This window comes from Rhinoraja longicauda, chromosome 7 (genome assembly GCF_053455715.1).
Source record: "Rhinoraja longicauda isolate Sanriku21f chromosome 7, sRhiLon1.1, whole genome shotgun sequence".
NCBI lineage: Eukaryota > Metazoa > Chordata > Chondrichthyes > Rajiformes > Arhynchobatidae > Rhinoraja > Rhinoraja longicauda.
The window spans coordinates 15,517,525-15,648,568 of record NC_135959.1 but is presented as its reverse complement, the minus strand read 5'-3'; the positions used below and the strand labels follow the sequence as shown (position 1 = coordinate 15,648,568).

General features: G+C 41.3%; 1 protein-coding gene across 2 annotated transcripts; it reads right to left on the bottom strand.

Annotated features, from left to right (window-relative positions):
* Positions 1–15,654: 15,654 nt before the first annotated feature.
* fam168a (family with sequence similarity 168 member A) lies at positions 15,655–90,837 on the bottom strand. Of its 2 annotated transcripts, none has more exons than XM_078402164.1 (8): positions 90,677–90,837; positions 61,282–61,369; positions 43,847–43,927; positions 32,724–32,849; positions 26,873–27,015; positions 24,252–24,426; positions 22,027–22,157; positions 15,655–21,097 (listed from the first exon to the last, which is right to left on the bottom strand). In XM_078402164.1, exons 2-7 carry the CDS (start codon positions 61,349–61,351, stop codon positions 22,045–22,047), a joined length of 708 nt encoding a protein of 235 aa, XP_078258290.1. In that variant the 5' UTR covers positions 61,352–61,369; positions 90,677–90,837; the 3' UTR covers positions 15,655–21,097; positions 22,027–22,044. The 2 variants fall into 2 exon arrangements, with proteins under 2 accessions (XP_078258290.1, XP_078258288.1); XM_078402162.1 differs by having other exon boundaries at positions 24,252–24,429; positions 90,677–90,836.
* Between the last annotated feature and the right edge of the window lie 40,207 nt (positions 90,838–131,044).

Genomic DNA, 131,044 nt, shown 5'->3' with positions numbered 1-131,044 from the left:
GCCAGCACCGCATGTCTACAGATGTCAGAGCTTATGGGGAGAAGGCAGGAAAATGTGGTTAGGAGAAAGAGGTAGATCAACCATGATTGAATGCCGGAGTAGACTTGATGGGCCGAATGGCCTAATTCTACTACCACTTATGTCCGTGTGAACAGATGGTGGCAAAAGTAATTTAAATTGGAGAAGTTTGAGCAAATTAATTGGAGAGTAAACATGGTGAGCTTGTATGTCTGCAAGTTCTCACACACAGCAGGGAAAATGGACAATGTGATTAAGAAAGCGTATGGATAATTTGCCTTTACTATCTAAAACATGAAAAATATAAGAGCAGGTAGGTCGTGTTCAAATTATATAAAACACTGGGCAATATTCATCTAGAGTAGTGTGCACAGTTCTGGTGACCACATCACAGGATAGATGTGATTGTACTAGAATAGGTATAGACATTTAGGTAGATGCTGGTGCTACATTGGTTTTGTGAAGAGCAGAACGGCCAGATTGTGGTCGTGTCTATCTGGTATGATAACACCCTATTTCCTGTCCCATTTACACACACACACATCACCAATGGTTCAATGGTACTTTATTGCCATTTGTACTTAGGTACAGTGAAATTCCTTTTTTGCATCCAGTTCAGTAAAAATCTTACTGTACATTGGAGCAATCATACTCGAGTACAAAAGTGTAAGAATAGTAGAGCACACTGAGGAAGTACACATTGGTTGCCATGTTTGTATTTTCAAGTTCAAAGTCTTAGCTTGGCCAAAAAGGCCCTTTGTCCTAATGGCAGCACTGGATTGGAGTCGCAGGGTCAGCCTAGCAAGGCGATATTGTTGATTCCTCTCCACCGCTGCTCCACCACTTTGAGCTGGCCGCATCCGATCCGTGTTCTTGACCATTTAATCGAGCCCAAGGCTGCTGCAGGACTTCTAGCGGCCCACTCCACCAATGTAAAGTTCCAGGTAAATCAACCCTCGAATGTCATGCCAAACATGATGCCATGTTAAACTAATCTCCGCTACCTGCCTCCATACCCTGCATACCCTGCATATCCTGCATATCTCCTAATATGAAATAGGAAAGCAGAAACTTTCTGCCAAATTTGGAAGGGTTGTGAGGTCTGCTGGTGTATACGTATTTCTCCCACTCATTCACACCACTCCCCGTCATCCTGCTCCTTTATTTTCCTCCCTACATTCATCTTCCCTCCCCCCTCCCATCCCCGTCCCCTATTTACCTCTTTCTCCTTCTCCCAGTCCCATTCTACCCATATTCCTCCCTCCTGCTTTACATTACACTCCTCCCCTTCTTTCCTTCTCTGACATCCTTTTATCTCCTTTTCATCTCTAGCCTTTGTCATTAACTCCACCCATCTGCCAATTACCCCCTTCCTCCATCTCACCTATATCCACCTGTCACCTGCCAAGGTTTGCCCCAGCCCCACCTCCTTTTCCAACTTTTTCTTCCCTACTCCATCAATCTGAGGAAAGGTCCCTACCCAAACCATCGTCCGTCCATTCCCTCCACAGATGGTGCCTGGCACGCTGAGTTTCTCCAGCACGGTTTCCAGCATCTGCAGTCTATTGTGCCTGCAAAATGTTAAACTAACCGGCCTAAAGTTTCCTACCTTCTATTTTCCTCTCTTCCTGAACAAGGAATCAAATTTGTTGTTTTCCAATCTTGTGGCAACCTCCCGGAATTTGAAAAAAAAGAAGTTCAATCTCTTCCCTTCTTTGCCCTCCATCGGTCGGGGGCCTCTAACCTTCCGTTGATGGGACGATCTTACTCCCTTAGCCGGCGATCGGGCCTTTCTGAACAGAGCGATCTAGCTCCTGCATCGGAGGGAATTCTCAGCTCCCCCGGGCCGGGCGATCGGACCCCGGGTTGGGGCTTGTCGAACTTCGTGCGGCTTTGGAGCTTCCTGACCTTGGTTTCAACCGGAGACCGTGAGCTCCTTGATGTTAAAGTCCGCAGGCTAGGAATCGCACGTTCTGATGGCAAATCCACAGCTCGCGGGGGGTCAAAGTCAGTCCCGAGCAAGGCCTCCAGCTCCATGATGTTAGGCCGCAGAACGACCGGAGATACGATCCGGAAAACAATCGCATCTCTGGCAAGGTAAGAGATGGAAAAAAAGTTTCCCCTGATCCCCCGATCGAAATGGCCCACCCCCCCACATAAAACAAACCAGAGAACATTAACACATAGTTTTAAAACTCACTAAAAATAACAAAAAAAGACGAAAAGGACATACTGTAGGCAAGGCCGCCATCAAAGCGCCACCCGGTGGAATAGAAAAATAATACCTTTCGTCTGGCTGTTCCACCAAATTGCCAATGGACTTAAGATTTACGGTACAATTCTTCCCTTGCCTTACCAAAATATAGTGCCATGTATTAAACTCCATCTGTTATTCCTCAGTTTATTGCCCACTTGATCAAAATAGCATTGTAATCTGAGATCACCTTTTCACAGTCCATTATACCACCAATTTAGTGTCATCTACCAATTTCTTAACATGCCACTTACATTCACATCAAAATCGTTAAACTCTAGACAGGAAGGCGAAGAAAGCATTTGGCACAGTTGCCTTCATTGGTCAGGGTATAAAGAGTACTATAATTTAATTGGAGGAAGGGGATCAATGGTTATTAATCCATAAATTGAAGGTTTCCGTGTAAAAACTGAGTTATACTATTATCAAAATAATAAGCATCTTATAGAGAACTTTAAATTTAATATTATCACATATAGTTTGTAGCAGACCAAATTAGTGATAAATAGCACCATCTGTAGGTAATTGCCAATAGTGCAAAATATCACACATCCAGCGTCATAGAATAAATACAGCAGGGAGATAGACCCTTTGATCCTACTCATCTATGCCAACTAAGGTGCCCCATCTAAGCTAATACATCTGACCTGCGAAAAGTTTGAGAATTGAAGGATCTGATAGGAAAGGAATAATGGGGAAAGCCTATAATAGGAAGAGCCAAAATGGCTTCATTGCAGTGGTTAATAGCACATTAAGCTCCTTGGTCTGTGTCACAAGCTACTTGTAGTAAGGTGGTGGGACCCGCTCTATGGACTACACTTCTATGATTAGGTTGAGAAAAATTGAGAATGTGGAAATAAGGAACTGCAGATGCTGGTTAATACATAAGAGGACACAAAGTGCTTGAGTAATTCAGTAGGTCTGGCAGGAGGGTCTCGACCCAAAACGTCACCTATCCGTGTTCTATCGAGATGCTGCCTGACCAACCGAGTTACTCCAGCACTTTGTGTCCTTTTGAGGGAAACTGTACTCTCATGATATAAAAGCAGAACATGGAAAATACCGGGAAAAACTGGGCAGGTTAGGCAAGATCTGTGGAAAGAGTATCATTTCATGTTTCATAATGGGAAGTGATAAATCAGAGTATGGGAGAGATATTGCCACAACAACTTTCTTGTTCTCAACATTAGCAAGACCAAGGAGCTGATAATGGGGAAAGCAGAGGATTCATGACCTGTTTTCGTCAACGGGACAGTTGTAGAGAAAATGAACAGTGTCAAGTTCCTGGGCATGCGTGTCTCTGAAGGTGGTGGTATGGGCGCTTGAGAACTCTTGTTCTGCTCGATACGATCAATTTAGGGCAACATCTTAACTTCATCATATATTTCAGCAAAGTGTAAAAAGTAGACAGGTTACCATTTGTTTGATTAAGGGTGCATCAATCCATCCTTCTGAACCCTCATTCATGGTTATATTGCATTTCTGACCATTGGGAACCATCTGCCAACTGGGTGTCAAGTGTTCTTTTTCAAAGTAGCATTATTTTGAACTACAGCGTGCACACATAAACAAATATTTATTACAAAGTCATAGAAAGATACAGGCAGAAACATATCCTCTTGGGCCATTGACTCTGCACAGACTGTCTATTCTATTTTTATTATTTCTCCCCTTGTTTCCATCAACACTCCCAAGGAATAATTGGTGGAATGGCTTTAGCAAAATTTGGTAACTTATCCCTGCATATTCACCTTCGATCTGCTCAAGCAGCAACAGTAACTGGGAGACCCAAAGTGAAGAGATACAGAAATAGCATTACTTAACGTCATAGGGATAACTTGAAAAGAAGGCAGTATTCCTCCTTTGCATTGCCGTAATCTGTGCAGTTGGTTAAGAACTTTGGCAGCAATCCAGGCCTGAAAGCTGTCCAGTTATTTCCACCAAGTTTGAAAAGACTGCCAGAATTAGATTCAAGCTGGTGAACAGTATGTAATCCAGCCAGCTGCACTGATCTGTTACTCAAAGCAGCTGTTTAAAAATTCTGATAACGTTGCAATTTATTAAGTGTTAAAAAATGGGATTTGGGGGTCTTTAGCAAATCCAATTTTTAAATCAGCAAAGCCGAAAGGCTAAAGAAATTCCTCCACATTTCCATTGTAAAGATACTTCCTTTTATTGAGGATGTGCCCTCTAATTCTAGACTCTCCTACTCCTGGAAACATCCTCTTCACAGCCACACTATCTAGACCTTTCATTATTCGGTAGGTTACATCCCCCCCTCATCCTTTTAAACTCCAGCGAGTACAGGCCCAGAGCATTCAAATGTTCCTGAGGATGTGTAAGTGGAATTAATCAGTATCAAATATCCCGTGCAGACTTTAGGACAGCAAGATGATCACAGAAGTAACTGAAGACTCATACTGCCCTGAAGAACATTGGCAGTGACTTTTCTCGTTGGCTGCCACAGGGATTGGTGTTGCGTCCACTATTTTTCATGGTATATATGTTAATGATCTGGATGATGGTATTGATGGCCTTGTGGCCAAGTTTGCAGATGATAAGATACATGGAAGGGCAGGTAGTGTTGAGAAAGCAGGAAGTCTGCAGGAGGAGTTGGACAGGTTGTGAGAGTGGACAAAGAAGTGGCAAATGGAATACTGCGTCAAAAATTGTAGTCATGCATGACGGTAGAAGGAATAAAGGCAGAGACTATTTTCTAAAGGATAGGAGGAGAGGATTCAGAAATGGGGAGGTGCAATGGGACTTGAATGTGCTGGTGCAGGATTCCCAAAAGGTTAATTTGCAGATTGACCCAGTAGTAAGGAAGGCAAATGCAACGTTTGCATTCATTTCAAGAACATAAAAGCAAGGACATAATGTTGAGGTTTTATGGGGCGCTGATCAGACCACATTTGGAATATTGGGAGCGGTTTTGGGCCCCCTATCTGAGGAAGGATGCACTGGCATTGGAGAGGGTCCAGGAGGTTTACAAGAATTATCCCAGGGATGATTGGATTAACATATGAGGAATGTTTGATGGCTCTGGCAGACCTCCCAACACTTGATTTTACAAATTCATATTTTTGATGTCCAAAATTCAGAATTTTACATCAAAGTTCATAATATGGCGCGTAATGCAACTTTTCAGCAACAAAAAAGTATGCATGCCAAATGCGCATATGCGTTGCGCTACATTCATGTGTGAAAAATGATTATTATTTCCAACAGTCTCTAGTTCTTGGACTACATGTACAATGTCAGGCCTATCATGAGTATATTCTGCTATTTATAGAAAGGTTATTGGACAGAAATACCTTTTACAACACAAAGAAAAAATGTTTTGTTTTGTTTTTTCTATTTTGCTTTTTCCTTACACATTCCAATTCTCTTGGTATTGAATAAAAGAACAATGGTCATAAAATGTATGGCTAAGTTATGAAGAGTTTCATTTAAAACTGCACATACCTAATTTCATTGAAGACATACTTGCTCCAGTGGTCAACAGCAAATCACAACGGTCCATGTCCCCCCCCTTTCCCCTTACCCCCTACTACCCTCCCCCTTTCCCCCCCACCTCCACTCCCCTACTACCCTCCCCCTTTTCCCCCACCTCCACTCTCCCCCACCCCTCCTCCCTACTCCACTTCTTCCCCCTTCCCTCCCTCCGCCCCCCCACTCCCCCACCCATCAACATCAACGGGCCTCACGCGAGTGACGGGGCAAGGCATGTGTTTTGCGGAAAAATGTGAGGGGAAATCAGAATGGCGGAAATGAAATAAGAAAACGGAAACTTTCCGCCAAATTCGTAAGGGTTGGGAGGTCTGCTCTGGGAGTAAGTTTCTTCCTGCAACCAGCCTGTTGATTTGCAGAATTTTGTATGTTCCATGTGCTCGAAACTATAAAAGCCTTGTATGAATCTGGAGAAGGGTCTCGACCCGAAACATCACTCATTCCTTCTCTCCAGAGATGCTGCCTGTGCCTCAGAGTTACTCCAGCATTTTGTGTCTATCTTTGGTTTAAACCAGTATCTGCAGTTCCTTCCAAGTGGAGCCTGGTGGAGTACATGGGCTAATCAGCATCAATGGTGCCATAGTCAAAATGATTTAGCTTCAAATTCCTTGGCATTAATACCACCATCTGTCCTGGACTAGCCACATTGATATGACAGCCAAGAAAGGACACCAACACTTCTACTTCCTTAGAAAACTGAGGAAATTAGGCATGTCTCTCACGACTCTTACAAATTTCTCCTGATGCACCATAGAAATCTTGTCAGCTTGCTTGGTTTGGGAACAGCTCTGCCCAAGGCTGCAAGAAATTGCAGAGTTGTAGATGTAGGCCAGTCCATCACACAACTAGATACACAATACCCCAGACAAAGTCTCCATCCTGTAGAATTGTAGTGACATCCATTTCCCCCCGTAATATAAAAACTCTACATACCCTCAACACTCAAGCGTTAGAGCTGTTAAGCTTTAATTCCATGCATTAGTTGCATTAGTCACAAGCCTGTTCAGCACAATCTTTAGTTTGTTCTTTTGGCTGATTAAGCACCAATATTGCAGCATCACCAGATTGGTACCTCGTTTTTAAGTGCATTTTCTGCCACTCCTGACAGACCCTTCACTTTACGATAATGGCATGAGTCAGCCCTGCATCGATCAGGATAATTTGTGCATGCAGGTTAAAGCATGCAATCCTAGCACTTATAACAAAGGATATTTTTTTTAAGGCAGAGATAGGTCCTGATTAGTGTGGGTGTCAAGGGTTATGGGGAGAAGGCAGGAGAATGGGGTTAGGAGGGAGTGATGATTGAATGATTGAATGGCGGAGTAAACTTGATGGGCCGTATAGCCTAATTCTGCTCTTATTACTTACGACCTTATGAACAACACTCAGGCTTTCTGTTTTGAGCAACTGGGACAATTGTTAACCAATCGCATTAAGTACACTGGATGTGCCACACAACATTGTTCTAATTGCGAAGATGCACAAAGTCTGTGGGGGTGAATAGAAGCAACTGCTGCCAACAGTCAAGATAGGCAAGGACAAGATCTTAAAACTCCTCTCATTTTTCTTTTTCATTACCTACCTCCAAGTGAGATGTGAAGTAATTTCACGTGACCATGGGCCTGGAATCACTTAGGCCTAACCAGATATTTAGTTTTCACTGTACCTCAGTACACGTGACAATAAGGCTGAGATAGATAGATTCTTGATATAGTACAGTAAACTAAACTAAATATTGTTAGAAGAGTCTCAATTAAATTGTTAACCTTTTAACAATTTTCAGCATTTTCTGTTTCCTACAGCTCTGCATTTTGTAATTTTTTCATGCCTTCGCTTTCTCCATTTACCCCCTTTCTTTTTCCTTTGTCTATGTGCTCTCTGATTATTAACCCACCAACCAGAATATCATTAAACTGGCATTTCTAATTTAATATTAAGTATCGAGAAGTGCAGTAGCAGATCATACAATCTCTTTTACAACATTCACTAGTTTCATTCACTATTATTGATCTGCATGTGGATTACTCAATTAGCTAAATTCACCCTACCAATTGATTGTAGAGGGATTTGAACTCTTGATTCATTTCACCACATGGACAACTTGTGCAAACTTCCCTTGGTTTTACTACATTACTAGCTTGAATGCAGCAAGAAATCTTGAACAAATAAATAATCGAGGTCAAACTGACATTTTACTAAGTGCTCTCTATCACATTGTTCAATGATGAGGACACTTAGTATATTTATGGCTGCAGATTAGTTGGAGCACAGTGGAATTGTTTAAAAAAAGTAACATGGTACGATGGCAGCACAACTGCTTCAGGTTATATGAAATAACCCTTAAGAGTGCTTATGAAATAGCTTTTAGGTTTATTGAATTATACACTTTCAGAGGTGTGGGGAGAGTTCAATGGCAAAATGATACAAGAACCTCTAAGTTCTCTTATTCATTGCCATTCAAACTTCATTTAACATTTTCTTCGTAGTTATGCTCACCAGTGGTCTGTATGGAGTATGCACATTCTTCCTGACAATAGGTGCAGGTGTAGGCCATTCGAGCCAGCACTGCCATTCAATGTGATCAAGGCTGATCATCCACAATCAGTACCCCGTTTCTGCCCTCTCCCCATACCCCTTGATTCCGCGAGCCCTAAGAAACTCTCTCATGAATGCATCCAGTGAATCGGCCTCCACTGTCTTCCGAGGCAGAGAATTCCACAAATTCACAACTCTGAAAAATATTTTCCTCATCTCAGTTCTAAATGGCCTATGCCTTATTCTTAAACTGTGGCCCCTGGTTCTGGACTCTCCCAACTCCGGGAACATGTTTCCTGCATCTAGCACGTCCAATCCCTTCATAATTTTGTTTCTATAAGATCCTCTCACATCCTTCTAAATTCCAGTGAACATAGGTTCAGTCGCTCCATTCTTTCATCTTACGGGTCCCACCATCCCGAAAATTAACCTTGTGAACCTACGCTGCACTCCCTCAATAGCAAGAATATCCTTCCTCAAATTAGGAGACCAAAACTGCACACAATACTCCAGGTGTGGTCTCAACTCAGAAGGACCTCTGTACAACTGCAGAAGGACCTCTTTGATCTTATACTCAACTCCTCTTGCTATGAAGGCCAACTTACCATTAGCTTTCTTCAATGCCTGTTGTTCCTGCATGCTTACTTTCAGTGACTGATGAACAAGGACACTCAGGTCTCGATGTACTTCCTCTTTTCCTAACCTGTTTAGGACCAAGGTAGTCCCAGAAGACTGGAGATTAACTAATGATATTATTTCATTTGAGAAATAGCAATAATCCAGGAAATTATAGGAGAGTGAGCCTTACTTTAGTGGCAGGGAAGCTGCTGAAGACGATTCTTAGGGATAGCATTTACCTTCATTTCGAAGAGAACAGGCTAATTAGGAAGTCAGCATGGCTTTGAATGCAGCAAATCATGTCTTACTGAATTAATTACATTTTTTCATTTGCTGACAAACATCATTGATGATAGGGCAGTGAATGTGGTCTGCAATACAATACAAACTTTATTGTCATTGTGCAGTGTACAAGTACAGAGACCAGGACTCCAGTAATACATTTGACAAGAACAGGAAGGCAGATTATTATCTGAATGGTGTCAGATTAGGAAAAGGGGAGGTGCAACGACACCTGGGTGTGCTTGTACATCAGTCACTGAAAGTAAGCATGCAGGTACAGCAGGCAGTGAAGAAAGCTAATGGCACGTTGGCCTTCATTGCGAGAGGATTCGAGTTTAGGAGCAAGGAGGTCCTACTGCAGTTGTACAGGGCCCTGGTGAGACCACACCTGGAGTATTGTGTGCAATTTTGGTCTCCTAATTTGAGGAAAGACATTATTGCTATTGAGGGAGTGCAGCGTAGGTTTACCAGGCTAATTCCCGGGATCGTGGGACTGACATATGACAAAAGAATGGGTCAACTGAGCTTGAATTCACTGGAATTTAGGATGACAATAGACAATAGGTGCAGGAGTAGGCCATTCAGCCCTTCGAGCCAGCACCGCCATTCAATGCGATCATGGCTGATCACGCTCAATCAGTACCCCGTTCCTGCCTTCTCCCCATACCCCCTCACTCCGCTATCCTTAAGAGCTCTATCCAGCTCTCTCTTGAAAGCATCCAACGAACTGGCCTCCACTGCCTTCTGAGGCAGAGAATTCCACACCTTCACCACCCTCTGACTGAAAAAGTTCTTCCTCATCTCCGTTCTAAATGGCCTACCCCTTATTCTTAAACTGTGGCCCCTTGTTCTGGACTCCCCCAACATTGGGAACATGTTATCTGCCTCTAATGTGTCCAATCCCCTAATTATCTTATATGTTTCAATAAGATCCCCCCTCATCCTTCTAAATTCCAGTGTATACAAGCCCAATCGCTCCAGCCTTTCAACATACGACAGTCCCGCCATTCCGGGAATTAACCTAGTGAACCTACGCTGCACGCCCTCCATAGCAAGAATATCCTTCCTCAAATTTGGAGACCAAAACTGCACACAGTACTCCAGGTGCGGTCTCACCAGGGCCCGGTACAACTGTAGAAGGACCTCTTTGCTCCTATACTCAACTCCTATGAGAGGGGATATTATTAGAAACATATAAAATTCTTAAAGGATTGGACAAGCAAGATGCAGGGAAAAATGTTCCCAATGTTGGGGGAGTCCAGAACCAAAGGGTCACAGTTTAAGAATAAGGGGTAGGCTATTTAGGACTGAGATGAGGAAAAAACTTTTTCACCCAGAGTTGTGAATCTATGGAATTCTCTGCCACAGAAGGTAGTGGAGGCCAGTTCACTGGATGTTTCCAAGAGTTGGATTCAGCTCTTAGGGCTAAAGGAATATGAGGGGGGGGGAAAGCAGAAACGATATTAAATGATCAGCCATGATCATATTGAATGGCGATGCTGGCTCGAAGGGCCGAATGGCTCACTTCTGCACCTATTTTTCTATGTCCCTCATGCTAGGCTGATCCATAAGATTAAGATGTATTGGGATTCAAGGTGGTTAGTTTGGATTCAGAACTGACTTACCTGTAGACAGCCGTGGTGAGCGGTGTGCTGGCTGGAGGTCTGAGACCAGTGGTCTTCTGCAGGGATCTGTGCTGGGACCTCTTGCTGTGATATACATTACAGCCACATGTTTACATACCTCCTTATAAAAGATTACGGTTATGGCACCGGAACGACCGAATTCGGACTGCCAACATCTCTCTCGGCCGTGCCTGCCATTTCCGACCCACAGCTTCCTCGGCTGTGCTTACCGATTGATGCCACTGCCACAATTGCTGTATTGAGACTTGTGCTTTGGACAGGTAGGGCTTTGCTTTAATGCTTCAGCTGAAAAAGGCAGTTCTTGCTCAGCCTAAATGTTATTGTTGGGTCTCTACCCATGAAATGCCATATATTATACTGCAATAATGGACACGATTACCCTCGCTATGGTCCGTTATAACGAGGATTTACTGTTCATAAATGACTTGAACGACATAGATGGCTGGTTAGCAAGTTTGCTGTTGACAAAAATAAAATCGGCTGACTTGCAGAATGTGAATGGAGTCAAAGGATAGAGCAAGAAATAGATCAGTTATAGATGTGGGCAGAGAAATGTCACATATAGTTTAATCCAGGCAAGTGTGAGGTTGCACTTTAGAGTCCAATTTTCCTCCTGGGATAAATATAGTTTGATCGTATTGTAGAGGATCAAATAAGACGAAATTATACATTTAATGGCAGAACCTTTAGCAAAACTGATGTACAAAGGGATCTTGGTGTCCAAGTCATTAGCTCCTAGAAAGCGGCATATGGTACACTTTCCTTCATTGGTCAGGGGATTGAAAACAAGAGCAAGGGGAGCACAGTGATGCAGCGAGTAGCACTGCTACTTCAGTGCCAGAGAGGGGTTCACCCCTGAGCTCGGCTGCTGCCTGTTTGTCTGTGACCATGTGATTTTCCTCCCACATCCCATATGTAGGTTGATTGGCCAGTAAATTGCTCCCACTGTGGAAGGACTGGGTGAGAAAGTGGGATAACATAGAATTAGTATGACAGGATGCTCAATGGTCGAGGCGGATTCTATGGGCGACAGTTATGTTGCGGTTTTAACGAAGTTTGGTGAGGCCCCGTTTGCAATATTGTAGGCAGCCTGATTGCCCCACTACAAGGACATGGAGGCTTTGATGGATTTATCAGGATGCTGCCTGGATTAGAGGGAAAGTTACAAGGAGAGGTTGGACAAACCTGGATTGTTTTCTCTCAAACATCAGGAGTTGAGGGATATGATAGAATTATATGAAATTTTGAGGGGCTCAAATTGGGTAGTCAGAATCTTTACTAGGATGGAAATGTCAAACTTGGAGAAACCTGAGACAAGACTGTTATAGAAGGAGCATGTAGTGCAAGTAGAAGGTCAGTAAGGGCAAGAGTTTCAAGTGCAGGAGAATAGCTCCAACAATAGGAAATATTCCAATTGGCGTGTTATCTTGATTCTGACATATGACCATCCCTCATCATCACTGGATCCAAGTCCTGGAACTTCCTACCCATGAGCATATTAGCTCAAGGTAGCCCTCTACATCTCCACCTACCCCATCAAGTCTTATAAACAGTGTGTGTTCCAACAAGGTTCCCTCTCATGCTAAACAATATGTAGACAATCTGCTTAATCTCTCACACGAGAACAAACCCTCATCGCAATGGAGCGAGTCAACCGCAGAAGATGAAAAGCAATTCAAAGGATTAGAAAAGTCCTCTGTCTCGGATAAGATGTTAAAAAAGGTCTGATCATGGTTTTCTAATCTCCTTGACTATGTAAGGAATGTTATGGACTGAAGAGCTGTAAATAATATGGTAGTTTAAAAGAAAATGGTTGGATAATTTTGACTTTGTCGAGGATCTTTAATTGGCATTTGATAAAGGAAATTGCATTTGCCTTCAATGATCAACAGGATTACAAATATTCAAAAAAATCAGATCAGTCAGAGAATAATAGCAAAAGGCTTAGTGTTAACAGATCTATTTTGATAGCGTAATCAGTAAAAGTGGTAAACTGCTGGGACAAGTGAGAGATGGATTATGCCATGGTTATGTTATGCATGGCTTAAATAAGTCAAGGAATTCTTAATATTTATGATTAATAAATATTAATAAAGGCTTGACCATAATAAACATGCCACAGCTTGAAGAGAAATTACATTACACAATTCTAGAATTAATTCCATTTGGCTTGAGTTAGAAACAAATGTGTTGTTTAAGTACAGAGTTCTTAAAAGAGTGAACTAGATGAACAAATTTCAAACAGAAATAGAACAGAGCCAGTCAGGCAATATCAGTGGAAAGAGTAGACAGACACAAAAAGCTGGAGTAACTCACCGGGACAGGCAGTATCTCTGCGGAGAAGGAATGGGTGATGTTTCGGGTGTCTGAAGAAGGGTCTCAACCAGAAACGTCACCCATTCCTTCTCTCCAGAGATGCTGCCTGTGCCGCTGAGTTACCCCAGCTTTTTTGTCTCTCTCTTCGGTTTAAACCAGCATCTGCAGCTCCTTCCTACACATACTCAGTGGAAAGAGAAACAAGTCTGCAAATTTCAAAGATATGTAACAGAAACAGTCACAATAATAGACCAATTACCTTAATATAGACTGGGAAACAGTGCTAAAGGTAAGAAAGGAGATTATTTTTGGATTTATGTGGCAATATGGACTGGCAGGTAAGTTATTGAAAACTACTGCCACCAGGTACAAATATTGCATGACCTGCTGTGCTTTGCCATCTTTTTCTTGAAGTTTTGATAAACATTTCCAAAGGATTTCCCAGGTCTCAACTGGAATAGGGTCTTCAATTCTGGATACTCAATTTACGATAAGTTAACACAGCCTTGGATAATTTGCTGAAGATTTACTTGAATGAATTAGATAGAGAATCTTAAATCTGTGCAGAGAATGTGACTGTTTTATTTACACTGCAAGTGACTGTGATACATATATAGGTGGAGGTGTAAATAGATTCAATGTTCTGCAGAGTAACAAAAAATTAAACAAATATTTGATTTTAAACATTTATAGATCTAAGGGGGAAGAACGTGGGAGTAGAATTAATTGACTTGTGCTAATCTTTTTTTGTATCCAAAAGGTGTTGGTATGCACACGTCACATGGCCAAAAAAAAGAAATAATGTTTAACTTTTTTAGTTTAGAAATTTTAGTTTAGTTTAGATACAGCATGGAAACAGGCCCTTCGACCAGCAACCACCTGTACCCTAGTTCTATCCTAGACACTGGGGACACTTTACAGAAGACAATTTACCTACCAACCTGCAAATCTTTGGAGGTGGGAGGAAACCGAAGCACCTGATGCAAACCCACGTGGTCATAGAGAACAAACTCTGTACAGACAGCACCTGCAGTCAGGATCGAACCTGGGTCTCTGGCGCTGCCCCTAGAGGTGCCAGTACAATGTACCAGCACATAACATCACAACTACCACTGGCACTAACAAAGTTGACATAAGTGCAACTTTGCAAATGGCCACAATGCAGTACAATTCCAGATTTCAAGCACACAAAAGATCAGTGAGTATTTCAGGCTCCCATCAAAAAATAATCCAATCTATTTATTGGATCAAGTATTGTACAATACTCCAATTTTGAGGTGCAGATGTTTAGTATGGGCACACCAACAATTCAAATGGACGCTACCGATTCCGTAAATATTTTTGGTGCAGGTCGACCACCGATTTTCCGGCAACTGATGGTCCGGCACCTCCTTTAATCCGGATGAAGTTACGAGCGCACTACCCCCCCCCCCCCTTCACCAAACTCCTGCGAGTTGGGCAAGACTTGTAAGACACTGCTCAGTTCGATGTGTGGTAGAATTCGTTAGGATTGCAGTGTTGCAAGGAAGTTTGCAGTGCAACCAAACAAAACCATTTTCAGTGAATATTGACAAGTTTTCGGGTTGTCTTCGTTTGATGGGTGCAGCCGCCCAGAGGCCTGGCTCAAGGCGCTGCTCTGCCGGGAGCGTGGGAGGCCTACACGACCCGCACCCACCACTCGGGGCCGCTGTGTTTGGGGGTAGACAGTGCAAGCAACAGCGGTGTGACAGCCAAGCCGCTGCTTCCAGTGACATTTTAAAATCTGTCACTTTGGAAGCGATACTACTGCAACACACATAAGGTCATCAATGACAGGAGCAGAATTAGGGCAGAATTCAGCCCATGTAGTCTACTCTGCCATTCAATCATGCCTGATCTATCTCTTTCTCCTAACCCCATTCTCCTGCCTTCTCCCCATAACCCCTGACACCCGTACTAATCAAGAAACTATCTCTGTTTTTAAAATATCCATTGACTTGGCCACCAAGTCTTGGTATGGAAATTAATAAACCTTTTTAATTTAATTTAATATTTTTATTCAAGTTTCTAGCAGTCCATGGTGCTTTTGAGATATGGGAGGGGTATAATGAGTAGTAGATCAGAGGTGTATTGTAGAATAATTATTACGTGACCTCTGTTGGTCTGTCAAAACAGGCTCTGGAACCAAGGGTGTTGGGGGAAAAAAAATCAGTGGTGGACCTATATTTGCAGGCTGACTTGCTGAATAATGCAAGAGTTCAGATTTTGTTTTCAGTTTATGACTTTACATTGCAATCATGTGTCACGCATTCCACTACACTTTCATCGTTTCCAAGCACCCATTTCCATTGCTAACAATTATTGTGCAGATCTGAAATTCGAATAAAGGAATTGTATAAAAGTCCTGAAAATATTATTTTTCTCAATTGTTATCAGATTGTAATAGTGTGTCTCAAACATCCATGGTGCCAAAAAAAAAAATCACAAATGCAGTTTTTGTAAACCTTTTAATAGTTATTGAATGTTCTACATCTTACAGTAAATATACAATTACAAACTCTTGGCTTAATTCTGTCACTTAGATCACTAACTGATCTTATCCAAAAAAAAATAAAATAAAAAAACAGATTTACACTTCATAGTCACAAGTGTAATCTGTGGGTCTTTCAGATTCCATAAGTAACTTCTAATCGGCGTTATTAAAACACTTAGATTCTATGAACTACGCTTGGAAGACAATGACATTTCCATAATTCTCCTCTTGCTTTATTAGTGTTCCAATAGAATTCAAAATAAGGAAGTCCAAAACTGCAATTGAAATACAATAAAAGGAAAGCCCACAGACTTGTGTTCTGAAATGCTCCCTGTAGCTCAAAGAAGCATCCAACTTCAGTTAAACCATAAAGTTTTTTTTTTCTATTAAGAATAATAAACATCAATCATTAAACAACTTAAATAACACTTATGGTAAAAAGCGCTTAAATTACATATCTGAACTGCAAAGGTTTCCTAGGTTATCTTCCTTTAAAATGCAGGAGCAACACTCGTACACACCGTTTAATCTCTCCTATATAAATCTGATATTCTGAAGTACTTATGACATTGAATTGGGCCAGTACAACTATTAATATGCATTGTTCAAGTCTTGCATTACAGTACTTATTAATTTAGCAAAGGTGTACAAAAATCTTTTAAAAGGTCATGTATAACTATAACTGAATTGGTAAACCTGGTTATGTTAAATTAACTAGGAGTGTTTTGTTTGCATTGGTATGCTTTTTTGTTGCAAACAATTACACTGGTTGTGAGCTAAACAGTCAAACTCAATTTTTTAATTACATTAGTTATCTGGCAGTATCCGAAATAGTTATTCAATATTAAAAGAACAGTCTGCAACTTCCATAGTATTTGAATTTGTTTTCAATACTTTAGCCATATTCTGAAATATCATGCCATTCATATTTTTAATGCATGATTATCTAGTAAGAAAATGCTCAATCCAATAAAAATTCAATGCACTGAAATCTAGGGCACCAATATCTCTTTTTAAAATGAGGCGCGTTAAAAATAAAAATCTGATTTGAGATGGTATGAAGGAACAAAAAAGATAAATATACATGAATGCAAGTTCAGCTATTGCTAATGTATTATACTGCACATTGAGTGTATAACAAGGTTATATCTAAAAACAATCAGCCAAACTATTGAAAACACATTTACTTCCACTTAATCAACTAAGATTTTTTTTCTGGTGACTTTGCACAATTAAAGATATCCAATTTTATTAATCATATGACTGTAAATAAAGTACTGCAAGCACTTTAATAGTTTGAAAACATCACTATTGATGGCCAATGTATTTTATGAACTAGACCAACTTGTCTGCTGTTGCTCTATACACAAACATTTTTTATTGAAGAATGGCACCCCCACGATGTTTAAGATTACTAATTATTTATATATTCTTGATAAAGTCGTACTTGCCTTCTTTTTACAGTCACCAGAAATAATAATTGCGTACAGACTTTATCAAAATAGAAATGAACAAATTATATCTTATGATCTGTAGCTGTGATTAGCATTTCTGTGGGCAGTGATATCAAAATATCTTCACTAGTGCCATAATACTGATTTGACAAATGGCGAACCATTTAGTGAAATATTCTGGTCAGTATCAGTATAACTATGCAAAATCAATCAGCCATATTCACTGAACTATAGTAAAATGGCAGTATTTAAAAGGATAGAAAGAATCGAATGAACTTTATTTTTATGCAAGGAATCTGAATAGTTCTATCTATCACAGTATGCACTTCAGCTCATTGATGAGCAGCCAATGTACGCAGACTGCACTTTGGCATTAAGCATTCCCAAGTCAGGGAGAAATTGATTCTGACAGAGTAAAACATTCTCAAAAAAAGACAAAGTGCTGGAGTAACTCAGCAGGTCCAGGCAGCATCTCTGGGCGAACATCGGTAGGTGACGTTTCAGGTTAGGGCCCTTCTTCAGAATGGTTTGAAAACATTCTCAAATTTGACCAAGCTCTACAGCAGATCTGCCCACTAACTCTACCAGCTTATTTGTGAAGAGGGGAAAATCAATAATACACCGTAAATTCGTACCAAATTTAAGCCAGTCTTGTTTTCATTTTGGTCCATAATTCGCTGGAGGATAAAGTTCCTTCAGAAACAAATGGAATGAATCAGAATGTTTTTTCAAGCCTACCCCAGTACATCCATTTACGTAAATGTAGCAAATTTGTACAAAATCTGTACCAGACATTCTCAAAAGTGGCCGAAATATTTGCCTCCATTTAGTAGATCAGTTTAACTGAATTTACAAATATATTACTAATACAATGACTGTCAGAATTTAGATCATTACAATGAGCTGAGAAATTTATTTTGATTCCATGTATAAACATTTTAAGATACATAAAATTACTTAAGTCAGTAGGGCAAAACCAGTTAATGTCACACTAAATAGTTCCCATTTGTCTGTACATTTCAGAAATTAGTGGGAACTTTAACCTCAAGATAATTACTGCAAAACCACCGTTTCTTTGCATACTATACTTTAAGCAAACCATTGTGCTAGTTCTCCGCCATCATTAACATTCTGTAAAAAGCTGATCTTAAGAGCAGTAAAGGTGTGTTGGGTGGACTGTTGTACTCATGATTTCTCAGTGAGATAAAAAAAAATCTCACCAAAAACATAATCACAAGCTAATCACATTTGCATCAATAGTGGTTGGTTCTGTTCAAAATTGCTCTCTGCCCATTGCTCTTGTATCCGGCAGCAATATTGCTTCTGATTAGCACTGGGTAATTGGAAATAAGGAAATTCATTTTGCATAACACCCATTTTATAGCTTCAAATTTTGATTTAAAAGCAGTTGCCAAATCAAACTCACCATGTCTAAATGAATTTCAAGTTAAAACTACACGCCTGATGTTTGTAACATCACCACTGGACTGGAGAATTTCTAAAACACTTGTTGATTTAATTTAAATGAAAATCCAAACATTTCTCCTTCCCCATTTTGCGGGATGCAAGAGCTCTCATCACCAACCTGTACTTCTGTCCTTAAGGTTGTGGAGGGTACCATCTAATCGCTGCAAAGTTTGTAAGTTAGTGTCGAAAAACTGATGGATACTATACATTTAAGCTGAACCTCATTTTCTCATGTGGAATGGTTTAGTAAAACTTAGTCCAAAATTCACCAGAGAAATTAACTAGTTTGTTAAATCAAGGGCATAGTAATTTTAAGAAATACATCATGAAAATTCAGGCAAATTTAAATACTAAACCAAATAATTGTTGTTCTAGCAAATAAAGTGGATAGGAAACTATTTTTTTTTAATTTGGGAAACTCAATTTCTTCTTTTAAATGGAATGTTGCTCAAAAATGCCACCATTTGATATTAAATAGATCTGATCATCCATAACTTAAACTGATATTAAAATTGCAAACGCACTAAGATTTAAAATGACATCTTCTGCAATAATTCTGTAATGCTAGAAGAGGCAAATCAGATTGATTTCTAAGGCGGCAACAAGTATATCTGGCTACTTACAAATCAGAATATTTATATTTTTGTCTAAAATCTTCAGCATCAGAACGCCTCCTTTAATATTGCAGAATATACCCTCTTTCCCATCTTCATTAAACAGGCTACATTAAGCAAAATGCTGCTCCATATAACCATAGCTTTGTTAGGTTAGGATCATGGTGTGTGCATTGAAACCACCACATGTACTTAAGGAAATTAGCCAATTAAACCTCTTTTAATTATGTGATCTGTATGTAAAAAAATCTGCAACAGCAGACTGTGAAGTTTAATATATTTGATTACAATTCTATTTAAAACCTAGGTCTCATATAGTTTGTTCTTCAAGAATCAGTCTATTAAGCCAACCACAAACACAATAAGGGCGTGTTACATACATATCTATATATATTCATGTATAAAGTCTTGTACCTGTTTATTAGCATAGATTTTTTAAATATATGTATTGTGCAACATAACCTATCTTATGAGTTTTGACAGAATTCTGATATGTGATCATTTTTAAATTGAAGGAAAATATGTACTCCTTAAAACTAAATTTATTTCAACCTCATACCTTTGTCAGTGCTTTCCAGTCATTTACATTCATTCCCTTAAGTATTTACCATAACAAGGTGAAAAGAATTCACTTGCCAGTCCATGACAGCGTCCATTATGTGTGGATGGTACTGTTCCGCAAATTCCTATCAACTAAGACCCTCAAGAGTTTTTAAATTGCAGTGTTCTCCTATTTAGGTCTTTTCAATAAGGAATATCTGAAATTGTAATTACTCTGCTTGAAATTGTATAATTTTTTAATGACTTAGTTTGAACTTCCAAATAAAAAAAGCAAAAATGTCAGTTAATAACTTTACCAAATACACAATTGGATAAATTTAGTGAGGGAGACTGCATAAAACCATTTAAAAGATACCAGTGAGCTTAATGGTGGCAGGATTTCACAGGTTTGTGGAGAATAACCATTTGTGTATCATGAATCCAGATTTTTGACATTGCTGACAAGTAGCAAAGGAAAGCCAATGCCACAGAAATACCACTTTCGATACAGCGCAACCTGTATTTAGGACCCCAAAAGAACACAGTGCTGATTTAATAGCTGCAGTGGATTGGCAGCCAGGTGAAATGGTGCTCAGCCAATTACTTCATCTTGAACAAAGAATCTGGCCAACTAGCTTAAACAAGTAATGCGGCATTACTCAAGCCATCTCAAGAACTCACTGTGCTGTAGCAATGAAAAGAGTGCTCCATTATTTCAATATCCCTTTAACCCCTCAAAACTTTCCTGAATAATTCTATCATAAACAAAGATTAAAGGCCATTTCAGTGGTGAGTACTAATATTGATAATGCCTTTTAAATGCAACTAGAAAGGCTAACATTCCAACTGAACATTTAAGGTTTAATGGCTGCTATTTGTTAGATTGAGAACATCAATCAGATCAAAGAGACAGTCACCCTTCCCTTTAAACTGAAATAATGTATTTATCTTGCTTGGGATTGATATTAGAGTTGGGCATATTTTTTTGCGTTTAGATCTCAATCTAGACCTCCGTATAGGATCTCAATAATAGAAATGGTGAACATGCAATTTTTATAAGGATATAATCTCACCATTGAATAGGCCCCTTTGGCCGTAGCCTCTCTAGTAATAACAAATGTTGGTCTGTAACAAATTTGAATAGCTACAATGGAAAATAACTTGGAAAATGAGGCAGAAATTTGGAGAAAAGCAGCTTTTACAAAAAAACACTAAATGCATAAAGTGACCTTTGCACTTTGTCCTTGCAAACAGATTTGGTGCCATGTGGCTTCGATGCACAAGCACCAACGTAAGACTTGAGTAGTTGCATACAATGTCTGACTCCAGATCTATAAGAGAAGAAAGAGGGAGAGAGAGAGAGAGAGAGAGAGAACTTTATGCCAAGTCAAACAAATCTAAAAGTTAATATGAATGCAAGTAATTTCATTCAAGAACAGAAAAACAAGGAAATCCTGGATGGAACATTTTATGTTCCGTACAAATATTTTCAATGGAACCTTGATTTAACTTTTATTTGGATTTTAGAACTTAAAAAGGGAAAAAAATGTTTTTTTTCCCCCGATTGTAAATGGAAGGTCTTAGTAGAGAAATATGGATGCAATGCAATCAAACAAGCAAAATCCTGATTCTTAAATTGTCCATTAAATAATTGGTCATTTAAATTTGCCAGCCAGAAATTAGGATCATGCAAATGGAAAGGGACCAAACAATGGAATTAGATACAGATGTTAATTTAAAAATAACAAGGAGTGGCTGTGCACAAAACAAAGAGTTTATGTAACTTTAGAATGGAAAAAATGACAAATATGGCATTCTATTACAATCAAGACTAAAATCTGCACAGGTTTTGGAAAGTGAATTACCAGTATAATTAAACACATCTTAAATGCACCCAATGTACTTTTTACTATAAAAACAGGAATCAATACATCAAGATTACAACGATTCACATTTCAGCTCATTAAAATTGGGAAGCAACTTGTTTTTTTGTAATTTCATATGTATTCCACACACATGAATCAGCTTTCTTTAAACACGCACACAGCGAACGTAAAGCAGGATGGAATTGATTCTTAGGAAACTGGACCCAGAGTTAACAGATGTAATTCAATGCAGACAAACAAAATTGTATTTACTGTTTGAGGCTTATTAGAGATGGGCAATATATTTCAGCCTTGTCTGTGCTGCTTAAGGTTTTTTTTAAAACATGAAATGAAAGCTAAAAACCAAAAGTAACGACATTGGAAGTTAAACTTACATGAATTGGTTTGCGAATTTACCAGTGTGGAGGTACATAGCTATACGCAGGTGTTCCTTGAGTCCTGTACGTTGGCACAGAAACTGGATGTGGTCCTAGTTGAGTATGTTGTGGCGTGGTCAGCAGAGTCCCTTTTGAGGCAAGGAAGAAATGAAAAAACTTCAGTTCAACATTTCAGATGCATGGAAATAACTATTTTGGGTGGAGGCAAACATCAGAATTCTGAGACAAAGTTGCTGGATAATATTAACACAGCCAACCTGCCTTTTCCTATTAATTGCTCGAATTCATACAGCGGGTAAAAATTACGTGCAAAAGTTATGCATGGCAATTGCTTTCACAGTATAAAATGTTTTTTAGGCACTTGCTATAAATTTTGAGAATTTTAAATTCAGGTGAATCAATGTTCAATTGTCATAGGTACTGAAGCAGTATAATAAAATTCTTACTTGCAGCAGGTGAATGATTAAGGAGAAAAAGTAGGTGATCTGTCCCATCCAACACTCGCATTTTTAAATCCTGCTTTGTATTTTCCCATTTTGATCCCATGTCTGCATTTTCTAATTCAATAGACTAAGGCTAGGAAAGCTGAAAACTATTATGCATGACCTGACCAAGTATTTTGAAAGTAGCATCACAGGTAAACAGGGTGAAGTAGAATTCTGGCTCACTGGCCTTCATCAGTAAAGGTATCGACTATTGAAGTTGGGACATTATGTTGCAGTTGTACAAGACATTGGCAAGTTTGCACTTGGAAGTACTGTGTTCAGTTTTGTCACCCTGTTTAGGAAAGATGTCATTAATCAGGTCAGTGCCGAAAAGATTTACAAAGATGTTGCCATGACTCGAGGGTCTGAGTTATAAGGCGATGCAAGGCAGACTTATTCTTGACATGCAAGAGATTGAGAGATGATCTTATAGAGGTGTATAAAATCATGAGGGGCATTATAGAGTGAATGCAGTCTTTTTTCCAACGTTGAGAAATCAAAAATTAGAAGGCATAGGTTTCAGGTGAGAGGAGCAAGATTTAAGGGGAACAGAGGGGCAACTTTTGGCATGCAGAATGTGTGTGGAACAAGCTGCCAAAGTAAGTGGCTGAGACAGGTACAATAACAAACTTTAAAGAACATTTGGCCAGGTACATGGATAGGAAAGGTTCAAGTGGATATGGTCAAACCCATAAAAATGGGACATCTTGGCAATATGAACGGCGTTGGGCCGACGGGCTTGTTTCCATGCTGTATGACAGACAAAAGAATTGGACCTCCTAGTACTATGTTAAGATACAACCACATTTCTTTAAGTCAAGAGACTGCAAATGCCGAAATATGGAAAAACAATGCATGGAAGAGACATCAATCTCCTGTGGAGGCAAAAGGTGCAAGTATGCATTTTGGTTGAGATCTTGCATCAGGAAAGTCAATTTGGTTCTATTGGTTGCATTCTTATCAAAGGAAGAAATACATCCTATACTCGAATCCTATCCTGGTTTTAACAACATCAGAGGAGACATATAACATTGATTTCAGAGCAACAACCTTCTCAGAATTATTCTGAAAGTTTACTGATCTGAAACATTAGTTTCTCTGTCCAGAAATGACATCTGACCTGATCAGAAACTCCCGTAAATCATATTGTCAACATCCACAGAATTGTGGTTAAACCCTACAGTGGATCAACCACATAAGTTGCACAACTTTCATGATTTACAGAAAGTAGTAAGATAATTCTAAGAGGTTATAAAATACTAAGTGAAAATCTCTCATACCAACCAGTGAGTATACTTTTACTTAAAACTTTAAGGATATAATAGAAGTATTTTGAATGACTGATCTCAACAATGACTGGCCTTTGGCATGCAAGGCGGGATGCAACATATTATCAAGATAATGGGCCATTTCTGCTCCGATTGACTTGGGTACAAACTTTTTTAATACGAGTTCCTTTGAGTATCACACTGCAGTGAAACGATCAAATGATCGCAGAACGTTGCTGCTTTAAATATTTAGCTTCGTTTAGTAATTGCCCAAGTGCATTAAATACACAGCTAACGTTTGAACTTAATAAACCTTGCAGTGCTCATTTTCTCCATTTCTGAACGCAGACATTTTCTCAGTTGGGCAATGAAGTGCTGAAACTCACTTAGAGCTTAAATGCCTCTGTGGACTATTAACACAACCGTTATTATTTGTTAAGAGGTACTATATACTTTGCAGACTGCCTACCTGCTGTCATTGCCATGGTAGTCCCAGCAACCATACCCATAGCCATCCCGTTGGTCCGTGGAGCAGGAACAGAAGTTGGATATATAGCAGGTTGAATGCTGTTGGGTTGCACCACTGTGGTATGGTGAATTACATGAGGCTGTGCTGCATACACAGGCTGTGTGTAATAAGCCCCCTGCTTAAAACAAAAGAAATAAGCTAAAAACTTATTTTGCATTTATAATATAGTCTATACAATCAGAGTAAAAATGACAAAGTGCAAGCTTCAATTCACTAAATCTGTGAAAGGGACGGCACAGTGGAGATGCTGCCTAACAGCGCCAGAGTCCCGGGTTTGATCCTGCTGTCTGCACGGAGTCTGTACGTTCTCCCCATGACCTGCATGAGTTTTCTCCAGGTGCTCCGGTTTCCACCCATACTCCAAAGACGTACAGGTTTGTAGGCTAATTGGCTTGGTATAATTGTAGATTGTCCCTAGTGTGTGTAGGATCGTGTTGGTATGCAGGGACCGCTGACCGGTGCAGACTCGGTGGGCTGAAGGGCCCGTTTCCACGCTGCATCTCTAAATTAAAACGTCTGGAGATCCATCCTGTTCATTCAGTGCAGAAGCAATTGTCGTGAACAGCATCAAATGCTTCTAAAAATGCGGTTCCCACCTGGTGAAGCTGCAATACATGTGCTTGCTAAACAGCACGAAGAAAGTTTATAATACACACCAACGCAATTACACACCCAACTGATCGGAACGAGGTTCTGCAGTAGTAGTAATACTGCTACAACAACAGAGTAGTTAATTGTGGTAGAAAATGAAACATCAATGGAAGGCTACCATCTCAAGAGCAGGCCCAACCTCAATAATGGTGGGAACCAGCTTGACAAACAGCACTACTAGCATGCCAGGCAATGCCCATTTCCCACTTACTCTTGTTATTCAGTGGCATCACCATCAAGTCTCCCACCAACACCCCCCTGAGGGTTACCATTCACTAGAAATTCAATTTGGTGGCTACAAAGGTAGGTCAGAGACTATGCATCCTTCTTACACACTATGTATCTTGCAGCAAGTGCCTCGTCGCCTAACCCCTTCCCACCATCTAAATGGCACAGGTTAGAACCAGGATGGAATATTCTCCACTTGTCTGGATGAATGCAGCCTCAAAATGCAATCCCAGCTAGAATTAAGTTGCCTGCTTGACTGTCACGCTAATAAACACCTTGAACATTCATTCTCTCCATCAAAATTATAGCAGTCTTTTTTCTACCAAATGCATTGCAGTTATAGACCTATACTATTTGAACAGCATCTTAACCATACTATCCATGAGGACAAAGGGAGCTGGCACTTGGACAGGGAGGGGATCCTGCAGATACCATCCTTTCCAAGTCATACATCATCCATGATATATTATTCGTTCATTATCAATAGCGTAAAATTCTGGAATATCCTATCAAAAAGTATTACATGCTTTATCCGAAAGACTAAAGTGATTTGAGATGGCTCATTCCATCTTCAAGAGCATTCAGGATAGGCAGTAAATGGTAACTTTGTCAATCACACCCATACTGCGATGAAGGAATAAAAATATAAAAATCATCCACTTAATTTTCTCCATGGCCTGCATTGGATCTCAGCCTACAACCAGCAATAAACTAATCAGATTTAGCTCTCGATGATACTCATATCAGCCAAATACCTCGTGCTCTATTTTAGCATAGCAGAAAAGATCCATCGTGTGACCAGTAAGTGGATGGCAAATCCAGCTAGGTTGTTATCCCACAAGCCAAATTCTTAAGATTAGCCATTTTCTTACATGTCAAGGAGAAATATGGAAGGGGAATGCTGGTTTCATATTTCATTTGCTTGTCTGTACAACAATAAACTGGCAAAAACAGAACATGGTAAGCCATTCAGCCAATTCAATCTGTGACTTTCTCCACGCATTAGATCGTATATAGTTGTTTGTCGCACTTTTGTTCATAGTATTCCAAAATAGGTGGAATTTTTTAATTGACAAATGCACAAAAAATGTTTGTAGATAACTTTCCAGTATCACATTAGCCCAAAAAAATCTGTACCTGATATTCCAAGGAATTCAGCATCATCTGTGACCCAGTCAGTAGCATCTTTCACATCCAAATGATATCCCAAAACATTTAAATGCTTTTAAACCAATAATACTAAAGCAACACACATGGTAGTCAATTTGCACACTTGATAATGACCATGTAAACTTAATAATGTAAGATGACAAAATATATTCATCTAGACATCAGGCAGTCACCGTCCAGAGTGCATAAGGCATCAGGGAAAGGCTTGTTGTGCTAGAGATGGTTTCAGATAAGGAGCTAACAACAAATGATCAAACCAATAAAAAGACAGGAACAGTAGAGCATTCACAACTTTAACTTTCAGCAATCTAGTCCCTTGCGTAATTATACACTCGGAGATTAAATGGGGTGATGTGCATTTTATCTTTGACAATCTTGCCACAACATAATGCAAATTTATCAGATCTTCTTCTTTCGTGTCCATCATCTGTGTTTCAAATGTTACATCACTGTATCAGATTAATGGTCTATCACGCAGGGATAATCACATTTCTATTTCACATAACATTTACCTGGGCATACAGATTTTGCTGTGGATAGGCACTTCTAATGGGATACATGGCAGTCTGGTATGGGTTTGGAGATGGAGAATATGGTGGTGGTGCACCATTACTCTGAGTAGGTGCTACCTTGTAGGGGGTTCCTCCAGTGTATCCTATAAAGATAAAATCAATTAAAAGCAAAATAAAAACAGTACCAAGACCTTTTCTCCAATTTCTAGATTGGTTTTTGAAAATAAATTTGATATTGCAAATCTCATTTCCCTCACATTTAATTGACATGATTTCTGTCAAAATCATTAGAAGTAAACTAACTCAAAATGATGTAATTCTGAATTTAGAAATCAAAGCTGCAGTGGTAAATAATTAAACACCAACACCAAAACAAATAAAGCTTTGGAAAGTAAAAATAGATTAATGCAGTAAAAATTCTACTCATTCCAAGGTACTGCTGCATACAACTTTAACTCACATAAGATAACTAAACAATTAGTTAAGGTAATGGCCAAGAATTTGCTGGAATAGGTATTTTACACATGCACACGAGATGGGTTTTTTGCTCCCACACCCTCAGTGCCTCTTCAGTTCTTAAAAAATTGACAAGAGCAGTAATGGCAGGTTTAGGAAATAATTTGAATTGAATTCAAATTCAACAGAAAATATAGAGTAGGGATCAAGACCAAAACAAGGCAAAATTTTAAAATTGAAACAGGGAACAATTTAACTCCTGTAGAAGTGGGGGGGGGAAATTGAGTTTCAACAATCTCCAGGATCCGGGGGAAACATATGGGATTGCTAGTCACCCCTTTAAATGAGCCCTCATGACAAGTACTAGCCAGTATTTTCTGGGGGGGAGCTGAATTTTTGTTATAACAGAATGTGGCAATTTCTGAAGAGGGAATGGCAACCCTGAATCATACAGCATATAATCCTCCAACACTTTCGCCACTTTGAAAGGGATCCCACCACTAGCCACATCTCCACCTCTTTCTGCTTTCTGCAGGCCATTCCCTCCGCAACTCCCTGATCAACTCGTCCCTTCCCACCCACACCACCCCCTCCCGAGGTACTTTCCTCTGCAACCGCAGGAGATGCAACATCTGTCTCTTTAACTCCCCCCTCGACTCCATCCAAGGACCCCAACAGTATTTCCAGGTGAGGCAGAGGTTCAATTGCACCTCCTCCAACCTCATCTATGGTATCCGCTGTTCCAAGTATCAGGCTCGGCGATCGTTTCGTTGAACACCTCCGCTTAGTCCGCCTTAACCTACCCGATCTCCTGGTTGTTCAGCACTTCAACTCCCCCTCTAATTCCCAATCTGACCTTTCTGTCCTGAGCCTCCTCCATTGTCAGAGTGAGGCCCAATGCAAATTGGAGGAACAGCACCTCATAGTTTGCTTGGGTAGCTTACACCCCAGCTGCATGAACATTGACTTCTCTAACTTCAAATAGCCCTTGCTTTCCCTCTCTCTTCATCCCCTTCCCAGTTCTCCCACCAGTCTCCGACAACATTCTATCTTTGCCTTGCCCACTTCCCTGACATCAGTCTGAAGAAGGGTCTCGACCCAAATGGTCGCCCATTCCTTCTCTCCAGAGATGCTGCCTGTCCTGCTGAATTACTCCAGCATTTTGTGTCTACCCATGGCAATCCTGAACACTATTTGCATGATAGTGGAGCAATCAAACCACCAACAATTTGTGCCTATTTGCAACTCACAGCATTATTCAATCCTTCGAGCAAATTTTAAACGTAATGGCAAATCAAACTCACCATTTTCCAAGCAAATTCTAGGCCAACCATGGCAACTGCAGTTCAAAACTTTATTCGATTATGTAAGGTTCATGTTCAATAGTCAGAACTACTTAAAATACAATCTAGATTTTAAAGTTTGCAATAAAGTGATCAAAGTTGAGAATGAGCATTTTCTGCCTTGCAAAATTTTGTGCAGATATATTTTAAATAAGTTTGGATCACTAGCTAATCCTACCTTAAAATTGTTTTATTCTATGCATAATTGAAGTTTTATGGCGGGAAAAATATTCACAGATTTTACAATACTGGTCAACTCTGCAGTGTTTCGCTATGAATCGCAATATCCTAGATCTTAAGATTGCTTATGCAAGATAGCTGTTATGTAGCCACAGTTTTCAGTCTGTATCTTTATGACAAAGGTCTGCAATATCCCTTAATGACAAAAATCTCAAACTACTTACTGTGTGGCAAAATGAAAATGTTCAAAAACACTTTACACAAAAATTATACGAACATCTACATTTCAAAAGTAATGAAATATACTCAATCTGAGTTATGTAATTGTCAGAGGTGACATTGAGCAGAAATTTTCCCTCCCCTCAGGCAAAGGGATAATCAGTGCTTGGTTACAAAGCTGTATTAGTATTCACTAGAATTGAGCCAACTGACTCCCACTATCACAATATGTGGCATGGGAAACAGAATATATATGGGAAACAATATGTGGCACTGGAAACAAAACCAGGTGTAAAATGATCCTTGGTGAGCATGCCTCAAAATAAGTCATTCCAAGGGTTTAGCAGTTTCAATTATAGATAATCTTAACCCAGCTACAAGCACAAAAAAAATGATAGAAACAATGCTGGTCTTTGATGAAAAATGTTAAATGTTGTCATACGGATGTGCTGTTGAATCTTCTATCCATAATCTCTCCCCCAAAATGGGCTGCGTAGTAGATATAAATCTGGCTTAATTGCCATTAAATTTCAATTAGTCATTGATCTTGTTGGCTCTGGACAATCATTTTAGTAGTCATTAACACAAAAGTTTGCATGTTGAAGTTGACAAGTTATTTTTTAAATAGTTGAGATTGGTATCAAGGAAATGTGTTGATACAGCTCAATTTAATAACTGGCTGGAGGCTGGCAAAGCAGCTTAAAGTATCCAAGCAGTGTTTGCACTGGATGCGAAACCCAGCATTAGAAATCGTTGATGTTACAAGTGAAAACTGAATGCTCTGTTGGAAGGAAATGTTTTTTTAAACCTCCTAGACTCATACGTCAGTTAATCCCTACTATTATGCATCAACAAATAATATCTCCAAAAGCAAAGCGTCGGGAAGGAATATCCCGCCTTTTTAATTTGGTTGTTACCACACCAGAGCTTTAACTTAACTTTTTATGAATGCATTAAAATCTACAAAACTATGAGGCATTTATAAAACTTCAATTTTATATCATTTCACATTATCTGAAATGTATTTGCTTGAACAAGTGCTGTTTACCTAAGGTAAGGCTTGAATACTGCATCCAGTAGGTAATTCATATTCTGGATTTTTATCATTACCCTTCGCGAGCCAAATATAATTATGCCTCTAGTCTGATACAATATTTCCAGCATTTTATTTCTATTGTTGAATCTAGTCATCTTCTAATTTACTTAAAATATTCACATACACACATTCTCACATACATACACACCTCAACTAACTAGGTAATGCAAATCACCTTGCCTCTTAAAAAGGACTTACCGCTTCATGTAGAGAAATTGGACGAGGCCAGCCTTTTGGAAAAAGTCATGCGTACAGTACAACCTGTCCACAAATATAATCTACAATCATTTTTAAATATTTGGCCCTGCCCAATTTTCATTAAATTAGGGAAAATGGAGTTTAGGTCATACAATATAAATCTCCAGATAGGATTCTGAAATAAATTAGAAAAAAAGACCTTCAAACTGGAAGACAATATCTTCAATGTTTTTCCACAGATAGTTTAGAGTGCTCTTCCATTGACAACTCAGATGTCTCCTTTTCATTGAATAGCCAACTATTTTCAGTGTCGCAATATATACTATATAAAAATGACAGGGTCCATTTGAAGTGGAAAGGGAAAAGAGGAAATAGGGAAGCAGCAGATTGAAGTCACAAATATTTCCTTTTCCAATGATTTTTTGGCATAGACAGGAATGGGAAAGACAATGGAAATGTTACCATAATTCTTGATTTGGAACATATGCATTCCTTTTCCAATCATCAGTTACAATGCAATGAAATGTGGAATTAATTGCTTGCATTCTATTATTATTAACTTTCAAATAAATCAGATGCGAAAACAAATTAGAAATTAGTTGATATTCTATTTTGCAGCTTCTTCCCCTTATCGTGGATTGCTGTGGCTTTTCTTTTAAATACACAAGTGTCGGTACCACACAACAATTCTCTTATTAGTGCTTCTTATGAATCGATACCCGATGGGCAAATAGTAAATTAGGCTGCGCACTTCACCAGTGTATTGGAGTAAAACAATAAATAGTGCAGCTATAATTAGAAAAGGGAAAGGATTAAATCAATGAATATGCTGATCATCAAATCAAGTAAATGTCTACAAATCGGTGCAACGGTTTTTTTTAAAGATTAACTTTTTTGTACTTTATTGCTGACATAAGAGACTGCGGATTCTGGAATCCAGAGCAAAAAATAAACTGAAGAAACTTGACAGGTCATGCAGCATCTGCGGATGGAAATGGACAGACGGCATTTCATCAAGACCTTTAAGACTGGAGTAGGGGAGAGACAGCTTGCAGTCTGCAAGTAATAAGTGGAGAAGACAAAGGTTGCAAATAATGAAATCTAACAAGGTAGATACATTTGGAACAAAGAGTATTCAACATAGCCAACAAAAAGACAGGCATAGCTGGGGCCGATACGAGTATCCATGGATACATCTTTGATTTGAATAAAGTGAGGGCAATCAAAAGAAAAGTTGTTGAGGGCAAGAATAAGTACCTTCAGGCAGAACAGAGGGGAACTGGTTGGGTATCTGTTCTAGTAAGAACCAGAGGTCTCTTAGGTCTTCCTGATGGGGAATGGAAGTGTAAAGGGACTGGGCTGGGCGTCCATGGTAAAGATGAAGAGGTGGGGTACTTTAATGTTCAGTATTCTTTTAAAGCTAGAATATTTTTCTGAATTTAATACTCCCGTGTAATGAATAATTCTATGCAATACTGCAACACTAAAGCGCAATATAACTTGAATACTAAACAAATTAAAAGCAGAATACAAAAAAAAATCACATTGATTGGCAGAGTACAACTTATGTAATGGATTTTGAGTTTGTTCCACTTGAAGCAGACTTTAAAAAGCAAGGCATTTAGCTGCAGCTAGGCATATAATGCCACAGAAAGTTGTTTGAGATTCTTAGTCATTTATATCATTGAGATTGTTTGCAAATACCATTTCTCTATTAAATTACTCTAACTGATGTGCAGAAGAGACATGGCCAAAATAGCCACACTTTTAGACACCTTACAGGGAAATGAAATGTATCCATGATTTTCATTAACACCTTTTAAGAAGTCTATCTTGCATCAACTAGGTCTTGAAATAAATTTAAGCATTTTAATCTTGTGAATAGTGGGTGGTGCTCTTGTCTCCATCAGTTTTTCAATAATTTAGTTGATTTGGTAATCATAATCATAATCATAATAGTACTTTATTAGCCACGTATATTTTGTAACATACGAGGAATTTGAGTTGCCATACAGTCATCCCAAAAAGCAACAGGGCACCCAAATAATTTTTTAACATGAACATCCACCACAGTGACTCCTCCACATCCTCACTTTGATGATTATTAGTGACACAACATTAAACATTAAATTTCCACCCAATTTAATACTTCCTTGGCAAAGTTAACTGCTTTCTACCTCCAAATAAGCTGCCAACCTTAGCTTTCTTAGTCCAAATCCACACAAGACCTTTAGCAATTTCAGATGCTTCATGAAATATGATTTACCTCCCTACTACCCAGGACTCTTCTGCACATTACACTTCACTAAAATAACTCAGTTCAATTCAGTTCTAAAATATTTAAAAAGTATTTATTTACTGAATGATGCAGAAGAAGCTTGGAAAGTTCTGCTCTCAGTGCCAGCATCGATTGGGAGTTCATAAGTACCCTCAGAGGTCCCAGAAGTTGACGTCTGCGGCCAGCTCTGTCTCATCATGAATAAAGCTGAAAATGGTGAAGAAAATGGTGTTACAAAATAAAATTGGTGTCAATATTAACAATGCAATGATTCACGGTTAGTCTTAGAGTGCATGTACAGAATCAACTTCAGACATGAAATCTCAGATTTCAATTAAACTAATGTATTTGAAACATTACATGAATTATTTCACAAGGAATCTTAGTAACTGACTTGTATTAACCGCTGAAAGCATTTAAGAGCGGTTTTAGAAAGACTTTCATCAACATTGCCATTAATAAATGCTAAATTTCCTAGCGTTACTATGGTCTAGTTTACTTAGGATAACAATTTATTTTTGTTGGTGTTGTTGCATTTAATGTGCCCATAAACTGATGCAAGAAAGAGTTTCATTGCTCCAGTTCATATCTGGGTGTATATGACAAACACTTGGTTCTTTTCTTTGTTTCTTTCCTGTTATAAATTTCCAATGTAAATGTTACCATTTTAATTATGTACCCAATAACAGAGATGAAATAAAACGATTAAAATATAACTGGAGCCCATAAAACTGACAAAAGTTAACCCCCATAAAGGGGATGTACGAATTTAGAATAGAATAAACGTTTTCCGTTTGTGTTATTCTGTCTTGAATAACCCTTACATAATATTGCAGCTCTGATGCAATTAGTCTCTAAATATTAGGCTTAATCTCTCATCTTTTTTCTGTACTTTGATTGTTATTGGTGCTGCTTCCTGCTCTGGTACTCAACTCGGAAATTTCATGATACTGCTACCAATTTCCATCTTCCTCTCACTTTCTCGTAATCCTTTCCTAACTCCACCTTTCCTCAATTTCTTTCTCCACCCAAGATTTAGTTCAACATCCATTACAAGCCCATAGATTTCCTCTGCCTTCTTGAATACATCCCATTCCACTCCAAACCCTGCAAGTAGTCCATGCCCAGTTTCGCCATTTCCATCAAATCTGTCTAATGGCATTTTTCACACCAATGCCAAGTTGCATTCAATGTTCATGTGCTTACTTAATAATGGAGAAACCAAATGCAGATTGGGTGTTACTAAACAGAAAAACAAATGTAGACTTCAGTACAAAATACTTTTGTTCCATTTGCAAGGTAAAGTTTAGCTACCAGCTGTTGTCACTTAGATTCTCCATCCCATTCTCACTTTTCTCCCTTTGGTTTTTTCACCTACTGTCCAATGAAATTCAACATACATGCAAGTTCAAGCTTCCCATCTACTAACTAGGCACGATTCATTCAAGCCTTCACCAGCCTTTTTCTTTTTCAGATCTAATGACATGTAAACCACCATTATTTACTTAGTTTTACCTCCCTGCAAATGTTGCCTGGATCTGTTGGTATTTCCAGCAATTAAAAAAAAAACAATTTCTAACTGGATTTCATATTTTCGGTATATTTTTCTTTATAAAAAAAAATCCTCATACATCTTCTTCCACTTGCACCACATCCAGGCAGATCAACTTTGATTAACAAACCTTCACCTCACATTCTAGGAGGTACCACTATCATTTCCATTATTCAGTATTAGTTTGTTCTATCACAGGCATTTTGATTCAATCAACCCCTCCCCACTCCCTGCAATCTTAAACACACTTGTTCTTATAATTGTCAGAATTCTGAAGTACAGGTCCACCACCGATTTTCTGGCATCCTTGGTTCCAAAGCCTTTCTGGATTATCCATTTTGCCTGACCATCAGAGGTCATGGCCTCCGAGACGAGCCCCAATGGTACCCAAATGGTTTGCCTGGGCAGCCAAAGTTGCCAAGATATTGGCCTGCAAAGCCGGCCTCGGAATTCTGCTATGGTAACAGACCTGCCGGCTCCTGCCTAGCTAGAGTTCCAGAGCCTCAGCCGCAGGGAGCAAATTCGACTTGCCGATAGGCATAGAAGTCGGGGTGAGATCCCGTTCGGCTGCCTCACCCAGCCTGCGTGCCACATTTTTTGGGGGACTTCTGGGGGAATCTCAAGTGTGCTCTCGGAATTTTATCTGGATTAAAGGAGGTGCCAGACCACCAGTCCCTGAAAATTGGTGGTGGATCTGTAGCTGAAGACTACCAATGTGACATTCTCATTCAAAGAGGGAGGAGACAAAAAGTGACAAACAGTTGATTAGCCAAACACCTATTGTTGGAAAATAACAAAAAACATAGCTCAATAAAGGGGAAAATCATGTCTGATAAAGTTTATTGAGGAAGCCCTGACCAGAGCAGGGGGAACCAGTAAATGTGTATTGCCACAAGACAAGAGCTCAGGGAGTTGGTGGTAACATACAGGCATGAAAGCTGGCAGACAGCAGAAACTGGGATAAGTGGGACATTTTCAGATTAGCAACCTGTGACCACTGGATTCAGTGATGGCGGCCCTAATGTTGCAACTTTGAGGAAGCAAGTATTTTCCAGCCATATATTGATGAGATGAAATAAATAAATGAATAGGGAAAATAGCCAGTGCCATATTAGTTGGAAAAGTGAACGTGTTTATTTTGCATAAATAGAACAATATTTTTAATGATATTTGGTGAATCATTGTGACAAAGCACAAGCTAGCACACAAGTGTGGGAATGTTACCAGAACATTAAGGGGGTTGGAGTATAAAAACAAAACAAAAATGCATTAAAAAAAGAATTTACTAGAGGTGGTTCTGGAATGATACATAATAAGATTACCCGGTATGGAGAATTGTCCAAAAGGTTAAACAGATTGGTGCCCATTGTTTTTGGGGTTAAGACTGATTGGCGATCTTATCGAAATAAGATTCTTGAGGGAATGAACGGAGCTATTTCCTCTCATGGAATAATTCAAAATTAAAAAGCATGGTCTCAAAATAAGGGAATACCCTTTTAAAACTGAGACGAGAACAATTTTTTTGTCAGAGGGTTGATCTATGGATGCAGTCTGCGTGTGGATGCAGTCTGTGTGTGGATTTAAGGCTGAGTGATTTCTAGTCAGGAAGAGACTCAAGGATAATGAAACACAGAAACAAGGAAAGATCAGCCATGATGCTATTGAACTGACGAGCAGCCTTGAGATGCAGTATGGCCTACTCCTGTTTCCACTTCTCTTAGCGTTATTGAAAGATCAACCTTAATCGAAAGCTTGTTTCTTCACCATCTATACTGCTTTATCTCCTGACTATTTCTATGTTTTCTCTCACATTTCCAACATCTTCTGTGTTTTTGTGTAGGAACTGCAGATGCTGGTTTAAACTGAAGATAAACACAAAAAGCTACAGTAACTCAGTGGGTCAGACAGCATCGCTGGAGAAAAGGAATAGGTGACGTTTCGGATCAAGACCCTTTTTCAGAATGAGCCAGGGGAAAGGGAAACGAGAGATATAGACAGTGATATAGAGATGTTGTCTGACCCACTGACCACCAGGTGGCACGATCGATGGCTACCTCGCCAACGGGGAATTTGGTTTGCCATACAGTCATACCAAAAAATCCCACATTATACTGCATCGCCCATCTCACCCAACCTGTCCAAGTCACCCTGCATCCTCATTTCAATGCTGATTTATCAACATCAAAATCAAAAACCAAATCAGTTATCAAAACGATTTGATGAATTGGACTAGAGGACTATTAGTTCCAATTTCCAAACTCCAGTAGCCTTAGAGCTGGAGATAGACCCAACCTATTAATCTGAATTGCAGTTAAACATGCAATCGAGGTGAAAGAATGGTTCACTAACCTATCTAATCAATAATCATCTTTAAACATGATACTTCAAGTTCAAATTTATTGCAATTTGATTGCATAAAAGTCCCAATGCCCAAATTGCTTCCACTTGCTGTACAAGATTCGGGTTGTTGTTGCATGCCCCTTCACCTACTTCGTTTTATTACAATTTTTTTTAACTGAAATGAACATAACTTAAAATATGTGATCTGCAAGAAAGACAAAGTGTTGTAGTAACTTAGCAGGTCAGGCAGCATCTCTGGAGAACATGAAGGGGTAACATTTTGGGTTAGGACCCTTCAGACTTATGCCGTCTGAAATAGGGACACGAGTCAAAACATTACCTATTCATGTTCTCCAGGGATGCGGATTTAACCTACTGAGTTACCCCAACACTATTTAGTTTAGAGCTACAGCACTGAAAAAAGCCCTTCGGCACACCGAGACAGTGCCAACCAGCGATCCTCACACATTAACATTATCATACACACATTGGGGACAATTTATATTTATACCAAGCCAATTAACCTACAAACCTGTACGCCTTGAGCGTGGGAGGAAACCGAAGATCTCGGAGAAAACCAACACGCTCATGTGGAAAACATACAAACTTCGTACAAACAGCACCCATAGTCAGGAGCGAATCACTGGCAGTCTAAGCACTATAAGGCAGCAACTCTACCGTTGCGCCACCTACATTTTGGAAAACCAGCATTTGCAGATTCTCGTGTCTATATAATATACAAATATTAGCAAAACAAATTAAAGGAAGTCACCTAAAGTTACACCAATCACCTGTTCAATGGGAGTTTTAGCAATCAGCACACTGGCTCCACGATTCTAATTAAAGACTAGAAGTTATTAGCAATTTCAATAAAATGAAGCAAGCCCATGGGAATAAAGATGTTTTTGCATAATGGAAGCCTCGCAGGATAGTGGAGACTGCGTATTTGAATGCACTAGGATAATCTTCAGCACAAGAGAAGGCATACAGAAAACATAGAAATATTAGTTAATTGAACCTATAAGTACATGGAGGCCAAATACTCAAATCTGTAGTACCAACGCCATGATGCCATCATGGCCTGATAGGATTTTCTTCAAAATCCGGTAACTTGGCAGCTTCTGGTAGCTTAGAAGCTACCACTACTAGGAGGAGCCAGCGCTGCGTCGCAGCTGCGGCTTGCCTGCAGTCCGTCTGTCTTTTGTGTTTTTTGTATGAGTTGTAGTTTTAATATGGTGTAGTGTTTGTATGTTATGTGGGGGGGGGGGGGAGGGGGTGGGAGGGAACGGGAACTGTAAAAAATTCTCTCTCCCGAACGGAGACGCGACCTTTGTTTCTGTGTCGTGTCTCCGTTCCCGCTGTGGCCTACCACCGGCCATGCACCTGAGACCACCTGGGGCTCTGGTTCGCAGAGCCCGCGGCCCGGACTCACCACCTGCGGCGCTGGCTGCCTGCGGATGCTGCGGGAGCGGCTGTGACTCGTCTCCGGAGGCTCCAGCGCGGGCCGCGTGGACGTCGGAAGCCCGCAGGCCCCTGGATGGGGGCCGACATCGGGAGCTCCGGCAGCGGCAGAGGCAGCGTGTTCGTCCGCCCCCGAATCCCGTGGCTTGGGTCAGCCCGCCGCGGACCTTTCACCATCCGGCGCGGCCTGGAATAGGCCGTGGACCTTTCACCGTCCGGCGCGGCGCTCCAATGTCGGGAGCCCCGACCGCCCCGACGTGGCAAGTTCAACAGCCTGACCTCGGGAGAAGACGGCAGGGAAGAGAAAATACATTTTGGCCTTCCATCACAGTGAGAAGGGTCTGGAGGAGACTCACTGTGATGGATGTTTCTTTTGTTTGGTGTTAGTGTATGATATGTATGTGTTATTGCATTTTTATTGATTATTCTTATTGGTCTTAATGTTTCAACTGCGGGTAATGTTTCATTTCACTACACATTTATGTGTATGTGACAAATAAACGACTATTGATTGATTGACGCCAGACAGAAATTCCTGAACATACTCAGGTACCGTTAGATATCTACACCTACTTATACACAAATATGCAGATAAATGGGGGAAATCAACCACAATATGGGTTAGTCTGCTGGCACTATCAATGGGTTCATTTGTGCTTGAAATAGGGATGCTGATTTATGTAACATTTAAAATTCAATAAACTAATTTTGCGATCTTTTTTGGTCTTATATTTCACTGAATAAATGTGAATAGGAAGTGGCTATGTTTCCTGAATATTTAGTACTTGCTGAAACCAAAAATTGAGAAGAACAAAGGTGCAGATTTTGCAATTAAAAAGACAAAAAAGTTGTTGAGTTTAATCAAGACCTGCACATAAACACAAAAACCTGCAGTATACAAAAAAAGGGGGGGGGAGGGAGAGGAGGAGGAGGTGCTGCACCAATGCAGGAGTGGTTTAGGTCCAACAGGCCCACTTGGTCTAGTATCCCTCTAAATGTTTCTTATCCCTCTGCCTGGTGCAGTGTAATTTAAGAGCTGTTATAGTATCTGCCTCAACTACCTTCACTGGCAGCTTGTTCCATATACCCACCACCCTGACTGGAAAAGGTTGCTCCTTAAATCTTGTCCCTCTCACCATCAACATATATCTTCTTGTTTTTGATTCCCCTGCAAATACTCTGCATTCACCCTGTCTATTCTACTTATCGCTCCAAGATCACTGTGAAGATCACTCCTCTGCCTCCAGCTCTCCAAGGAATAAAACCCTAGCCTACAGAACCTCTCAAGTCCTGGCAACATCCTCAAATCTTCTCTGCATTCTTTCCACTCCCCTTCTCATTACCCAGTCCCACCACACATAGAAACATAGAAAGTAGGTGCAGGAGTAGGCCATTAGGCCCTTCGAGCCTGCACCGCCATTCAATATGATCATGGCTGATCATCCAACTCAGTATCCTGTACCTGCCTTCTCTCCATACCCCCTGATCCTTTTAGCCACAAGGGCCACATCTAACTCCCTCTTAAATATAGCCAGTGAACTGGCCTCAACTACCTTCTGTGGCAGAGAATTCCACAGATTCACCATTCTCTGCGTGAAAAAAAACATTCTCATCTCGGTCCTAAAAGACTTCCCCCTTATCCTTAAACTGTGACCCCTTGTTCTGGACTTCCCCAACATCGGGAACAATCTTCCTGCATCTAGCCTGTCCAACCCCTTAAGAATTTTGTAAGTTTCTATAAGATCCCCCCTCAATCTTCTAAATTCCAGCGAGTACAAGCCGAGTCTATCCAGTCTTTCTTCACATGAAAGTCCTGCCATCCCAGGAATCAATCTGGTGAACCTTCTCTGTACTCCCTCTCTGGCAAGAATGTCTTTCCTCAGATTAGGAGACCAAAACTGTATGCAATATTCCAGCTGTGGTCTCACCAATGCCCTGTACAACTCCAGTAGAACCTCCCTGCTCCTATACTCAAATCCTTTTGCTATGAATGCTAACATACCATTTGCTTTCTTCACTGCCTGCTGCACCCGCATGCCTACTTTCAATGACTGGTGTACCACGACACCCAGGTCTCGTTGCATCTCCCCTTTTCCTAATCGGCCACCATTCAGATAATAGTCTGCTTTCCTGTTCCTGCCACCAAAGTGGATAACCTCACATTTATCCACATTATACTGCATCTGCCATGCATTTGCCCACTCACCTAACCTATCCAAGTCACCTTGCAGCCTCCTCACAGCTAACACTGCCCCCCAGCTTCGTGTATATCCGCAAACTTGGAGATGTTGCATTCAATTCCCTCGTCCAAATCATTAATATATATTGTAAATAGCTGGGGTCCCAGCACTGAGCCTTGCGGTACCCCACTAGTCACTGCCTGCCATTCTGAAAAGGACCCGTTTATTCCTACTCTTTGCTTCCTGTCTGCCAGCCAGTTCTCTATCCACACCCCTCTTCCCCACCTCCATTTCCTTAGACAAGCTGGTAAGAGTTCACCACGCTGGGCTTCCACATACTAGAATCCATAAGATGCGGTCTGGATGCTGTGGATAGTCTGACTATAAAAAAAACCTCAATTTGAGAAATGGTAAAGCTGGGGACGAGTTTATGAAAACCCTACCAACACACTACTAAAAACAAGTATAATTGACATTAATTTAATAACTTCTCCCAGTAGCCTGTTACTCTTCAGCTTGACAATTTCCACTAAAAATGGGTATTGGATGTGCTGCATGATCCAAGAGGTGATTCTCCAGGTTCCACTGACAAATCCTGTACAATCTTATAGAGGTATATAAAACCATGAAGGGAACAGATAGGGTGAACCCAGAGTCTTTTTCCCAGCAAAGGGAAATAAATACCTTAGAGGGCATACATTCAAGATGAGAGAGATACATTTAATAGGAAACCAAGGAGCAACTTTTTCCAGACAGGTGCATAGAATGAGCTGCCAGAAGGAGTGGTTGAGGCAAGTAAAACAACATTTAACACACATTTGGACAGATAGACGGGTAGGAAAGTTTTAGGGGGATATGGCCCAAATGCAGGCAAATGGGACTAGCTTAAATGGAGCATCTTGGTCTACATACACAACTTGGGCCAAAGGCCCAATGCGGCATGACTATGGCTTAATGTCCTGAAAATAAAAAGTTCAAGGATTACTGCCAGTTCCTTTCAGAAATGTAGGCAGTAGCCAACAAGTTAAAAATCAGACCTTCTAGGATTACACAAATGAAACCTCCATGCCAACATTTAATAGTTGTTCCTGCATTAAGCCATCCAAAATGCAGAAAAAGTGATCAAATAAGAATTCTATTTTATCAATAACACTGTCAAAGTAGGATGAAAGTGACAAATATGTCATAGATTACAAGCGTATTAGTCACACCAATAATTCAGGTCCAAGTTTTCGAATCTGTATGTTAGACCACTGAACACATCCTACCTTCTGGACTTTACTTGAATATTTTGTTGAACATTACTGGTGCCTCAATTATTCTCCCATCAAATGACTAAATAGCTACTGCACAGAAGGCAACCCTTTGACCAGCCAATACCTGCTTAATTAAGTGATCAATTAATTTGTTAACACAAGAAACTATAGACGCTGGTTTACAATAAAAAACAAGTGTTGGAGTAACTCAACAGATCAGGCAGCATATCTGAACAACATGGATAGGCAACATTTTGGCTCATGACCCTTCTTCAGACTAACTATGGTACGGGCGAAAGCTGGAAATGGGGGCAGGACAAAGCCTGCCAAGTGATAGTTGAGTATGTGAAAGAGGGAGGTAGGTTGATTGATTGATGGATGGTTGGTCAAAGGCCAGAGGTGAAAAGACTGAGATAATGGGATAAGGATACATACTGGACGGCAGCAGGGGTAGGTTAGATATTGTAGGTTAGGCAGATTTGTATGGTAGGCAGATATTGTAGGTTAGTTATCAAAAATTGGAGAATAAATTGTTCATAAGCAACCCAAGTTGGGGTGCTGTTCCTCTGGTTTGCAAGTGTTCTCACTCTTGCAATGGAGGAGGCACAGGACAGAAAGGTCAGTACGAGGAGGAGGCACAGGATAGAAAGGTCAGTATGAGATTGGGAAGGGGAGTTAAACTGTTTAGCAACTAGGAGATCCAGCCGGTCTTGGTAAACCGAGTGCAGGTGTTTGGCGAAATAGTTGCATAGTCTATGCCTAACAACTTCTCTAGTATTATATTTTGCCTAGCTATTAGTTCCCTCAGTTCCTCATTTCTGTTGGACCTTGATTCTCTGTCGAGTCTGGTTAGGTTTCCGTTTTCTGACAAAGCAATTGTTTATTTTCCCAATTTCCATTATAAGTCTATCACTGTCTGCAAGGGCGCGATGGCACAGGAGTAGAGTTGCTGCCTTCCAGCGCCAGAGACCCGGGTTCAATCCTGACTACAAGTGCTGTCTGTACTGAGTTTGTACGATCTCTGTGACTGCATGGGCTTTCCTGGGTGCTCTGTTTAACTCTCCCACATTCCAAAGACATACAGGTTTGAAGGTTAATTGGTTTTGGTAAAATTGTAAATTGTCCATAGTGTGTAGGATAGTGCGAGTGTACGGGGTGATCGCTGGTCGGCGCGGACTCGGTGAGCCAAAGGGCTTGTTTCCGCGCTGTACCTCTAAAGTAAAGTCACAAAAGACCCCAAATTTACCCTCATTAGTATTTTTCCTTTTACATATAGATCTATGAAAGCACTTAATTTTACACAACCCCCTTTATCGCACCTCCAACATTCAAGTCTAAATCACTTATCTTACAAAAAGCAAGGTACCAAATGTTGACGCTTCCAGAACATTATTGGTCTGTCTTCCTATCACAAAAACATCCAACAACCTTTTCTTCTCGTCACTCAACCAATTTTGAATTCCATTTGCACGATCCATTATACTTTTGCATTTTTTAGGGCCTGTCATGTAGGACCTAGATAAAATCCATACATTTTTGGATAGTGAGGGATGGAGTATGATTTTCACAAGGAAAAAGGGTTCAAGGTAAAAGATTAACATGATTTGACTGAAATTAGAAGCAAAAGTAGACGCCTACTCCTCCTTCAGTTCCTTATGTTTTTAGAATTTATTTATTTGATGAAATAATGTTTCCTCCTCCCGCTCCACAGTTTTTTCAACTGGGATACTTCTTTCTGTTCTTTGCCAATTTCCAGTTTTTTAAAATCCAAAAGTGTCCATTCAATTGGGGAATAAAGAAAAATCTAAACTAGAAAGTGACACAAACTTAAAGAGAATTACCCAGTGTTCAACTATTCTGAGGTAAGCAGTTGACTTATGCAAAATCAAGTTCTAAGACCTACTGAATAACATAAGCCACACCAGTGCCACTTTCTTCATTTATTAGGCCTCCATCATGTCAAGAAACCACTTCTGATCATATGCTAGGTCAGAGCCAGAAAAAAGACTGGAGGCTCCATTTACCTGTATCAATTTTGATCATTATTAAATATCTGATCAGAATTTTGGAATAGACTTTGATCTGGCTTTGTTTTATATCAAAGACCGACGGGGCAGCATCTCCTCAGTACATATGACCTAGCTGCCACATCTTCTTACTCAACTCCAGGATGTGGAAGGTCAATGACATTAGCCCTAATCGTCCTGACCAGGTAAGGATAGTTTGGCAGTGACCACAAGTAATGGGCTTCATCTTAGAACATTCTTCTCATTACTTTCCTCCATTAAAAAATGTCTGCATTCTGGATAGATTGTCAAACTTTCTAATTTTCAACCTGGATCTGAAATACAGAATGAATGTCATCTTATAATTTTAAATGGACAAAATATGGAAAGAACAGTTTGAAAAGCTTACCTGGAGGATATCCTGGACTGCCACTAGCATACATATTAGCAGTATAGGCTGGAGCAGTTGTTGGGTAGCCCGCAGGATAACCTAAAAGAAGAAATAGCAGACTAAATGTAGAGTGATGTAGTGCATTCAAAGTCAAAACAAAAATATTAAGATCTCCAAAAATAGAATGTTTCACAAGCTTTAAGATAACCTGATAAAATTCAGCATTTTCCTGATCTGTTTATATATCAGTTTACATTGAATTATTGGTTATCCATCTGCAGTATTTCTATTCATTATATTAATTGTACTACTGATTATAAAAGGGAGTGCAACCCATCTTCTTCTGATTACATGAATTATTCATAGATCCCAATCCAGCTGGAGGCTCCAGCATAAAGATGCAATTTGTTGCTTTTGACTCAGATTAGAGTTGATGGGACATTGCAGAAAATAGATGGTATGTTGCATGTTTGTTTGAGACCAATAGTCTCAATACATGATACAATTGTTACCAGCAATACAAGCAACTCCACGATATAGGGGGTGGAAGTAGTGTTCCTATTGAGATTTTTTCACAAATACACCTGCCTCAAGGAATGGGAGCAGGGAAAACATTATTGTATTTACTCTCTTTCCCTTCCACAGATTTAAAAAGTGACTTTTTATTCCTGTCCTAGAATTTATGGTAACTATTTGCAAATTCCAGTCAAATTTCCAATGAATGCAGTCTGTCTGTAATTTAACATGATAAATCAATAACTGAAATGCACAATAGCAAAATATGTCCAATCCAACACATTCATGCACACCCTTTTCTCAATGTAACCAATAATTTAAAACATCTTTTAAATCTTTTCTCCCTTAGTCTTAACCTGTAAGTATTATCTTTGCTTTCTTCACCCCTTACCACCTTCAGGAATTTTTGAATACTGTCCAATATTCTACTACTCATTCAGTCCCCTACCACTCACTTACCTCCCCAAACGTACTGCTTCAAACTTCAATATAAATTGTAAATCTAATCGTCTTGTCCTCCTGACTAGTCCAATGATATCTCCCTGAAGCCTTTTTCAATAGCCATAGTGCCAATTTTTGTATTTTAATAAGAGTCTCACATTTACATCTAAATCATTAGTGTCAAAAAAGAGATCAGCACTGAGTCCTGTTACACAAACACGGGATTGTTTATCTTTAAATTGTGTTTTGCACGAATGTCTTATTTCCCTTTGCAACCTTTTCTTTTACTATTTCTGTGTTTACTGAGTTTGTGCCTGTAAGTTGCTAATTGTACCGATACCTCACCATACGTGCATATGGCAATAATGCTTGGCAACTTACTGCATGCTCATCCTCAACCCGTATGCCATAGTCATACAATACAGAAACGGGCCCTTTGGCTCAATTTGCCCACGCCAACCAACACTAATTGCCACTAATTAATTTATTTTGGATTAGCATCCACTTGCACTTGAATTCTATCCTGATCAACTTCCCTGTAGACTTTGCCTTGTCTTGTCTTGTCTTGCTAAATTCCACTTTGACTGGAATCAGTGTAGACCACACCAAATTTTACACTTATCGTGACACAATTTCCCCCAATTTCCATTTTGTTAAAATTCCAACGACTTTTAGCTTTGCACGCCAAACTGCGGCAAGTGAATTTCAGTCAAAGAAATCTAATGGGGCAGGTAATGTAATTTTCACATTACAATTTCACATTGACTGCTTTAAACGGTTAATCCTAAACTATACCACCTCAAATAAACTTGGTTGCCAAAACTACATTCTTGCAGTTTCATCAGAAAATTATCAAGAGTTCAAAGATCCTTGCAGATCAGTAATAAAATTTACAAGGAATTCTAGGAAAATAACATTGGTTGTGGCTTGCGAGCTGATGCAGTAACACGATGAAACAGATAGCACACTTCACAAATTTTCTTCCATCTGCACATCATAACCCACGAAACATACGTTAAGACATTGGAATGGAGAAGTCAACATAAGGGAACAGGCCTACAATTTAGAAGACTACTTTAAAGAAATGGTACCCAATATTTGCAGTACTAAAAAATGAACAAATATACTGCACAAAATTCTTGCTATTTACTCTGCTCCTCTCTCAACTCAAGCCCTCGAGTTTTAGACTCCCCTGCTCTGGGGAAAAGACTACCCTATGCCCCATAATTTTCAAAACCGTTATAACCACCACTCAACTTCCTATGTTCCAGTGAGAATAAATTGTGCCTATTCATTCTCTCCTTAGAACTACATCCCTCCGTTCCAGGCAACATCCTGGTTAATCTCTTCTGCATTCTATTGCTCCCACATCCTCTAGTGTGGCAACTAGAACTAGACATAATACTCCAAGTATAATCTAACTAATATTTTGTACTACAATATATACTTACTGCCTCAGCCTATAAAGGCCTAAATGCTCTTTTCACTACCCCACACACCTATGGTGGATGTCACCCCATCCACCCGTGTTTATGGAGCTATGGATTTCTACCTCAAGATCTATGTATATTAACACAGTCTTACTTTATATGCCTTAACAGAATTTAAGCACACCTCATTCTCGTCTGTATTAAGTTCCCATTGGCCAGAGCTCTGCCCAATTGTCCAGGTGAATTATCCCACTACATCATTAAACAACCTGCTTTGTTATCAATGACCACCATTTTTTGTGCCATCTGCAAACTTGCTAATTATGCCTCATTACATTTCCAAAGGGGAGTTTGTTTGGAAGATGGATGGAGAAAGACTGGAGGCAAAAAGGAGCCAAAAGGGTGTCAGATAAGGATAGAGGAGTGAAATGTAAAGATGGAGGGTAGGATACGGGTGGAAAGAGGCACGGGTGATCAGAAAGGGGGAGGAAAACTGGAATATGGGATGGGGATGAGCATATGGAGGAGGGGAAAGAAGAGAGTGACGGGGTGGTGCGAGAGATCTCCAGGGTGCATACATTGTGTAGAAAAATAACTGCAGATGTTGGTACAAATCGAAGGTATTGTGGCGGCACCCGGGGGCTAGGCCACTCCCTTGGTCATTCCACTCGGCACTCAGTGGACGGGAGGGATTAGGTCACTTCCTGGGTCAGTCCCCTTGGGTCAGGTGGTCTGGGACTATAAAGGGTTTGGGTGTGTCGACTCACGTTCTTCTTGAGTGCGGTGTTTGATACCACAAGTAATAAAGTTATTAATTACTCACCTGGCGTCTGGCCTGATTACTGCGGTGACCGCACCCACTACACTGGTGACCCCGACGTGATATCGAGCGGAACCCCAAATCTGGCAATCCAATTTGCCGCCAAGGCACGGGCACAAGTAGAGGCACACGTGTCCGGCAGTGGAACTGCCTCCGGCCACCGCGTGAAACGGTCCACCATTGTCAGGAGGTAGGTGAAACCCCGAGAAGGCGGCAGCGGCCCCACGATGTCCACATGGATGTGGTCAAAACGGTGGCGAGGGACGGGGAACTCCTGGAGCGGCGCACGCACATGCCGCTGTACCTTTGAGGTTTGGCACGGGATGCAGGTGCGCACCCAATGCCCAACCTGCTTGCGTAACCCGTGCCAAACGAAACGGGAAGCCACGAGGGTCGTCGTCGCCCGAATGGAAGGGTGGGACAGCCCGTGGAGCACCTCGAACACCCGGCGTCGCCAGGCAACAGGCACGATTGGGCGTGGCTGCCCGGTGGACACATCGCAAAGCAGCGTCGCGCCCCCAGTGCCACAGGGAACGTCCTCCAACCTGAGGCCCGAAACGGCGGTACGGTAGGCGGACATCTCGTTATCGGACAGCTGAGCCGCCGCCAGGGCTGAGTAGTCGATTCCATCAGCCACTTGCAGGACGGCGTGGACCGCGGGTCGAGACAAGGCGTCGGCCACCCGGTTGTCTTTACCCCCGATGAAACGGATGGAGGTAGTAAATTCCGAGATGTAAGCCAGCTGCCGCTGCTGGCGAGCTGACCACTCGGGGTCGTCCCGCTGAAGCCGGCGCATGTGGACATTAGCCAGCCGGTGCTACTGGCGCAGCCTCGCCCTCGGGGTCGTCCCGCGTCCCGGCCCTTATCCCCGAAGTTCCCGCGGGTGCCTTCCCCTGGCGGGGTGGTTCTGCTTCCTGCGCCCGCCGTGGCGTGCACACGGGCTGGCTGTTTCGTCCGTCCCCCTGTCCGTTTCGTGCCTTCGGTTCTTGGGGGGGGGGGGGGGTCCTGTGGCGGCACCCGGGGGCTAGGCCACTCCCTTGGTCATTCCACTCGGCACTCAGTGGACGGGAGGGATTAGGTCACTTCCTGGGTCAGTCCCCTTGGGTCAGGTGGTCTGGGACTATAAAGGGTTTGGGTGTGTTGACTCACGTTCTTCTTGAGTGCGGTGTTTGATACCACAAGTAATAAAGTTATTAATTACTCACCTGGCGTCTGGCCTGATTACTGCGGTGACCGCACCCACTACAGTATCACTAAATGCTGGAGTAAGTCATCAGGTCAGGCAGTATCTCAGGAGAGAAGGAATGGGCGACGTTTCGGGTCAAGGCCCTTCTGAAGAAGGGTTAAAGAAAAGCTATCCTGGACCCTGAGGGACTGCCCAAGATCGCCATAGTGACCACTTCTGTACGCATGCTAATTACTAAGTTTGTAGAACAAAGTCAATTACTTCCACATACACCCTCTTTTTATAAACTGTTTTTGCATTCTCAGCACACTAACACTTAGCAACAAATAACTTGAGATACTGGAAGCAAAACTGCTGCAACACACATTGAGTGCCCACATCGAATTACCACCAGAAACTAAGTAGAAAATTGTCCCAAACTGAAAGTTCTAGGTAGGCAAAACATTCTCCTTTTGTGCAAATTTCAATTTAACACTGATTATGATTAAAGTTCATTTTAAATGTTGACAAAATGTTGAGAATGCCAAATTACAGACATAAAATAGCGAATTTGACTTCTCTAACTTCAGATAATTCCTCTGTCCCTCTTTCCCCACCCCAGTTCTCCCACCTGGCCCGCTGAGTTACTCCAGCATTTTATGTCTACCTTCGATTTGAACCAGCATCTGCAGTTATTTTCCTAGACATGGAATACAATATAGTTTTCACTGCAAAGCTACACAAACAGTGATGAGCTTGGAAAACAATATAAATTGTAACACAACAGGAATGGACTAATTAACATTCAAATTAATTCTGATGCAAATTACTTGTTTTATAAACACGAGAATAGACTCAATTACCACTTTTGTCTCAAACTTTGTGCCACATCAACCCCATTCACATGAAGCAACAATTCTACTGGAGGTTAAAGCTTCTGTGGCACCATTTAAAGTAATTTCTCCTCAGAATTACAATTCTATGAAAGATCAATTTCAAACATGTTTTTTTATTGTGGTTTTTCAAAGTTTTTGCTACAAACATACAAAATGATTCCCCAATCCTAAATATTTGCAGAAACAGAAAATAGTTGGCTATTTATTTAATGAATGCATCATGGTTTTAACCATTCCCTTTGATAAAACATTCCATATCTAACAATTCTCTACAAAAAAAGTAATTTAGCCTAATCCATTTTTCCTCAATCTGAATTTTAAATTACTCATTAATTCCCCAACTTTGGAAAATAAAATTTTCCTTATCACCATGTCAAAACTATTATCTTTATGACCTCCAAGATTCCTCAGCCATCTAATATCAGAGAAAACTCAGTATTTCCAGCAATCAACAGTTCATCGAGTCATCCTATAGAGTACACTGAAAATCACTTTAATGTGCTTTGTACAAAATATTAATTATATAATATCCTGTGAAATAACCATGACCATTTACAAATGTAGAAAACATTTAATTCAGTAAAAATGTTTAGATTTATCGCAACTCTTTAATATGATACTTTCTCATGTTGGCTTGCAATGTTGTTTTGCCATATGCATTGAAGGTGCTGAAATAATTCTCTTCAATTTTTGTGGAAGTGGGTGGCACAGAAGCCACTTAAAACTTTTCCACATCTTCAATGACAGATGCAGATTTGTTAAGACAGCTTTGCTTGGAGACATTTCTGAACATCCGTATGAGTCACAATGCCTTGAAGGGAATTAGTGTTAAATTGTTTTTGTACTATTTCTGCCTGTTTATGGTGCTTTGAGTGGGTTTGAATATTCATGATAGATCTCACAAAATGAGAGGTCTGTTCAACAGTCAGTTGCTTGCATGACCTTTGATGTGAATATCTTTCTAATCTAACTGAAATGACCACATGGTCAAGGGAGTGCCAATAGTTAACTTGCTCCAGGTATCTTATAACTTGACTCAAAGGATGGTGTTCATGATAATTGGCCAAAATACCGAATAACAAAATGTTTATAACTCAGTTAGCATAGTTCTTTCCAACCTCTCCTTTCCTAACCATCCCAGAGATTTGATTCAGATCTGTTGAATATTTTTTTTAATGTCCTCTGGGTTACATAAAGATGTATTATTGCCACAGGCCTATTCATCTTCCCAGCAGTCATTCTTGCAGCTTTTTCCATTGCAGAGCTATTTAAACCAGAGGACGTGGGCTTTAGATAAGGGTTCAGAGTTTAAAGGGGATTTGAGGAATATCTTTTCACCGTGAGGGTGGTTGGAATCAGCAATACACTACCTGATGGAGCAGTGAAGGTACCACAGCATTTAAGCAATTGGTAATGGTTTATTATCATGTGTGCAGAGAAAGTGAAGAACTTTTATATGGTACCCAGTGAAATCATATCATGCACAAGTACAATCAAGCCATATAAAAAATTGACAGGTAGTGCAAAGAGAAAAATAACCAAAGTGCAGAATATAGTGCTACAGCATTAGTGTTACAGCTACAGAGTAAGTTCAGATGAAAGTGCAAGGGCCTCAATGGGGTAGATTGAGATATCGGGACTACACCCTTAGCTCATGGAAATCCATTTAGTAATCTGATAACAGCAGGGAAAAAGCTGTGTCTGAATCTGATGGTATTCTTTCACACTTTTGCATAACGGGAGGGAGAAGAGCAGCAAATGTAAGCAGTCCTCGATTAGTAAATGTAAGCAGTCCTCGAGCAGCAAATGTAAGCAGTCCTCGATTATGTTGGCTGCTTTTCTGAGGCAGCGTGGTGCAGATGGATACATGGGCAGCGCTGATGACAAACCAAGCTACATACCCAAAGGATGCTTTCACTGGTGCATCTGTAGAAATTGTTAAGAGTCGCTAAAGACATGCCAAACGAACTTCATTTATCTTGAAAGGAAGTGTAGGCATTGTTGTGCTTTCTTGGCCATAGCATCAAGGTCAAATTGATGCTGATATTTACACCTGCACCTTGAAGCTTTCGACCATCTCCACTTCAGCACCATTGATGATGACTTGGGTGTGTACATCAATCCATCAGTCTTTGGAAGCTATTGCACCAATTTATCCTCCCTTGCCTCTTCCTGCCCATGATTACTCCAAAGATCAAGCTACATGATGCCCAAAAATTCAGTATTCCACACTAAAAGACAAATTCATAACTGCAACCCAATTTCAGAACACAAAAAATGCAAGTACAAAGTTCACATTTCCATCTTTCCAAGAACAACAGATGGCGGTAACTAGAAACTTTGATTCACTTCATCTAAGCAGACGTGGATCAGAAAGAAATTTACAATAAAAATGGTGATTATATTAAAAAAATCTATTTACAAAGCTAATTAAAATGACCACCTCATCTAAAAGCCTCATGAGTACAGATATAAATAGTCTTTAAAATAATTCTATTTCAAGTGTGCTTATTTCAAACTTCAGTACGTAAAATGTATTCAATAATTCTGCATCAGAGAAAGCCTAAATTAGCAATTAACCATATAAAATACACACAATCTAAGAGTCGGTCAAAAAACCAAAGACAACAAAACTAGGAAAACAAGTGGGTTAAACCTAAAGCACCTATCAAATATTCGCATAGTATAAAGCCAAGATTGCAAAATATTCCTTTGTTTAGAAATAGTTTAAAAATATCTCCCCAATTGCGATTATCCTTTGAAATACTGTACTGGTATCCCATAACACCATGTCTCAGCTAAAGACTAAATTCTAACTCAAACGGTTAGGGTTGAAGGAGGGTGGGAGGTATATATCATGTCAAGTATTCCTTGACTTCTCATACATTCCATACTTGGGCTGAAAAGCCAACATATGCCAAATAAGGATACTCGAATAAGGATTTGTCTCAGCCATAACAGTGGACTTCCATACCATCCAAAATGTACAGCAACATCAAACTAACAGTCCAAAAATTGCAATTTCACTGCTTTTATGAATTGTCTTTTAAAACAGCATGTTTTGTATTGACAGAGCAAGCCTTCAAACCTGGACAAATATTTATATTTTTTTGGAGTGAAATACTGGGCGTTTTTTGGGTGCCTTTTTTTTTTACAGTTGGAAAACAACTAAGATATTTGAACATAAATCTCCTGATAGCAGATATCTGCAACTAAAATTGTTGAAATCTTAGGTCAAGCCTTGATGCACAAAGTGAAATAATGTTAATGTTTCAGAAGGTTGGCTTCCTATTCTGAAGGCAAAGCCGCATCATTTGCTCAAGCATCTAGAAACATGAGTTGAAAAAGATTTCAAATTCCATGAGAGCTAATTTTATTTTTTATCTTAAATGCTTGGGCTATGACTTATGAATTCTATGAGGACTCATTTCCATTTCCCAAAAGGCTCAAGCAGAAGAGTCTCTGCTGGCTTGGAAATATACACAGGATGGAAAATGGACGCATCCCCTAAGATGTGCTATACGGGGAGGTTGACAATGCACGGAGGTCAAGAGGAAACCTAATCTTCGTTACAAGGATATTAAAAGAGATATGATAAATTTAAACATTAGCACCTACAATTGGAAAGCAGCTGCTGAGGACCGGGTGAGGTTGAGAAAAAACCTCCAGGCACACATGAAGCACCACTGCAGTTTGTGGGTCACGATCCTGGAGGCCAGGTGCCGTTGCCACAAAATGGTCAGCGGCAACAGTAACACTCCCAATCCAAAGGAGAGAACAGGGACTACTTCACCTGTGGAAGAGTCAGCCTGACAAGGAAAGGGATCATCAGCCACAGCAGGAAATGCAATAACAGATGAAACATTCCCCTCTCCAAGCAGGAAAAACGTCAAACCCGTACTCTCTCGTAGATGGACGGAAGCTAAAATACAAACAACCAAAACATGGGGTCGCCAGTATTCAATGGAAGGACTTGGTTAGCTAATTTCATTCATTCTCATTTAAAACCTTTAATTTGTTATGCTTACCGCATGTTATGCATAAAATATTAATGACACATATTTATTTGTGAATACTAAGGAGGGGTCCCAGGAGTAACATTGTTTGTTATTATCTGCAGGAAGTTTGCAGTTCCATCCTTAATGGATAACAAGGACTTAGTGCCTTGTCAATACTGAGAACCCAGGATCGCCATAGTGATAAAATGCCAGAAGAACTCGGGTCAGACAGCATCAGTGCAGCTAAATAGGCAGTTGACGTTTTGGGTCGTGACACTTCACCAACCCAGATAAAGAGTTTAGACTGCCAACGTTGACTGTCCATTTCCCTCCACAGAAGCTGCCTGACCCACTGAGTACATCAAGTTTGTTTTTTGATCCAGACTCCAACACCTGTAGTCCCTTGTGTGTTGTCATAGCAATAAACCGTTGAAGAACTCATCTGGTTGTTCCATTAATGGGGGCAATTAGAGGGAAACAAAGGAAGTAAAACCTGTGAACTTAAGTGACAGCTGCAAGGAACAATCTAGCAGGTCTGTCTATGGAGAGTAAATATTGATAATCTCTGAGGGATAAACTATAGCAGAGGTTCTGATTCAAAGGACGAGAATTATCCAAAATTGTGAATCGGATATCAAATCCAGCAAGCTGCGATGTACTCAGATGGAAGCTGAGCTGTGGCTCCTCAAACTTACAGCGTACATCATTAGAACAATGCAGGAGGCCACACACAGATATGTTCTGCAAAGCAATCATCCAATCTAGGTTAATTCCCGGAATGGTGGGACCGTCATATGTTGAAAGACTGGAGCGACTAGGCTTGTATACACTGGAATTTAGAAGGATGAGAGGGGATCTTATCGAAACATAAAAGATTATTAAGGGGTTGGACACATTAGAGGCAGGAAACATGTTCCCAATGTTGGGGGAGTCCAGAACCAGGGGCCACAGTTTAAGAATAAGCGGTAGGCCATTTAGAACAGAGATGAGGAAAAACTTTTTCAGTCAGAGAGTTGTGAATCTGTGGAATTCTCTGCCTCAGAGGGCAGTGGAGGCCAATTCTCTGAATACATTCAAGAGAGCTAGATAGAGCTCTTAAGGATAGCGGCGTCAGGGGGTATGGGGAGAAAGCAGGAACGGGGTACTGATTGAGAATGATCAGCCATGATCACATTGAATGGCGGTGCTGGCTCGAAGGGCCGAATGGCCTACTCCTATTGTCTATCTGCATTTAGTTTCTACTATGTACAGCTGACCATATGAAGAGTCAACTAAACTGCCCAGTACAAGAGAATCATTGGTTCACCTGGCCCCTTGTATGGTGAAATAAATATAGAAAAAGGGCAAGTGCTACATCTCATACCTTTGCACAGTGAAGCGTTGCAAGGGGAGTGAATGGTAAAGGTGGAACGACAGAGTCATAATTAGCTCTTTTGGAATGCTAAAAACAGAATGGGAAAGTGGAGTTGCATCGAATGTGAAAAATTGCAACATTGAAAACTGAGCAGACAGCAGAGGTTCAGGAAATAGATGGATGCAAGAAGTTCCATTAACAATAGCAAAGTGTTGTGTCAAATTTGCACTTACAGCAAAGAAACAATACTAACAGGTGAGAAATATACCTAGCTCTATTCGAACTATACATGCAAAGACAAAATACAAGTACTCACTACCCTTCTAGATACATGATCAGTTACCATCAGACTTCAAATTTCACTTTATTCTTCGAGTCCCAGACTCAGATATTCCATGGGAATCTGTCCTATTTCCTTCTGTAATCCCAGGTTTTCTTGCTGTTCCAGAGTGCAGTAAGGAGTTCAGTATGGTTAAATCCTGCTTCCAAGATCCATTTCCCTCCTCCCCCTCCAAGAATCACATTAATAATCCCATGAAGATCAAATTGACTTCAGCCATCTATATAGTGTGACACTATTAGTTGTCACACTATTGCCTCCATTTTCACTAAACAAATGCCTTTTAGTTATTGGCACTAAGCCATGCAGATGAGCATGGAAATGTAAAATGTAAAATAAATTTGGACAGTTTCATGGATAGAAAAGGTATAGACAGATATGGGTCTAACACAAGACTAGTCTGGACAGGCATCTTATCATTTTCTTTCCTTCTGTCGCCTCCGCCTCTGTGCCTTATTCTATGGGAAGGAGTCCTCACCACCCAGTGATGACCCCTTCTCCACCGGTCCACCCCTGCCTCTTGGACTCCCCAGAACGGCCTTCTACCCTCTCTAAACCTCTATTTCTAACTACCGGCATGAAATCAACCATCTCAACTTTTCCACTCCCCTTACCTATTCCAACCTCTGAACGTACAGCCCTACACTCACTCTGCAGCAAGCCTGACATTATAAACAAACCCGCCGACAAGGGAGGTGTCGTGGTAGTCTGGCGCACTGATCTGGCTGAGGCCAGGCGACAGCTCTCAGACACCTCCTCCTACTTATCCTTGAACCATGATCCCACAGATGAGCACAAGGCCTTAATCTCAAACACCATTACTGATTTCATCACTTCTGGCTGCCTGCCTTCCACAGCCTCCAACCTTATCATTTCCCAGCTCCGCACAGCCCATTTTTACCTTCTCCCCAAAATCCACAAACACAAATCCACAAACACAACTGCCCTGACAGACCCATTGTTTCTGCCTGCTCCTGTCCCATGGAAATGATTTCCACGTACCTCGACTCCTATCCCGCCTGGTCCAATATCTCCCGACCTATGTCCATGATACCTCACATGCCCTTCGTCTCTTTAATGACTTCCGCTTTCCAAGCCCCCACTCCCTCATCTTTACTATGGACATTCAGTCACTCTATACCTTCATCCCCCACCAGGAAGGCCTTAAAGCCCTCCGTTTCTTTCTCGACTACAGAACCACCTAATTCCCTTCTACTAACACTCTACTCCGCCTAATGTAGCTGGTCCTCACCCTCAATAACCTCCTTTGACTCCTCCCACTTCCACCAAGTCCAAGCGTAGCTAGAGACACCCGCATGGGCTCCAGGTATGCTTGACTCTTTGTAGGGTATGTTGAACAATCCTTGTTCCAGGCGTACACTGCCCCATCCCCGAACTCTATCTCCATTACATAGATGACTGCATTGGTGCTATCTCCTGCACCCATGCAGAACTCATGGACTTCATCAACTTCACCACCAATTTTCATCCTGCACTCAAATTTACTTGGACCATCTCCCTCCCCTTTTTTAATCTGTCTCCATCACAAGAAATAGACTTTGACTGATGTCTATTACAAACCCACTAACTCCCACAACTATCTCAACTACACTTCTTCCCACCCTGCTTCCTGCAAAGACTCTATCCCCTACTCCCAATTCCTCAGTCTACGCCACATCTGCGCCCAAGTTGAGATGTTCCATACTAGAACATCTGAGATGTCCTCATTCTTTAGGGGACAGGGAATCCCCTCTCCCATCATAGATGAGGCCCTCGCTTATGTCTCCTTGGTACCCCGCAGCTCAGCCGGCGTGAAACAACCTGATCTCCCTGTTGCAAGACACTTTGATTCTCCTTCCCATTCCTGTACAGACCTTTTTGTCCTCTGTCTCCTCCATTGGAAATTGGAGGAACAGCATCTCATATTTCACTTGGGCAGTTTACAGCCCAGTGGTATGAATATTGATTTCTCTCAATCCAGGTAGCCCTGGAATTCCCCCTCTCTCTCTCTATCCATCCCCCACCCACGTCACAGCTTACAATGGCCTGTTGCCTTTATCATTGTTACTTTTTTGCACATCTTTCATTCATGATCTTTATCTCTTCACATCTCCTTCTGTATCACTGGTTTCCCTTATCTCTAACCAGTCTGAAGAAGGGTCTTGACTTGAAAGGTCACCCATTCCTTCTCTCCAGAGATGCTGCCTGTCCCGTTGAGTTACTCCAGCTTTTTGTGTCTATCTTCATCTTATCATCATGGTTGATATAGGCTGAAAGGCCTGTTTGTCTACAGTATAATTCTACTATTCTGTGACCTCTCCATGTGGGGTAGGGGGGAGGGGAACAAATTGCCAGTGCAATTGTAACATTGCCAGTGCCGTTGGTGGCCGCTATTTTTATACCTTGGGTATGCAAGCAATGAATTTCACTGTGCCTTGTCACATGTGACAATAGAGCATTCCATTCTATTCCAGCACTCGCTTAAAAACTGAGCAGCTAGGAGGACATATCATACTTACGTGGATAAAGGTATGTATTGCAAAATGTTGGGGTAACAGGGGAGAGGGAGAACAAGGCAGTAGAAGAGAAAGGATCTTAATCACATAAACCAGTTATACTTTTTAAATGACGGTTATTATTGCACTATCCCAAGAACTTCACCTGTGCATTTTATAAGGTAATTATATGGGTAGCAAGAACTCGGCCAATGGAAGAGATGGAATTCAAAGTAGCAGCATTGAAGTAAGTGAGGGAGAGAAGGTAGCAAATTGAAAGGAAAAGGATAGTGCATTTGACAGTTGGGACTTAAAAAAAAAAATTGTAATATCACCCCCCCCCCCCCTTCCGTCACAAAACATGCTCAAGACTTTTCATTCTGATCATTTCCTTCCTCACATTTCCATTCCAGAAGTTAGATTCGGTTCACATTTCCATGCAATATTTTTGAGAATCCTTCTGAAATGGAACCTTGATCACTGAACAACTGAATTAAATAGAATAATTTTGATCGACTTACATGGGCAGGCAATGCGAAAATAAATCTTTTTTCATCATGTAATTACTTTTCCAAAATTATATCTGGAAACAATTTCAATTCTTTTTCCTTAAAAAAGGTACTTTGGAGTTATGTAATAATCTGCAGCAAATAAATTATGAAAGGAGCTTAGTTTCCATTTTGGAAATACTGTACAAGGGCAACACAGGCAGGGAGAAAATTAGAGTCAATATACAATTTCATTAATTTATTCCACACTGTCAAAAATACCAGTATCATTTTCCTTTTCTTTGAACAGAGGTTGACTTGATAAATCAAAAATAGAATTTCCAAACATGCTCCAAACGAAATCAGGCCGAATGTCAACCAGAGACACAGCGTGCCAATTTATGGTCATTTAGTTAAGGGGAAAAGGAGCAAGAACTGAGCAACATGATGCGATTTAGCAAGAGTTTTATTTCTGAGTGTGCAAAGTATAGAGGTATTTAGCACGCAAAAGCTTTTCACTGTACAATAAACTAAACAATAACAATAGAGGTGAATGGGAAATAACGACAAAGATGCAGATAATCTTGGCTGTAAAAATAATAACCAGAGAAACTACCTATGCAGCTTTTACCATCTGCAAAGGAATTTGAAATAAGCAGTGCACCCAATACAAATCTATCAGCAGTATTCAGTGGTGATGGAAGGTTATTGACAATCATTGGCTTCTCTTTTCAAACAGTACACAATTAGAATATTTCCAGAACATTTTCAATTACACATTTTACTGATGCAATCTCACATGAAAATGTGCAACAGCAGCCTTCTATGCAAGTCTACTTTTCATTTATGAAACTTCAGATCACCCCAAGGCCACAGGTGCAATCTGAATGCAATTCTTGCAATTAAGCCCTCTTATCAATGATGTCATTGTCGTAAATAAACAACCATTTCACTGCTTCTAAACTTATAGATCTGGCTATTTGGGTCTAAACAAATAATGGAAGATAGGAGTATGAAATATTGCAATGCATCAGCTATAATTTTCTGTTGTCCTAAAATGTTTATCTATAAAGTGGGGCGGGTCGGGGGTTGCTACCTTTCTGGAACATCAGAAGAGATCAACTCCTCAGGGGAGCATCATGGAACCAACTTTTCACACAGAGCACCACAAGGGACTGATATAATTGCTAACATTCATTGGCATATAATTACAAAACCTTTACACAGAAGGCTCACAATAAATTGGGCATGCATAGTACATCCATATATTAGCATAGTACTTCCATGGTATAGATTTCAATATTGCATATACAAGTTTCACTTTCCAGAAAGCAGGAGGTTTGCTTAACTTCCCCATTTTAAAGGGTCCAATGCCAAACATAACATTTTGCTCTTTTTTTTAGATCAACCAACTGAAAAGCAAATGGGTACTGTATGGTGGATCAGCTTAACCATCAATCCATTTATTAGATAAAACCTTTGAGCCTCCAAAGAACACCCTAGAAAAGATCGCTTGAGTTTTTGGCACTGGATTTGAGTTTTATTCCTATGTTATGAAACCACAACCCCAATTAAGATAAAAATCTAATTACTGCACGTTGAACAATTTAATGAACAGGCTCCCAGCATAAAATGCAGAAGGAACTCTAACATATCACTATGTCAAAAAACATTTTGCCATGATTGAATTCTTCTTCATTTCAACTTGAATGGGGGGAATCTAATTCTTCTGCAGACTTGCTTTCACAAAATTAGCTAATGGCTTTTTCTCTTAGCATATTTTGCTTAAGACATACAAAACCACAAATGTTACAACATCTAACAGATTACTGTTCTCTCATGCACCAAGATACAATGAAATTCTTTGCTGATGTGAAGCTCACAGTAATGATAAAAACAATATGGCATGTTGGCCTTCATAACGAGAGGATTTCAGTATAGGAGTAAAGAGGTTCTTCTACAGTTGTATAGGGCCCTGGTAAGACCACATCTGGAGTATTGTATACAGTTTTGGTCTCCTAATTTGAGGAGTGCAGTGCAGCGTAGGTTCACGAGATTGATCCCTGGGATGGTGGGACTCTCATAAGAGGAAAGATTGAAAAGATTAGGCTTGTATTCACTGAAGTTTAGAAGGATGAGAGGGGATCTTATAGACATATAAAAATATAAAAGGACTGGACAAGCTAGATGCAGGAAAAATGTTCCCAATGCTGGGGGAGTCCAGAACCAGGGGCCACAGTCTTAGAATAAAGGGGAGGCCATTTTAAAACGGAGGTGAGAAGGAACTTTTTCACTTGGAGAGTTGTGATTTTGTGGAATTCTCTGTCACAGAGGGCAGTGGAGGCCAAATCACTGGATGAATTTAAGAGAGTTAGATAGAGCTCTGGGGGCTGGTGGAACCAAGGGATATGGGGAGAAGTTGGGCACAGGTTCCTGATTGTGGATGATCACCCATGATCACAATGAATGGCAGTGCTGACTCGAAGGGCCGAATGGCCTCCTCCTGCACCTATTTTCTATGTTTCTATAATATGATACAAAACAACAGAATGATAGAAATTGTAATGCAAAAACCAAGCAAAGCAAAAAGTTCAATAATAGAATAAATAATAATGTAGCGTTAAAAGTACGAGAACATAGCAACACCTCCAGGAACAGGGTGTGAAAGAGATGATTGGTTCAGGAGTGGATGGGAGTGAGGACAGGGAGAAGAGACGTATTGGGATTTTAAATAGCAAGAAGACGCGTCAATGTTGGAAAAAAAAAATCTTGATTTACCTCCCTTTTTCCTCCATAACAAATTCTGCAAGCATATATCAAGCCGTATCTCAAATTTTGGGGTAATGATTTGCGAATTCTGTAGGGACAAATATCTATAACCCAAACGGCTGTAACGTTGGGGTCGGCTGTACAAATGATTTAGTTGTTCACTGCAAATAGTACGCCACCTATGTTTTCTATTTCATAAGTTTGATTCGGACTGCATGCGATCGCTAATGGTTTTGATAACTGATCTAAACTGATCAGCCATGATTGAATGGCGGAGTAGGCATGGGCCGAATGGCCCAATTCTACTCCTATCACTTATGATCGAGTACAGTCAAACATCATAATCACGAAATGATCACTTCAGTGAATTAAACAGGGTCTTACAACATCTACATTAATTTCTTAACATTTCACTTTCCTACTATCATGGAAAATACCTATCGAGATTTTACTGAGGAATTTTACATATTCGTCTGCATTGGTCAGAACCAAATGATTATCCATGTTAACTGCATTTCAATATTCTTGTACGAGAGCTCCCTTGAATCAATTTTCAACCAGTCATCAAAATTGTTGATATTATGCAATTTAAGACATTTAAGCTTTTTTGAGTGCATAATCACAATATTATGCACAAAAAGCTATTGCATTTAAACATTTCCTTTCTGAACAGAACATTGATGTCTCCTTAAATCGTGCACATAGATAAATATCATTGCAGTTCGAGTAAAGCAGACTTACCTGTGTAAGCCATGTTCTTAGGATTGCCATAAGGAGTCCCAGGTTGAACGGGGCTATAAACAGGATTCATGATGGAAGACTAGGAACTCTAAGAAAAGAAAATACCATTTCAGATATTCAGATTTTTTTATCCATCTTACACAGCAGTATTTCTGTTGCAATTACTTTTAGTGCCATTTATAGATAACCAGTTATGCCTTAACATTAATACTTTTAATCGTCTTAAAGGTAAAAATGTTAGATAAGTGGAAAACCATTCAAAAATAAGCCAAGATTTGGGTATGGAATATAGAATGTGTAACTTATCTGTAGGATTATTATCAAGAAACAGTTACATCAGGTGAGCAGATATATATATGCCCATGTGTAATGAATAAAAGTTGATTAGAAGACGACTCACCATTTTCCACAAAATGGCTAGACCAACAAATTTAACAGAAAAAGCACCAAAAGAGTTTTCCCAAGGCATTGGCAGTACTCATTCCATTAGATTGAATAGAATTGTTCAATTGATGCAAAGTTACCAACCCTCCTACTAAACTTACCCAAGCTCTGCTTGAACCATGCAAGTATGCCCAGCTCTTGGATAGCTTATAGCATGCAAAATAAAGTTGTTCACTGTGTCTTGGTAAATGGGACCAATATATCACAGAAAAATATAGGGTCCAACATTTTAAGCATGCCACTCAACTACGACACTGAACTAGAACCATAAAATAATCTTAATACTTGAATGAAATCTTGTCCTTTGCCCCAGTGTTTGAGTTACAAACTGTTGCACGAAGCAGATAATGCATTCCATGGCATTTTTCAAAGGCAGCTGGAAATGGAGTAAATAGGAGCAAGCGATATTGCTAGTATTTTAAAACAACTTCAAGCCATTCACAAGAATACAAAGCAAAAGCATGAGTAGGTTACCTAGTCGCTCAAGACTGCCTCACTGTTCAATATGAACATGCCATCTCCCCATTGCCTCAACTCATCTTATGATAGTTCCACATTGCTCTCAATTCCCCTATATTTTCTAAATTAATCTGCCTCTTCAAATGCTTCCCATGCTCCAGCCTGGATGGAGAATTCCAGAGATTCACCACACCAAGAAGAAAATCCTATACATATCAATTTTAAAATCACGACTCCCTTATCTTGTAACAATGTCCTCCCAATCCGGAATCTCCCACCAGTGGAACATGTCTCTTTTGGGCCTTATGTTTGCACTGACAGCTTTTTTTTCCTGCTTGTCAATTTACAAAGTATCCAAGTTGTTTTCCCGTTTGTGATCAAATTTATGTTATAACTAATTCAGTCCGTGTGATGCAAATACAGTTCCCCAATTCATCACTGGCATTATATCCAATTAGCGTGATGGAAATACGTGTGATGTTAACAATTTTAACTATTTTCTATTTTTAAACTCCAATCCCTAGCAATAAAAAGCTAAATATGCCACTGTCTACCATTATTAGGTGCACTTGCCTTCACACTTTGTTTTTTATGCAAAAAACGATCTACCTCCCTCTGCACTTTCAAATTTGAGTCTGCTTTTAAATTCCAACTACCAAAGTGCACAATATGCTTTAAATTCCAATTGCCAAGATTTTGCCTATATATTCAACCTACTATAAAGTCCAAATTGTTCTTGCCACAGCATGCTCTTCTAACTATTTGTGTCATCAGCAGATTTGTTAACTTATACTGATCCTCCTCGTTCAAGTCTTAATATAGATTATAATTAAGAACCAAGGACTGATCCTTGAAGTACTCCACTGATTGCATGTTCCAAACTGAAAAAGACCCGTTTATTCCAACTACTTTCTATGTGATAATCAGTCCTTACACTATTCACACATTTGCTCCAATTTCACGAGTTCTGATCCTATGCAATAGCAATAGTGGCAACTTATCAAATTCCCTCTGCAAATCGAAATACACTATGTCCACAGGTTCCCGCTATCAATTTTACTTACATCCTTGAACTCTAGCAAATTTGACAAAAATGATTTCTTCTTCATAAACTGGCTTGACTGCATTAAGCTTTTCTAAATGTCTCGCTATATTTTAGTCAATTATTGGAATCATGGAAAATTTACAAACACAGGAGGCTATAATCCACCCCATCGTGTCTATGCCACTGAACAAAGAGCTACCCAGCCAAACCCCACAGGCCACACTAGGTTTATCGGCTTTCACACGACAGTTCAAGGGCACATCCAAGCAGTTTTTAAAAAAATTGTTGAAAGTTTGTCTCTTCCTCATTTTTAGACATTGCTATCCTGGGTGAAAATTAATTTTCATCAGCTCCCTCAAACTTTTTTTGTTAACCATTTTGTTTAAATTTTCTCCCTTGCTTTTTTCATTCTTCTGCCAAGATAAATTTTAAGCACCACAATTAAATCTTCTCTCCAAAGGAAATTAGCTTTCCACTTACAAATGCTGATTATCCAATTGGGCATTCGTTGTCTATAGGTTTTAGATTTCTGGGTATTTTGTTACTTCACAGCTGGCTCTGCAAAAGCCAGTTAGCCTCAAATCTTCAGCAGTGCCAAATGGTTACAGGTCAAGATCAGTAGGGTCGGATAATGTGTTAAACAAGATGGAGCACCTAGCAAGGAACAGGATCTGGAAACCATTGGGTAGCCTGAAGCACTGAGGGTTAGTGTTTGCATACACAAGACAATGAATGTGTACATACTGTGCGACAGCAATGCATGTGCAAGGAGATGGAAGAGTATAAATATCCACAATGAAGACCCTATTCCCTAATGCTTTGGTCACCAGTGCATCAATGCTTCTGGGGAAGAGGCTCTGCTGCATGGATATTAATGCACACACAATGATGGCCACAGATCTAGGTGCCACCCAACATACATGCATCCACTCTAACCATATGGCATCTGGTGACTATTGGCTACCCTTTGTCAAAATAAACCATACACAAACAACTTCCACTTCGTAATATGAAGTTTGGGTCTTGAAACTTCAGTTTTAATCCCAGGAGCAGCAGACACAAACGTGATTCTGTCCTAGCTCTGGAATCAATACTGATGCCCAGAAGTAAAACACAAAAAGGGAAGTATCCAGTTTAGAAAGCAAGGAGTTGTTGGGAACAAACAGAAATCCAAGTGAACCGCAGAACGAGTGGATTACCTCACAAACTATCCGACCACCCACATCAGCTGGCACCTCCTGCCCCATCTGTGGAGGTCCGTGGTTCCTATGTACATCTTCTCATGCAACTCAGAACATAGCCAGATGACTTGCTTCCCTTTCCCAGTCCAAAGGAACCGCATAAGAACTTGAAAAGTCAGCATTTTTCTTAAAATTGACAAACTTGCAATGCCATATAACTAGCTAGGATATTTAAAATTATTTACACAAATGTATGGGGGTAGACCACTCAGTACCTTAAGATGCTCTGCCATTTAATGTTTCTGGGTCAATTTAACATTCAACTATTGCTTATCTGGTATCTAACAACCTCCATTTTCAAAATAATTATTTAGTTAAATGGCCACGATGCAAATAATTTGGAGATGCATTAGAAATTTAGGCTCAGCACAATAAAATACTTTCAAAATATACAGTGCCCGCCATAATGTTTGGGACAAAGACCCATCAGTTATTTATTTGCCTCTGTACTCCACAATTTGAGATTTGTAATAGAAAAAAAATCACATGTGGTTAAAGTGCACATTGCCAGATTTTACTAGCGAAGAGGGCCCGTTGGGCCCATTCCCACACCCCCCATTCTCTCCTCCCCCAACCCCAATCTTAATCTCCCCACACCCCCCCCCTTTCCCCACGACCTCCCCTTTTCCCAGTACCCCTATTTCCCCCACCACCAAGCCCCCTCCGGACGACCCCTGTTGTCCCCCTCCCCAGTCCCCATTCTCAGACCCCGCCACCATTCTCTCTCCCCCAGACACACTCTTACTCTCCCCCCTTTCCCCAGCACACCCCTTTCCCCTACTCTCTTTCCCCCAGCACCAACAGGTCCCGGGGGGGGGGGGGGGGGGGGCCGGGAACGCATCAGTGAAAGTTCCGGGGGGGGGGGGGGGTGCGCATTAGTGAAAGGTCCGTGGGGGGCGGGGGAGCGCATCAGTGAAAGGTCCGGGGGGTGGGTGGGGAGCGCATCAGTGAAAGGTTCGGGGGGGGGGGAGGGGGGGGATAGCGGGGAGATGGTCTCCCGGGTGTGGGAAAGAGGAGAGAAGCAAGGGGAGAGAGGAGAGGTGAGCCCATACGCACAGAAACGCCACGCTGAAAGCCTTCAATAAATCAGTAGGAGGGGGGTTGCGCGAGCTTTTTGACGTCACACGCTGAAGGCAATTGAAAAAACGGCTGGATTTATTTTTTATTTTTACTAAAACCTCTGTAGCTTAAAAAATAAACGACCGAATTTAAAAAAAACATCATTTTCGGCAAGCGTCCAGCGGTGTGATTAGGCGGCGCAAAAATTGTGGCGCTACGGTTTACCGTTTTGCCGTAATCAGCCGAATCAGTGAAATATATCTACAAGTGAGGAGATGCCGCTCATGCGTACTGAGCACAGCCGCACCACAGCGCCCCCCTAAAAACCTTCAATAAATCAGGGGGGGCAGCGCTTTAAAACCTCTAACTTAAAAAAATATGCGACCAAAATAAATTTAAAAAACATTTTCCAGCAGCTGTCCGCGTGGTGATTAAGGCGGCGCAAAAATCGTGGCGCTACGGTTTACCGTTTTGCCGTAATCAGCGAAATCACAGATATATACATATACATTTAACACAAGATCTGACTTTTAATAAGATAGATTAAAGGGTATTTCTATACATTTTGGTTTCACCATGTAGAAATTGCAGCAGTGTTTATACATAGTTCCCCCATTTGAGGGCACCATACTGTTTGGGACACAGGGCTTCACAAGTGTTTGTAATTGCTCAGGTGTGTTTAATTGCCTCCTTAATGCAGGTAAAAGAGAGCTCTCAGCACCTAGTCTTTCTATCACCTTTGGAAACGTTTATTGCTGTTTATCAACGAGGATCAAAGTTCTGTCAAAGAAGCCATCATGAGACAGAGAAACAAGAATAAAACTGTTAGAGACATCAGCCAAACCGTAGGCTTACAAAAATCACAAAGGGACTGGCAGGCCATGGAAGACCTCCACAGCTGATGACAGAAAAATTCTCTCTATAATAAAGAAAAATCCCCAAACACCTATCTGACAGATCAGAAATACTCTTCAGGAGTCAGTTGTGGATTTGTCAATGACTACTGTCTGCAGAAGACTTCATGAACAGAAATACAGAGGCAAGATGCAAACCACTGGTTAGCTGCAAAAATAGGATGGCCAGGCTACAGTACTAAAAAAAGCAACCACAGTTCTGGAAAAAGGTCTTGTGGACAGATGAGACAAAAATTAATATATCAGAGTGATGGCGAGCAAAGTATGGAGGAGAGAAGGAACTGCCCAAGATCCAAAGCATACCACCTCATCTGTGAAACACGGTGGTGGGGATGTTATGGCCTGAGTATGTATGGCTGCTGGAGGTACTGGCTCACTTATCTTCAATGATGATACAACTGCTGATGGTAGTAGCATAATGAATTCTGAAGTGTACAGACACATCCTATCTGCTCAAGTTCAAACAAATGCTACTCTCCAGAGATGCTGCCTTCTCTCCAGAGATGCTGCCTTCTCTCCAGAGATGCTGCCTTCTCTCCAGAGTTGCTGCCTGTCCCACTGGGTTACTCCAGCATTTTGTTTACCTTCGATTTAAACTAGCATCTGCAGTTCTTTCCCACACAAAGTCCTTCTCGGCACGAGTTAATTGCTTGCACAATGAAAATTGGAGTAGAGGACAATAAAAGATATTCCTATTAGAGAAATCAACAGACCCTAAATTTAAGAGGAAGTTTTTCTCACTATAAATAACTTGGTCTGTAGGTATGGCTGCATTGCAACATTTGTCTTTTGTTTTCATTTTGATTATATTTCTCTCACTGTCAATAACTTAGACTACAAGTAATTGCTGGATAGCAATGGTCTGTCTCCCACTGCTTTTCATTTATCTTGCATGAAGTGAGACCAAGCCATGGATTGCATCTTTTTACACATTTTATTTCAAAATTCTCAGCTTGTATTCTACTTTTTTTAATGAGCCAAGTTCTATTGTGTCACCGACTGTATTTTGCACATTCCTTCCTCCTGTGCGCTGATTCAACCCCCAGTTCGAACATTGAAAAAAGAATTGCATAAAAGCAACTTTGTGCTACTAAAAATTGATGTTTTAATTCTTCAGATAATGCTCTAGTCATTGATTTCTCCTTGTGGGATGAATTTACTAGCTTTAATCATTCCTTTTAATTTAAGAAGTGTAAGAAAATAACTGCAGATGCTGGTACAAATTGAAGGTATTTATTCACAAAATGCTAGAGTAACTCAGCAGGTCAGGCAGCATCTCAGGAGAGAAGGAATGGGTGACGTTTTGGGTCGAGACCCTTCTTCAGACTGATGTCAGGGGGGCAGGACAAAGGAAGGATATAGGTGGAGACATGAAGACAGTGGGAGATCTGGGAAGGGGGAGGGGAAGAGAGAGACTTTTCTTTTAATTTTATCTGTTCATATTGAGCCATGATCATGTTGAATGGCAGGACAGGCTTGAGCGACCAAATGGCCTTCCGCTTCTATTTTCTTATGGTCTTAGTTTTTTCTCCTATAGACAATAGACAATAGGTGCAGGAGTAGGCCATTCAGCCCTTCGAGCCAGCACCGCCACTCAATGCGATCATGGCTGATCACTCTCAATCAGTACCCCGTTCCTGCCTTCTCCCCATACCCCCTCACTCCGCTATCCTTAAGAGCTCTATCCAGCTCTCTCTTGAAAGCATCCAACGAACTGGCCTCCACTGCCTTCTGAGGCAGAGAATTCCACACCTTCACCACTCTCTGACTGAAAAAGTTCTTCCTCATCTCCGTTCTAAATGGCCTACCCCTTATTCTTAAACTGTGGCCCCTTGTTCTGGACTCCCCCAACATTGGGAACATGTTTCCTGCCTCTAATGTGTCCAATCCCCTAATTATCTTATGTTTCAATAAGATCCCCCCTCATCCTTCTAAATTCCAGTGTATACAAGCCCAATCGCTCCAGCCTTTCAACATACGTCAGTCCCGCCATTCCGGGAATTAACCTAGTGAACCTACGCTGCACGCCCTCCACAGCAAGAATATCCTTCTTCAAATTTGGAGACCAAAACTGCACACAGTACTCCAGGTGCGGTCTCACCAGGGCCCGGTACAACTGTAGAAGGACCTCTTTGCTCCTATACTCAACTCCTCTTGTTATGAAGGCCAACATTCCATTGGCTTTCTTCACTGCCTGCTGTACCTGCATGCTTCCTTTCATTGACTGATGTACTAGGACACCCAGATCTCGTTGAACTCCCCCTCCTCCTAACTTGACACCATTCAGATAATAATCTGCCTTTCTATTCTTACTTCCAAAGTGAATAACCTCACACTTATCTACATTAAACTGCATCTGCCATGTATCCGCCCACTCACACAACCTGTCCAAGTCACCCTACAGCCTTATTGCATCTTCCTCACAATTCACACTCCCCCCCAGCTTAGTATCATCTGCAAATTTGCTAATGGTACTTTTAATCCCTTCGTCTAAGTCATTAATGTATATCGTAAATAGCTGGGGTCCCAGCACCGAACCTTGCGGTACCCCACTGGTCACTGCCTCCCATTCCGAAAGGGACCCATTTATCCCCACTCTTTGCTTTCAGTCTGTCAACCAATTTTCTATCCATGTCAGTACCCTACCCCCAATACCATGTGCCCTAATTTTGCCCACTAATCTCCTATGTGGGACCTTGTCGAAGGCTTTCTGAAAGTCGAGGTACACCATATCCACTGACTCTCCCCTGTCAATTTTCCTAGTTACATCCTCAAAAAATTCCAGTAGATTTGTCAAGCATGATTTCCCCTTCGTAAATCCATGCCGACTCGGAATGATCCCGTTACTGCTATCCAAATGCTCAGCAATTTCGTCTTTTATAATTGACTCCAGCATCTTCCCCACCACTGATGTCAGACTAACTGGTCTATAATTACCCGTTTTCTCTCTCCCTCCTTTCTTAAAAAGTGGGATAACATTTGCTATCCTCCAATCCACAGGAATTGATCCTGAATCTATAGAACATTGAAAAATGATCTCCAATGCTTCCACTATTTCTAGAGCCACCTCCTTAAGTACCCTGGGATGCAGACCATCAGGCCCTGGGGATTTATCAGCCTTCAGTCCCATCAGTCTACCCAAAACCATTTCCTGCCTAATGTGGATTTCCTTCAGTTCCTCCATCACCCTAGGTTCTCCGGCCCCTAGGTTCTCCACCATTGTCCTCCGCTTCTTTTCCCCTGTTACTTCCCTGTACTGAAATTTACCTTGACCACTCTTTATTTCACCTTCCATGCCAATTCCCATTTCCCTTTTGTTCCTTGCCCTCTCCTTTACTCTGTCAATTTTCCTCTTATCGTACTCATGCTTGTTCTTTTCTTGGCTATAATAATCCGGGTATGGATTTGTTATGTGATTGACTGGAATTGAAAATTAAACATGAAAGCCATGTTCTATACTGTTTCAAATGCACATCCCCAAAGAGGGTATTATCTGCAAGCAGTCTGGTTCAAGGTTGTGACATCACTATTATAATGGCCCCTCAGTTTGTAGCTACAATAATTCTGCATGACTTCGTTATGATTTGACAGGAATGACACTGCTTGATGCCCACTAATGCCTTTGTTTGTAGCAGATATATGAATTATTATTTTTCCATGGTACATGTATGGATTATCTGAAGTTTTTTTATTTTGTTGGAATTTGATAGTGTGCCAATCAATGGTGTTGAATCTCTCAGCATGTCAGAACAAATTATGAAAATGTCCAATCTCTCGGGCCTGGGGAAATTGCGGGTTTACATTCATAAACATTTGCTCAGAATTTAAAATGCTTTTGGGGAAACTTGATTTGAATGCAATATTTGCTGCAGGATGGCACAGCTGTAGAGTTGCTGCCTTACTGGAGCACCGGAGACCCGAGTTAGATCCCGACTACGGGTGCTGTCTGTACGGAGTTTGTACGCTCTCCCTGTGACAGTGTGGGTTTTCTCCGAGATCTTCGGTTTCCTCCCACACTCAAGATGTACAGGTTTGTAGGTTAATTGGCTTGGTGTATGTGTAAATTTTCTCTAGTGTGTAGGATAGTGCTCATGTACGGTGGGCCGAAGGGCCTGTTTCCATGCTGTATCTCTAAAACAAAATTGTGTAAGTTTGGGCTCATCTTTACTTCTTTAGAACTAAAATCTGGTTTTGTGCAGCAATTAATACAATTTTTTGTTTTCCTCTTTTTAAGGAAAAAAAGTATTGACACCTTGTATTGAGTTGGGAAAATGTAAGATACCTCACACTTTTAGCATGTACAAAACAGTGAGTAGCAACAATAGCCAGAAGGAAAATTGTTTGAGGGAATAATGAAAATAGTGAAGATTTATTTAATGTTCTGCAAAGTGGGAGGTATTCTGGCATGATTACTGTGTGAGGAAAGAGTCTTTAATAAGCCACTTTTCTAACGCTTTCAAATTTTCCATACAGAATTGATTAAATTATTTTAGGGCAACTGTTATAAACAATAAATCTTGATCAGACTTTTTTTCTCCATTCCAGCTTTATCAGAATGCTGGCTTATGGGGGGGGGGGGGGGGGGGGGTGTGCTTGAGAAAATACCCATGAATCTCGGAGTACAATAAGTATTTAATTCAAGGAGGAATTGCCCTACAAGTTATTGTGTCGGATAATTCTGAGTTTACAAGAATAAGGCATTTTCTGCAGCTCTATTTCAGCCACTACATCATCATTGTGTTCTCTCTAACCATCCTCATTAACCTATTAACCAAATGACTTTTTAAACTGCTTGGCACCATGGCAACCCTACCATTGCCCTATCTGAGATTCCTTTGTTACAAGCATCCCTCCCCTACCCTCTGTGACTTACAGCTACAGTGCCCTCCATAATGTTTGGGACAAAGACCCATCATTTATTTATTTGTCGCTGTACTCCACAATTTGAGATTTGTAATTGGAAAAATCACATGTGGTTAAAGTGCACATTGTCTGATTTTAATGAAGGCCATTTTTACACGTTTTGGTTTCATCATGTAGAAATTACAGCCGTGTTTGTACATAGTCCCCCCCATTTCAGGGCACCATAATGATTGGGACACAGCAATGTCATGTAAATGAAAGTAGTCATGTTTAGTATTTTGTTACATTTCCTTTGCATGCAATGACTACTTGAAGTCCGCGATTCATGGACATCACCAGTTGCTGGGTGTCTTCTCTGGTGATGCTCTGCCAGGACTGTATTGCAGCCATCTTTAGCTTATGCTTGTTTTGGGTGCTAGTCCCCTTCAGTTTTCTCTTCGGCATATAAAAGGCATGCTCAATTGGGTTCAGATCAGGTGATTGACTTGGCCACTCAAGAATTGACCATTTTTTAAGCTTTGAAAAACTCCTTTGTTGCTTTAGCAGTATGTTTGGGATCATAATGGTGTATCCTTATTGTTTTGATGTGTTTATGCTTTATTCTTAATTTTTAACTGTATGTTTGTGTTGTCATTTGTGAGCGGAGCACCAAGTATATGCATACTTGGCCAATAAACTTATTAATTCATTCATTGTCTTGCTGTAGAATGAACCACCGGCCAATGAGTTTTGAGGCATTTGTTTGAACTTGAGCAGATAGGATGTCTCTGTACACTTCAGAATTCATTATGCTACTACCATCAGACAGTCTTAAGAGGGGTCTTGACCAGAAACATCACCCATTCCTTCTCTCCAGAGATGCTGCATGTCCCGCTGAGTTACTCCAGCATTTTGTGTCTACCCGAGATGAACTTTGATGGACCACCACAATCCTGACATTCCTCCTGTGCAATTAAGTGCAATAGAGATTTTAGAGCATTTGTGTGGGTGGGTGCAGTGTAGCAAATTGCATACAAATGCAGAAACCTTTCCGTGAACTACTCATGATATTAATTTAGATACCTCAGATTACTGATAGAGTAGAATAGAACAAATGATCCAAATTAGGGTGGAAAAATCTGCTGAAATAACTCGGGTGCAGCGTCAGGCAGCATCTCTGTACAAGTAGAGGGAAGGTCTATGCTTTCTGACGCAGGGTCTCAACCCACAACATCAACAGCCCTCCGCCTCCAAAGAAGCTGCTTGACCTGCTGGGTTCTTCCAGAAGTTTTTGGGGAGGTTTTTTTAAATCGAAGAATCATGGAATGACGCAAACATGAAGAACAGTAAGTAATTTGATCCATTAGGTTTAAGCTGTTTTTTAAACTGCATTCAATTAGAAACACTGCCAGTCTTTCCTAAACTGTATCACAATTTTCAAATATTTGTTCAATTCCACTTTGAAAGTTATTACCAAAGCCAAAATTCTACATCCTTTGACAGTGTCCATGTCCCCAGCAACTCTCACCAACTTCAACAGATGCACCGTAGAAAGCATTTTATCGGGATGCATCAGTTTGGTTTGGAAACAGCTCTATCCAAGTCCGCAAGAAATTGCAGTAAATTGTGGACGCAACCCAGGCCATCACGCAAACCAACCTCCCTTCCATTGACTCCATTTATATCTCACTCTGCCGCAGCAAGGCCAGCAGCATAATCCAGAACTAATCGTATTATGGCCACTCCTCTTCTCCCTTCTCCTATTGGGCAAAAGGAATAGAAGTGTGAACCGCACACCTCCAGAATCAGGGACAGTGTCTTCAGATGTTATCAAGTAACTGAATCATACTACCACAACTAGCGAGCAGTCCTGAACTACCATCTACCTCATTGGAGACCCTCGGACTATCTTTGATCCGACTTTCTTGGCTTCATCTTGCACTAAACATTATTCTGTTATGTATCTGTACACGGTGAATGGCTTGATTATAATCATGAATTGTATTTCAACTGACTGGTGAGCACTCAACCAAAGCTTTTCACTGTATCTTGATACACATGACAATAAACTAAACTGCATTTCAAAACATTCAAGATACTATTTTTGAATATAACTCAACATGCAAACTATGCTCCACAGGTAACTCTAATGTCTACGTTTCTCCACATAATTCAAGGCCTCTTTTCCTGGCACTAAAGCAACTCAAAGGTCTGACATTCCTCACAAGTCTGTATTAAATTAAATCTAGGTTAAAGAAAGAATTGATACTTTGAAATGTTTATATTTTAACCATCTTAATCAATGATTTTTAGAACTATTTAAAATATAAAGATGACAGATCATTAATGAGATTATTTTGTATTGCACTTTTAAACTGTACACTAAAAATCCTTTAGGCATTGTTCTCCAAGAGCAAAGACAAATCTAAATCTTCAGGAGAGGTTGGATTAAAATAATGTGTAGGAAAGAACTGCAGGTGCCGCTTTAAACCGAAGATAGACACAAAATGCAGGAGTAACTCAGCGGGACAGGCAGCATCTCTGGAGAGAAGGAATGGGTGATGTTTCGGGTCAGCACCCTTCTTCAGACTCAAGAAGAGTCTGAAGAAGGGTCTCGACCCGAAACTTCACCCATTCCTTCTCTCCAGAGAAGCGGCCTGTCCCGCTGAGTTACTTCAGCATTTTGTGTCTATATTGGATTAAAGTAAGCAGGGTAACAATTTCAGAACATTCAGATTCAAGATTTTCAAATGCATTAAATTTCACTTTACCCATATATGATTCAATGCTTGGAATTTATATCATGTAAGAAAATGTATATTTTGGAAAACATTATAGGAGCATGGCACCTTTTCCATCTTAGCATCACCACTAAAAAACAATTCGATTACAGCACGACAGGGAATTTTAAATGAGCTATAGGGATTCATAATGGAAAATGACAACCAAAAGCAAAAATTATGAAGACACGGACACATAAATTATAGTTAAAACAATCGCGTACATATACTGAGTGATGCACATTTCATTTCTGTTGGTGTCAGAAAGACAATGATAAAAGGCATGGAGATGGGAAATAAATTAGATTTATCAGACTTAATCAAGGTCATCATTCACCCTTCTCATGTATGTTGACCCCCTCCTTACCCAAACGCAATTATGCTGCCTACATCTTCCAACTCTTCTGTCACTGTCTGCTAACCACACCTACAAAACTATTCTGATATTATACGATGAATCAGTAATCCCATATGTTCCATACATTTGCCATGTTTTTATCTACAGTATCCAGAGGGAAGGAGAGAGGACTCTGCCAAATTAGTTCAACAAAATATCCAAATTTTCACGACTCCAGGAAAGAGCTCTTACCAATTAAAACCCCACAATTAGGTCACCTCTAACTTTCTAACTCCAACCCAAACCATGTTAAAGCAGTCTGATTTCAATCTTTTTTGTTAAAGGCTTATATTAAATTTAACAGAGATATCTACTTGCTTTCCCCGAGTTAAAAATCGAATGTGATCACTAAATAAAAGGAATAAAATAATTCTAGTGATTCCAATCTTAAAATTAAGAAGCAATTTCCTTTGTTCTATTCCATTTAGTCAGAAAATGTCATTCCCAAAAAAGGAAGGTTATAGAGAATAAATCGTAGAATATTGAATGCTGCGGCAGAGCAGAGCAAACTGCAGAGTTTTTTTTTTAAAAAGTGCTTAAAGATAAATCGTCAATAAGATGGGTAAAAAGCTACACAGATGCTTTGTCTCACTGGCCAAAACACAGCATACAAGAACTGAAAGGTTTTACATGAAGTGCATAAAACACCAGCTTGAGCATGACAGAGAGACATAGTGCCCTCCATAATGTTTGGAACAATGCATTATGGTTATTGCATTAAAAGGAATATGTAATTGCAATGAAGTTAGAGATTTACGAAGATGTTGCGAGGACTGGTAAACCATAATGGAGGAGAAATAGATAAGCTGGGTTTGCTTTCTTCAAAATAGAGTGCAAAGCAAGATTTAATTCTGGTGTATACGGTTGAGAATCCCAAATAATGAAATAGATCCTTGATATTCACTCTTTGAGGGCATTAAATGGTTCAATGCCAAGATTTTTTCACTTACTCTGACCAGAGTATATTCGGGGGTGGCATTGCCCCATGGGCATGGACTTCAATTGGAACGATTGGAGCAAAAATAATTTAAAGTGGCATGACCACTATTTCTCACTCACCTGGACTCCCAACATCAAAATGATGTCATTGCGTCCTACCAAAATGTTTATCTTGCAAGTGCTAGACCTAGTTTACTAATTTGATCATTCGGCAAATATATTATTTTTCCTCATTATCTGTTGCATCAATATTGACCATTATCTCTTGCCACAGCAAATTTCATTATTTGTAAATTTAGAATATGCACTTTATTTTAAAGTATAAATTGTCAACAGTGGTCATTATTCCCTGATTCCTGTGAATCTCCCCTCATTTCATTGTTTAAAAAAAAAAACTAAACTGCAAACCAACATGCTGCTGGACCCGACATTGCATTCTCCAACCATAGCCTATTATGGGTAGGTTATCAATGGCCTTTTGAAAATAAAAAACAACCACAATTATCACTGTTCACCATCACTTCTTCCATTTGGAAGAGCCTAGAAATTATCTGAATGGACAGTAGAGGTGGAAACTCTCAACACATTTATATTCAATGCCCCAAACAATGATGGTAGAGTCAGAAAGTCATGATGCAGCTCTATAAGACTTTGGTTGGACCACATTTGGAGTATTGCTTGCAGTTCAGGTCGCCCCATTACAAGAATGATGCAGAGGCTTTGGAGAGGGTGCAGAGGAGATTTACCAGAATGCTGCCTGGAATAGAGGGTTTCAGATACAGGAAAGGGTGGATAGACTTGGATCGTTTTCTCTGGGATGTCCGGGGTTGAAGGGAGACTTGATAGAAGTATATAAAATTATGAGGCATAGATAGGATAGACAGCCATAAACTTCTTCAAAGGTGGACATATCCAACATGAAATGGCATAGCCATGAAGGTGAGAGGGGGAATGTTTATTGGAGATGTGCGGGGCAAGTGTTTTATTTTGTTTACACACTGGAACGCACTGCTGGGGGAGTTGGTGGAGGCAGATATGATAGTGAAGTTTAAGAGGCTTTTGAATAAGCACATGGAAGTGCAGGGAAGAGGAATATGGATCTTGTTCAGGCAGATGAGAACAGTTCAACTTGGCATCATGGTACAAACATCGTGGCCCAAAGAGCATGTTCCTATGCAGTAGTTCTTTGTTCTTTTAACAAATGTTTCCACATTTTAGTGAAAGAAACATTAATGTTTCTAAAACCACTTTGATCGTCAGAAACAGTAGAGCAAGGAGGCTAGGCCAGAGGAATGGGACCATGTCAGAAATGGATAGATAACAAAACGTAGCTGTTATGTTTTCTGGCAATATTTAAAATCAATGTAATCCTAGAGTGTATTCGAAAGGGATACTTGGCCTTATGGTATTCAATTCTGTTTTAAATCAAAGTTTATTTCCCTCTGAACGAATCATTCAATTAATCAATTAATTAATTGGTTTGTATTATTAATTAACATCTATGCAAAATAATGTAAATCAGCCATTCCTAATCTGAGAGGGTCAATGATGTTGCGAAGACAGAAAGAATGGAATCACAAAAATGCTTGACGGGTATTAAGCATCCTTAAAATATTCCCTGCATGTTAACTGCATCTTTGGTTCCGAAAAATATTCAAGATTAAAAATGGGTAATGGTAAAGAACAGGTTGAATGCACTGCTGTAAGTTAAAATCAGAACCTGATAAATAACTCGCTAGTTAAATTTTGTGAAATCTGGCTTCTAGGGAGAGAATACAAATGGTGGGGTGAAGAATGTGAAAATAAGGAGAAATAATCCTCCACTTGTGATTTCAAGATTCAAAATCAATCAGTTGCATAAAGATATTTCTGCAATATAATCCTTAAAGAAACAGTTCAAAACATCCTCTATTATTTTAGAAGTCAGCTCTTTTTAAACAACCCTCCCTACTTCTAATGCTAGACTCCAAAATAATTTAAAACAGGTCAAGACACCTGGAGAGGACGTATTGCATTAAAATTGTCACTTGCACAACTCCAGATTTTACAAAAGGTCCGAGAATAATTTCAGAATTTGTGGAGAATACTTCTCCTGCAAGTGTTTAAATAGCTGCAGTATATAGTAATTATGTACAATGCTACAAAAAAACACAACAATTCTAATAATTGAGCAATAAAGGATAGGCCCTGCAGTAACGTTTATCTATTCATCAACCAAACTTTCTTCACAGGGTTTCCAGAATAACTCATCATCCTTATTTTATCGTCGTTACTACTCCATCTGAGTTTGTGCACAAATTACAAGTTCCATGGCCTACTTTCATAGCATTGGACATCAGATATACCATTTGAGTTGCACATCATGCACAACTTTGAAAAATTGAGGAAATGGCGAGTCTTTCACTAACTATAAGTTTTAATCCAATAAAAACTGATGATTATAAAATAACAAAATACACTTAATTTTACAAACATTGTAACTGTACACAAAATACTTCTGCTCCCCCAGGTCAGCCAGATGCAAAACACACAATTTCCTCAGTGAATCACTGCACAAGCAGTAGTCTCAATAGCAAATCCTGCAATAGAGCATTCATATGCACTAGCATGTGTCCTACAGGATGTCTCAGACATGTGTTTCGTGTTTGACTATGTACAAGCTTAAATCCAAGTTGTCCTGAAGTGCAAACAGCTCAGAATCAAACCATCAGCACAATCCAACCCATTAAACCAAGGCAAAAAGCATCATGTTTAAGAATTCTTGGTCTCTGACCAATGGCCTTTCAACATCCATTAAACATTGACTGGATTTTTCACTGATGCTTGTGAAATCTTGCTGTGCACAAATTGGCTGCAGGTTTCCCCTACTACTTATGCTTTGAAAGTACTAAATAAATATTAAGCTTTTGAGGACAAAGGTCATGAGAAAGACTACAAATAAAAAATACTGGCAGCTTCTGTAAGGCTGCTTTTAATCCATGGAAAGTCATTAAATTCTCTCTCAACCCCTTCAACCAAAACGCCTGATACTCAGTTGGTGTGCAAATTCAGATGTTGCTAAACTGAGGAAGAATAAACCTGGTGATGAAGCAGACGAGGTTGAAAGATCTCCAAGGCTGGAGTTATCCTTTGCACAAATGGTTGTAGTTATTGTCCTGAGAGTCAAGATCCAATCATCTTTGTCTACATCCTTAGCTTTGTCTACATCCAAAGGTCAAACCAAGCATGTTTGTTGATTCATTGTGTGAAATCTTTGATATTATTCATAACTAATTAGTCAGCAAAGCAGTGCATACCCAAATACAGAAAATAAAGAGCCGGAGGAACTCAAGTCAGGCAGCATCTGTGGAAGGAAATGGATAATGCTTCCGATTGGGAAATGTCTGTCCATTTCACTCCACTGATGCTGCCTAACCTGCTAAGTTCCTCCAGTACAGGTTTTGCTCAATATTCCAGCATCTGCAGTGTTTTGTTTCCCCCATATGCAGCAAATATTGGACAATATTTGTACATGGGCTAAAAATTGCACCATATTACTGGACTATACCCAACTCTGATGGGAGTGTCAAAAACAATTCTTGACATTTAACAGTACTGACATAACCAAACCTATTACAATATGCCAGGGACCATAATCAAACAGAAATTCCACCGAATACTGTGGAATTCAAATTGCATTATATAATTGAATTGAATAAATTTTATTAGCCAAGTATGTATACATACATGGAATTTGCGCTGGCGCTTTGCTCGCAAGTAACACGATATACAGTAGACAATTAAAAATACAACATAATAATTTAAACATGCGAAGAACGAAATAAAATATCAGAGCACAAGGAGGCTACAGACTTTTGGCTGTTGAGTGGGAAAAAAGCTGTTTTTATGTCTGGCTGTGGCAGCTTTGACAGTCTGGAGTCGCCTTCCAAAGGGAAGTGCTTCAAATAGTTTGTGGCCAGGGTGAGAGGGGTCTGAGATGATCTTACCCGCTCGCTTCCTGGCCCTTGCAGTGTACAGTTCATCGATGGGGGAGGGGGGGAAGGTTGCAGCCAACATCCTTCTCGGCTGATCGAACGATGCGCTGCAGCTCTGGATGTCGTGCTTGGTGGCTGAGCCAAACCAGACCATGATGGAGACAGTGAGGACAGACTCTACTGATGGCTGTATAAAACTGGACCATCATTGCCTGTGGCAGATTGTGTTTTCTCAGCTGCCACAGGAAATACATTCTCTGATGGGCCTTTTTGACTGTGGAGTCGATGGTGGCCAGGTTAATAGGCACCTTACGCTGATAAGGTGAATCCATGGCTCCCAAATCCTTACCACTATTTTCAAGACAAAAATTTGGAGTTAAACCCCTGGATGAATGAAACCCCTACATACTAAAATTGCACAATATCTTGCAAAACTGAATAGCCAGCTCAATAGGAATCTCATCCATCACCGTAATAATACATTCCCTCCATCATTTACAACCTGCTGTTCCTTCATCAGCTGGAACTCCTTTACCTTTATTGTCCATAAATGAAAATAGTAGCATCAACTGTTTTAGTTTATTGCAGCTTTTGAACAGCCTTCTAAAAAGTGGGAAAAAAACCAATTTTCAAATAATTCTTCTGTCATCTAGGCAACTACTGCATTGAACTATGAATTATGTATTCGTTCTAAAATGTCATCTTTATAAGCACAGATATGTTGGACATGCTCTGTGTGAAGTCAATATCAAAGGTCTATAGCTGTGCATTCTCTCGCCTTATCTCATGAGACTGCATAACCTTTTAAAATGGATGCAAAAAGAGATGTATTTGTACTACACAAAGCTACATAAATTATACCTCACAGTGTAAACAGACTGCTGGCTTTCTCACTCTCCCGGCATGAACCTCCCATTGCTGCAGTGCAGGCGCATTTTCTATTTTCTCGGCTTACGTCATTCCTCTGACTGTACGAGTATCTCTCACCCTTCTACCTATTTACGTCATTTTATCAATTGCCCCTCTCCACATCACCCTTCTATTTTCTAAACCATTTCCATTTTATTCTTTAATCTTCCATAGACTCAGTCCAGCTACGAACATTTCATTCATAACAGAACAACGTGACACCAGCATGCATTGCCATTATATACAGATAAGGCAGGCAGGCAGTCAGCTGAGTCGACTCCACCATTCAATTAAATCATAGAGTATCACAGGTAGATGGGATGATGCAGTCAGCTTTTCGCATGCTGGCCTTCATCAGTCAGGGAACAGAGCACAGAAGTTGGAACATTATATTACAGTTGTGAGGCCGCACAAAGAGTGTTGATGTACAGTCTCGACCCAAAATGTCACCTATTTCTTTTCTCCAGAGACGCTGCCTGACCCGCTGAGTTACTCCAGCATTTTGTGCTTATCTCCGGTGCACACCAGCATCTGCAGTTCCTTCCTAGACAAAGAGTGTTGTTCTCAGTTTTGGTCACCCTGCCATTAGATGCAATTTAGGCTGCAATGAATGCAGAGATTTACAAGGATGTTGCCAGAACTCAAGCCCATGAGCTAAAGGGTGAAATTGGTCAGACTAGGGCTTTTTCCCTTGGAGTACAGGAGACTGATGAGTGATCTTATAGGGGTGTAAAAATCATGAGGGGAATAGATAAGGTGAAGGCACCGAGTCTTTTTCTCAAGTTACAGCAACCAAGAACTAGAGGGCACTGGTTTAAGGTGAGAGGGAAAGAATTAAAAGGACTGAGGTTGGTGGGTATAAGGAGTGAGGTATCAGAGGAAGTAGTTGAGGTAGGTACAATTCTACTTTAAAAGACATTTAGACAAGTAGGAAAGGTTTAAAGGGATATGGGTCAAACACAGGAAAATGGGACTAACTTAGATGCTGCACCTTGAGCAGAGTAGATAAGTTGGGCTGAAGAGCCTTTTTTCCCCATGCTGTTTGACTATGGATGAACGCCACTTAACCACTACCAATCCTCATCCCTCGGTGCTAGTTTCTCCAGATTAACTAGCATTCTTAGCTGCACTCTGAGAAACAACTTAACATAACTTGGTTCAACTTAAGATATATCCTTGTTTATCATCCCAGAGAAATGTTTCTCCCTTGGCATAATATCAAATCATTGAACAATTTAAACAAGTGTATGTGAAATCGTACCTCGTTGTATGCTTCTGACTGGTATGACAGAAAACAAGGATATTAGACCATTCAATCCACTGACTCCATAAAGCAACCATTTACATGAATCCTACATTCATTCCATTTCTATGCTCCCCGCATTATCACCTTGAATGAACTTTAGAATTACACAATTAAATAGACACTCGAAAAAGTATTTTTGTTAGCAAAAAAATAACTATTAGAACAAATTGAGCAAAGCTATCAATTTAATATTTCTTCCACAAACACTATTCACACAATAGAGCCTGACATAACCCACTCAGATCAGAGGACCTGTCTGTTCAGATTTCTTGGCACAAAATGCTAGAGTAGCATGGACTACTTTCCCTGCAACTGCAGGAAAAGCAACACCTATCCTTATACCTCCTTCCTCGACTCTATCCAGGGTTAATTACCTAAAATTGTAGAGTTCAATGTTCACATCATTGAGTTCTGTGCTACCCAAGAAGAATACGAGATGCTGTTCCTCCAGCATGCATGTGGCCTCACTCTGGCTAAGGAGATCCAACAGGCCTAAGCAGACAGAGTACAAGGGGTCTGCAAAACAGTTGTCTCGTCTACGTTTGGTTTTGCCAAAGTAAAGGAACCCTCATCAGAAGCTTTAGTAACATTTGTTACTACACAGCTGGAGCACTGTTGCAATTCTAGTCTCCAAACAAATGTTTGCAGAGAAGATGGAAACACAAAGATTTTATAGACATAGAGTAACATGGGAGAGAATAAGAACCAGAGCAGACGGGTGAGGTGCTCAATGAATATCTTACCTCTGCTTTACATGCAGATAAGGAAACCAGGGGTGTAGGAAGGAACTGCAGATGCTGGTTTAAACCGAAGATAGACACAAAAAGCTGGAGTAACTCAACGGGACAGGAAGCATCTCTCGAGAGAAGGATTGGGTGACGTTTCGGGTCAAGCCTCTTCAGTAGAAGGGTCGCAACCCGAACCATCACTCATTCGTTCTCTCCAGAAATGCTACCCGTCCCATTAAATTACTCCAGCTTTGTGTCTGTCTAAGGAAACTAGGGGAAGTTAATGGGGATGCCTCAGGAACAGTTCAAATCACAATAGAGGTGATGCTGGATCTCTTAAAATAAGTAGATACATCCCCAGGACCTGATCAGATGTAAAGAACATTATGGGAAACTAGAAGAAACTGCAGAACCCCTGGCTGAGATTTATGTATCATCTTTAGCCATGGGTAAAGTATGGAAGACAACTAATGGTGTTCCCTTTATTTAAGAACTATAAAGAAAAATAGACCCGGAAACCTTACATCCTTGGTATATCTTGAGCTATACATCTGGAAAAACAGGAGTTGATTAGGGATAGTCAATTCGACCTTGTACACAGGAGATAATGTCTCACAAATTCGATGAGCTTTCTGAAATAATCAATACGTTCAAAGAGGGCAGGGCAGTAGACCCAGTCTCTCACTCTTCAGCAATTTCTTTGATAGGAATCCATATGGAATGCTGCAATGGAAGGTTATATGTCATGGGATCCAATGAGACCTAGTTAATCTGATACATAACCAACAAGATAAGAATATATATATATATATATTCCTTTATTCGTCCCACACCGGGGAAATTTACAGTGTTACAGCAGCAAAGTGGATAGCAAGAGATCATTCATTATAAAAGTAAAGACAAGGATAAATTGTCATCAGTTTACTGTGTATTCCTTAACTGTTACTGTTGACTCGTCTGCTGGGAGCAGTGCTGGTTGTGCAGTCTCACAGCAGCGAGAAGGAAGGACCTCCTATATCTCTCCTTCACTTAGGGTGAAGGAGTCTGTCACTGAAAGAGCTACTCAGTGCAGTGACAGTGTCCTGCATGGGGTGCGAGTCGTTGTCCAGCAGTGATGTTAACTTTGCCATCATCCTCCTCTCTCCCACCACCTGCAGAGTCGAGGGGGCAACCCAGGACAGAGCTGGCCTTCCTGACCAGCTTGTCAAGTCTCTTTCCCTCCACCGCTGAGATGCTGCTGCTCCAGCAGACCACTCCATAGAAAATGGCTGATGCAACCACCGTGTTGTAGAAGGTCCTTAGGAGTGCCCCCTGCACTCCAAAGGACCTGAATCTCCTCAGCGGATAAAGTCTGCTCTGGCGCTTTTTGTATAGTGCATTGGTGTTTTCGGTCCAGTCCAATTTATTATTGAGGTAAACACCCAGGTACTTATAGGAGTCCACCCTCCCGATGTCCATTCCCTGGATGTTCACCGGTGTCGGGGGGACCTGGCTGCGCCTGCAGAAATCTACCACCATCTCCAAAAAGGGTAATGGTGAAAGGCTATTTTTCAGACTGGATGTTCATGACTAGTGATATGCCTCAGGAGTTAGTGCTGGGCGTGCTGTTTGGCATCTATATCAATGATTTGGTTAGAATGTACAAGGCATAGTAACTTTGCAGATAACAGTAAAATAGGTGGAATAGACAATGGCAAAGATTATAAAGAATTACAGCAGGATCTTGAGCAGCTGGGCAAGTGGGCTGAGGTACAGTAAATAGAGTTTAATGCAGGTAATTGTGAGGTGTTGCATTTTGGAAAAATCAAACCAGGATATGAATTTCACAGTGAGCAGTCAAGCCCTGGGCAGTGTTGTAGAATAGGGGAACTTAGGAGTACAAGTGCATAATTCCATTAAAGTGGGGTCACAAATACACGGTTAAGGTGGTTTTGGACATGCTGGCCTTCATCAGCCAGGGCATTGAATATAGAAGTTAGAATGTTACTTTGCACTAGGAAAGAACCCATTAAGCCAGAAAAGGTTCAGAAAAGAATTACCAGGATGTTGCCTGGACTCGAGGGGCTGAGTTAAAGGGAAAGAGTGGCCAGTATTCCTAGACGTGTAAGAGACTGAGGGGGATGATCTAATAGAGAATGTGTAAAAACCATGAGGGGCATAGAATTATACATGGGCTTTGACCAGATCTATTCCTCTCATGATCTTGTACATCTCTGTAAGATCACCTCTCGTCCTCCTGCACACCAAGGAATAATGTCCTAGTCTGCTCAACTCTCCCTATAGCTCAGACCCCCGTGTCCTAGCAACATCCTCACAAATCTTCTCTGTACCCTTTCCAGCTTGACAACATCTTTCCTAGAACATGGTGGGCAAAACTGAAGATAATACTTTAAATGTGGCCTCACCAATGTCTTATACAACTTTCACATGACCTCTCAATTTCCATATTCAATACTCTGAGTGATGAAGGCCAATGTGCCAAGCCTTCTTGGCCACCCTATCTACTTCAGATGCCACTTAAGGAATTATGTACTTGCATACCTAGATCCCTATGCTCTACATTTCACAGAGCCCTGCTAGACTAGCTTGGATGAGCATCTTGGGTAGCATGGACAGGTTGGGCCGAAGGGCATATTTCCATGCTGTATGGCTATGACTTCAAGGATTTCATTGCACTGAAGTGTGCAAAGGAAAATGAACATTGAGCATTTTGGTTACGAGGAAAGACTGGGTTTGTTTAGAGTCTTTTGTGGGACATTGTGAGGGGCATAGATAAAGCAAGTAATGGGAAGCTTTTGTCCATAACAGGAGGCAATTAAAATCAGAGCGCAATGGTTTAGAATAAGGTGCGTGTAGTTTTGAGGGGACCAAAAAGAGCTTGTTTCAACTGGGGGCATTTAGTTCCTTAATTATTAAACTAATGACCATTTCTGCAAAAGACAAAAAAGCAGTAAAAACTGACACAAGTGCTTAAGTCGATTTGCTTCCCTTGCTACTTTGGGAAGGATGTCAAGCCTTTACCACCTTAAAGTATGAACTGCAAGGAGGAAAATTCTGTGAAAGGAAACTAACTTCTAATGATTATCAAGCATGATTTCAATAATACCTGCAGAACCAGAAAGGGTTTCAGTATTCCTTCCAGCTATTGGCTCAGGACCATTTTTTTTTCTCTGTATTAACCCAAGGTTGCAATGGAACAAAATAGACTCGAGAGTAAAGAATCAAAGTAGGACTGATAATTTAAAATTTATTTCATTTAAATTTAGAGATGGTATTGGGCAGACAATATTTTTACTCTGCTGGATATGCCAGTGATTACACAGCCAAAGATCGGAAAATCGAAGTAAAACACGCTAAAAAAGCAATATTTCTAAAATCTAAAAAGTCTAACAATTTGTTTAATCATTTGAATATAGTGATCACATTACACATTAACGGCTGCACAGTAGAACAGCTGATAGAGCTGCTGCCTCTCTGCGCTAGAGACCCGGATTCAATCCTGACCTCAGGTGCTGTCTTGGTGGCACTTGCACATTCTCCCAGTGCTGCATGGGTTTCCTCCCACATCCCAAAGATATGCAGGCCAATGTAAATTTCCCCTAATGTGTAGGAAATGGATGAGAAAGTGGAAGAACACACAACAAATGTGAACTGGATCAATGGCGGCATGGGCCAAAAAGCCTGTTGTCATGCTGCATCTTTAAACTAAACTTAAACTAAAAAACTATTATTTTGAATATCGCTTTGCAAATATGCAATGACGCTACTGCTTTCACCTTATTTCTCTTCCACTGAACTTGTTTCTTTCTACTAGAATTAATTTCCCATCTCCTTTTTTGTTTCATCTCCATTAACCACAATACATCAACTTTGCACTCCATTTATTTCTATGGACCATATGGAGTGCCTTTAAGTTGGAACATCCTCTATCTCTGGGATATGCAATCCAGTAGTAATCAAAGACATTATTGTGCAAGACCAAAGGCATAGAGTGTTTTCAAATACTACATAACACACACCAACTATACTCAAGTTAAATCTGTATGTGACGGATGACAGCAATAATTGTTCCATAGTATTCAATTTAATTGAATGTTCCATGGTATTCTATTTAATCTCATATGGTTTACATACAGCCATTCACTTGTAGTGCACTCTATCATGTGAGTTAGATTAATACAGCATGGAAACAGGCCCTTCAGCCCAACTCAAGTCCCATGCTGATCCATGACAATCAAGTTGCCAAAGCGAGGTATTCCCACTTGTCTGTGCCTGGTCCAAATACCCCCAGAGATTTCCTATCCATTCATTTGTCCAGGTATCTTATAAATGTTGTAATTGTGAGTGCCTCTACCACTCACAATTACAACTTTAGGGACTTGGGCACAAACATCTGGGTTGACTCACCATGAGCCTTATCAGTACTTGATTGGGAGACCATCTAAACACTGGTGCAGCACCCTGTCCCCCCCCCCCCCCTCCCTTCTTCCCCACTCCCCCTCCTTTTAAACTTAAAAATGTGAATAACTTCTAAAATATAACACCGATTTCAATAAAACTACTTGCATTATCACTAAAGTGGCAGTGGTGAGTAAGGTGGGCCCAAAATTGTCACGCTATCGTGTACCGTTTTGGCTGAAGTTCAGTCACAAACAAGATAACAAATGAGTGTTTTAGTATATAGATAATACTTAAGCCCCAAATATTCAAATTTATTCTGCAACATTCCAAGAACTAAACAAAATTTTACATTAAGTGTTAGACAATAGGTGCAGGAGTAGGCCATTCGGCCCTTCGAGCCAGCACCACCATTCAATGTGATCATGTTCAGTGATTTCTCATTTTAAGGTTTTGTTATGGTTAGTTCTAAAGAGTTGAGTTACTCAGTGCAGTAGTTCTCCCTTCTTTGATCAGTGAATATACAATGATGAATCAAGAGCATGTGCACAATACACACACACTATACTTAGGCCTACCAGGAATGATTTTTCTTAATTGCTTAATTCTTAATTAAAAAATCCACATCACCCAATTCAAAATATTATTTTGTTGTTAAAAATCAAATTCATTATGAATGGGGATTGCTGCAAATCTTTCATTAAGAGAAGCTGGAGATGGGGAAAATTAAACCTTCGAAAACAGAGCAGTCAGCCCAATCAAATCTCAGGATAGCACATAGCAACAGCTTCTGCGCTTAGAGCATCAATAAGCACGGCCTGCTCCGCAACAGCAGTGATTATGGCAAGAGGGGTGACACCAAATGTTCTGCAACAAGCCCTCTTGTCACACTATCGCACCAACAGGTAAAAGAGCCATAGAGAATCATGTGGTCAATCACTTGTATCTTGCAGTTGCCCATGGCAAAACAAGCAGTCATCAAGGACTAAGACCTCCTCTTCATGGTGCCTAAGGCCAGAGAACTCTCCCCAATAGCAGCTCAAGTGCTGACCCATAGGTCATGGCACACTTCCCTAACCAGTATGATGTGCACTAACATTAATGCATTTTTGCCCCACAATATTTACAGCAAAGGCACTGGCGATGCACAGCAGATTTTACAAGCTTTATTATTGATCTCTACATATTTGTTTTTATATTTTGGGTAACAAATGTTGAAAACAAATTTTGGTCACTTCTCTAATCTTAAAGCTAGTTTGATTTATATTTCCTAAAAAAATCTTTACATGCACAGACATGAGAATTACATCTTAACCTTTAAATATGAATACAATTATAAGGCAAGAACATTTTCAAAGTAAGGTGTCCTATTTTAAAACAACTGTGATTCAAGACACAGCAAATTCTTCAATGGCAGATTAGATCCCCTGGCAGGTCAAAAACCTGGCATTTCATGCAAGACTCCAACTCATTCTTGAAAAAAAAACTTTGAAAGTAAACATCTAGTTTTGCCTGGCTGCATTGTGAAACACCCCATTTCTGTTTATTGCCTTCAAGCAATACTGTTGTCTGACCTGTGTTCTAAACATAAGATTCAGGTTATTTTCCTGGTTAACATTGAACCAGATCTGAAACGCTAGACAATTCACACAAAATAAAAATCTGATTGTATGCAAGATGGAAATATAGTACAAGCCTTCACCGTGTTCAAGTATCAGGATGAACAGAAGAGCTATGATCTACACAGTTGGAAGTGGCACAGACATTTTTGTTGGCATGGATACAATGGACCAAATGGCCTACTTCAGTGCCACAAAAGTAAATGACTCTATGTGTTGAACATGCTCATGACAAAACTCCACATTCTGCTCACCTAAATTCCTAGCATAAAATAGCTATTTGAAATGAAATTCATCTCTGAAATGTTGAATAGTATTTAGATCAATTATAGATTAACACATGTACCAATTGCATAAATTCAGGACGCAAGGAAGAAATTCTAATAGACAACAACATTTACAGGAACTGCAATACTTTACACTGAACATTTCACATTGCCAGTCTTTGAAGTAGAACAACATGCAGATTCTGCACGAATACACACAGCCCATTACACAGAGGACGATGAGACATACAACACCGTAAAAGCTGACAACCAGTGAGCAGGCAATCTTCATTTCTGTATTGTCATTTCTGTACATTGCCAAATATCTGCATAATTAGGCCAGATGGCAAAAACAAGCCTGCTTAATTTTGGGGAGGGAAGGTAAACAGAATAGATTTTAAAAGGTTAACAGTAAAAACAATGTACTGAAAAAACTGCAATTATGTTCAAAGAATTTGGCATACAACCTAAACACAGAATAAATTAGCACATTTAATAAAACTGGCGGTGGAAGATAAAACCAGAACAAAATTGTATGATAAATATGCCACGGTCGGCAAAGAGGTATTGAACCCCCGTGTTGGGTACACAAACCACCCTAGGAAATAACGAAGTACTCTGGCAAGCACTTTTGAATTGAAAATGCTTTCAAGACAATACTTGGGCGTAAATGTTATTTCGATAGACGTCCGCACGTATATACAGAACGGATTGACATGTCTAAATTAAGGCAGCTGCAGAAAAAAAGAAAAAACCGAAGGAATTTTTAGGCTGATAGTGTCGAAAGAGCAAAAGTGTAGTCTCTAGAGTTTTTGAAAGCTTTTCTCAATTTTCAAAACGGACCAAATTAGTGGGAAAACATTAAAACTGCTGTGCCTCGGTCATTGGGTGCAATTGACATTTTTTTAAACTATTAGATTTTAATGCCTTTCAGGTCTTTAAAACCAGCAGCCATAACCCGTCCATTTTAAGTACTCGTACAGTCACTGCTACCAAACAGCAGAAACACGAATTGGCAATGCTTCAAAATTCAATCCGCATATTCAACGTTTATATTTTCTTTTTTTTTTTTAAAGCAATATTTGAAAAATTGGTCATGCAACTGCTTTTAGATATTAACAGAAAGATTCAGGCCAACATTCTTACATTAGTGGAGTTTTTTTCCACGCTGGGGGCGGGGGGGGGGCTGCCTGAGGTTGTTCACTAACTGAAAAGAAAATATTGTCGCCATCACAAAGAAAATACTTCCAACAACTGAGCGAATGCACTAGAGACGGAACCGCCTCGATTTTAACTGCGCTTCCCCATTGCGTCCCCATTTCTATTTAAAAATAAACATTTAAGAAATAAAATGTATCCTACTCCACAGATTGCAGCAAAGCAAGCCAAGGAGAAAAGGGGGTGGGAATGAGAGACTGGTCGGGAAAGGGAAAAAAATCAAATTACTTGTTCTTGGGGGGCATAAAAAAATAAATCAAAGTTACATTTGGGAGGGAGGGGAGATAATAGAATGCAACTCAATGTATTTTATTCCAGGTTTTGCGGCTGTTTCCGCGCCTCGCTGCATTCCTGAGGTGAGAGGGAAAAAAAGAGCCCTTCATCTTCCCACCCTGGGACTGAACAGCGGTGGACGAGGGGGCTCCTGCGCCAACAACGTCCATTTTAGTTCATTATTTTTTCCTTCCCCCGTCCCTTCACGGGGAAAGCCCGGATCCCAAAACAAATTGAACCCCGTGCGATTAATATCCCGCACTGACACTTCGACGGCCAAGTTAGTGTTGAGGGAGGGGGGGGAGAGGGAGGGAGGGAGGGAAGGAAGGAAGACTGACTGACTGACTGACTCCCGCCCGCCCGCCCGCCCGCCCGCCGCAGCCAGCCAGCCAGCCCTGCCCCCTTGCCTTGCAGAACTCAGTCAGCAGCCACAACAAACGTCCATCTTTTTTTTTAAACTCCCTCTTTTTATTGTTTGTCTTCTCTTCTCCTCACTTGCAATGGCACAAAAGAAAACAGTCGAGCGTCCGGCGGCTCCAGAGCTGTAATTTTTTTTTAAAAATAAAGAAATAACAGGCGCTTACCAGTAAGTACCGGACCGAGCGCCTCCCTCCCTCCCTGCTATGGATATTTTCCACACTCGCTCGCTCTCTCTTTTTCTTTCTCTTTCTCTCTTTCTCTCTCTCTCTCCCTGTGTGTGCACTCACTGCTCGGTCTCCTTCTCAAACCGAACCCAAGCAGAGGGAGGGAAGAGCCTGTACGCCACGTCCGGCACCGCCTCTGCTCCGCAGCGTCACCGGCCAGCTTGTCAATCTGATGTCAGAAGAGGGAGTGTGTAGGAGAGAACTGCAGCTGCTGGTTGTATAAGAAAATAACTGCAGATGCTGGTACAAATCGAAGGTATTTATTCACAAAATGCTGGAGTAACTCAGCAGGTCAGGCAGCATCTCTGGAGAGAAGGAATGGGTGACGTTTCTGGTCCAGACCCTTCTTCACCCATTCACACTGGTTCTCTGTTATCCCACTTTCCCCACACACCACAAACAATTCACAGTGGCCAATTAACCCATAAACATGCACCTCTCTATGAGAGTCAGGGGAGAGGGTGTCTGGAGATTACTCCAGCTGAGTTATTCCAGCAATTTGTGTCTGTCTCCAGAATGTAGATACAAGGAACCTGTAGAAGGTCAAGAGAGATAGACACAAAATGCTGGAGTAACTCAGCGGGTCAGGCAGCATCTCTAGAGAAAAAGAATAGGTGACGCTCTGGGTCGAAATCCTTCATCAGACTGAAAGTCAGGGGAGAGGGAACTGAGAGATATGAAAAGATACATAGAATAAATGAATGAAAGATATGCAAAAACACAGATAGCGAGTCTGGGTTAAAACATGGTCTGAGAACAGGAAGAATCACAGAAGGGGACCAGCAAGAGAGAGTGTTGCAGAACTCTTGTCCGAGAGAGGAAGAGAACTTCTTCAAAGTAGGCATTCCTTGAGGAGATTTCGCAGTGGAACAGACAAAATGCGTAGGTGTTTGTCCTCCTGACTGTTGCATTTGCATGTAAGCTTGTATACATAGACAGCTAGGTCCCTTTCAATGTCAAAATGTCACCGTTGGTTACCATTTTAAAACATATTCTGCTTTTTAGGTTGTGTTATAAGTGAATTAGGGAAGAAGCTTTTTGTTTCAATGGGCAGAATATGGGGTCATGGATGGAGAACAAAGATGTATGAAGCCAATGAAAATTAGCTGCTCAATTTCTCACTTGGGAAACCAGGCTAAACTAAATTCTTCAGAGAGTGTATGAGGGAAATGGACAATGGAGACAGAAAACAATAAAAGCAGAAGATGCAATCTATCTATGCAGAGGCTGAGCCAAGGAATGTAGATATCGTGGTGAGGAAACTTTCATGAGAATTTTAAATGAAGCAAAAAGCGATGAAGAGGGAACATAGATCAGTACAGAACAGGAATAGGCCCTTCTGCACACAATGACTGCCAAACATGATGCCAATTTAAACTAATTCCAACTATCAAGGAGACATCCTCAAAAGAAAATAACCTGCAAGTGGAGTGGGAAGACAAACCCAAAAATGCCTTGGGAGTAATGCCAAAACCCTTTATATTGTGGACAGAGCAAGTGGTGCAGTTCCGGTCGCCCCATTACAGTAAGAATATGAAAGTGTTGGAGAGGGTGCAAAAGAAGATTTACCAGAATGCTATCAGGATTAGGGGATATTAGCTAAAAAGAGAGACTCGACGAACTTAGATTTTTTTTCTTCTCTGGAACACTGAAAGTTGAGTGGAACCTGATAGACATATTTAAAGTTATGAGAGGCATAGATAGGGTAGACGGAATAGTTTTCCCAGGGAAGAAATGTCAAACACGATAAAGCCGAACTTAAAGGTGAGAGAGGCAACGTTTAAAGGAGATTGTCAGGACAGGTTTTTTTTTACACAGAGCGTGGTGGGTGCCTGGAACGTGCTGTCAGGAGTGGTGATGGAGGCAGATAGGATAGTGGCATTTCAGAGACTTTTAAATAGGCACATGGATATGTAGGGAATGGTGAGATATGGATGATATGCTGGCAGATAAGATTATTTTATCTTGACATCAAGTTCAGCACAGTCATTCTGGGATGAAGGGCCTGTTCCGGTGCTGTTCTAGATTCCATAGTGGAAAGATATAATCAGGTCAAGAGGCTTCATTTAAGGGGTGGTGTCAAACCTGCTCCAGCATTTTTCTATTATGGCCATTATTTTGAGGGAATTTATCTGCATTAATGTCAAAGACTGCTACATCCTAGTTTGCAAGTAAGCACATCATCTGAGGGCAGTGAAGAGAAGGGTGATGATAATTGGTCTACTGGCAGAATTCAAAAATAACATTGAGAAATTGACCCTTTTCTCAGCCTCCGAGCTGCTCATGAAGGTAAATATATATATTTTTAAATCAGCAGAGATTCAGTGATACAGATGTTTACCTGAAGGGTGAAAAGGAATTGAAAAAAATATTTGGTCACTTTGACTATCAATTTTGAACAACATAACAGAGGAAAATCCTGGAGCCAAAGTAAAATCAAATGATAAGTTTTGAAAGAGAGGGAAGAGAAACCAGGAACTGCAGATGCAGAGTTTTGAAAGCTCTTCATCCATTGTATGTGCCTGTAGTGTTTATGGTTATATGCAATATTTTACACTTAAATGCAACATGCAAGAGATTTATTTTAATGTTAAAGTATGACAATGAAATTGAAGGTATCACAAAATGCTGGAGTAACTCAGCGGGTCAGGCAGCATCTCTGGAGAGAAGGAATGGCTGACTTTTCAGGTCGAGACCCTTCTTCAGACTGATGTCAGGGGGCGGGACAAAGAAAGGATGTAGGTGGAGACAGGAAGACAGTGGGAGAACTGGGAAGGGGGAGGGAAAGAGACGGGCAGAGGAGCTATCTAAAGTTAGAGAAATCAATGTTCATACCGCTGGGCTGTAAGCTGCCCAAGCGAAATATGAGGTGCTGTTCCTCCAATTTGCGGTGGGCCTCACTAAGACACTGGGGGAGGCCCATGACAGAAAGATCTGAGTGGGAGGGGGAGTTAAAGTGCTCAGCCACCGGAAGATCAGGTTGGTTAAGGCGGACTGAGCGAAGGTGTTGAGCGAAACGATCGCCGAGCCTGCGTTTGGTCTCGCCTATGTAGAAGGTTAAGGCGGACTGAGCGAAGGTGTTGAGCGAAACGATTGCCGAGCCTGCGATTGGTCTTGCCGATGTAGATTATGAAATTGAAGTGAGTACAAATATGATTTCTTAGAAATGCAATATGTAATAACTTTGCCTTTATTAACGAAGGAATAAGGGGCAAGTACATTGAAAAGGAAAGGGATAAATTGTTTTTAATTGTAATATCTAGGATATCTCATTCTGATCACCATTCTATGGGAAGGGTATGATTGCACCCGAGAGTATATAGGAGATGTTCCAGGATAAGGACATAAGGAATAGGAGTAGAATTAGGCCATTCGGCCCATCAAGTCTACGCCGCCATTCAATCATGACTGATCTACATCTCCCTCCTAACCCAATTCTGCTTTCTCCCCATAATCTCTGACACTCGTACTAATTAGGAATCTATCTATCTCTGCCATAAAAATATCCACTGACTTGGCCTCCACAGCCTTCTGTGGCAAAGGATTCCACAGATTCACCACCCTCTGACTAAAGAAATTTCTCTCATCTCCTTCCCAAAAGATCGACCTTTAATTTTGAGGCTATGACCTAAATTAATGTTTAGTTCTAGACTCTCACGATGAACTCTACACAGCCACCGATTGCCTCGAAACAAAGTACCCCGAGGCCTTGTTCACCACACCCAGGAACTTCAACCAGGTCAACTTCAATAACATGCAAACAAAATATTACCAATACATCTCCTGACCCACCAGAGGCCCTAACAGCCTCGACCATTGCTACACAATTATCAGAGGTTGGTTGCTCCAACCCAGACCAGACTTTGGAAAATCAGATCACTGGGCTTTGCTCCTTCTTACAAGCAGAAACTGGGCCATGAGGATCCAGCACAGAAAGTCGCGCAGTGCTAGTCTGAGGAAATAGAAGAGCTTCATCGTGATTGCCTTGAGTCATTGGACCGGTCCACATTCAAGGAACAGGCGGCCAACCTAGATGATCGCACCACTGTTATCACAGACTTCATCAGTAAGTGTGCAGAAGCCTGCGTGCCAAAGAAGTCAATCCCAGTATTCCCCCTATGAGAAATCTTGGATAAACCAACAGATCCACACCCCACTGAAGTCCAGGTGTGACATGTTCAAGTTGTGTGACCTATGCATAAAACCTAGGTTTGGCATAATTCTATGACATAAATTCCTAAGTGTAAATTACCACAAAGTAAAGATTAGTTGGCCACTGATTTCCTGCCATATCCTATTTTTCTTTCATGAATGGAATGCCAAATTTGCATCAGATGATAGGTACATGGATAGGATAGGTTTAGCGGGATATGGGCCAAATGCAGACAGGTGGGACCAGTGTAGATGGGACATGTTGACTAGTGTGGGCAAATTGGGCCGAAGGGCCTGTTTCCACGCTGTAAGACTCTATGACTCTATGGCATTACTGACACCCTACAATATTTTGGAATGCATGCCATCTGGTTTTGTGTAGGAAAGAACTGCAGATGCTGGTTTAAATGAAGGTGGACACAAAATGCTGAAATAACTCAGTGGGTCAGGCAGCATCTCTGGAGAGAAGGAATGGGTGACATTTCGGGTCGAGACCCTTCAAATTGACAATAGACAATAGACAATAGGTGCAGGAGTAGGCCATTCGGCCCTTCGAGCCAGCACCACCATTCAATGTGATCATGGCTGATCATTCTCAATCAGTACCCCGTTCCTGCCTTCTCCCCATACCCACTGACTCCGCTATCCTTAAGAGCTCTATCTAGTTCTCTCTTGAATGCATTCAGAGACTTGGCCTCCACTGCCTTCTGAGGCAGTGAATTCCACAGATTTACAACTCTCTGACTGGAAAAGTTTTTCCTCATCTCCGTTCTAAATGGCCTACCCCTTATACTTAAACTGTGGCCCCTGGTTCTGGACTCCCCCAACATTGGGAACATGTTTCCTGCCTCTAACGTGTCCAACCCCTTAATAATCTTATATGTTTCGATAAGATCCCCTCTCACCCTTCTAAATTCCAGTGTGTACAAGCCTAGCCGCTCCAGTCTTTCAACATACGACAGTCCCGCCATTCCGGGAATTAACCTAGTAAACTTACGCTGCACGCCCTCAATAGCAAGAATATTCTTCCTCAAATTTGGAGACCAAAACTGCATACAGTACTCCAGGTGCGGTCTCACTAGGGCCCTATACAACTGCAGGACCTCTTTGCTCCTATACTCAACTCCTCTTGTTATGAAGGCCAACATTCCATTGGCTTTCTTCACTGCCTGCTGTACCTGCATGCTTCCTTTCAGTGACTGGTGCACTAGGACACCAAGATTTCGTTGTACGTCCTCTTTTTCTAACTTAACACCATTCAGATAATAATCTGCCTTCTTATTCTTACCACCAAAGTGGATAACCTCACACTTATCCACATTAAACTGCATCTGCCATGCAATAGCCCACTCACACAACCTGTCCAAATCACCCTGCAACCTCATAGCATCTTCCTCACTGTTCACACTACCACCCAGCTTTGTATAATCTGCAAATTTACCAATGTTACTTTTAATCCCTTCTTCCAAGTTATTAATGTATATTGTAAATAGCTGCGGTCCCAGCACCGAGCCTTGCGGTACCCCACTAGTCACTGCCTGCCATTCTGAAAGGGACCCATTTATCCCCACTCTTTGCTTTCTGTCTATCAACCAATTTTCTATCCATGTCAGTACCCTACCCCCATTACCATGTGCTCTAATTTTGCCCACTAATCTGCTATGTGGGACCTTGTCGAAGGCTTTCTGAAAGTCGAGGTACACCACAACCACTGGCTCTCCCCTGTCAATTTTCCTAGTTACATCCTCAAAAAATTCCAGTAGATTAGTCAAGCATGATTTCCCCTTCGTAAATCCATGCTGGCTCGGAACGATCCTGTTACTGCTATCCAAATGCTCCGCAATTTCGTCTTTTATAATTGACTCCAGAATCTTCCCCACCACTGATGTCGGACTAACTGGTCTATAATTTCCCGTTTTCTCTCTCCCTCCTTTCTTAAAAAGTGGGATAACATTAGCTCCAATCCACAGGAACGATCCTGAATCTATAGAACATTGGAAAATGATCACCAATGCCTCCACAATTTCTAGAGCCACCTCCTTAAGTACCCTGGGATGCAGACCATCAGGCCCTGGGGATTTATCAGCCTTCAGTCCCATCAGTCTACCTAATGCCATTTCCTGCCTAATGTGAATTTTCTTCAGTTCCTCTGTCACCCTAGGATCTCTGGTCACTAGAACATCTGGGAGATTGTTTGTATCTTCCTTAGTGAAGACAGATCCAAAGTACTGGTTCAACTCATCTGCCATTTCCTTGTTCCCCATAATAAATTCCCTTGCTTCTGACTTCAAGGGACCCACATTTGCCTTGACTATTTTTTTTTCTCTTCACTTACCTAAAAAAGCTTTTACTATCCTCCTTTATATTATTGGCTAGCTTACCCTCATACCTCATCTTTTCTCCCCGTATTGCCTTTTTAGTTATCTTCTGTTGTTCTTTAAAAGATTCCCAATCCTCTGGCTTCCCACTCTTCTTTGCTATGATATACTTCTTCTCTTTTATTTTTATGCTGTCCTTGACTGCCCTTGTCAGCCTCGGTTGCCTCTTACTCCCCTTAGAATCTTTCCTCCTCTTTGGGATAAATTGATCCTGCAACTTCTGCATTGTTCCCAGGAATACCTGCCATTGCTGTTCCACCGTCTTCCCTGCTAGGGCCTCCTTCCTGTCAGATCTGGCCAGCTCCTGCCTCATGCCTCTGTAATCCCCTTTGCTATACTGTAATACTGACACTTCCGATTTTCCCTTCTCCCTCTCAATTTGTAGAGTAAAACTTATCATATTGTGATCACTGCATCCTAATGGCTCTTTTACCTTGAGTACCCTTATCAGATCAGGTTCAGTGCACAACACTAAATCCAGAATTGCCTTCTCCCTGGTAGGCTCCCGTACAAGCTGTTCTAAGAATCCATCTCGGAGGCACTCCACAAACTCTCTTTCCTGGGGTCCATTACCAACCTGATTTTCCCAGTCTACCTGCATGTTGAAATCTCCCATAACCACCGTAGCATTACATTTGCGACATGCCAATTTTAGCTCCTGATTCAACGCACCCTATGTCGAGGCTACTGTTTGGGGGCCTGTAGATAACTCCCATTAGGGTCTTTTTACCCTTACAATTCCTCATTTCTATCCATACTGATTCTACATCTCCTGATTCTATGTCCCCCTTGCAAGGGAGTGAATATCTTGGATACTTTTCCATTTTACGTCCCTTTTAAGACAGTATCCTTTTAAACTATGCTTGGGACAGATTTAGACTATGTGATAGTATAAAATATATGGTAGCAAATTAGTATTTCTCCCAATGTCTAGTTCCAATGATTTCACAGGAGGAGTTGTGATTATTAGTAGAGAATCATCTCAGCCTCAGGGAATCTCTGCAGGTGTTTCTGAGGGCAATGTTGAAAATCAAACCAACTTCACCAGCTTCATTAAAAGCCTTCTCTCCATCATGTGGTCGGATTGTGCAGATTTGCTAATGATTGCACATAATTCGTTTTGCAGTTCTGAAGAAATCTACGCACATATGGAGCAGGTCTGACCAGGTGAAGCCTGATAAATATGAATGAAAATTCATGTCAGCCAGAAATTTGACATTTCATGGTCAAATTCCTCCTCAATGTCTACCATCACCTCATGGACTCCAGTGATTTAAAGTGTTACTATCACCATTGTCAAGAACAATAAAGGCTGGGAAATAAACGCTAACCTTAGTAAAAACGCCTATATTCTGCAAAGGAATTTTCAGAATCTAATATAATATTCTTTCATTTCTAACTAGTTTTATCACGTCTATTTTAACAATCCTTTTATTTCTTATCTGCTCATAACATTTCTTACTATTTATATTGCCTGCAGCCTTTTTTATATTTCCTTCTCTTTTTTTAACTTTTGGTTTAGATTTATAACTGTCATGTTAACCGAGGTACAGTGGAAAGCTTTGTTTAGCATGCTAACGAATCAGATCAGGAAGTACTATCCATAAATTAAATTAAATCAAACTCGAGCACAATAGGCAGAGCAAAAAGGATGATACAGAGTGCAGACTATAGTTCTCAGCATGGTAGAGCAGCAGTTCCATAGACAAAGTCCAATGTCTGCAATGTGGTAGAGGTAAATCGGATAGTGCCCTAGCTTATGGAAGGATGGTTCAGAATCCAGGTAACAAAGGGGAAGAAGCTGTTCCAGAGTTCAGTGATGCATGTTTTCAAACATCTGTACCTTCTGACTGACAGGAGCAGAGAGAAGGAATGACCGGGATGCATCAAGTCTTTGATTATGTAGGCTACTATTGCAAGGCAACATGAAGTGTCGTTGGAGTATGATGGGGAGTTTGGTCTGTGTGATGTACTGGCCTACATCTGCAACTCTGCACAAATCCTTACAGTTTTGGGCAGCGCTGTTCCCAAACTAAGTAACTAGAAAATGGGTGAGGTGAGGCAGTGGGAATTGGGGGGGAGGGGGGGGGAACAAGGGGAGGGGGCAAGAGTGGTTTGTTGGTTATTTACCTAAAATTGGAGAATTTGACATTCATAACATTAGATTGTGTTATCCAAGCAGAATATGAAGTACTGTGGTAATGGAGGAGGCTCAGGAAAGGAAGATCTGTGTGGGAATGGGAAGAAGAGTTAAAATGGTTAGCAACATGGCAGATGCAGTTTAATGTAGATAAGTGTGAGGTTATTCACTTTGGAATAGAAAGGCAGATTATTATCTGAATGGTGTCAAGTTAGGAAGAGGGGTTGTTCAACGAGATCTGGGTGTCCTAGTGCATCAGTCACTGAAAGGAAGCATGCAGGTACAGCAGGCAGTGAAGAAAGCCAATGGAATGTTGGCCTTCATAACAAGAGGAGTTGAGTATAGGAGCAAAGAGGTCCTTCTACAGTTGTACCGGGCCCTGGTGAGACCGCACCTGGAGTACTGTGTGCAGTTTTGGTCTCCAAATTTGAGGAAGGATATTCTTGCTATTGAGGGCGTGCAGCGTAGGTTCACTAGGTTAATTCCCGGAATGGCGGGACTGTCGTATGTTGAAAGGCTGGAGCAATTAGGCTTGTATACACTGGAATTTAGAAGGATGAGGGGGGATCTTATTGAAACATATAAGATAATTAGGGGATTGGACACATTAGAGGCAGGAAACATGTTCCCAATGTTGGAGGAGTCCAGAACAAGGGGCCACAGTTTAAGAATAAGGGGTAGGCCATTTAGAACGGAGATGAGGAAGAACTTTTTCAGTCAGAGAGTGGTGAAGGTGTGGAATTCTCTGCCTCAGAAGGCAGTGGAGGCCAGTTCGTTGGATGCTTTCAAGAGAGAGCTGGATAGAGCTCTTAAGGATAGCGGAGTGAGGGGGTATGGGGAGAAGGCAGGAACGGGGTACTGATTGAGAGTGATCAGCCATGATCACATTGAATGGCGGTGCTGGCTAGAAGGGCTGAATGGCCTACTCCTGCACCTATTGTCTATTGTCTATTGTCTATTGGTGGACCGAGGCGTGTTCAATGAAATAATCGCCAAGTTTAAGCTAGATCTCCCAGATGAATAGGAGGCCACATCGAGAACACTGCGTGCAGTAAATTAGATTAGAGGAGGTGCGTGTGAACCTCTGTCTCACCTGGATGTACTGTTGGGGTCCCTGGATGGTAACTAGGGAGGAGGTATAGGGACAGGTGTTACATCTCCTGCAGTTGCAGGGAAAATTGCTGGGGAGGCAGTGGTTTGGGTAGAAAAGGATGAGTTAACCAAGGAATTGTGGAGGGATCAGTCTTTGCAGAAGGTGAAAAGGAGTTGGGAGGGGAAGATGTGACTGGTGGTATGATCACATTGAAGGTCGCGAAAATATGGGAGAATGATGTGTTGGATGCAGAAGCTGGTGGGGTGACAGGTAAGGACTGGTAAGGACTTCGTTAGGCTGGTTATGACACACATCAACTTTGACATCTTTGATCCACTGCAGTTTGCCTACCATTGCATCGTCCACTGCAGACACCATTTGCTTGACCTTACACTCAATTCAACCATTTCCAATACCATTTAGCTTCATCCATCTAATTGAACTCCTCATGTAGCCAGTGATATCAATGTGATCAAATCGTTTTGGTGGAATCAATCAAATTGTCATGGCTGCACCAACATAATAATTTAATGATAATTAGTTCATCATACTCTTAACATTCCTAATATCTTTATTTTGTTTCCTTTTCTATAATTAACTGCAAATTTCAGTTTTCACTCATGTGAATTGCTCTGCATTTATCATATATCAATTTTAAATTTTAATTTTGCTCTTTCCTGTTTATTTATGCATGGGGCTACCTTTCGTTAATGTACTCCCTTTACTCCTGGATAGAATTTATTTAACTTGTAGCTCATTCATTTCACATTGAACATCTCTCCTGTGGTCTGTTGTTTGAAATGCCATGTTTTTTTCCCAAACCAATTAATCTGGGATATCTCTCCTCCCCCTCCCCCCCCTTCATGTTACTGAAATTAGTTAATTCCCAACACAAAACCTTTATCTTCTTCTCCTCTTTTCTATTTTCAACGTGAACCTAATTAGGTTGTTTCCCAAGAGTTCACCTATCTTCAGGTTACATACTTGACCTGCTTCATTAGCAGAACTAGATGCAGCACTGCACTGCAATTGTTGAATGGGCAACGTTTTATTAAGCAGAACTAATGCAAGATATATCCTAAGAAACTTCTTCATGGTTTAATCACAAACATTTGTAACATCCTATCTACATCATGATATGGATAATTATACCATCTAATAATTGAAACTCTATTACAATAGAAAAATATCCCTTAATGGCCTATCAATCCCTTTTTATAATTTCTTTTGCACTGTCTGATGGGTTAAATGCTATTCCCAATAAGATTATAAATTCCTTATCATATACTTAATGGCTGGAATTTTCTTCCCATCCCGGAAATTAGGTAAAGGGGATATAAATACATAGAAAACCAGCTGATATAAATACTTAGAAAACCAGCTGATGTCTTTATTGCTACAGTATCTCACCATCTAATCACCCTCTGTTTGCCTCACGTGCAACAGATGTTGCCCATATTCACATGGATGCACTGGTCTGAAGTTCTCATTCTGACAAATATTCCTGACATTATCTGCATTACCAGAGTTTCCAGGATCACAGTGCCCAAATAAACTACAGGCCCAAGAAGAAAGAAACGTACGTGCCACATTATAGCATTTAACAGGATTATCAGTAAAGTTGAAGTACCTACCATAAAAAGGACATAAGAAGGACGTGGGAGTACATTTAAGAGGGTGTTTCGGAGGGGGAAAAAAGAGAACATAAAGTGAAGCTGACAGACATCTTAAAGGAAAATCCATTGATATTCTATGGGTCTATCAAGTGTAAAGTGGAGGCTAAGGGGAAAAATACGGCTTTTAAAGATCAGTATGGCCGTTTTTGTGTAGAGCCACAAGAGATGGGGGAGATATTAAATGAATAATTCTCATGCATTTTTTTTAATTTTTTAAATATTTATTTTTATTGAAGGAAAGATACAATACGAAAAACATAATGCATTACATTCCCCTCCATTTTGTTCTTTATATATAACAACAAAAATAACCCTCACCCACCCTCCCTGGACACCCCTTTGCAGCTGATGTGTTCACAATACATCATATCACAAATACAAGCACAATTTGACAGCAAAACCTCTACATTCTTCCAAGGCGCAGGCCATTACATGTCTACAACATGTCAGATGGTTCAGGATTCTCTCATTCATTATGCATCAGCCATCCTGTGAGGTAATGGGCAATTGTGTAAACAAAAATAAGTAAATAAATAAAAGTAAAACATAATTAAAGGCAGATTCCGAACTACAATCAAGTGCCCTCAGTCAGTGGGTAGTTCTTTTAGATTCTCAAAGTATGACAGAAAAGGTTCCCATCTTGAATAAAACGTTTTCACAGACCCCCTCAGTGTAAATTTGATCTTTTCTAGTTTTAGAAAAAACATTACGTCCTCTAGCCAAGCAGCAGCAGATGGAGGAGTTGTAGATTTCCAGACCAGCAAAATTCTCCTACGGGCTAAAAGTGATGTGAATGCAATGATGTCAGATTGGTTTGCATTTAAAACCAAAGTTCCATCTGTTACGCCGAATACAGCTACAAGTGGGCAAAGCCTCACTGTCACCCCAAGGACTTCACTGATGGTTTTAAAAACCACTGTCCAATAGTCACCAAGTTTGGGGCAGGACCAGAATGCGTGAGCTAGATTGGCTGGAGAGAAGCAGCACCTGTCACAGCCAGCGTCTGTCCCCGGATATATGTCGGCAAGCCTGGCTTTGCTTAAATGAACCCTGTGTAAAACTTTGAATTGTATGAGCCCCAATCTTGCACATGATGACGAGGAATGAACTCTTTTCAGTGCTTCTGTCCAGCATTCCTCAGACAGATCCATACCAAGGTCATCCTCCCACCTAGTTTTAATTTTGTTCAGGTTTTGATCCCCTAAATACATCAATTGAGAATATAATGCAGAGATCAGTCCTTTATTTGCAAAGGTAAGAGTGAGTTTATCCAACCCTGTGACAGACGGGAGATCAGGAAAAGAAGGACATTTTTTCATGGCAAAGTGGTGGATCTGAAGATATTTAAAGAAATGATTATGTGGGAGGTCATATTTTCTGCACAGGTTATCAAAACTATCAAATATGTTGTCAGTGTATAAATCCTTAATGCACTTAAGACCATTCAAACCCCATTGTCTAAAGGTTGAATCAAGTGTAGAGGGGTGGAATAAATGGTTACTGTGAACGGGACCCAGAACTGAAGCTGATGTGAACTTATAGTGACAGCGAAATTGATTAAAAATTTTGAGGGTGGATAGTACGACAGGATTGGATGTGAATCGAGAGGATTTCAATGGCAGGGAGGAATATACTAAAGCTGGAAGAGATGAGGAGTAACAAGACTGTGACTCAAGCAGACACCAGTCTGCATCTGGTCGGTGGAGCCAGAATAATATCTTTTGGATATTAGATGCCCAATAATAATGAATAAAACTGGGAAGGCCCAGTCCACCTACTTCACGACCTCTTATGCATTTTTTTTAACTGTGAAGGAGATCATGGAAGCTGAGGAATTGAGACATAGGAGTTGTGATAGTTACAGAGTGATACACTGTGGAAACAGGCCCTTTGGCCCAACTTACCCACACCAGCCAACATGTCCCATCTACAGTAGTCCCACCTGCCTGAATTTGGTCCATATCCTTCAAAACCTGTCCTATCCATGTTCCTGTCTAACTGTTTCTTAAACTTTGGGATAGTCCCAGCTGCAACTCTCTCCTCTGGCAGCTTGTTCCATACACCCACCACCTTTTGTGTGAAAAAGTTACCCCTAAGATTCCTATTAAATATTTTCCCCTTCACGTTAAAACTATGTCCTCTAGTCCTCCCAATTTCTATACTCATTACTCTGACCAATGAAGACCAATGTACCAAAAGCTTTTTTGACCACCTTATCTACCTGTGACGACCTTCAAGGGACCATGCACCTGCACTCCTAGATGTCTTCGATCATATACAAATTACCAAAGAGAAGGTATTATCAGTTTTTAAATATAATAAGGTGGATATATCCCCAGTGCCTGACAAGTATATCCTTGGACCTTGTGGCAAGCTTGGGAAATAATTGTGGAGGTCCTTGCAGAGATATTTGCATCATCTTTATCCCAAAGGAGTACTTTTGGAAGACTAGAGGGTGGCAGATGTTGTACCATTACTTAACAAGGACAAGCCAGGGAACTACAGGCTGGTGAGCCTGATATCAGTGATGGGAACGTTGTTAGAGGGGATTCTTTGGGCAGGATATACTAGCATTTAGATAGGCATGATTTCCTGGCTTTTAGCATAGGAAATAGTATGTCATGAATTTGATAGGGTTTTTTTGAAGAGGTTACAAAGAAGACTGATGGGCAGGGTAGTGGCATTGTCTACATGGACTTTAGCAAGTTCTTTGACGAGATCCCACATTGTAGACAAGTCTGGAAGATTAGATCACATGGAATCCAAGGCGATGGAGCCGATTGGATCCAAAATCGGAGGCTGAGAGTAACCTTATTGAAGTGTATGAGGGCATGGATAAAGTGAACACTCAATCTTTGTCCCCAGGTAGAGGATTCTGAAATTAGAGGGCATAGGCTTAAGGTGATTGGGGAGAGTGTCATTTTTACTCAGAGGTTCATCCAAATCTGGAATGAGCTTCCAGAGGAAACTATAGAAGCAGATACAGTAACAACTTTAAATGACATTCGGACAGATATATGGATAGGAAGGGCTCAGAGTGCCATGGACCAAATGCAGGCAAATGGGACACGCCTAGAATTCCAACTTGGTTGGCATGTCAAGGTGGGCTGAAGGGCCTGTTTCTGTGCTGTATAGCTCCATGATTCTATTTATAGTCCGAATATAAAGCCAGCTAAATAACAAACAAGAGGCATGTTTCAGATTGGAGGAAGATGAATAGTGGCATTTCCCAAGGATTAGTGTCGGAGCCATTGATTTTTCTAAAATCATTATTTATGACTTATATCCGGGTGCAAGCCACAATTTTACAGTATTGTGAACTATAAAGAGCATAGTGATAGATTTTAGAAGGATGTAAACAGCCTGACAGATGCTTGGCAGAGAAATAGGAGATGATGCATTTTGGTAGGAAGTCTGGAGAGAGGCAACATAGAATAAAATATCCTGTTGTAAGATCAAAGGGTCCTGGCGGGGTGTGTGCACAAATCACTAAAAGTGGCAGAGCTAATTGAGAAAGATTTTAATTTAGGCTTAGGGAAAAAGAGGGAAGTTCTGCAGAAGATACTCAAATGCTGGTCCACCCTCATCTGGAGTATTGCATTTAATTTTGTTTGCCACATTACAGGAATTATCTGAATGCATTGGAGATGGCCCACACAATGTTTAGGGGATTGGTCCCTAGAAAATTTGAAAAAAGGTTAATGAAAATCAGAATGTAACTTTTGCCATTACTCTTGGACTTCAGAAAGAAAATCAAACATGCATGCTAGCAGACCAAAAGTTGGGTAATACAACCAATAGATTATTAAGTTAACTTGATGATGCATTAACATTCTTAAATGCAAAGGATAAATAAGAAAAATATCATTTTTTCTTCATGTGCAACCAAGCTAAGTAGTTAAGCAGTGGAGTGAGGAATCTCCAATGTGCCCATGTCAGGATACATTAGAGATACACCACCAATGTGTTTGAACTCAATTCCTATTCATTCTATGGAGAGAATGGATGGATGATGTTTGGGGTCGGGACCCACCTGAAACGTCGCCTATCTATTCCCTCCACAGATGCTGCCTAACTGCTAATTTACTCCAGTACTTTGCGTTTGGCTCAAAATTCCAGCATCTCAGTTCATTCCAGTTCCTCCTATTTATTCTCCCCATTCCAGTTAGTTCCTTTTTATGTTTGCATTGCTATCCTGTGTTATTTTCTACGAAAGGCTGCAGTGAAATTATTGGCTGTGTTTTTGCTTTGGGCACAATTGTTAATCCAGTAGCAAATTTTAGTCAAAATTATGCTTGCCTAAAGAGAGATTTTTTTTTAATCCAATTTTTGATGAAAACCATTTGTACAAACCAGGCCAAATAAGCACCACTTGAAAAAGTTATTTTATGTTTTTTTTAAAATTACATTAGAAATATTCAATTACTGTTTATAAGAGGTAACCTGATGCATTTTACAGTTGAAAACCGGTTTATAACATGAAGTATATTTAATGTCTGTTCAGTCACCCTCTATGTGTAACCAAATTTTAAATTACTGAGAATGAGTTTAAGAGACTACATAGTATTAAGGCATTGGAAATTCCATAGGTTTTGAATTGGTTTGGCTAACATCAGGAAAGCTATTCTGAAAATATCAGCAAACTTAATGGGAACTCCAGACCATTCTGACCCTCATTCAGAAGGCAATCATGGGAAGGATTTAGAAGATTCAGAGTAGAAATTTCAATGGGTTAATCCCAGCTATGAATGTCTTCAGACAGAACCAGAACAGCTATCATTTCAGTAGGCAACCTTGCGAAAAAATAATTAAAGGGTGTTCAAAATTATGAAGGACTTCAATCAGACAACTCAGGAAAAAAGGCATTTCCATTGATTGTTGAGTCAGTAATTAGAGTATTCATATGGGTCATCCTCACAATAATAGGAAAAGTTCAACATTTTTGAAAAAGGTATTGGATGAATATCATAAAGCACTATACAGCTCCTCTCAGGTTTTAAAAAGGCAACACATTTTCCTCTCAAAGCACATGTTTCCTGGGTAATGGGAAACGATTGTCTATTTCTACACTGTAACACGTGGAAAACTTTTCAACTTAATTCCAGATAATAGATCAAAGCATTTAAGTTAAAAATGGTGGGGAAAAAAACTATGAAAATGACAATATTATACACATCTGCATAGGCACAAAAGGTTTTAGGCACAAAACCTGTAGTTTTATAACCATCTCACAATGGTGAAACTATGGCGAGTCGTAGGCGAAGTGCGTTGAGGTAGACGTTTATTGTAATATTAACAACCGTGACAACCAACGCACCAAACGACTGACAACCATAAATCTTACTGTCTCTCTCGGAGTTCTAAACCAGACTGCTCTGTACCTTTACCTGCGCACCTCCTCACCTCTTCTACCAATCAGAGGGTTCGATGGTCTGGACCAATCCCTGTGCCCCTACATGACCCCCCCCCAAAACCCTCGGCGCGGTACCGGGCAGGTGCCCGGACCACCCGACCGGAGCGGGTGCGGAGAGGAGAGGGAGGCCCCACCAGGGGTGGGGACGGGGAAGCCGGCACCGCGGGAGGAGGGGGAACTGACGGAGCCGGAGGCGGCAGTGGCAAGGCGACCGGGGGAAGAGGAGTCCCGAACGGGGGCAGCGAGGGGGAAAACTGCTGTACGGGAGCCGCGGCCGGAGGTCGGCCTGGGCGAGGAGGTTGAGCCGCTGTGACGGGCTGGTCTGGGTCCAAATAGGCAGGCTTGAGGCGGGACACCGAGACGACCTCTTGTCGTGTGCCCACTTCTAACGTGAAGGTGACTGCCTTTCTTCACCACCCTGAACGGACCCTGGTAAACCGGCCGGAACGGGGGACGGTGGGCATCGATGCGCCGGAACACAAACTCGCAGTCACCCAAGGCCGGCGGGACATGTGAAGGGGGATCCACGTGACGAGAAGCAGGGACCGGGGCCAGGGACCCCACCCGCGCTCGGAGTGAAGCTAAGAGTGCTGGCATGGAGGGAGGGGGGGTAGAACATTGAGGGAGAACGTCGCCTGGTACCCGCAAGGCGAGCCATAGACCAGGTCTGCCGAGGAAGCTCCGAGATCGTGCTTCGGAGCCGTGCGGATACCCAGGAGAACCCATGGGAGCTGGTCGGCCCAGTCGGGGCCGGACAGGCGGGCAGTGAGTGACGCTTTAAGCTGCCTGTGGAACCGTTCCACCATCCCGTTGGCCTGGGGGTGATAGGCGGTGGTTTGCTGTAATCGGGACCCGCACAGCTGAGTCAGAGCCACCCACAGGGACGAGGTGAATTGGGCGCCCCGGTCGGTAGTGATGACGTCCGGGACGCCGAAACGGGCAATCCAATTTAGTGCCAGAGCACGCGCGCAGGAGGCTGCTGAGATGTCGTACAACGGGAGCGCCTCTGGCCACCGGGTGAACCGCTCGACTACCGTGAGGAGGTGGGTGTAGCCCCTGGAGTGGGGTAACGGGCCGACGAGATCCACATGGATGTGGAGGAATCGGACTGCGGGGACCGTGAACTGCTGGACGGGGGGCCGAGTGTGCCGGTGTACCTTGGAGGTTTGGCACGGAATGCAGGAGCGGGACCAGGCGGCCACCTGCCTCCACAGCCCGTGCCAGACAAATCGAGCCGCAACCAGAGCCGAAGTGGCCCGGATGGACGGATGTGCCAGGCCGTGAATAGTATCGAAAACCTGGCGCCGCATGGAAGTGGGCACTACCGGGCCGGCGCGCAGCAGAGAAACATCGCACCAGAGTTTGGTACGCGTGGGACCACAGGCTACCTGTGCCAACCGCAACCCCGAGGTGGTGTGGGGGTACAGGGAGGGGGTGTCTTCCAGGCGCTGAGCCTCCGCGAGCTCCTGGAAATCCACCCCGGAACTTACCTCGGCAACCGGGGAAACCGCCGGTCTGGACAGGGCATCCACCACGGCGTTTAGTTTTCCCGCAATGTGCCGAACGTCGGTGGTAAATTCTGAAACGAAAGTGAGGTGTCTCTGCTGGCGGGCCGACCACGGATCGGAAACCTTCAAAAAAGCAAACGTCAGTGGCTTGTGGTCAGTGAAAGCCACGAAAAAGCGACCCTCTAAAAAATAGCGAAAATGACGTATCGCCAGGTAGAGGGCCAGGAGTTCCCGATCAAAGGCACTGTAAGCTATTTCGGGGCGAGTGAGCTGGCGGCTGAAAAACGCCAAAGGGTGCCAGAGGCCATTAACCTGCTGTTCTAAGACGCCCCCCACCGCCACGCCGGAGGCATCGACGGTGAGGGCGGTGGGGGCAGAGGAGCGCGGGTGGACGAGCATGGTGGCGTTCGCGAGGGCCAGCTTGGCCGCCGCGAAAGCCGCGTCGGCAGCAGGGGACCACACGAGCTGCCGGGACGAATCGGTGGTAAAAATTCACCATGCCTACAAATTCTTGTAACCCTTTGATAGTGTCGGGGCGGGGGAAAGAGCGGATAGCAGCCACCTTCTCGGGCAAGGGAACGGCACCTGCCTGTGTTATCCGATGACCCAGGAAATCGACTGAGGATAGTCCGAATTGGCATTTGGACGGGTGTAGGATCAGACCGTGGTCCTGCAACCTTTGGAATATGGACCGCAGGTGGGACCGGTGTTCGTGAGCCAACCGACTTGCCACGAGAATATCGGCCAGATATATGAACACAAAAGGCATACCCCGACCCACATGATCCATGAGGCGTTGAAACACCTGGGCTGCGTTTTTGAGGCCAAAAGGAATCCGCAGCCACTCAAAAAGCCCGAACGGGGTGATCGTGGCGGTCTTAGGGATGTCTGCAGGGCGAACCGGGATCTGGTGATACCCTCGGACTAAGTCCAGTTTTGAGAATACCGTGGCACCCTCTAGGCTGGCAGAAAAATCCTGAATATGCGGGATCGGGTATCGGTCAGCCGTGGTGATGGCGTTCAGACGTCGGTAATCGCCACATGGTCTCCACCCCCCAGATGCTTTTGGGACCATGTGTAACGGTGAGGCCCACGGGCTGTCTGACGGGCGTATGATCCCCAGCTGTTCCAAAGTGAGGAACTCTTCGCGAGCGACTGCCAGCTTATCAGGGGGTAGGCGTCGGGCTCGGGCGAAAACAGGCGGTCCCTCCGTAGGGATGAAGTGCACGACTCCGTGCTTGGCGGCAGGTGTGTCGAAACGCTGGACTAGGAGCTCCGGGAATTCAGCGAGTATCGCAGCAAACGGGTCGGAGGTCGTGGTGACGGCCTGGACGGTCGGGCTGGATGACACGGAAACCGAAGGAGCGGGGGGGTCAACGCTACTGGACGACGGTTGCAGGCTCTTCCCGCGGACGTCAGGGATCAATGAAAAAGCCCAAAGGAAATCCGCTCCCAGGATTGCCTGGCCTACATCTGCGATGATGAAAGTCCAGTTGTAGGTCCTGGAACCAAAGGACAGGGACATGTCCCGTGTTCCGTAGGTACGGACAGGGCTGCCGTTCACCGCAATGAGTGGGGGGCCGGTCTTACCTGATCGCGCTTCCTGGCAGGATGGAGGCACAATGCTGACGATCGCCCCGGTGTCCACGAGGAAAATGGTACCTGTATGTTGCTCCGCAAGGTAGAGGCGATGGTTCTGGCCGATCGAGATTGCCTCTACATTTGATCGGCCGAGGCATTTCCCGAGAATGTGCAGGGGCTTCTACAGTTGCGTGCCGCTGTTCCCCACCGTCTATGAAAGAAACACCAGCCGCGGGCCTGTTTCAAAATGGCCGCCATCGACGTAGCAGCTTGGCGGGTTTTTTGAAAAGTGCGGGCGGATGGGCGCCATCTTGGCCGCGCGGTCGGTCGCTCACCGGTGTGGAAACCCGATTTACTGAGCCGGGGCGCCTCACCTTTGCCGCGACTAGTGCGTCCGCCTTTTCTGCGAAATCCATCGGGTCCCCGAAAGTAATGTCTGCTATGCGGACGTCCTCTGGCAGCTTCTCGCGGAATGCCTCCTCGAACATGAGGCACTTGGTGTGCTCTCCCGCTAGAGTCATCATCTCCGTCATGAGGACCGACGGCGATCGGTCCCCGAGCTCAGGTAAGTGCAGGAGTGTGCTGGCCCACTGTTGTTGGCTGCGACCGAAGGTTTTCAGCAGCAGCGACTTGAGGCCCGCATACTTGCCGGTTTCTGGCGGGTCGGTGACGTACTGTGCGACCCGTGCGGACGTCTCCGACGGCAGGACGCTCAATAGATGGTAGAACCTGGTCTCGTCCTCCTGTACGCCCCGGAGGTGGAACTGTGCCTCCGCTTGGGCGAACCACAGGCGTGGTTGGTGGGCCCAGAACGGGGACAGATGAACGCTGACTGCATTCGGCGTCGATGCCTCCCGATGGGACATCTTGGTGATCTGTGATCACGTCGGGGTCACCACTATGGCGAGTCGTAGGCGAAGTGCGTTGAGGTAGACGTTTATTGTAATATTAACAACCGTGACAACCAACGCACCAAACGACAGACAACCATAAATCTTACTGTCTCTCTCGGAGTTCTAAACCAGACTGCTCTGTACCTTTACCTGCGCACCTCCTCACCTCTTCTACCAATCAGAGGGTTCGATGGTCTGGACCAATGCCTGTGCCCCTACAAAACCCATTTTTTTGTGACACTATTTTTAGAACCAGTTACCAACTGCTTACCAGGAGCAACTGAGGGTCTGGAAACACACAGTAACTTATATTTTAATTTTTACTTAATTCTGGTGATTTATTGAAACAACCTAACCGACCAACACGAACGTGATTGACACCTATGCATTCTGGGATTCCTTCCCTAGCTTTGGTGAAGTAGATCTGTTATAAGCTTTCAGTTGCAAAGAAATATCTCGTGCAATAATGAAAGCCAGCTAACCAAAATAATTGTGTAGGAAGGAACTGCAGATGCTGGTTTAAACCGAAGATAGACACAAAAAGCTGGAGTAACTCAGAGGGACAGGCAGCATCTCTGGAGAGAAGGAATGGGTGACGTTTCAGGTGTCTGAAGAAGGGTCTCGACCCGAAACATCACCCATTCCTTCTTTCCAGAGATGCTGCCTGTCCCGCTGAGTTACTCCAGCTTTTTGTGTCGATCTTAACCAAAATAATTGTTTTGTTCTTGCAAGATGAGATATTATTGATGAACAGGAAAAGTTGTTTGTGTGAATCACCTACGAGTAATTCATATAATTTACAATTCCAGGTGGGATGCTGTCAGAGAACATCTCAAGAGAAAGTAACCAGACATGATGGGGTTCCTTGAACAGCACGTTCAGGTGGAAAAAAACACACGCATCATCAAGAGGGATTAGAGATCACTATCTCATTGTAATAAAAGTATATATGATAATCAACCAAACTGAATTAATCACAACACAGATTGAATTTTCAACTTGACGATCTTTCATTAGAATTCAGAGAAAGCAAGTCAACATTAGAAGCATGTGGTCAATTGGGTTTCACCATTGTGAGATGGTTATAAAATTGTGCAAGGTTTTGCTGTCTGAAGCTAATATTAAGTATTTTTTCCTGATTTTCATTTAAAACGATATTGCAGCCCAATGTAAAGATATTTTATTTTCAAAATGAAGATAAAGCATTCTGATGAAGGTAGTATAATACTGTTATTTTCATAATGTTTCTTTCTCCCTTTTTAACTTAAAGATTTTAATCAATTATTTGTAACTAAGTTGAAAAGGTTTGGTCTCTGGGAAATGGACATTGTGTACACTGTGGGTACATGTCAACATTCAGTAATCTTTGTTCAATGAGCAGAATTAACTCCTTCACATTATGTCCTTAAAACATAAATGGTTTCCATATCGAGAAATGCAATTCTTAACAGATTCTAAGAAACAATCTGATCAGGTAGCGTCTTTGGGAAGAGAAACACATTGAATGTTTCAAGTCAATGATCTTTCATTAGAATTTAGAGAAAGCAAGTATTGGAGTTACCAAAAGTTAAGGTATTTATTTCATTGACTTGAGTTGGATTAAAGCAACATTTTGAAAGCAATGTGTAAGTAGGCACTGCAGATGCTGGTTTAAACCGAAGATAGACACAGAAATCTGGAGTAACTTAGCGGGTTAGACAGCATAAGGGGTAGGCCATTTACGGGTGATGGTTCTGAAGAAGGGTCACCCAAAACATCACCTATTCCTTTGCCCCAGAGAGATGCTGTCTGACATTTTGAAAGCAATGCCCAGTCTCTCCAACTCTTCCACCACCGTTTGACATTCAATGCCTTTTGTGGAATCCAATTAATTGCTTTTATTGAATTCTGATCATCAGCATTCATTGAAACATAGAAACATAGAAAATAGGTGCAGGAGTAGGCCATTTGGCGCATCATGCCAGCACTTCCATTCAATATGATCATGGCTGATCATCCAAAATCAGTACCCTGTTCCGGCTTTTTCCCCATATCCCTTGATTCCCTTAGCCCTAAGAGCTCAATCTAACTCTCTCTTGAAAACATCCAGTGAATTGGCCTCCACTGCCTTGTGTGGCAGAGAATTCCACAGATTCACAACTCTCTGGGTGAAAAAGTTTTTCCTCATCTCAGTCCTAAATGACCTACCACTTATTTGTAAACTGTGATCCCAGCTTTTGGACTCCCCCAACATCGGGAACATTTTTCCTGCATCTACCCTATCCAATTCTCTAAGAATTTTATATGTTTCTATAAGATCCACTCTCATCCTTCTAAATTCCAGCGAATACAAACCCAGGTGACTCGCTCAGGATCTCCACTATGTCAGAAAATGAACAGACACATCAATCTACAGTCAAAGGCTGAGGCCCCAAAAATCTTTTGTGTTGTGCTTTTCATTAAATTCCTAAGCAATTGAGAATTGACTTTCCCCTGATAGAAATACAATAATTATAAGTTCAGGGTCATTTTGCAACACAACAAAAGCGTGACCCACTTTGGCATGAATTGCACTTGGGCATTTCTGCATCACATGCATATTACTGAGATGCAGGGCAGAAGTAAGGGGCATTCGAAAATACAAATTGAATATGAAAAGCTTGCTCAATATTTGTCAGAGGTGAATGAAGGGTTAGAAGGGAGGAAATTGCAGAGAACCATCTGCAATGACCATCATTTTCTAATCATCCGTGCCTACAGGAGTGGTAGCAGAGGACAGGAGGATTGGAATCGTTCTAGTGCTTTTCAAAAAGTGAGGGTTAAACAGAGTAATTACAAACCAGTTAGTTTAACTTGAGTGGTAGGCAAATGATTGTAATCAATTTGAGGAATAGCATAAAGCTTCATTTAGAAAGGCACAAATTAACAGGAACAACCAGCATGGTTTTCTTGAAGGAAGGATGTGTCTGACTAACTTGAATGAATATTTGAGGAGGATCATTGAGGCCATGTATAATTGTGTAAATGTCTCTTAAATGTTATGAGAATGTCTGCCTATACCACCTCCTATACTTCAGCCACCCTCTGTGGGAAAACATTATCCTTCAGATCCCCTCTACACCTCCTATCTCTCACTTTACACATAAGACCTATTTGACACCTCTGCTATCTGCTGTTTACTCCATAATCTCCATAATAATTTAACATAACTATCTGATTACTCCTCAATCTCCACAGCTCCAGGGTAAACAAACCCAATTTATTCAATCCTTCATTGTAACTGCAATCCCTCATTCCAAGCAATACCCGATTTACTCTACTCTTCACACTCTCAAGTATAATGGCATCCTTCTGACAGTGTGGCAAAATATTCAATATACAGTCGAACCTTTGTTTTATAAAACTGTATACTAGAAGAATTCTAGCAAGATTTTTGATCAGGTCACACATGGCAGGATGATCAATAAGATAAAAGTTCATGACTTCTAATGAAAAATGGCAAATTGGACCCAAACCTGGATCGATGGTGATAGAAACATAGAAACATAGAAAATAGGTGCAGGAGTAGGCCATTCGGCCCTTCGAGCCTGCACCGCCATTCAATATGATCATGGCTGATCATCCAACTCAGTATCCTGTACCTGCCTTCTCTCCATACCCCGTGATCCCTTTAGCCACAACGGCCACATCTAACTCCCTCTTAAATATAGCCAATGAACTGGCCTCAACTGCCTTCTGTGGCAGAGAATTCCACAGATTCACCACTCTCTGTGTGAAAAAAAACTTTCTCATCTCGGTCCTAAAAGACTTCCCCTTATCCTTAAACTGTGACCCCTTGTTCTGGACTTCCCCAACATCGGGAACAATCTTCCTGCATCTAGCCTGTCCAACCCCTTAAGAATTTTGTAAGTTTCTATAAGATCCCCCCTCAATCTTCTAAATTCCAGCGAGGCTTTGTGGAACTGGAAGTCCTTTTCCAGTAGGGTTCAACAGGGCTCAGCAGTTTTGTTTTGTTAAGTAGTATAAATTATTAATATGGACCTAACTATTAGAGGGCAGGAGAAAGAAGTTGCAGATGCTACAAATATTGGATATCAAGCTGAAGGTGGGGTGGGAGATATTTGACAGCAGGAGGATGTTAATGGGCCAGTCTGTTGGGCACATGGAATTTAATCAGAACTCATTCAGTGCAATAAGACAGGGAAATACATGGCTCATGAAAAGGCAACAAGAGACATGGAGGAACAAAGACACCTCAGGTGAATGTCCACAGATTTTTAAAGATAGGATAGATCATTAAGGTTGTTAAAGATGCATGGGATGCTTTCCTTTATTTGCCAAGACATAGAATAGAAGAACAGGGAGGTTGTGCTAGGAATATTAACAGAATATACTGGAAATATTCTGCATCTGCTTGAGAGAAACTGAGCTTTACAGTTTAATGACTTTACATCAGAATTAGTGAGCCCTAATGAGCCCTACCAGAACTGGTGAGCAGAAAGGCTGCTTATCTGAAATAACTGAATGCAATGTAATCCTGACAACTGCAATACGTTTAAATGAGATACTATAACCTCAAGATTATTTGGCTTCAATGAATCTGTGTAAAAGGCCAAAAGTGGAAAGATCAAAATGGAAGTGTTCAGGAGAATTAAAGGGCCAGGCAATTGCAAGCCCAGGGACTGAACAGAGGGTTGTGGTAGCATTGCATAAAGCACTAGGAGTGTTGGAGTTATTTTGTGCAGTCTCGTCATAATTTTACAGAAAATATGTAACTGCTGTGGATAAGGTGCAGAGTAAAACCATGCGATAGTTACTAGGACTGGATAATGTTAGGTATAAGGAAAGACTGGGTAGGTTGGGATTATTTTCTTTTTGAAATGTAGAAACTGGGGATGGATTTCATTGAGGTTCTAAAGTTATGGTGGTAATAAGAAGTTTCTTCTCTGTTTCTCTGAGCAGTGGAATTTAAAAAAATCATAGACATAAAGTTAAAATAAATGGTAGAACCATTCAAGGGTCAAGAGTGTTTTATCGTCATATATCCCGAAATGGAACTATGAAATTTACAGAAGCCAATGAACCTACCAACCAGCACATCTTTGGAATGTGGGAGGAAACCGGGGAACCCAGATCAAACCCTTATGGTTACAGGGAGAACATAAAACTCTGTACATGCCCGTAGTCAGGATCGAACCCAGGTCGCTGGCACTGTAAGGCAGCAACTTTACCGCTGCGCCCATGTCCATTTGGTTACATGGACAGCCTATAAATCATAATGAAATGAGCTGGAGAATTAATAATTGGCTCATTCCACTCAGCTTGCCTTCTACCCACCTGCCTGAATCATGCTTCAAACTGTGATAGAAGCTAAATGAATTTACCTTGGTGCTGCTGTACATTTGTTGATTTACCATCATCAATGGAAATTGGGCAGTTTCCATTTCCCAAAGTCCTGGTTGTATTCTAAAACATGGCTCTGTTCACTGAAAATGGCTTTCCCCAAGACTTTTATTGGACCATTTCCAAAAGGCTTTACAAATTCCGCGGCTGAATGAATGAAGAATGTGTCATTTGCACAGGTTGTAGCAATTTAGCTGCTTGAGAAGTGTGAAAGGAAGATTATTTCTGCTGTGCTGTGAATAGTCTGGGTTTTTACATTGCTCCTACTGAAAGATCACATTGTGTGAACATGCTAGTTGAAAAATTACTAGAAAATTAGTGAAAATAAAATCCCAAATGATCTTATACAAGGTAATCAACAGATGACATTAGATAATAGCACAAAATAATGTCTAACTATTAATGTGCAGAAGAGAATGTACTGCTACCATAGACTGCTTTGTGCAGTGACCAGTGCTGCAGTATCTTTCAAAAGAAAATGGATGTAGTCTTACAGGCCTAGAGATAGAGTAATTTATAACCCTGATAATGTTATAATAACTGGAAGTTGCGAATAGCAACATCCATTGTGAGTAGAAGGATGAGGTGGCCTTTACAGAGCCCAAGCCTGCAGAAAGCTGAATGAATGGTCTTTTTCCAAGATCAAGTGAAATACTTGGGTGTGAATGCTCAAGGCTTTTTTCATTGAAGCCATATGTCGGAACTGCTGCGACTAAAAAAGTATGTGTCAAACATTAAACTTATGCTTAGTATTAATGAATTATTCAAACGGAATTTGAAACAAATCAATATACCATGATCAATAAATTAGATTAAATATGGTTGTGTCTGAACAACCATCGGATTTTAAAATACCAAATAATGAACATCACAAAGATAGACACAAAGTGCTGGAGTAACAGTGGGTTAGGCAGCATCTCTGGAGGAAAAGGATGGGTGATGTTTCGGGTCAGAGCCCTTCTTGAGACAATGACCATTACCATGTTGGCTCATTACATCTCAATCTTAAACTAGTGATTTTGCTTGTATTTTGACAAGTCAAATTTAGTGGGAAATTTGAAATGTACTGAAGTGCCAAACATGTAGATATTTTAGACACAAAAAGCTGGAGTAACTCAGCAGGACAGGCAGCATCTCTGGAGAGAAGGAATAGGTGACGTTTCAGGTGGAGACCCTTCTTCAGAGTCTTCTCTCCAGCTTTTTGTGTCTATCTTTGGTTTAAACCAGCATCTGCAGTTCCTTCTTACACATGTGGATATTTTAGTTTAGTTTAGTTTAGAGACACAGCGTGGAAACAGGGCCTTCAAACCAGCGATCCCCGCACGCTAACACTATCCTACGCATAGAAGGGATCATTTACAATTATACCAAGCAAAATAACCTGCATACCTGTACACCTTTGGAATGTGGGGGGAAACCAGAGATCCCAGCGAAAACCCACACATTCACGGGGAGAATGTACAAACTCCATACAGACAAGCACCCGTAGTCAGGATCGAACCCAGGTCTCTGTAAGGGAGCAACTCTACCACCATATGTGAGTAAAAATATGTTGCATGGCTTACAGAAAAAAGACCGATTAGACACTTCTTCTTGTATGCCAGACATACGGAGATAGTACGGTTGATTTAGCTAAAGCTGCAAGCCACAGTAAAGACTACAACTGCCTTCTCTGGAAGTGGCTAACGACTTCTGGAGAAACGAAACTTAGCTTAGGAAAACAAGTTGAAAGGTTGTTCATCACAAGATAGGCGGAGTATGTGTCACGCGGAAAGGTTGTTTGTCTCTGCCTATAAAGACTGACTGAATGTAACCAAGTCAGGCGAGACTCATACAGATGCTGGTCCTCTGTGAGACGCTCCCTCATAAGAGAATAAAATCAGGCAACCGTCGAGTAACTAACAACTAAGTGTGGACACTGAATTTATTTATCCACACCATACCACCCTGATATCTCAAGATTATAGTCAAATAAAAAAGGTAAACGTTCGTGACATCTTACAGCATGGAGGAAAGTTATAAAGTCCATCGTGCATGTACCATCTGCCGTAAAGAGTTTTATAATTAGTCTCTTTCTATGCATCAATGTTTTTTTTCTTTTCAACCAGATATGCTGTCCTCTTTCGGAAGTTAACAATCAATCTGCTACCAGCATACTTTTGAATTGCAAATAATAAAGTTTCTTGCACAAAACAAATTCCCCATCTCCTCTGTGGCGTCCTTTGCAAACGACTCTTTCTGTATCTACGGTCCCAGAATCTATCGGATAGGTAATCTGTTATTTTACAGACGTTTACAGTCCTGTTTAAACCCCTGGGCAGTTTCATTTGTTGGCAACAATGACAATGTTGACTTTTCTCTGTAGTTGTTTCTTGATTACTACTTGAAAGATTACTTTCCCAGAGGCTTCTGTGAGTGGCAACGGATAACAACCATAAAGGCATTGGACGACAATAGTTTATTAATTACAACAGTATAAGAGATTGAAAAAATGCTGTTTGACTGGGCAAGGCAGTTTGGGCAGAAGTTATAAAGAAACTTCCATAAGTTGCCAGCTCCAAGCATGAAACAAGTGAACGTTTGCAGATGCAATGTTATTGGGCTTGTTACTACTTGCAAAAACAACTCAAGTAAAAAAACAATTGCATCATCCGATTATTTTTATAGGTAACCTGAGCTACAGAAAAGAGCACTGAAGTTCCAATTAAATTAATAGATGCAGACATTAGAGTACACTAACATCTGATCCATTTTAAAATGTCCATGATGAAAAGATACAGCAATGTTTTAATCGTCAACTGAATCAATAAAGCAATGCAGTGAAATAGTTCATGTACTATGTAATTTATGTGGGATGTTTTCTCTTTGTGGCCTCATCCCTCATATTTGTAATCTTTCTCAGCTCAAAAGCTTTCCAAGGCATCTGTGATCTTGTCAATCTGTCTCCTGGATAATCTCAGATTTCATCATTTTATTTTAGTTTAGCTTAGTTTAGTTTAGATACAGCTATGGGTGCTGGCTGTACGGAGTTTGTACATTCTTCCTGTTACCAGCTTAGGCTGAGGACCCTTCAAACTCAAGGGTCCTGACCCAAAATATTGCCTATCCATGTTCTCCAGGGATGCTGACTGACCTGCTGAGTTACCCCAACCTTTTTTTAGTTTAGTTTAGTTTAGAGGTGCAGCGTGGAAACAGGCGCTTTGGCCCACCGAGTCCACGCCGACCAGCGATCCACGCACGCTTGAAATGTCACACACACACTAGGGACAATTTGCAATTATACCAAGCCAATTAGCCTACAAACCTGTACGTCTTTAGAGTGTAGGAGGAAACCAGATCCTGGGGAAAACCCACGCAGGTCACGGGGAGAACGTACAAACTCCGTACCTACAGTACCGAACTCGGGTCTATGGAGTTGTAAGGCAGCAACACTACCGCCACGCCAATGAGCCGTTTTATAATTGGTTCTCTTCCTTTAGTGTAAGCCCTTCCTTAACATTCATTGCCTGCTGCTATAACCCTTTCCTCCATTAAAGGAATTCTTGAAACTTTCCTATTTGACTAAACGTTTGCTCATTTGCTTTGATAGCATAGTACTGTATTGTTTGATGATGTTACTGTGAGGTGCTTTGGAACATCGTGCTGCATTAAAGGTGCTACATAAATCTACGTTTAGAGTTATTGTTCCACAAATACGAATGTTCCTTGGAACAACGTGAGAAACTTTCAGGCATGCTCAGATGAAAGTCATAATTGGAGGTATCTAAAATCATGAGAGGAATTGATCGGGTAGACATAAAGAGTCTCTTGCCAGAGTAGGGGAATCGAGAATCAGAGGGCATAGGTTCATAGTGAAGGGGGAAATATTTAATAGGAATCTGAGGGGTAGGTTTTTGACACACAGGGTGGTGGGTGTATGGAACAAGCTGCCGGAGGAGGTAGTTGAGGCAAGGATTATCACAATGTTTAAGAAGCAATTAGACAGGTACATAGATAGGACAGGTATAGAAGGATACTAGACCAAGTGGACCCGTTGGGCCCAAACCTCTCCTGCATTGGTGCAGCATCCTGTCCTCCCCCCCTCCCCTCTCTCCTCAACCCCCCCTCCCCTCTCCCTTCTCCCCCACCCCTCCCTTCCCCCTCCCCTCCCCCTCCCCTCCCCCTCCCCTCCTTTTAAACTTAAAAATGTGAATAACTTTAAAAATATAACACCGATTTCAATAAAACTACTTGCATTAGCACTCAAGTGACAATGGTGAATGAAGGTGGGCCTAAAATTGTCGCGCTATCGTGTACCGTTTTGGCTGGTTCAGTCACAAACAAGATAACAAACGAGAGTTTTAGTATATAGATGAGCTAAACACAGGCAAGTTAGACTAGTGTAGATAGGACATGTTGGCCAGTGTGGGCAAGTTGGGCTGAACGGTCATGTGTCTAAATGTCTCTTAAACATTGGCTTAAACGTTGGCATTACCAACATATCTTCTTCCACCATTTCCCCTGGCAGCACCTTCCAAACACCTACCATTGTCTGTGTAAAGAAAAGCCTGCCTTGTAAATCTCCTTTAAATTTTTCCCCTCTCACCTTAAAGCAAGACCACCCTGGGAAAAAGACTCTGACAATTCACCTTGTCACTGATCCCCATAATCCCAAATTCTTCTATCAAGTCGCCCATCAGTCTTCAATGCACCAGAGAAAATAAATCCAAATTTATCCAACATAATGAATATTCTCCAATCCAGGCAACATCCCGGTGAACCTCTTCTGTGCAAAGCCTCCACCTCCTTCCTATATTGCGGGGACCAGAACTGAACACAATACTTGCTAAACGCACGGGACTTGGGGTCAGCACTCATCTCTGCAACTGGATCCTTGACTTCCTGACAAAACAGATCCCAATCTGTGAGGATAGGGGACAAATCATCCTCCACGATAATCCCCAACACTGGTGCTCCGCAAGAATGTTTGTTCAGCCCTCCTTGTACACCCATGACTGTGCAGCCATGTACAAATCTAATTCAATTTTCAAATTCGCAGACGACACCACCATTGTGGGCCAGATATCAAATTATTATGAGACAGAGTATAGGAAGGTGATTGAGAACCTCGTGTCCTGGTGTCAAGACAACAACCTTTCTCTCAATATCAGCAAGCCAAAGGAGATGGTGATCGACTTCAGGAACCAAAGCGGTACATATACTCCAGTTGCATTGATGGTGCCGAGTAGAGATGGTCAAAAACTTCAAATTCACAGGAGTCAATATCACCAACACCTTCTCCTGGACCACCCATATTGAAGCAACGACCAAGAAGGCACACCAATGCCTCTACTTCCTTAGAAGGCTTAGGAAGTTTGGCATGGCCCCCTACAACTCTCACCAACTTCTAAAGATGCACCATAGAAAGCATTTTATCAGGATGCATCACAGCTTGGTTTGGGAACAGCTCCATCCAAGACCGCAAGAAATTTCAGCAAATTGTGGACGCAGCCCAGGCCATCACACAAACCAACCTCCCTTCTATTGACTCCATTTATACCACACGCTACCTCGGCAAGGCCAGCAGCACAATCAAGGATGAGTCACATCCCGGCCACTCCCTCTTCTCCCCTCACCCATCAGGCAAAAGGTATAGAAGTATGAAAACGTACACCACCAGATTCAGGGACAGTTTCTTCCCAGATGTTATCAGGCAACTGAATCATCCTACCACAACCAGAGAGCAATGCTGAACTACTATCTACCTCCTTGATGACCGTTGGACTATCCTTTGCTGGCTTTACCTTGCACTAAACGGTATTCCCTTATCATGTATCTATACACTGTAAATGGATCGATTGTAATCATGTATTGTCTTTCTGCTGACTAGTTAGCACACAACAAAAGCTTTTCACTGTACCTCGGTACACGTGACAATAAACTAAACTGAACTGAACTCAACCACTCCAGTATGAAGAAGAGACTCAAACCAAAATGTCACCCATTCCTTCTATCCAGACATGCTGCCTGTCCCTCTGAGTTACTCCAGCATTTTGTGTCTATCTTCGGTTTAAATCAGCATCTGCAGTTCCTTCCTAAATTACTCCAAATGTAGCCTAAGCTTTATACAGCTGTAAATTGACTTCCTGACTCTCATACTCAGTGCCACAGCCAATAATGGGAAATATACTGTATGCCTTCTTTAACATCTCATCCACTTTCACGCCAAGATCCCTCTGCACAAGAAGGGTCCAGCCATTTCACCCCCTGTTCTGATTAAACTCCATCCACCGTTTCTCTGCCCATATTTCCAACAGGCCAATATTGTGCTGAATCTTTTGACAATGTTCCTCATTATCCACAGGAAGCATTTTGAGAAATTGAAATCAACCACCTTGCATCAATAGGAGGCCAGAATCAACTTCATTTTACACCTTTACTTCATTAGTTAAGTTAGCTGCGATTATTCAAAAAGGCAGCTTTCTGACTGAAAGGAGGTGGGATTATCGGAACAGGAAGTGGTCATTCAGCTGCCTGCTCCTGATCCAGCTTTCAATCAGATCATGACTGATACTTATTGCAATACCACATGTGTGCTTGAAAATGGGATTGCGCAGGCCCTAGGCAGTCTGTATCCCCTAGGTTTCAAAACTCTCAGAGCTTGCTATGGCTTTGTTTTTAGGTGAACCAGCTACTGAATAGGGAACATTATAACCTTCTGCAATCAAAATGATTCAAAGGCCCTCCATCATTATTGAAAACACACAACAGCTTGGATTTTCCACACACATCCAGCTTGGCATTCATAATTATAACCTTTCCAAACAAACACCCAGAACAGATGTTTAACTCTTGTTATAAAAATACGATTAGGAAGTTACTTTAAATCCCTAAATTGTTAACTGAAATCACTGAGAGATTTTTGATGGAAACATTAAGCTCCTTGCGGACTCATTATTGTCCTTGAATTTTTCCAGGATACAGTCACTCCTGTTCTGATTAAACTCCATCAACAATCACTGTCAGCAAAGGTCTGTATAGGACAGCATCGGCTATTACTTGGTTCATATATGTTAGCTTTTGAAGGGGGAGCTGACAAAGGGTATTCACTACCTTCCAGTTTATCCATCAATAACAAAACTTAATGACCTCCACTTCCCACTGCTCCTTTAATGGTCCCTGCTATTATATCCCATCTTTTTTGATTGATTGAAAAATACAGGGCCTTCAGCCCACCGATTCCTTGCCAACCTTCAATTGCCTGTTCACACCAAGTTCTATGCTATCCAACTTTTGCATCCACTCCTTACCCAGTTGCGGGAATTTACAGAGGCCAATTAACCTACAAACCCACACATCTTTAGGATGTGGGTGGAATCAGAAGCACTCAGAAAAAATCAACACGGTCACAGGGGGAACATGTAAACTTCACACAAATAGCCGAGGTCAGGATCGAACCCAGGTCAAGTCAAGTCAAGTCAAGTCAATTTTATTTGTATAGCACATTTAAAAACAACCCACGTTGACCAAAGTGCTGCACATCTGATTAGGAAAAAAAAAAGAAACATACAGTGGCAGGCAGCCAAACACAACGGCGCGGCCATCTTGAACAAAATGTTTAACTAAAGTAGCAGCTCTACCAGTTGCACCACTGAGTTACTTATGTAAAGAAGAAATTCCTCACATCAATCTTAAATTGACTGTTGATTCATTAGTGTGTACTCTGCCCTTGAATTTTCAGTGCCTAAGTCAATATTGCCAACCAGACTAAAAATTACTGCTAAAAAGTATTTACTTTCTTAGATGTCTGACAAAATTTGGCAGATTCTCTCAATCTTCTAAAGTTGAGCTTCAGAAAGTATTCAGATGGGATGCATCCTGACTTGGTATGGCAGGAGGATGAAGGGTGATCTTTACAGAGGTGTATAAAATCATGACAGGAGCAGATTGGGTAAATGCTCAGAGTCTCACGCCCAGAGTAGGGAAAATCAAGGACCAGAGGACAAAGGTTTAAGGTGAAGGGGAAAAGATTTAATAGGAACCTGACGAATAACTTTTACATACAAAGGGTCGTGGGTGAGTGGAACGAGCTGCCAGAGGAGGCAGTTGAGGCAGGGACTATCACATCATTTAAGAAACAGTTAGCCAGGTACATGGATAGGACAGGTTTGAAGGGATATGAACCAAACGCAGGCAGGTGGGACCAGTGTTGTTGGGACATGTTGGCTGTGTGGGCATGTTGGGCCGAAGGGCCTGTTTCCATGCTGTATGACTGCGCTTGACCACTTTAACCTGCAGAGTTGTGAACACAGCCCAATCCATCACAGACTCACCACTTCCTTCCATCCCAGTTCATCTTCACGGTGTGTTTGCATCAGAAAGGCGGGAAGTAACGTCATGGATGCATGTCACCCTGTCCATTCCCCTTTCTCCCTTTATCTTTTGGAAGAATATACAGGTTTTGAAAGTTGCCAATCCAAACGTAAGAACTGTTCCTTCCCCATTGCTATCAGACCCATGAACCAACCACCTCTTTCATATCCCCTTCCAGGAGGTTCTGTCATATACTGTAATTCTTAACTCTCCCTCATTCATCATTTCTTTAATATTCTTTTGCACCATAATCTTGCACCATTCTGCAGTTCTGCACTCGTCAGATTTATCATTACACTTTGTGTATTGTATACTCTGTGAGTTTCATGTGAACAAGGAATTTTATTGCACCCTGGTGTATATGATGAGAAACTAGTCTAATCTAATAAAAAGGCTTGTCAGCTGTCAGCATAGTGGAAACTGATGAAACCTTTTCAATTCAAAGATGATCCCTAGTGTGTGCCTCTTCTTCAATTTCAGCATTGTTTCGGCTTCTCTTAGAGGCTAAGTTGCCAGGGTTTGTTTTCAGGAGAGTTTGGAAGAATAATCAAATTTAATGCATTTCATCACAGTTCATGCAGGGCTTATAAGACTGTGTGTATCCGCTGGCTGGGGTGTCTGGAATGAGGGATTGCAGTCTTGGGTTACAGTGCAAGAGATTGACGATTGAGATGAGGAGAAATATCTTCACTCAGAGCGATGTGGACTTATGGAACTCACTGCAACAGAGGGTTGTGGAGACCAAGTCACTAAATACATTGAAGGAGGAGATAGATAAAGTTCTATCTGTCGACACAAGGGGTATGGTATCGAGATGGAGGATTAGCCATATTCATATTAATTTATAGAGCAGCTCAAGGGGCCAAATGGCTTATTCCTGCTGCTATTTTCTTATGTCCCTTAGACACCCCCATCTGGTGAGATTGATCTCTTCTCACACTATTCAATTCCTTGGACATTTCCGAAAGGTCATCCTTCAGCACCTTCCTTCCATCCCAATTTTTTTCAGACTCTCCTCCGTACCTACTTTGATATCCTGTAAACCCTGCATTGGCATTTCTACAATCCAAATAACTTCCTTATCTTTGTGCAAGCTAACCAAGAAAATTATTCGAGATGCATTAAATGCTGAGTGAAAGAGAGCTATTGCCATCAAAGAGGGCAAAAGATGAGAGGAAAAGATAACCCATGCTGCTGTTATTCACCTTTGAATGGCCATTTAGAGACAACAGCACTGGTTGCCCTCTGGCTCCCTTGGTTAGGGAATAGTTGTGCATGGTATGCCGATGATTAAAAAGCTTAAGAAATCAAATTAAAATGTAAATTAGAAGTTGCTAACGTGAGGATTGCCAGACATTCTGCTCCTGGGCCTCCGCTGTCTTTGTGAGGAAACAGACTTCAAAAAGAACTTCACATTTATACTGCAAAGTCCAAATCCAGGAGATATGGTAAAATCTCATCATGGATTTCTAATCAGTTCCATTCCATTTCATGACTATATTAGTATTCAATGCTTTTTACAATGCTTCAATGCTTCTTTCTGGAATATGAAGGCTGGTGGAAATGTATATCAATATGAATGAAGAGACTTGGAGATATCTTTTTGAAGTTTGAAGATCAGAAAACAGAGAGAGATTATAAATATCATGTGACCCAGAGACAAGTGGGAATACCAGTGCAGCCAGGTGCAAATTTGCACTTCAGGCATTATCTGTACTTAGAGCATTTTCCGATATGAATGTAAAAAATCATAACACCCGTAAATTGAAAGATAAACCTTACTAAATAGGAAAGGCATTGATCCTAATTATCCCTAACAATGAATCAGAGAAGCAACCATTCACTCCACTAAGTCTGCGGCAGCTCTTTGAAAGAATTATGTAATTAATCCAATACTTGTCCCTGTAGCTCTTTTAAGATTTCTCCTTCAATTATTTATCCATTCTCTTTCACAAGCTAGTTCTGAATCTGCTTCCATTGCTTTTTCAGGCAATGCATTTCAGATCATTATTGTAATTTCCTTCCCTCAATTAGTTGTTTTGCAGATTGACTTTTGAATCTATTCTTTCTGTAATCCAACTCTTCTGCTGTGGGAAGAGGTTTCCCTTTATTACTTTATCAAAATACTCCATGATTTTGAACACCTCTGTTCTGTCAAATGACTCCTTCACCTTCTCTGTTCTGAAGGGAACAGTCCAATTTCCCTGGCCTTACTGCATAATGCAAGTGATCCCTGACACCATTTTGCTAAATGTCCTTTCCACCTTTCTTAACATTCTGATATTTAGTTTAGTTTAGTTTAGAGATACAGCATGGAAACAGGCCCTTCGGCGCACCGAGTCAGCGCCGACCAGCGATCTCTGCACACTAACACTAACCTACACACACTAGGGACAATTTACAATTCCACCAATCCAATTAGCCTACAAACCTGTACATCTTTGGAGTGTGGGAAGAAACCGGAGCACCCGGAGAAAAATCGCGCAGGTCACGGGAAGAATATACAAACTCCGTAAAGACAACACCTGTAGTCAGGATCGAACCCAGGTCTCTGGTGCTGTAAAACAACAAATCTACCCCTGCGGCACCTTGCCACCCCTTTTTTAGAAAATTAATCTTTCTTTCAATCTTTCTTACAATCTGATTTTCAGAACTGATAATATTCTGGTTGGGTGCCAAACAGTTTTTTTCTAAATACAGGTTTAGGATAACTTCCTTGTTTCAATACTTTTACAAAGCATAGTATCCTTTTTACTTTTAAGGACCTTTGGCAACATGGTGGTGCAGCCTGTAAAGCTGCTGCCTCACGGGTTTAATCCTGACGTCAGGTGCTGACTGTGTGGAGATTGCACATTCTCCCTGTGACCGCCTGGATTTCCCTCGGGTGCTCCGCTTTACTCCTATATCCCAACAACATGCGGGTTTGTAGATGAATTGGTCTCTGTAAATTGCTCCTAGAGTGCAGGGAGTGGATGCGAAAGTGGGTTAACATGGAACTAGTGTGAAGGGATCATCAATGGTCAAGTGTGGACTCAGTGGGCCAAAGGGCCCGTTTCCATGCTGTATCTCTTTTCCTCCACTAAACTTACTTAAGTTGGCCTGCTACATTTAAAAGCTTCCAAGCCACTGGCAAATGCTCCCGAACTACACTAACTTGTGCTCTCTTCATAAATTGAGTTGCATTCTTCCTTGCAACCTGAACTATGTCATACCTCTACACATTAAATTTCACGGCATGCATTTGCCTATTTCAACCTTCTTTTGATGACATCCCAAACTTGTATATACCCTCCTCATTGTTTTCCATATTCCTGAGTTTTAGTTCATCTGCAAACCTTAAATTCATGATCCAAGTATATGCAAAAGAAAAAGAAATTTCCTTGACAACACCGTCGATTTCTTCCTTACTTTGATGTTAATTGAGGGAATAATATGCTATCGATTGGCTGAGTTGGATTTTTCCCTGCTCTTGCCATGGAAGCAAGAAAACCATGCAGTTTTCTGTTCTGGTTGCATAGATTCCTAAGCAGACGTTATATTGGAACAACTTGGCTGGATGTGGACTAGTTCTGTCACACAAATTTCTCTGTTGGCAGAGCCCATACATGTGTGCAACCTCCATACATTTAGTAGATTGAATTGACTAAAGAATGGATTCTATAACATTGGGGATCTCAGGAAGATCGTCCTTTCTGCTCGTCTGGCTGAATTGCTTCAGTCTTGTCAGGCTTGTCCATACTTGAGTTAGGAATGCTCAGAAGCTTGCTTGCCCTATCATTTATTTAGCAATCCACTACCAGTCATAAATTAAAATGATAGGTTGTCCACCTTTATCTGACTTGTCTGTGGGGAAGGAACTGCAGATGCTGGTTTAAACCGAAGAGAGACACAAAATGCTAGAGTGACTCAGCGGGACAGGCAGCATCTCTGGAGAGAAGGAATGGGTGACGTTTCAGGTCGAGACCCTTCTTCAGACTCAATTGGTGACATTTTGGGTCGAGACCCTTCTTCAGAGTAATTCTTTGTCTGAATTTCTTCTCCCGTTCCTTTTCTTTAGAGATCCTGAGTTTCTCCAGCATTTTGTGTCTATCTTCGGCTTAAACCAGCATCTGCAGTTCCTTCCTACAGAGCTCTTCTAACCTTCCTTTCACATTTGTTTACGAGTGCTCTGATTTCAACAGCCATTACAACCAATAATCCATGATCCGAGTCCCAATAAACTTAGTAAATGTAAATGTGTCCAATTTAAAATTCTTAACATAAAAAACAGTGTTTGCAGCAAAGCAAAATCAATCTAACAATATATATATTCTCTCAATATATAACAATATATATATTCTCCATCTCAAAACGTCACCCACCCTTTTTCTCCAGGGATGCTGTCCAACCTGATGAGTTACTCCAGCACTTTGTGTTTATTTTTGGGGTAAACCAGCATCTGCAGTTCCTTTCTACACACTATATATATTCTACTCCAGAACCGGCTGTAATTTGTGTTTTTATTTCATAAACCAGCATCCGCAGTTCCTTGTAAATGCAAGTAAGAATTGTTCAGGTTCATGTCAGGTGCATATGAGAAATAAACACTCTTGAATCCTAAATCGCTTAACTAATTCTCTTCTGCCTTCTCATATTCATAATTTATAGGAGCAGAATTAGGCCATTCAGTCCATCAAGTCTACTCCGCCATTCAATCATGGCTGATCCATCTTTCCCTCTTACCCCCATTCTCCTGCCTTCTCCCTGAAACCCCTGATATCCGTACTAATCAATAATCTATCTATATCTGCCTTAAAAATATCCATTGGCTTGGCCTTCACAGCCTTCTGTAGCAATGAATTCCACAGATTCACCATCCTCTGACTAAAGAAATTCCTCCTGATCTCCTTCCTAAAGGAACGTCCTTTAATTCTGAGGCTATGACCTCTAGTCCTAGACTCTCCTACTAATGGAAACATCCTCTCCACCTTCACTCTATTTAGGCCCTTCACTATTCGGTAAGTTTCAATGAGGCCTCCCCTCATCCTTCTAAACTCCAGTGAGTACAGGCACAGTGTTCAAAAACTCATCATATGTTAACCTACTCATTCCTGGGACCATTCTCGTAAACCTCCTCTGGACCCTCTCCAACGCCAGCACATCCTTTCTCGGGTCTTGCTGGTTCTGGTCTTGCTGCCTTCGCACACTATGTGAGTACTCTTTCTCCAATGTTGCCATATTTTGCAGGTTTTTGGTAAATCAAATTACCATTTTATTTTTGAGTTACTCACAAGCCTGAAATGTGGACATCCTGCATCCACTCCATTGTCGGATCATTTAAAAATACCCTCCAGTCAATGATCAGAGCAAATGGCACTAGGAAAAACCTGCAGCAATCATTGTCAAAGAGAGATCTCCCTTCCCTGACTTACTGTTCCAATGGAAGCAGAGTGGATATCTCTCATGCGCTGTTTGCAATTATTTATTTCCTCAAGGAAACTTGCTGTCTTCCAAAGTTGCATATCACTCTTATCGGGAAGATAAATCCTGCACCTGATTTTTTTCCCATCAGATCAGTTCTCAGTCACAACCATTTTCAATTTTTGGTATTTGCCTTTAATATTTTATCTTAAAAAACACTGAAATACATGTGAAGTTAGTGCCAAGAAGATCTACCAGCTAACTCTCACTTATTCATATGCCAGACTGGATAAGCTAGACATGTTAGTCATAATTTCCGAGCAAACTGAGAACTGGTGTC

Bases quoted from the DNA above. Each gene is read 5' to 3' on its own strand.
- fam168a (XM_078402162.1), bottom strand. From the start codon at position 61,351: ATGAATCCTGTTTATAGCCCCGTTCAACCTGGGACTCCTTATGGCAAT. The intron at 43,928-61,281 runs GTAAGTCTGCTT...TTCTTCTTTTAG, and splicing joins TAAGAACATGGCTTACACAG to GTTATCCTGCGGGCTACCCA. The intron at 27,016-32,723 runs GTAAATAAATAC...TTATCTTTATAG, and splicing joins AGCTTCTTCTGCATCATTCA to GATACACTGGAGGAACCCCC.